The 144179-nt window shown below is 42.4% G+C and overlaps 1 protein-coding gene and 1 long non-coding RNA gene across 2 annotated transcripts in view; one reads left to right on the top strand and one right to left on the bottom strand.

Annotated features, from left to right (window-relative positions):
- Positions 1 to 35155: 35155 nt before the first annotated feature.
- macc1 (MET transcriptional regulator MACC1) lies at positions 35156 to 81548 on the bottom strand. The gene is made up of 6 exons (XM_033046048.1): positions 81318 to 81548; positions 81221 to 81281; positions 52188 to 52301; positions 49602 to 51667; positions 36595 to 36783; positions 35156 to 36494 (listed from the first exon to the last, which is right to left on the bottom strand). The coding sequence occupies exons 3-6, from the start codon at positions 52288 to 52290 to the stop codon at positions 36282 to 36284; spliced, it is 2571 nt and encodes an 856-aa protein (XP_032901939.1). The 5' UTR covers positions 52291 to 52301; positions 81221 to 81281; positions 81318 to 81548; the 3' UTR covers positions 35156 to 36281.
- A 61554-nt stretch (positions 81549 to 143102) lies between these two features.
- LOC116984239 overlaps positions 143103 to 144179 on the top strand; it is an 11640-nt gene continuing 10563 nt past the window's right edge. Inside the window, exon 1 of the long non-coding RNA XR_004414944.1 lies at positions 143103 to 143113. This is a non-coding gene — a long non-coding RNA (uncharacterized LOC116984239). The remainder of the gene's footprint in view (positions 143114 to 144179) is intronic.

Consider the following 144179-nt stretch of genomic DNA (forward strand, 5'->3'; position numbering starts at 1 on the left):
GAGCCATTTAAATTGCATACTGCAGCCCATGTTTTGCCTGTAGAATGTTATGCCATTTAATATTTTAAGCCAGCACTTCTTATTAAACCCAAACTAGTTTTTATCATGATTGAAAAACTGACTAGACACTTTTGGTTCATATTCTCTTTGCAGGATTCCACATTCACGCTCATTTTGTCTGCCAGCTATCTCATGTTATCTTTTGATGTTATACTGTTGAAAAATTTGGTAGAGTGTTGTACACTCACCACTCCTCTCTATTGAATGGCTGAACTGCAATCAACAAGTATATTCAGAGGCATGTTTGATTTGACTAAATATGCAAAGTTTAAAAAAACTCATAATTGATATTATTTTAAAACAAGCGAGAAAGAGGGGGATAGGGGGAGAGGGGGAGAGGGAGAGGGAGAGGGAGAGGGAGAGGGAGAGGGAGAGGGAGAGGGAGAGGGAGAGGGAGAGGGAGAGGGAGAGGGAGAGGGAGAGGGAGAGGGAGAGGGAGAGGGAGAGGGAGAGGGAGAGGGAGAGGGAGAGGGAGAGGGAGAGGGAGAGGGAGAGGGAGAGGGAGAGAGAGAGAGAGAGAGAGAGAGAGAGGGAGAGGGAGAGAGAGATAGATATATTAGGGTATAATGTTAGATTTGGTGAATGTTTGGGTCTCAAGGTTGTAATAAATAATTATGAGGTAGGCAGAATGGTATTGATTATTGCTAAGTGAATTGGAATCAAAAGTGGGAATGCTGTGATTAAGTTGTATAGGATATTGACTAGCCCACATCTGGAATATCGTGTACATATTTTGTATCAATTAAGCAACAATATGAATGCATTAGAAGCAGTTCATTAATTGCTAGACTAATGGAAGTAATGGGTGGTTTGTCTTACGAAGACAAGTTAAACAGGCAAGGTTTGCATCATCTGGACTCTTGATGAATGAGAAGAGACTTGATTGAAATGAATTAGATCCGAAAGAATTGGCAGGATGGATGAGGAGAGGATACTTCCTTTTATGAGAGAATCTAGAAATGAGGGTCACTGTTTGAAAGTAAAGAGTCAACCATCTGATGCAGAGATCACCATCAAAGGCTCATGACTATTTATAACTCTCCTCCTCAAAGAGTGATGGATGCGAAGACTTTAAATATTTTTAAGGCATGTGGACAGGATGTGGAGTTAAGGTTACAGTCAGAATAGCCATGGTCTTAGTAGATGGTAGAGCACACTTGAGGCCCAAGTTGGTCTACTTCTCTTCAGTACATATGTCCATAATTTGCTGTAATGAGAAACATTGGTTAAAATCTACTGTTGTTTAGATATTCTGTCACCCCTGCAAATCACAACACACAAAAACGAAAGGACAAACGCTAAAGGTGTTAGCTGGCTACAGTGGTTTAACACACAGTAAAGTGCTATGATTGTCTTTTATCTCTAAATTTTTCAACAAAGTTTCTGGGAATTTTTACTGTTCACAGGATCAATTGCTCATTATATAAATCTCAAAAACAGTTCTTTCATATGTATGAAATAATATTTAACAGCCAACATGCATTTTCCCAGAAGCTAGTGTAGACATATTAGCAGATTTACTTATTGTGGTTTACTTATTAATGTTTAGTCTAAGGCATTGCTCACTCAAAACTCTTCCTCAGCACGTTACATAATGGTGGAGCAAACAATAAGTCCAGTGCCAGAGCCAAGTCCAGTTCTGGGGATTTGCAATGGTGCAAGTTTTGTGAATGGATATCTGAGATTGGCAGGAAGGATTTGGGCTTGGTTTGAGATGAAGGTCAGATGCGAGGCCATGATGGAGAATATGCTGTGAAGTTTATTAAGAACAAAAAATTACAGATAGACACTAAATGCTGGAGTAACTCAGCGGGGCAGGTAACATCTCTGGAGAGATGGAATTGATGATGTTTTGGGTCGAGACCCTCCTTCAGACTGAGTCAGGGGAGAGGGCGACATAGAGATATGGAAGGGTTAGGTGTGAAAACGAGAGATCAAAGGCATGCTGATCAAGTAATTTAAAATGGATCACTGTTAGCTGAGGGGAAGTTGACAACGAGGCATATAATCAGTAACATTTAATCAGGAAGACAGTGAAACTAGTCAGAGAACTAGGATGGTGGAGGGATGCAGAGAGAGGGAAAGCAAGGGCTACAGAACAAATGAATGAAAGATACGTAAAAAATAACAATGATCAAGTGAAGGTGAAGTTAATAGACAAGGTTATGGGATATCTGCCCATCTAGAAGTGGGATATTTTTGTATTCAAGCAGGTCAGCCCTCGCAACACTGATTTTGGCTGTTTGGAGTCTCTATCCACAGAATCTTTTAGTCCATCCATATTAAATATTTTGAAACGCAAAGATGTTGGAACACGCAGAACTATCTTGTCATCTACTTTATAAATGTGTAATTCATTGGAACCTTTTGTCAATACATTGAAGTAATCATCATAATCGTGGCTATTGAAATTGTATTGAATCACCTGTTGGAATCTTTAATCTTAAGAGTATAGAAACTAGATGTGCTTTGTGTTTGGAAGATTCTAACGTGAGAGCCTCAAGAAAATGTCTGCTTCTCTTGTTGAATAAAATATTTTATATCAACCAGCTACAGTCTCTGAGTGACTTAGTTCACAATGTCACAGTAGCCTTATTGTACCTAAATAATCAATGGGTAAACTGGGCCTCAGCTACTGCACGCTCATGACTGCTGTCATCCAAATGCCATCGAAGTTTAAAAAAGAGCTCTATTTTATTCCACAGCTCCCCCCCAAAAAAACACTGAAACCTTTATTTGTTTTCATTAACAGCCTTTTTTGCTCCTGGAGAAAGTATGAAATTTCATAAATGTTCTACATTTTGACAATATCTTTTAACAGACATTAAAATATATCTAGTGTTGAAACAGTCTATGCAGCATAAATGACGAGTTCAGAACTTATAGATTGCACTTTGAAAATGTGTCACTTTGCTTCCATGTTGAATAAGCTTGGTTTCATTGGAGTCTTACTCAAGGACAGACAAGTTCTACCACATTTGAAAAAAAATCCATCTATCAAATCTGCATCAGGTATTTTTCTAAGTAGTGCAGAAGAACAGAGAATTGATTTCTATTCACAAGCTAATTGTATTCTGTATTATATAATTTTAATTTTATTACCAAAACCTGAAAGGTTCTGTTTTTCGCTCTTGGATGTCTGATGAAACTGCAACCATATAATGTCAGATAAATGTATAAATCATTTTAACCAACTGAATACAGTGAACCCTCCTTATAATGGACCATGGTGGTGGGGGGAAAGGCGGGGATGGTGTCCGTTATTGCCAATTGTCCTCCTTCACTGAGTAAGGTATATATCATTGTATAAATAGTAGAAACAAACAACTACTGTTGCTGTGTAATACACAAAAGGACACAAAATGGTGGAGTAACTCAGCAGGTCAGGCAGCATCTCTGGAGACAACATGGAGAGGTAACATCTTGGGTCCAGATCTTTCTTCAGTATCTCAGTCTGGAACTCGACCTGGAATTCAGGGAGAGGCGAGTATCAGCAGAGTCATTGATGGTGTGTGACGGTGGTGGTGACAGTGGTGGTGGTGACGGTGGTGATGGGCAGTCGGGTGCAGGTAACGGTGAGTGATGATGGCAGTGGCGATGGTGGTGGTGGTGGTGGTGGTGGCTGCTGCAATGGTGGCCTGGTAGCAGTCAGGGTGGTGGCAGTGGAATTGGTGTGTGACAGCAGTGGTGACGGTGGTGGTGATGGTGGTGGTGGTGATGGTGATGGTGATGGTGGTGGTGGTGGTGATGGTGGTGGTGGTGATGGTGATGGTGGTGGTGGTGGTGGTGGTGGTGGTGGTGGTGGTGGTGGTGGTGGTGGTGGTGGTGGTTGTGATGGTGGTGGTGGTGATGGTGGTGGTGGTGGTGGTGTTGGTGGTGGTGGTGGTGGTGGTGGTGGTGGTGATGGTGGTGGTGGTGATGGTGGTGGTGGTGATGGTGGTGGTGGTGGTGGTGGTGGTGACGATGGTGATGGTGGTGGTGATGGTGATGGTGGTGGTGGTAATGGTGGTGGTGGTGGTGGTGGTGGTGGTGGTGGTGGTGGTGGTGGTGGTGGTGGTGGTGGTGATGGTGGTGGTGGTGGTGGTGGTGATGGTGGTGACGATGGTGATGGTGGTGGTGGTGGTGGTAATGGTGGTGGTGGTAATGGTGGTGGTGGTGGTGGTGGTGGTGGTGGTGGTGGTTGTGGTGATGGTGGTGGTGGCTGGTGGTGGTGGTGGTTGTGGTGTTGGTAGTGGTGGCTGGTGGTGGCTGGTGGTGGTGGTGGTGGTGGTGGTGGTGGTGGTGGTGGTGATGGTGGTGGTGGTGGTGATGGTGGTGGTGGTGGTGGTGGTGGTGATGGTGGTGATGGTGGTGGTGGTGGTGGTGGTGGTGGTGGTGGTGGTGGTGGTGGTGATGGTGGTGGTGATGGTGGTGGTGGTGGTGGTGGTGGTGGTGGTGATGGTGGTGGTGGTGGTGGGGGTGGTGGTGGTGGTGATGGTGGTGGTGGTGGTGATGGTGGTGGCGGTGGTGGTGGTGGTGGTGGTGGTGGTGGTGGTGGTGGTGGTGATGGTGGTGGTGGTAGTGATGGTGGCCTGGTAGTAGTCAGGGTGGTGACAGTGGCAATGGTGTGTGATGGCGGTGGTGGTGGTAGTGTGAAGTGATGTTGGCAGTGGGTGGTGGTGGTGGCGGTGGTAGTGGTGGTGGTGGTGGTGGCGGTGGTGTGTAATGGTGGTGATGGTGGCGGTGGTAGTGGCGGTGGTGGTGGTGGCGGTGGTAGTGGCGGTGGTGGTGGTGGCGGTGGTGGTGGTGTGTAATGGTGGTGATGGTGGCGGTGGTAGTGGCGGTTGTGGTGACGGTGGTATGTGATGGTGATGTGGCAGTGGCAGCCTGGTAGCAGTCGGGCAGGCAGCAGTAACATCGGGTTCGGCGGCGGTGGTGGTGACTGTGGTGACGGGAATGGCTGGGATGGCAGTGACAGTGGTGATGGTGGAAGTGATGGCAGCAGATGCAGTCTGTGAGCAGTCGAGGCGGTGGCAATAGTAGCAGCAGCGGCAGTGCTGATGGCACCAGTGGTGAGACCAGCTGGGGAGGTGGCCGGAGAGGCAGCACGGTCTGGGGGTGACATCAGCAGCCCAGCCTGATAGTGAAGGTCAGTAGGTCAGTACACTATAACCAAAATCCATTATAAAGAGGTCCATAAAACCAAGGGTTTAATGTATTACTGTCAAAGTATTAATTTCTAAATTAGATGCAAATGGAGCAAATGCAAAATAGTTATTGCACACAAATTTTATTTCAAATCCCATCTGTACAATTCATACGTCTCTATTTACTTTTATCAAATTTGTCATCATGCATTTAAAGCTAATTTAATCATTGAGAGAACATAGACAAGTGGAAGTTAAAAGCAAGATAACCAACACAAATTCAATTTGCATTTCATTTTGCTCATGTATTTTCCGCTTATTGTTCTCATAGCAACAGTTGATTATTTTAGATTGGGAGTTGTCTCCATTAAAATGATGTTAAGCAATGGTTATAGCTTGGGGATACAGGGAAATGCAGATGCTGGTTTACAGAAAAAGTGTTGGAATAACTCAGCGGGTCAGGCACCATCTCTGGAGAACATGGATATGGACCCGACTTCAAATGTCACCCAATGTTTATAATTCACTTGGTAGCTATGGAAAAGCACAACGAAAGTGGAAATTTTTTTTTTCCAGAAGATATTTCAAAAAGATTAATTATTAACTTGTTTATATTCAGTGATGGTAGGAATTACTCTGCTTTCTTATGTGCTTCAGTTGTCAAGGAGCATTGGATAAGTTTGTACGTTGCTTGAGTTATTGATGATTCAATGGTAATTTTTTAACTGAACCAGCTCACATTCAAATTTAAAAATGAATAGCTATTACTTACTTTGCATGGAAGAATTACACAAAATGCTGGAGTAACTCAACGGGTCAGGCAGCATCTCTGGAGAAAAGGAACAGGTGTCGTTTCAGGTCGAGACCTGTCCTTCTTTTGTTCTTGTACCTCCTCATACCTCCAGTTTCCCTCTCCCCTGACTCTCAGTCTCGACCCAAAATGTCACATTCCTTTTCTCCTTTACTGCTGCCTGAACCGTTGAGTTACTCCAGCATTTTGTGTCTATCTTTGGAGTAAACCAGCATTCCATCCTACACTTATTTTGCATGTTTGAGTCTATTTAGCCTTTTTCTTTAGGCATTTTCATTTAATTAACACTGACTTATTTGCGCCGAAAATAGCAAATGCCATGTGCTGGAGGCAGTTCAACAATTCCAAAAATTATAAAATGCATATTTTGACATTTTTTAGTAGAGTCCTAAATGTAGAAACATATTTGCCTTCAGGATGTTTTTTCCCTTGACTTTCAAACCCTCTCAGTATAGCAGATTTATGATGACATGCACACAGATTTACCATCTACACAGCAAAAACAGAGAAAAGCATTGCCAGTAGACTCACTTTATTGAACGCACTATGACTAAAATGAATGCTGGATGCTCCGTGAAGTTGTCTATAACATTATTATGCAAACATTATGTTAAGCAGTAAATTTGTCATGTTATGACTACAGGTAAATTGCCCCAATATCCTCAGAGATTACAATCATAATCATAAGATCATGTGATAGGAGCAGAAATATGCTATTTGGCCTAACGTCTACTCTGCCATTCAATCATTGTATTGAAATTGATTTATTAGCCAAGTATGTAAAAACAGACAAGGAATTTGATTTACATACAGTCATACCAAAAAAGCAACAAGATACCCAACTACAGCCAAGTTAACATAAACATCCATCTCAGTGGTTCCTCCACATTCCTCAGTGTAATGGAAGGAATAAAGTCTTATCTTCTTTCCTCTTTATTCTCCTCCGGACGGGACAGTCGTACCATCCGCAGTCGGGATGATCGAAGCTCCCGCTGCCGGCGATCAAAGCTCACGCGATCGGGGCAGTCGAAGCTCCTGCTGGCTTGGAGCTCCCGAAGTCGATCCCTAATCAAGGGCTGCGAGCTCCACAATGTTAACCTGATCATGGCTGATCTATCACTCCCTCCTAAGCCCATTCTCCATATAACCTCTGACACCCATACTAATCACAAATCTATCTATCCTGCCTTAAAAATATCCACTGTCGGCATCCATAGCCTTCTGTGGCAAAGAATTATATAGGTTCACCACCCTCTGACTAAAGAAATTCCTCCTAATTTATTTTCTCGAAGAACGTCCTTTAATTCTGAGGCTATGACCTCTAGTCCTTAACTCTTCCACTAGTGGAAATATCTTCTCCACATCCACTCGCTACAAGCCTTTCACTATTCTGTATGTTTCGATGAGGTCCCCCCTCATTCTTCTAAACTATCGTGAGTACAGGCCCAGTGCCATCAAATGCTCATCATATGTTAATCTACTCATTCCTGGGATCATTCTTACAAACCTCCTCTGGACCCTTTCCAAAGCCAGTGCATCATTCCTCAGGTATGGTGCCCAAAATTGCTCACAATATTCCAAATGTGGCCTGAACAGCGCCTTATACAGCCTCAGCATTACATCTCTATTTTTGTATACAAGCCCTCTCGAAATAAATACTAGCATTGCGTATTTTCTTTACTACTGATTCGACTTGCAGATGAACTTTTTGAGTATCCAGCACCAGCACTACCAAGTCCCTTTGCACCTCCAATTTCTGTATATCTCCCCAATTAGAAAATAGTCTATGCCTTTATTCCTACTACCAAAGTGCTTGACTCCACACTTTGCTACACTATAATTCCATCTGCCACTTCTCTGCCAACTCTCAAAACCTGTCCTTCTGCATTCTCTACTCTACCTGTTCCTCCACCTATTTTCGTATCATCCACAAACTTGGCCACAAAGCCTTCAATCACCTCATCCAAATTATTAATACACAATGTGAAGAGTAACGCTGTAACGTTAATCAACCATTCTTATTTTGTACTGCAACAGAAATAATTAGGCCTATTGGATCATAGCCTTTTAGGTTTTACTATTAATTGCATATCTAAAAGCAAAGGTAGACAAGCAAGTTTTTTTTGTTAGTTCTTGATTGTTAATGTGGAATTTTTGAAGATAAGAATAAATAATATTCCAACAGATTGGCATTATTTTCTCAGATGCAATAATTAGCAAGAATCTACTTCTTGGTCTTATACTTCTGTAAAAAATCATACCAACACTTGTGTTAAAAGGCATGACAATTACATGTAGATACTTGATAATTTGGAAACATTAAACCACAAATTCCTCTGGAACTCCTTTTGTGAAATCTAGTAAAACATGACTCTTTGCAAAACATCAGGGCCATAATATATACCATATTTCCCGGCAATGAAGACGCTATTTTTTAACCAAATATAAGGCGCGAAAATTTACCTGCATCTTGGAGACCGAAGGTTAGGTTGTTAGCCAAGAAAGATAGACTTGGCTATCCCTCAGTACAGCAAGATCAAGAACAATGTTGCTGTTCTGAGGGATAGCCAAGTCTATCCCTCATTGCTGGCAGCTGATGGGAAGTGGCTGTAAAAGGACAGTGCCGCCTGGGAGGGGGGAGAGTTCCTGTGGGGAGTCTAGCCCGGGTCAGCACGGGCAGGAACGTTGAGAAGGAAGGGGTCAGGGATCATGCCAGCAACTCACTCACTCACCGTAGCCAGGGAGGGAAGTAGCTCGGGTGGTTGCGAGCACCCGCTGGGACCGGACATGTCAGCGCCTTCTACCGGCCCGCTCACCTCTGGCAGTGCTCTCTGTCTGAACACCTCTCTCCTACTGCTAGCCGGCCTCGCTCATGTCAGCCGCTTCCCGCAAATCCTTAAATTCCAACTGCCGGCGGGGAGGGAAGTAGCTCTGGTGGCTGCGATCAGCCACCGGGACCGGACAGCGGAACCGGCCGCCACCTCAACTCCTTCTTCCGGCCTGGGGATGTTGTCCGGTCCTGGTCCCGTTTTGGCACTACTGATCCTTAAGGGCCTGTCCCACTATGGCAACCTTATTTGCGAGTTTAGGAGAGTGTCATGGTCCTGTTGTATTGCCAACAATTTGGCATCCTTCAACTAAGTAGAACACCTCCTACGACCTCCTTCGACTATGTAGAGAACCTACTACGAATATGTAGAAGACCTCCTTCGACTACGTTGAAGACTAGCTTTGACTAGCTTCGATCTAATCGCCAATGCTCTCGGGAAAATTGGACACCCAATAGTGGAGAGTGAAGATGATCACCTTCAACTTCAGACGACTACTCCGAGAACAAACTACAACAAACTACGAGTGGCTACAGCTCAAATGATCACCTAAAAAAATGACATCATGTTTACAATGTTATTTAACTATAAAATGGCTTGCAGGGTGTTGTTTAAAATCATCCGGAGCCATGTGTGAAAGGGAGGAACTCGTGAGGAAAATGCTCGCAGTAAAAATACAATCTCTGCTTCGTGCAGAAGTCATTTTGCTTGTACAGTGGAAAGGCAGAAGTACAAGAACAAGGGTGAAGAGGAAGCCCAAGAGGAGGTCTCAGTGGGTGAAGCCCCTCTTCCAAAGGAGATTCAGGTTGGGACAATATGAAAAGTTGATAAATGTGCAGCATGAATAAGATTTGGCTGCTTTCAAAAACTTTACCGGAATATCCCCTGAGCTGTTTCAGGAGCTGAAGACAAAGGTGGGCCCTCTACTGGAAAAGAAGGAGACCAATATGAGGAAGCCACTGGAGCCAGGCCTGCGCCTAGCCATCACCCTCCGCTACTTGGCATTAGGAGACTCGTACAAGAGCCTCTCCCACAACTTTCTTGTGGCCCACAACACCATCAGCAAGATTGTCCCAGAGACCTGTGAGGCCATTATTACGGTTTATGAACATAATGTAGTGGACTGCCCTAGTACACCAGATGACTAGAAGAGCGTGGCGCATTGCTTTGAGAAAAGATGGAACTTCAAGCACACATGTGGGGCAGTTGATGGCAAGCATGTCGCCACCCAAGGGAGGGTCAAAATACTTCAATTACAAGAAGTTCCATTCCATCATACTCTTAGCTGTGGTGGATTCAAACTACAACTTCCTGTATGTGGATGTTGGCACACCTGGCAGTGTCGCAGATGGTAGGATCTGGAGAGACACCTCACTTGGGCAGGCACTGGAAGAAGGAACAGTAGGCATGCCTGATCAAGAACCTCTGCCAGGAGAAGACAACCCTGACATACACTACACACTAGTTGGTGATAGTGCCTTTCCACTCAGGTCATGGATGATGAAGCCATACCCATACAGGCGGATGCCAAGGGAGCAGAGGATCTTTAATTACAGGCTGTCCAGGGCTAGGAGGGTTGTCGAAAACGCATTTGGCATCCTCACCAGCAGATTTAGATCCTTGCTGATGGAGCAGGAGCCCAAGAATGTGGAGACTATTGTGTACACAGCATGTGTCCTCCACAACCTGATCCGTATCAGAGGTGCAGCAGCAGCATCAGCAACAACCATGGAGGAGGGTGACCTAGTGGACTACCATACAGGAAACATAACACCAGGTGCATGGAGAACTGGGGTACCGGCTGCACCTATGGTGTCACTGCAGCGATTGCCAGGAAACACTGGGAGAAAGAGTGCCAAGGAGCAGAGAGACCACTTACTTAAAGAGCAGAGATGGTCTCTCTCTGGGCAGTGTGCCATGGCAGAACAAAATGATTTGAAGAACAGCAGCAAACATCACACACACCACAAACTGAGGTCCACTACTCTAGGAGAAGAGCCCACTGCTGACAAGAAAAATCACTTCTCAGGTACATTCAAATCCTATAAAAAATTGTTTAATTCTAAGTGAAGTGGGCTTATTGAGTTTCTCTTTCTCTTTAAGTTAAAATGACATTTTTGCAAATGTCTGTTCTAAATTCAGTGCTTATCTTGCCTCTGTTTGTTTGATTAATGTAAATATATTTAAAACAAATATCCTTTTAAAAGCATTGCATTGCTTGTTTTATTGTTATCATGTTTGCTATCGTTTTATTGTTTAGATTAATCGGAAAATGAAAAAATAGTGTTATTTTACAAACCGTTGCTTGTGTTTTCGTTGTATTTTTAGATTAATCAAAATGTATGAAAAATTCTATTTGAATTCAGTGTATTGCTTGCTTTTGTGTTACATTTATTGAGATGTATAAAAATGTTCTTTTAATTCAGTGTATTGCTTGTTTTAATGTCAGATTTATCGAGACGTATAATAAATAATTCTTTTAAATGCAGTGCATTTGAAGTGCTAGTGCCTATTTTCATTAAAAAAATTGGGAGAAGTAAAACTGGAAATACAGTGCATTCCTTCCTTGCTTTTGTGTGTGTTTAAATTATCTAAATATATGAGAAATGAAATATGAGATAAGTGATGACATGAGGGATACTATGAAAAAAAAGGTAATCATACATCAATTCGAGTTTAAAAAAACATGAATTTCCTTTATTGTGAATGAAAGGCACAAAATTATTATAAGCAAACAAATGTTGATAACAGCATTATTAACAAGAGATTTTAATAAACCTTTAAAAATTTTAGAACTTCAGAATAAATCTATACAACTGCAAACAATTAACTTTTACACTCAACCTGAACAGACCATCAACATCAAAGAAAAAATCAATTATGCCCCTGGTCCCTGCTGTAATGCCCTTGTGCTGCTGGTGTCAGTCTATGTCTATCTTGAATATTGTAGTCTGCGTAATCAGCTGCTATTGAACATAACACAGATCCTGCAGGCTGCAGATTTATGTGTGTCTGTTGTGGAGTCATTGCAGACAGTCTCTGAAAAAATCAAGATCAATTGAAAGGCAAAATCAATAAAGACTCTCAAAAGCTGAGATTGATATAGATTCTGAATTAAAACTAAACTGGCAAAATGTTTTAGGTCTTTGCGGTCCCATCATGGACTATTTTTGAAACATAAACATTACGAATAGAAGGAGGCTGTGATTGCAAATAATTAAAGGCCAAACTAATCTCACAATTTTCTTTTTTAAATTGTATACCTGGTCAGCCTGCAGATGTGGTTGTGCCCCCCATTCGCAGGTGTGGTGGTTGTCCCATCACTGGCTGCTTTTGAAACACAGAATCATATATAAGTGGAAGTCAAATAAAATTAAAATTTCTCACAGAGGAGCTCTGTGATAAAGAATTGCAACTATCAAAGCGTTTATTATATATTTTATACCTGTTCAACATTATGACATGGTTGCTCCATGGGAAACATCTGACGTGGTGCCACCTGCTGATGTTCCACTTGTGGCATCGGCGGCTCAGACTACAACACACATGCAATCATTGTGATTATTTCATCTAAGAAACACATTTTAAGGACAAATATTGCAGCCAAACATTGACAGAATGACAGACAAATGAAATTACATCTTGACCTGTCCGCAGAAATCCATTACATAGTTTGAAAGCCCTCTGGTGAATGTGAGCATGCACTTAGTTGGTGCACATGTTAACAGAGAGCCAATGAATCTGGTCAAGCTCTGGGCATATTGCTCATGCGGTGTCTTGGTCTTGGGGCCTTCATTTAATGCTTTGCTGGCGTCCTTTGCCTGTTCAATGAGCTGAAACATAAAGGACCATGACAAAGTACAATGATGGATGGATGGATGGGTGGATGCATTGATTAATGAGAAGATAAATATGCAGAATTTTTACACAAGGGACTTACCATCCTGATCAGAACATTCTCATCTCCCTCCTATGGGTCGCAGGTTGTCGGTAGCTTGCCGTAGATTGGCGTCGACTAGGTGGTAGGCTGTTATAGACATTGTCGTAGACATTGTCGTAAGGGGGTCCATTTGCATGTTTTTCGGCAACCTGCTAAAACTATGACAGTCGCCGAAAAAATTGCATAAGTGGGACAGGCCCATTAGATTGTGGCTCCTGGTTCTGGACTCCCCCAACATTAGGAACATTTTTCCTGTATCTAGCTTGTCCAGTCCTTTTATAATTGTATACGTTTCTATAAGATGCCCTCTCATCCTTTTAAATTCAAGTGAATACGAGCCCAGTCTTTCCAATCTTTCCTCATATGACAGTCCCGCCATCCCGGGGATTAACCTTGTGAATCTACGCTGCACTGCCTCAATAACAAGGATGTCCTTCCTCAAATTAGGAGACCAAAACTGCACACAATACTCCTGTTGTGCTCTCATTAGGGCCCTGTACAACTGCAGAAGGACCTCTTTATTCCTATACTCAAATCCTCTCGTTATGAAGGCCAACATGCCATTAGATTTCTTCACTGCCTGCTGTACCTGCATGTTTACTTTCAGTGACTGGTGTACAAGGACACCCAGGTCTGGTTGCACTTGCCTTTTTCCTAATCTGACACCATTGAGATAATAATCTGCCTCCTTGTTCTTGCCGCCAAAGTGGATAACCTCACATTTATCTACATTATACTGCACCTGCCATGCATCTACTCAACCTGTCCAAGTCACCCTGCAACCTCCTAGCATCCTCTTCGCAATTTGCACTGCCACCCAGCTTTGTGTCTTCTGAAAATTTGCTAGCGTTACTTTTAATTTCATCATCTAAATCATTAATATATATTGTAAATAGTTGCGGGCCCCGAACCGAGCCTTACGGCACTCCACTCGCCACTGCCTTCTATTCTGACAGGGACCCGTTTATTCCTACTCTTTTCTTTCTGTCTGCCAACCAATACTCTATCCATGTCAATACCCTACCCCCAATAAAAATATGAAAAATCTATGTGAAACAACAGTGAAGGAAAAAAGACCAAGAATGAATGTGACTCCTGTATTACTGACTCTTAAATTCATGCACCATATACCAACCAAACTACACGTCTAAGCCAATGGATATTAGCTAAGCAGTTTAATGCTTAGCTGCTGCTATTTTGCTTGTGCTACTGATTAATTTCTTGGCATATAACAGAATAATCATCATTCTTTAAAGAAATGCTGAATCAATGGATCTCCTTTAAGTTAGCAATAGATAAGTAGATATGATTCAATTGTTATTACTTTGCAAATAATCACAATATAATAATTGCTGTGAGGGTGTGAAGAATACATCTATCTATTTTACAAGAATCTTTTTCTGATCCAGAGAGGATAAATGTATTTATTAGATACTTTTTTCAGATTGTTTTTCAAAATGTCACTGTGAAAGTTTAAAATATTTAAAGTTCCACATCCCTATCCACAGTACTTTGTTTTTTTAGGGATAAATAAAAGCAAGACTGTTTTCCTTCCAACCAAAATAATCTTTGTAATAAATGTGTTTTGTGCATTTTTCAGATTAGTTCTTATTAAATTGTTATCAATTTGGCATGATATGTGGACTGAGTTGAGTAATAATTGATTTCCTGCATTTGCTCAAGTCTCCACTTAACCTTAGTTACAGGTAACAAGGTTTGCACATGTAGTAGAGGCCATGACATCTTCAGTAAGGAGTGGGATTACTCAAGCATTTTTGGACAATAGGAATTGTTACGGGCACATTGGGGGTCAATGTATCAGCTGCTTAAATCTGGGTCGATATTATTAATCATTTACGTAAGTCTTACTTACAGTATTTACGCTGGCAATGCCCATAGCAGAAAGCATTTATTTCATACATTGTGGAATTAGGTATCTCCTGCATATTGTGAAAAGCAAATGACAAAGACTTTATTTACATTTAATTCTGTACCCACCCTATACTCACTACCATGTAATGACATAGTGTGAACTTCATCTTCAAATTCATCAACGACCCCATTGTTGTTGAACAAATTACAGATTAAGATGAGTCAGAGTATAGAAGTGAGATCGATCGGCTGACCGAATGGTGCCAGCACTACCACTTGGCTCTCAATGTCAGTAAGACCAGGAAACTGATTGTGGACTTTGGAAGAGGAAGGATGAGGACCCACAAACTTATCTATATCGACAGGATAATGGTGGAGAGAGTCAAAAGCTTCAAATTCCTGGGCATACATTTTTCTGAAGATCTTTCCTGGATCCAGCACACTGATGCAATTATAAAGAAAGCTCATTAATGCCTCTACTTTCTGTGAAGATTGCAGAGATATGGTATGTCAGAGAGAATTCTCTTAAACAGGTGTACAGTAGAGACTGTATTGACTGGTTGCATCATGGCCTGGTTCAGCAACTTGAATGCCCAGGAGCAAAGAAGATCACAAAAGGTTGTGAACGTTGCCCAGTCCATCACAGGTTCTGACCTCCCCACCATCAAAGAGATTTACTAGAGTCGCTGCCCCAAATAGGCAGCCAGCATGATCAGAGACCCACACCACTCTGCCACGTTCATTTCACCCCTGCCTTCAGAAAGAAAGTACAGGAGGCTGAAAACTGTAATGTCCAGGTTCAGGAACAGCTTCTTCCTTACAGCCATCAAGCTATTAAACACTACAACCTCTAATAAGCTCTGAACTACATAGACTATTATTGTTATTATTACACTATTATTTTTTGTTTGTTTTTATGTGCACATGTGTATGTGTGAGTATATGTATACATACACGCACTGAAATTTTTTTTTCGTTTATTATATTGCTCACAGTTTACATATTCTTTTGTGCTGCTGCATAAGAATTTCAAGTCAAGTCAAGTCAAGTCAAGTCAAGTCTATTCGTCACATACACATACGAGATGTGCAATGAAATGAAAAGTGGCAATGCTCGCGGACTTTGTGCAAAAAGACAAACAAACAAACTACAAATAGAATGGAACAGAATCACATATTCTTTTACATATTAAATATTGTGGGCGGAAGGAAAAAGGGGAAAAAACAGCAATTTAAAAAAAAGCAGTAGGGTGGTACAGTAAAAGTTCGTCTCTGGTGAGATAGGAGTTTACAGTCCTAATGGCCTCTGGGAAGAAACTCCTTCTCAACCTCTCTGTTCTCACAGCATGGCAACAGAGGCGTTTGCCTGACCGTCGCAGCTGGAACAGTCCGTTGCAGAGGTGGAAGGGGTCTCCTATGATTTTATTGGCTCTGGAGTTGCACCTCCTGATGTATAGTTCCTGCAGGGGGGCGAGTGAAGTTCCCATAGTTCCCATAGGCTCTCTGCAGAGCCTTCTTGTCCTGGGCAGAGCAATTCCCAGACCAGATTGACATTGTGCTATCTGGGGCATATGGCAATAAAACACTCTTGTCTCTTGACTATTGACTCTTGGTTGTATTGCTTTGGAGTGGCTGCAATTCATTATGAGGTTTATCAATACAAATGATCAAAGCTTAACTAAGTAGCGATGCTATGACTGGAAGCTTGGCTGCATGCTGAGATCAAAATATTTCGCATTTATACTGCGGCAGAGGTTACAGAGTCCTACAGCATGGGAAAAGGCTATTTGGCCCACTGCATTCATGCTGATCAATGGGCACCCATTTGTATTAATTCCAACTGAGAGATGAATGAGAAAATGTCTAAAAAAAGCCATAAGATGTTCTTGGACATAATCAATCAGAAATTAAAAATGATTCTTCATTATTTAATGTATCACCTTAATCATGCTGCAAGGATTTGGTGCTTTCATCTCACTGCAGACAGGGGTTGCAAAAAATATGTTATTTTGGCATATACAATTGTTATGCTGTGTTAAATATTTGAAATGCTCTACCTCTGGAAGTAACAAATATCTCATCATGACAAGAGTGCGGTTGCATGATGCTAACAGCTTGATTGTTAAGGGTAGAGATGAAAGGGTCAGAGCTCCATTATTCTGATTTGCAATGGTATTTATTCAAACACCTTACTGTATATTATGTTTGAAGGTAAATCTTCGTTAAAAGGTGTTATTCAAATATCATGATCACAATCAACATAGCAACAATTCAAGGATATTTGAGTAGATTGATTTATTTGTTCATCATGAAAGTTAACCTATAGTTTATGGAAATACATTTTCAATTAGCACAAGAAAATTAAGACAAACTGTTTGGATATGAATTGAACAACATATTTTCAAATAACATATCGTTTGCTTTCCTGAGCAGCATTCTGAAGATGATGGGCAATAGTTGCTCCAACATTCATTTTGCTTCTTATCATTTTAACACTCAGTAATGGAGGAAAAATAAATCATGTTTTGTGTGACTTTGCAAACATCTATATACGATCTGCAAAGTTATACTAATCTGCCAAGCTTCAAAGACTAAATAAAAATGGTTATATAGATTTCTTAAAATATTATAAATTGTAGGAATTGTGCCGTTATGGCCAGTAATGGAGACAATGGAAGCCCAAACTACTGAATGGATTGGGAAGAGTTTTTCACAAGCTGCATTGGTGTCAAAATTACACCCTCCCCTTTCCAATGTATTACCATTCTAGTTACGTAATTATGATACTAAAGAAGAGAAATATATTTTAATATTAGACAAAATTACTATATTAAATTTTGCGGTAATACACCTTTGAACTTTACCGAAAAGTTTATCTTGAAATTTAATGTCAATATTTTAACCAAATTAGAGTCAAATGTATTATGACATTATGAACAATCTTCAATAATGCCAGTTACCAAGTATCCTATTTTATGCATTTGGTTTTATGGAATTTAAAAGTTCTCCATTGAATTAATTGTGTTAGAAAAATTGTTGTAATGTGATCATCCCTTATGTTCATGACATTGGCTTACATTACTATTCAATAAAATTAATATCTAAACTTTGGCAACATTTCTGGATTAAACAAACACTCTGAATAGTCATTCAATAAAGTAATGTGCTTATCTTTAACATATGAGGTATGGTAGCATTGTAATTAAATTATTAGACTAGCATCACAAATTCTAAACCAGTTATTCAGATACATGAGTTCAACCCCCATTGTAACAGTCGGGGAACTTAAATTCAAATAAGGTAGACACAAAATGCTGGAGTAACTCAGCAGGACAGGAAGCAAATCTGGAGAGAAGGAATGGGTGACGTTTCGGGTCGAGACCCTTCTTCAGACTCTAAGTCTGAAGAAGGGTCTCGACCAGAAACATCACCCATTCCTTCTCTCCAGAGTTTTTCAAGATTCTCTTTTCCTCTTTGCTTTCTCTATTAAGGTTTCCTTGCTCCCTCTATCCCAACTTCCTCTAGGGGCGCTGCACTGCAGCAGCCTCTACCTACAGCCTGTCTGTTATTTCAATCTTTGTTATTATTTTTAGTTAGTCTAAAGCCTTGTGTCGGGGGAAACTTTAACTTTTCTATGTGGGGGAGGGGGGCAGGGTAAGGGGGAAACCGTTTCTCAGTCTCTTCCTGGCGGGGACGCGACTATTTCTCCGAGTCGCGTCCTCACCCCCCACCTCGCGGCCTACCAGCTGGATCAGAGCAGCCTTTCCTGCCGGGGACCGGGAACCGGACCGGGGCTGCTACAGCGGCGGCGCAGCGCTGGAGTCACCGCGGAGCGGGCGATGCCTACCTGGGTCGCCGTTTGGAGCTCCGGAGCGTTGGGCCGTTGCTCCAACATCGTGGAGCTCTGGTGCGGAGAGCTTCCAACGCGGGCGGCGCTGAACAACATCGTGGAGTCCTGGGGCGCCTTGCAGAGGGTCTGCAGCAGCAGGTCTCCACCCGGCGCGGCCTGTAGACTTTGGAAGTCGGCGACTCCGGTAGGAGGGGGCCGACTCTGTGTCCACGCCGCTGAGGACGTCCCGAAGCCCTGACGTCGGAATTATAACACCCCGGCGAGCGGGATTGAACATCGGGCTGCCCGTAGCGGCAACTGCGGAGGGCTTGGGGAGGCCCTGACCACGGGGAACAGTGGAGGAAGAGACTGACTTTGGTGCCTTCCCACACAGTGGGAAACTGTGATTCTGCTGTGTGGGGATGTTATATGTTAAATTCTATCGTGTGTTGTGTTCTTTATTTTTATTGCATGGCTGTATGGGAATTTCATTTCACTGTGCCATCTGGCACATGTGATGAATACATGTATCTTGAATCTTGAATCTTGTATCATATAAGCAAGCATTACTTTTTTTATGTGGGTGCAACAAACAAGATGGTCCCACGCTTATTGTTCCTATTTGTGTGTGCGTAAATATTTGGGGTGTTTGGTGCATAACCTCTATTTTCTTTTTGCTAATTGTGAAGCTGAAGTTGTCACGGGCTCTGGCAAATTGTCCAAGCTTCCTGCATATCTGCTTCTGAGCTTGCATTTAACGCACAGCCATCAGCAAAGAGCAAGTGGTTTCTCACGCTTTGGTTTCAGCTGAGGGGCTCCTTTGGTTGAAAAAGATTAATGTCAGTCCCGCATCTAAGGTTAACTCCATCTTCGTTATCAGGGTTGGCATCAGACAGCATTGCAAAGAACATCATACTAAACGGAGTGGGGGCAAGGACACAGGCTTGTTTCACAATTGGTGACCAGGAATGGACATGAAGATTCTGTGCCATTAATTACTCTGGCCTCCATACAGTCATGGAGCTATCAGATAAATCTGATGGACTTGTTTGGGCAAACATCCTTTGCCATGATCTTCCATAGGCCGTCACGACAAACAGTGTTGAATGCTTTAGTGATAGGTGTAAGTGAAACTATCTATGGTAAAATGTATATGGAATATTTGCAATGCTAATCTCAGTGGTGGTATCTGTAAAATAACTGAATTGTTGAGAATAATCATTGGTTTCACTGTAGAAATTAGCCCGCCTTACCCAGGCTACAGCTTGATTCGAGACTCCACAGTGTGGCGATTCTTAAATGCCACTGAGGATTGTCATTCATCCAGATTCCAGTGATTAATATATAAGTAAACACATTTCAAGCTCTCAGATCAGAAACACCAAAGTATGCAAACCCTGCTGTGGGAATAGTGAGATGCTAAAACAAAAACAAATATGTTGGAAATTGAAATAAAATAGAAAATACAGGATTTACCATCTCGTGCAGTGTTTGGCTGCAAGAGATGGAAACTCTCTACTGATTATTTATTGTTGCCATTGTACAGAGTTTTGGTCAGAACAATGATTAAACCGAGCTGTTATTCAGTCACGGGTACATACACTGTTTACCCTCTCTACTTGGGCTCAACTTAATTGTGAGGTATCCATCTCAGATAGGTACAAAAACACCACTGAGTATGCAGGACTGCATTTCCGCATGAGTCAGTGTATTGTGAGGGTAAATGTGGAGATATGGGTAAAAAAAAAAGTGTTGCAGTAAAGGGGCAAGTCTACTGGTTCTATTCCCCCATGACCTCTAGAATTTTGCGATTAATTATGGAAGTCTCCACAAAGTCCATTGCAGCTGTCTGATATACTAGTGGCTGCATCTTCTGCATTGCTGCTGCTGGTTTCCCTGCTGGGAAATCTGCCCACACATTTGATATGATATGATACGATACAATAGAACTTTATTCATCCCAGGAGGGAAATTGGCCTGCCAACAGTCATAACACACAAGGTACATGAAACACAAAATCAAAGTGACGAGTGGAAAGTCCAGGATTGGGGGTGTGCAAAGGAAGAGGACTCAGTCTACCCCACGGCAAACGGGGCAGGAGTTGTACAGTTTGATAGCCGCAGGGAAAAAGGATCTCCTGTGGCGTTCTGTGCTGCATCTTGGTGAACCAGTCTGTTGCTGAAGGTGCTCCTCAGGCACCATTTTTCACCATTCACAGGCGCAAGAACAGCAGCCCCATTCCAATTAAAGGCAAGAAAGGACTGCTGAGAGATAAGACAATAAAATAGAGGCTTTTATTTAATTCAGTTACTTTTAATGTATCCAAGATATTTTTAGTATTTTTATTTGTACATGTTTTTATTTAATTTTACTTTTTAATTTTTGAGTATCCTTGAATATTTGAATGCAGCAAACATTACATTTAAATGACCACGTTGACAGCTGGTGTGCAGGGTTGCATTGCATGTCAAGGTCATTCTGTGAGTGCAGTCAGCCTCAAAGAGAGGCCCTGTGCTGCACAACACACTGCTGGATCATGCGAATGAACTGGGAGTCAGCTCCCTAGCAGAACTCAACCGCAACCAAACTGGGGTAAACCGTGGTCCAGGGACAGGCAGCCGGCAGTCTCAGGGTCTGCAGAAGATCTGTCACACTGGCCCAGGTTGCCCAAAACGACACACTGCTGACCTCTAATGAACAACGATTAAGCAACCCAGCCTTTTTGTGGAGAGAATTTCTGCTTTGCCCACATCAGTTATCATCAGCCGGCAGCTGGTCAGTGTTGAGTGATAACCACATGGCAGACAGGCCATCTCAGCAGCCAAATTCTCACAGCCTGCAAAGCAACCTATTAAAAATAAAAAAGACTTTCAACTGATGGTTTAAACATTTTACAGAGGGCGCATTAATGATGCAGCATATATATAGGAGATTAAAATAAAGTTGAACTTTATATACTATCAAAATTTAAAAGATAAACAAAACAAATGCACACTAATATTGGCCTTCATTCACAGAGGGGTGGTTAGTAGGAAATGCTTTCAAGGACCTTAGCCGAAATCATGTATGAAAGGAATCAGGAATGAGAGGGAATCAGATAACAACTGCAGTTGAAAAGATGCTTTTATTCATTGTCAGGTTGTCTACTTTAATAATAGTAATGTCGTTAGAGAACTCAAACTACTTCCATGACTATCCCAATACTTTTTCAGGACATCAATGTTCTTTAACATTTTGAGATTTTTTATTTGTGTTTTCCTTGTTTTTACATCTTGAAATTGAAAATAATAAGTTGATTAAAGACTTTATTTTCCTTTACTATATTATTAACTTATTTTCATTTTTACAGCACAGTAAAGGGCTGTAAAAATGCCAAATATGATTCCCACCTGCACTCATCTCACCTGCCTGCCCATGGAATACACCTTCTATTCTCTGCACTTCCATATGCCTATTCAAAAGCCTTTTAAATGCCACTATCGTATCTGCCTCCAGCACCACACTGGCAATGTTTTCCAGGTCCCTATGTGATGTAACAGCACTCCCAATACCTTGTTCCTCAGACAGTTAGTGACATCTGTAAATTGACAGTCCTTGGTGCAGACTCCCCCAAACAGAGGAAATTATTTTTCACATTCATACCTTTACCCCACCACATGACAGCAAAATAAAAGCTTGCTCTACTTCCAGTGCAAAATCATCAAGATGAACCTCTTGTACTTTTCAAAGATTCAGTGAAGGGAAAAAGGCTTCAAAAGATTTCAACATGTGTGAATTGTTAAATGCTGTACAAGCATGAAGCAAGGCCTGTCTGATCAAGAACTGCCAGCGGTTCCATTGGTTTAATGAATGAGCAAACAACATTAATGAATTGGGGTTACTGGTCCTTGGTGACGGCAGTAAATCCTGGATATTGACTGTCAGCAGCAATGCCCGGTAACAGGGAGAATGAGTCAGCCACAACACCTTTAAATGACACATTAAAACATATTATGTATTATTTTTCCCTCGGAATAAATGTTTTCAGATCAAATATTTACATATTTATTGTTTATAATCCAGACAATTAGATAGATAGATAGATAGATAGATAGATAGATAGATAGATAAATATTTATTTATATTTAGTACTCACAATCAAACATGTAATTTGGAGTGAAAATTATCAGTCTGAAGCAGGGTCTCAACCCAAACATCACCCATTCCTTCTCTCCAGAGATGCTGTCTTGCTGAGTTACTCCAGCATTTTGTGTCTACCTTTGGTTCAAACCAGCATCTGCAGTTTCTTCCTACACATGAAAATAACTAAACTGAATTCAGTATTCAAATGGATCAAACCTTTCAACTTGACTCCCTAATATAATTCTGATCGTCAATCAATTTTCTTTGAAGAAGGGTACCAACAAAAAATGTCATGTCCATTCACTCTGCAGATGCTGCCTGACCACTGAGATCCTCCAGTACTTTGTCTTTTGCTGAGGATTCCAGCATCTGCATTTTCAGGTGTCTCTAAAACCCCAGCCAAGCCAGTTTCTCCTTGTAACTGAAGTTTTTTCCCCATTCTTGGCAATGTTTTTGTCAATCTCTCTCTTTAGTGCTACCCTGCAGCATGCGATAGGTGAATCCAGATTGGAAGGTGAGCAAGGTGGGGGAGGGAAGGCTGGAGGTGATGTGGAGAAGACAAAAGAGTGAAATTGCAGATTCTGATAAGAAAAATGGGGAGTGAAATGTTGAACCAGAGGAAGGGATGGTGTCCAGAAGGGAATGGGGGAAGTACAGGGAGGAAAAATGTGGAGCTGGAGTAGGGGGGGGGGGGGGGGGGGGGGGGCGGGGGGGGGGGGGGGGGGGAGTGGACGATGAGGGGAACTGGTTGATGGGGCAGAATGAGTGAAAGGAAAGTTGTGCAGGGTAGGCAGGGGGAGCTTAGAAACATAGAAACATAGAAAATAGGTGCTGGAGTAGGTCATTCGGCCCTTCGAGCCTGCACCGCCATTCGATATGATCATGGCTGATCATCCAACTCAGTATCCCATCCCTGCCTTCTCTCCATACCCCCTGATCCCTTTAGCCACAAGGGCCACATCTAACTCCCTCTTAAATATAACCAATGAACTGGCCTCAACTAACTTCTGTGGCAGAGAATTCCACAGATTCACCACTCTCTGTGTAATAAATGATTTTCTCATCTCGGTCCTAAAAGACTTCCCTCTTATCCTTAAACTGTGACCCCTAGTTCTGGACTTCCCCAACATCGGGAACAATCTGCCTGCATCTAGCCTGTCCAACCCTTTAAGAATTTTGTACGTTTCTATAAGATCCCCCCTCAATCTTCTGAATTCCAGCGTGTACAAGCCGAGTCTATCCAGTCTTTCTTCATATGAAAGTCCTGCCATCCCAGGAATCAGTCTGGTGAACCTTCTCTGTACTCCCTCTATGGCAAGAATGTATTTCCTCAGATTAGGAGACCAAAACTGTACGCAATACTCCAGGTGTGGTCTCACCAAGACCCTGTACAACTGCAGTAGAACCTCCCTGCTCTTATACTCAAATCCTTTTGCATGAATGCTAACATACCATTTGCTTTCTTCACTGCCTGCTGCATCTGCATTCCTACTTTCAATGACTGATGTACCATGACACCCAGGTCTCGTTGCATCTCCCCTTTTCCTACTCGGCCACCATTCAGATAATAGTCTACTTTCCTGTTTTAGCCACCAAAGTGGATAACCTCACATTTATCCACATTATACTGCATCTGCCATGCATTTGCCCACACACCCAACCTATCCAAGTCACCTTGCAGCCCCCTAGCATCCTCCTCACAGCTAACACTGCCCCCCAGCTTCATGTCATCCGCAAACTTGGAGATGTTGCATTCAATTCCCTCATCCAGATCATTAATATATATTGTAAATAGCTGGGGTCCCAGCACTGAGCCTTGCGGTACCCCACTAGTCACTGCCTGCCATTCTGAAAAGGACCCGTTTACTCCCACTCTTTGCTTCCTGTCTGCCAGCCAGTTCTCTATCCACATCAATACTGAACCCCCAATGCCCTGTGCTTTAAGTTTGTATACTAATCTCTTATGTGGGACCTTGTCAAAAGCCTTCTGAAAGTCCAGATATAACACATCCACTGGTTCTCCCTTATCCACTCTACTAGTTACATCCTCGAAAAATTCTATAATAATCGTCAGACATGATTTACCTTTCATAAATCCATGCTGACTTTGTCCAATGAATTCACCACTTTCCAAATGTGCTGCTATCCCATCCTTATCCCACAGGGAGGAGTTGGGAAGTAGCTTCATGGTTTCATTTATACAATATTGTCTTTCTATTCCTAGATATTTTAAACAGAACTTGAAATGTTAAGGTTCTATAATGTGTTCGTCCAAGCCTCCAGATCATGACCTATAAAACAATTATGATGCCCTGTTCATCTTAACTGTTCCACGAGGGTGATATATCAATGGAGGGTGGGTCTGAGGTCTTCTGATATTGCTCAAAGGAAAGAGAGAAAGGCAATAGATTTATCTTGTTAAGCCTATGCTCAGTGATTTAATGTGTTGTTTTTTTTGCTTGAACAAGTCAAATGTTTTTACAGTTGACAAGCCACATTCTCTGATCACTGATATGACAGTATGTAAATGTCAGTGGGATTAGTTTAGTACATCACAGTCCAATAGATTGTGTCTAATGGCATATGCATTATGTTTTTTTACAACAGTAATATTTAGAATACATTTTATTTACCGAGCCATAAGAGATTTCTTCAGAGCTCATTACTGTCATATCAGGATAGCAGATTGTGATGGTTGACACTTAAAGATTAGATAGGTAGTTATTAGCAACCATAAAACCAGCAATATCAAATCTCCCGAAAGTGTTCCAAGCAACATTTTGAACACATTTCAAAAGCTAAACATTTGGTAGTAAAGTGAACAATTTAGCTCAATATTACATCTTTCTTATAGGCATTCTGCAATTTTATTATCTGAAGATTTTAGTGGCCTTTTTAAAAAACACTTGAAAATGCCCAGTGGGTTAACTGAGTACAATTGCAATCCACACAAAAAATTCAGGGCAGCCATTTGTTGTGCAAAACTGCTGGGCCCAATTTCATAAATGTTTAGCAATAATTCCACAGAATTACAATGTACTAGAGAAAAGGCTCTCATCATGTTAATTAGCCCTACACTGAGAAGGGGGAAAAACTCACTCACTTCTCCTTTGCACATTGCTGCTCTCCCCAGTGCATAGTCTGAGAGTGAGAAGCAGCAGAACTCTGGAAATACAAAGCCAGTTGCAAGAAGCAAACTTGCTCCTTTCCTCCACTAATTACATTGTCCTGAGCACTGTAACACAGTGGTTAAACTAATAGACCAGCAGTTGGGCGATGACCTGGAGAGGTGAATTCAATTCCCTAAATAACAACCAAGATATTTAAATTCAAGTAATTAAATCTGGAATTTAAAATAAAAGTTGCACGTGATGGTAAACATGAAACTGGAGGGCTAATATAAAAAAAACCTAAAATTTATCAGTCTGAAGAAGGGTTTCGGCCCGAAACGTTGCCTATTTCCTTCGTTCCATAGATGCTGCCTCACCCGCTGAGTTTCTCCAGCATTTTTGTCTACCTTCAAATTTAACAATGTCTTCCAAAGAAAAGCTGCCATCCTTATCTTGTGTAACCTAGCTCCATCAATGTGGCTGATGTTTTAACTTCCCCCTCAGTTCACAGGAAGGGCAATAAATGTGGGCTTTACCATTGATGTCCGTGTTCTGTGACCTGGTAAATACAAGGTCATTTTTTATCATAAACAAAATGCATGGTAGTGTAACTCATTCCGGAGCACAGTGGTAGCTTCTCCGAAAGATGACATAACCCAGGGAAGAGTGGGTTCCATGATTTACCAAAGCAAGCCTTAGTTGAAGATGTGGCAAATAGAGAAGTTATCTGGACATCAGAAAACGTGGCCGTGGTACTGAATACAAGCAAGTATTGCCTTATTGACCTGGATTCACTTCGTAAAACAAATAAAATCTCAGTCCGTTTAACCCAGTGAATACATCAAAAGTGGCATTTCCATTCAACTTTTTTCCCTTTTGTCCATTATGAAGATGCTAACATTCTCAAATTGCTTCATTCCCTCTGGTGAAGTTACAACCACAATCTTGTTGCATTGTGAGTTCCAGGATTTAAACACAATAATAAAAGAAAGAAGAGTGATGTTTCCAAATTTGGAATGCTTATGACTCGGAGGCAAACATGCAGGTGCTGTTGGTCCTGTGTCCCTCTGTTCTATTGATGTTGGTGCTAGAGTTCAGGGGTTTTGCGCTGAATTGTACCTTGAAGTTGTAATGGAACGGCATTCTGGAAATGCCTTTGGATGTCTCACCATAAAATACCTAACCTCTGACTTAATTTATAGCCACAATGTTTATACAGCTATCCAGTTGATTCTCTGGTCTAAGGTGAATACTAGGATATTAATGGTAGGGATCTTTGTAATGGTAATGCCAATCAACGCCAAACATCAATAGATAATCTCTTGCTGGGGATGATCGTTATTTTATTGTCTGGCATTTTTGTAGTGCAAAGATTATTTGCCACTTATCAGCCCATGCCTTAATGTCGCCTAGCTGAATGAATGAACGAATAAGTTTATTGGCCAAGTATTCACATACAAGTTATTTGCCTCGGTGCTCCGCCCACAAGTGACAACATGACATACAGTGACTGTTAAGAATGATACATAAAACACTAAACATTCTGCTGGCAGAATGCAGACATGGGCTGCCTCATTTGCTGACAAGCCAAAAAAGGATTAGATATTGTATAAGCTTTGGTGAACACCCTCACTTTTGATGTTATGATAGGAGGAAATTAATGAACAGAACTACTAAAGATGTTTAAACCTATGATAGTGATGTCCTGGCTTGTTATGATTGGCGTCTAATGGCCACAACTACCTTACCTTGTGGGACCTAAGACTCCAACCACTGGAGTGATTGATACTCGTTGATTACAGTTTTGTCAGGGTTCCTTTTAACCACAGTCAGTTAAATGCTGTTACTCTCACCAATCTCAGCTCTTTGGTTGAAAGAAGCATAGAAAGTAGAAATTAGGCAAAGGAATAGTCCATCCACTTGATCCTTTACGTCTGCTCTAACGGTCCACATGATCACAGCTGATTACCTGTCTCAATACTATTTTCTCACTTTCTCATTATACCCCTTGATGTCTTTTGTATCTAGAAATGTATCTAGTTCCTCTGTAACATATTCAGTGACTTGGTCTCTATAGTTCTCAGGGGTCGCAAGTCCCATATTCACCACCCCTGAGTGAAGACGTTTCTCCTTTTATCATGCCTAAATATCTTGTTCTGTATCCTAAGACAGTGATCCAAGTGGAAACAGTCTATCCAGTCTGCATGTTGGAAACAAAGCTCTGGAGCGGAATGGTCCTGATGAATCACAAAGGGCATTGGTGAATTGAATATGGGTAAGTTCCACATAACATTGTTACCAACAACACCTAAACATAGAAACATAGAAATTAGGTGCAGGAGTAGGCCATTCGGCCCTTCGAGCCTGCACCGCCATTCAATATGATCATGGCTGATCATCCAACTCAGTATCCTGTACCTGCCTTCTCTACATACCCCCTGATCCCTTTAGCCACAAGGGCCACATCTAACTCCCTCTTAAATATAGCCAATGAACTGGCCTCAACTACCTTCTGTGGCATAGAATTCCAGAGATTCACCACTCTCTGTGTGAAATATGTTTTTCTCATCTCGATCCTAAAAGATTTCCCCCTTATCCTTAAACTGTGACTCCTTGTTCTGGACTTCCCCAACATCAGGAACAATCTTCCTGCATCTAGCCTGTCCAACCCCTTAAGAATTTTGTAAGTTTCTATAAAATCCCCCCTCAATCTTCTAAATTCTAGCGAGTACAAGCCGAGTCTATCCAGTATTTCTTCATATGAAAGTCCTGACATCCCAGGAATCAGTCTGGTGAACCTTCTCTGTACTCCCTCCATGGCAAGAATGTCTTTTCTCAAATTAGGAGACCAAAACTGTACGCAATACTCCAGTTATGGTCTCACCAAGACCCTGTACAACTGCAGTAGAACCTCCCTGCTCCTATACTCAAATCCTATACTAAACATTAAAATATATATTATTCAGAGTAGGCAGATAAATATTGGGAGGCTCTATTCAGTATACATTGGTGGTGACATAGCCACAATGACAAATTGGACATGAAGAATTGTTTGAAATTTACAAATGAGTGAGACATTTTTCCAAAGGACCATCAATATTTCTGAAAGCCTTACCAAGATGACGGGGATGGTTTTAATGAAAAGCAGAATCAATATGGTTTGGATGCGAGGCCGAATTTTAAGGATAAAGGGGAAATCCTTTACGGCCGAGATGAGAAAAACATTTTTCACACAGAGAGTGGTGAGTCTCTGGAACTCTCTGCCACAGCAGGTAGCTGAGGCCAGTTCATTGGCTATATTTAAGAGGGAGTTAGATGTGGCCCTTGTGGCTAAAGGGATCAGGGGGTATGTAGAGAAGGCAGGTACAGGATACTGAGTTGATCAGCCATGATCATATTGAATGACAGTGCAGGCTCGAAGGGCCGAATGGCCTACTCCTGCACCTATTTTCTATGTTTCTATGAATGAGGCCACATGATCTTCTACTGTGCACTCTAGGATTCTACACACTGACGTTCGATCTGTCTTATTAGAATAGGATCCTGACACCATCTAGCAGGTATCCATCTTGCCTGCTGAAAAGAAAATACTGATGACAGAACTGAAGATACCTGGATTAAGAGAGGTAAGTTTCACAGGGCATTTCAACTGCTTCTATGATAGGCAGATGGTGGGTGACTGAAAGAGACCAAATACAGGAATTCCTTCCAGTGCCACATATCAAGTACTTGGGTTTGAATGACTTGAAAATGCAGCACTATCTAGTCCAATGTTATTAAAGTAAAGAAGGATTTTTAAAACCCATTGAATAAAATGATTTGCTTTGAAAGTAACAAAAACGTGAAGAATATAAATATCTGAAAACGTAAGTATATAGTTTGTGATTGCTACATTGCTGCTGAAGTTTCTGCTGGCTCCAGTCCTTGAGGGATTGGGGTAATTAAGGGCATTTATCAATGAGAACTTCTGTGCCACAGTTCAATTGTGTTCTGCTTGTGCTGGTCCAGTCTGCTGAGAACTTGGGAGCATGCCGCAACCAATATCCTATTCATCTGCATTTGTTCTTACTCCAGTCTTGAAATATATTGAGATGAGAATAAGTTCTATTTGCAGATTAGCATAGTATAGACTGAGTTTTCCAACTAAATCCCATAAGAGGTAAAACAAACATTTTGTTTGTCGACTTCCTTGCAAATATTTATTTACATTTACAATTAATTCCTAAATTTGATTGCTTGAATATTTGCGAAGTAGGAATTAATTATGTGGAATATATTTATGTGTATGGTGAAGTTGCCATACATTAGTAGTTCGCTTTGAAATTTAGCAGAATATTTACTGTCAAATCACCAATGCCATATATTCTGAAATGGTACATCTCAGTCATAAGGGATTAGACCATTTGGATTAGGCCATTTGGCCCATCAAGTCTACTCCTCCATTGTTACATCATGGTACATGGCTGATCTATCACTCCCTCCTAACCCCATTCTCCTGCCTTCTCCCCATAACCGACACTTGTACCAATCAAGAATCTATCCAACTCTGCCTTAAAAATATCCACTGACATGGCCTCCACAGCCTTCTGTTGCAAAGAATTCCACAGATTCACTTCCATCTGACAAATTATATTTCTCATCTCCTTCCCCAAAATAGCATCATTTAATTCTATTACGAGTCCTAGACTCTCCCACTAATGGAAACATCCACTCTATCCAAGCCTTTCACTACTGTTGTAAACAAACAAAAGTAAGCAAACCCTGCAGTTGTACAGGGTCTTGGTGAGACCACACCTGGAGTATTGCGTACAGTTTTGGTCTCCAAATCTGAGGAAGGACATTATTGCCATAGAGGGAGTGCAGAGAAGGTTCACCAGACTGATTCCTGGGATGTCAGGACTGTCTTATGAAGAAAGACTGGATAGACTTGGTTTATACTCTCTAGAATTTAGGAGATTGAGGGGGGATCTTATAGAAACTTACAAAATTCTTAAGGGGTTGGACAGGCTAGATGCAGGAAGATTGCTCCCGATGTTGGGGAAGTCCAGGACAAGGGGTCACAGTTTAAGGATAAGGGGGAAATCCTTTAAAACCGAGATGAGAAGAACTTTTTTCACACAGAGAGTGGTGAATCTCTGGAACTCCCTGCCACAGAGGGTAGTCGAGGCCAGTTCATTGGCTATATTTAAGAGGGAGTTAGATGTGGCCCTTGTGGCTAAGGGGATCAGAGGGTATGGAGAGAAGGCAGGTACGGGATACTGAGTTGGATGATCAGCCATGATCATATTGAATGACGGTGCAGGCTCGAAGGGCCGAATGGCCTACTCCTGCACCTAATTTCTATGTTTCTATGTTTCTATGTATACAATTACAAATATTAGTGGCCACATGAAGAGCAGGAAATTGAGATCTTGCCTTAGTTCCTATGCTGGCATGAAATGTCGTAAATATAAGAATGCTACACTCATAGACCAGAAGCTGTCTATGATTATGACAGAAGCAATGATTGGAGAGGGAGGAAAATTTGCTGAATTTGAATCTTCCCTGAATTTATGGGCCCGATGAAGGGATTGAAGCATTGTTATATCACAGTGCACCTCTTTCCACAAGATCAATGCCAATTGATCCTGGTGAGCATTGTGGCAGCAGGATCTCAGCGAGCTGTGCGACAGTAGAATCCCGGTGAGCCGCAGCCATAGCCGACAGCAGGGCTTGCTCGCCTGCCGCAGATCCCGGTGGGCTGCATGGCCGGACATGGAAAAACGCGGTTGGCTGCCCCTTGTAGGGGGGAAGCCGTCGAGCTCGGCCCCTGCTCGTCCCCCAAAAGACTGGAGAACCAAAGAGCAGGGAGCCGCCGCCAACAGTCACGAGGAGCAAGGCTGGTAGGAAAGTAATCTGGAGTCATACCTGCTGCGTCCTCAGGGTCTGCTGCCGGAGACATCCCCGGGGCACAAAGGTAACCAGGTGAGGAGAGGGACAATTGTTTGTTGGATGATCCAGACGAAGGCGATGGTTGGCAGCCCGGCAGAAGTCTAGGGATCCCCTGAATCAGGCGCCATTCCTTAAGACCTAGTAATCGGATGGGACTTAGAACTTTGGAAATGGCACTAAATCTGGTAACTTGATAAAGGATTTCACTAAGTTTTGTACATGTGACAATAAAGCACCATTGAATCATTGAGGGTCTGTAGAAACAGACTGAAGAAGGGTTTCGACCCAAAACATTGCCCATTTCCTTCGCTCCATTGATGCTGCCTCACCCGCTGAGTTTCTCCAGCATTTTTGTCTACCTTCGATTTTCCAACATCTGCAGCTCCTTCTTAAACATCGAACCATTGAGCTTGCCACCATTGCTGTCCTGCCCTCTTTACACCAGGGTCTTCTTTTTTTGGTTGTAGACAAGAACATTCAAAAGCTCCTTGCTCTGAGTGTTGTGTGATGTAAAACAATGGTCAGTGGAGATCCCACAACGGCCAGCCATGGAAGCTCTCTTACCCCTCTTTTCCTGTGTGCTTAGCTTGTAAGTTAAGCAACACAAAGAGCAATAAAGAATGTCATAAACACAAAATTAGCCTCCAGTTCACACCCAATACACATCAACAATCAAGCATTAATTTACACTCTAGACACAGACTGCTGGAGTAACTCAATGGGACAGGCAGCATCTCCGAAGAGAAAGAATGGGTGAGGTTTTGGGTCGAGACACTTCTTCAGATTTCCTTTACACTGATCCCATTTTATTCTCAACACATTCCCCCTAATACTCCCCATAATCCATCTATCACCCACACTAGGGATTACTTAGTGGCCAATTAAAATAGCAATCTCCAATTGTTTGGGATATGGGAGGAAAACTGGGAAGTTCATGTAATTGGAGAACATGCAAACTACATACTGACAGTTCCTTTTTAAGGTAAGCTGAATGGTGCAGTACGGTGTACTGGCACCTCTAAAAAGTTAAATGTTATTATTTTGTTCCTATCCTCATGTCACATATGTTTATTACAGGTGCATATTAACACCAATTCATCTACAAATAAAAGCAGCAAACCCAGTTAACTTGTGTTGTGAGGCAGCAGCTTAACCAGCTGCACCAAACAACTTTCCAATTTTTTGTAATTTTCAATCTTTGAATTAAAAACGACATAAAACAATCCATGTTACTGAATCATGCGATGTTGTGAATTAAAGCTCAACAGACAGGCAATGATAACTTGCTGTCCACATATTGGAATATAAAAAGAGTCCTCTAATACCTGGAAGGGTTTGAAGATAGCTTTCTCATGTAGCCTGATGTTATGAATTGTCCATTGGGAAAAAAAGTGCATAAACAAGATTTCCATGAATAAGGAAATCTGACCAATTTGTTTGTTCAAGAGATGTTCCAGAAAATTCCCAGAAAATAAATGTTGCGTCAGTCCACTGCTAAATTATTCGTACTTCAATATCAGCAATCTCTTGTTTATCAGTAGCATAAACTCTCCAACCTGTGAGGTCCAAACATAAAGCACATGTATAAATTAAAATTAAAATATCAGTCACTATAAATATGTTAATCCAGGTGCATTCTTCATATAACAGGAAATTCCGGAAAATTAACACCACCCCAGGGATCAAGTCTGTGTTTCAGTTGAGGCTGGATCAGCTCAGTTCATTGGACATACTTGCAGCTGTCACTACAATAATAGATTTAGTCTTTAGGTCAGAAGAAACATTGCACTCAATCAAGTTAACATATTGCAGTCACTGAAGGGCTGACTTGTTGGATAAACAGTAATTTGTGGCATTTGACATGGGTCTTAATTTGTTACATTAGTGATATGAACTTCTCTTAAGATTATTGTACAAAGATTTTTTTTTTTTTAATTGTATAAAGTGTATTTAATCAACATCACTATATTTCACAATGAAGAAAGTGTAAAATATAAAGAGACCTGTGAGTTGATATACATGAACTTAAAATGCAGGATCTGCTGTAGTCAATATTTGTTTTTGATTTAGGGAAGCCATCTTAATTAAGTGATGTTAGATTCCAGGATTTATATTGACAAAGGTAATGGAAAAACATGTTCAATTAATCCAATCAACATTTTGTGGTGAAATCACTTAATTAAAATAATAACAACAATTTCCCTTGGTACAGGTACTGATGTCAGGCACACAGGTCTGTAATTGACAGGCTTTACCTTGCTGCACTTCTTGAAAAAGTGGTCAACATTTGCCGTCCTCTTGTCACTGGGTACGTCACTTGCTGCCAGTGAAAATGTAAGCATTTCAGTCATAGTCACAGCAATCTCTTCTCATGCCTCCCACTTCCCGACATTAAACCCCATCTCCCATTTCTCTCTCCACTTTTCCAACTGGAGAGCGAAATGGCAGCTTTGAATCAATTGACAATCTTCCTCACCTATTCACAATTCTATCAATTATTATGTAATCTGTATATATATACTACTCAGCCCACCTAGAGTTTCATCTGAATTGTTTTTATACAGAGGACCCAGCACTAATCCCTACAGAATACCACTGGTCACAGACTTCTATGAGAATAACACTCTCCACCACTACTTTTTGTTTGAAAGCTTCACTGAAGTCCATGTAGATAATTTCCATTGTTCTACTCTCATCAATCATGTGTGTAACCTGCTCACAAAACTCAATCAAGCTTGTAACACATGACCTCCATCACAAAAAAGTCATGCGTTACAAGACCATCCCCAACAGATGTAAGTAGATCATATCTCTATAATAAAGATAGACACACAATACTGGAGTAACTCAGCGGGACAGGCAGCATCTCTGGAGAGAAGGAATGGGTGACGTTTCGGGTCGAGACCCTTCTTCAGACTATATCTTTATAGCATCTCAGTGGTGTAAGACTCGCTGGCCTATAATTTCCTGGTTTATCCCTACTTCCCTTCTTAAACAAAGGAACAACATTGGCTATTCTCGAATTCTCTGGAATCTTGCCTATGGCTAAAGAGGATATAAAGATCTCTGTCCAGGCCCCAGCAACCTCTTTCAATAACCTGCGAGAGATACCATCAAGCCCTGGGGATCTTTCCACCTTAATGTTGGATCAAGAGATGCAACACCTCCTCATTCTTGACATCAACATCTCATTGTCCTCTACACCATTCCCCTTGGCAAATACTGATTAAAAAGTACCCTTGCGCATTAATCAGTAAAAAATGATAGGCATTTACAGCAAACTATTAGAAAGGAAGGTATATTGACATTAACAGCAAGAAGATTTGAGTACAAGAGTAGAGAGACATCTCACTCAAGTGGTATGGGGCCATGGTGTGAATCTGTGGAATTTATTGCCACAGAACGATGTGGATATTTTTAAGGTGGAAAGTGATAGATTCTTGATTAGTACGGGTGTCAGAGGTTTTGGAGAGGAGGCAGGAGAATGTTCGCTGCCATCTTATCTGTGGAATTAAATTACAGATGAATATCATCTTGAACACTTTTATTGATAAGCAGTTAATGTTACAATTTTCCCTATAAAACTGTTATACAATACTGTACTTGCAAGAAAATTTGTTTATTTTGAAACCCAGTTAAGTACTGCTATACCCAACACTACAGAATGTTCTTGTAATTTATTTTTGCTTCCATAGTTATTTACATGTTGGAAACTGAGATATTCCTGGCATTTGTTTTTTTTTCATAATATTGTACTTAAACACAAAAAGTATAAGATTCAATCCCAACGTACATCCAGAAAATAGTGAAAATTAGTGTCCAGTTAACTAAAATAAAGGTGAACACAGAACATGAAAGTAATACATCATCTCACAATTATTTTGATAAGAATCAAGGCCATTCTCTTAAACGTCAGTTTCTTATGGCAGGCAGTTGCATTGCTTAATGGTAGACAGCCCTTTTAGATAGAAATGTTCAAACATACAAGTCAAGAAATTGAAAACAGCTTATAAACAAAGTCAATCTTCCCCAAATTTCCTCCAAAGCTACACTTGATATTAATTTAAGTTTTGTGGAGGCAACTTCAAGCCTATTACTCACTGGTTTGAGTTTGCATCAAGCATATTTGGTGTCTTGGTAGAAAGCATCCTGATACAGTGGAGAATATGCAAGAGCATTATCATAAAAATGTTTGAACTGAATAATTCACTACAGGTTCAGAACTTGGTGGGGTAAATTTTTTTTTTTTTAAAGACCAAACAACAAGAAATCTACGTACATAAATCAAAATACATGTACATAAGCTGACATGTCAGTAACATCAAGTAAAATTTCAAAAACAAATCTGATTGAGGTGAATTGTTGCAATCACCCTGTTTTAGAAACTAAATCCCATCCATATATAGAATGCTGGACTTTAATAAAAGTTGTTGTATGAATCGATCTGGAAATGGTTGAGAAAATTTAATCTACTTTGTTTTGAAATTGCTGATCAATTATCAGATCACCACATAAGAATTAAATCTCAACCCATTATATTTATCATACAAGTATTTGTATTATGTGGAAACTCTGCTTCCATCAACCCCTCCATCCACACCACACACAGGATATTAGCAGATTTTTAACTTTCAAGTGGTTTAAATAAATAAATCACTCCTCTTCATCTCTTGGAAATGCAGCGGCCCTTAATATGTCCATACAGTTCACCAAAATAAGCACCCCGGTTAGATGTCTCCAATGCCTTGTAATTGGACTTTTCATTTTATCCAGTGCATTTTGCAGTTCTTGTAGTACATCCCGGTATCCATCTCCAAATTTGATGCTCCACGTGTAAAGAAAGTCATGTGCAGGTTTCCACATAGTCTGCAGAAAGAACAATTACATTGTGAATTTAAAATTTTAACAAAAGAATCCCAAACAATTGACTAATCTACTCTGTAGATTTGTGAAACTAGCATCCTACCTCGTGACCAATTTCTCCACTTCTGGTTCTATGAGGCGCTTCGTATGCATCTATTTGCTGCTTTGATACTTTGGCGAGTTTTTCTGCCAGCTCCCTCCAACGAACACTTAGCTCCACGGCGGTTGAGAGCATAACAACATCCTGAACAATTCTAACCACTAATCCTTGGCAATCTAGCTTTAGCAGTCCCTATAAAACAAAGTATCAGCAAAATATGTTAGCAGAACTTAGCACATCTAACTACATCTCTAATAATTTAAGATAAAAAAAATATTGCTTATAAGGATGATTGCATTCTGCTGATAACATCTCAGCAACATCAAGAACTATCTTCACATCCTAGTCAAAAATATTCCAGTTTATTGAGCTCCAAACAGATGCTTAAAGGATTTAAAAGATCAAAGGTTTGCAATATTTATTTGCATGTGAATAATGTGTATTTTGTATTTTTGCAACATGCGCCTTCACTCAATGTTTTACTATTTCTTTAAAGCATTTGAAAAAGGCCAACAACATAGTTTTTAGGAGTAATTTTAACACAAAAGTGTATATTCTGGCCTGATAGTAACATTCTCAAACAATACTCAAATGTTTCCAGTTTAATGGTGGAGGGACTGGTCACATTTAAATATTCATCAGAATTTCTCTTCCTTCTGGCTATATGGTAAGGGGGGCAACATTTATCTTCCAGCTAGCTATAAATAGGTAAAAGAGGCAAAATAATCTATTGGGAAGAAAAATGACTTCAGACCACTAATTTTGGGAGAGAAAAATCAGGAGCATTTCTTAATAGTCTGCCAAATACAACTGCCTGCTCATACTCTTAATCTGATCCCCGCCATCCATCCAAATCATCCTAATCATCATTAAGACCCTGCAATTAATCTGGTCCTCAAAATAATTCCATCCCTCATGTTTCTTCCCAAACATCCAAATATTCCCCCTCTCCTGGGGCAGCAGCACCTCTGGACTGATATCTACCCGAGAAGAGGTCGTCCATTTCCCCTGACTCTCAGTTTGAAGAAGGGTCTCGACCCAAAACATCACCTAGTCCTTTTCTCCAGAGAAGCTGTCTGACCAGCTGAGTTCCTCCAGCTTTGTGTGTTTATCCAGTTTAAACCAGCATCTGCAGTTCCTTCCTACACAAGATGTTAAGTTTATTGGTTTTGTGGGCTTCAAGACAAGGAACCTACCTACTGCCCCATTAACCCCCTCCCCTCCACACCCACAAATGATGCCACTGAACTGAAACACCCAACCACAGTTATCTCCACTCCACAGAAATCACACTCCAATAGATTCTATGGTCATTAATTATAATTCTCTTTCCATAAATGATGACTGGCTGGAATATTTCCAAAATTATAAATAGTTTAGGGCATCTTTATACATTTTATATAATATTTTCATTGGGCTGTATTAGATAATGCATTGAAGTGAATCATTAATTGCTTGACAAGATTGCTGTGGAATTCTAACATCATAAATGAGAGTGATTCCAAATCAGTGAGCACAGAAACACGCTTATAATGACCATAGTACACAAGTATATTTATGTATAATTCGATCTATATTTAGTCCACAGCTTTATCTCCACCTCGGGCAATGCTCCAAATTCTAACCACTACAAAAATCCCTTTCTGATTCAAAATCTCTACCTCTCACTTTTTACTTATGCCATTTGTTTCATACGAAGGAAAATATTTTTTGCCATTTGTCCTACATATCACCCTCATAATTTTGCAAACCTCTCTGCTCCAGGGAAACAATCCCATCCAATCCAATCTCTCCCCATAATTGAACTACTCCAGTCCAGGCCACAACCTTATGAGTCCCTTCCATACCTTCTCAAGGGCCATCACTCCCTTCCTACAATCTGGCAACCAAAATAATACACAATAGTCCAGCAAATAAATGTTTTACAAAGTTGGAGCATGATGTCCCTACTATTAAATTCTATGCCACGCCGATGAAGGCAGGCATTATATATGTTCCTTTAAAATGCTACTTGCCCATGTGGCCACGTTCAGTTATCACAAGATTTGTACCCCACAGTGCTTCTGTTCATCAACCATCCTTGGCGACTTACAATTTACTGGTATGTCCTACCCTTATTTGACTATCCAAAATGTATCACTTACAATTTGTCTGGAGTAAATTCCATCTGTCAATGTTCTACCTAACTTTCCGACTAATCAATATCACGCTGTAGCCCAAAACAGTTTTCTTCCCTGCTGACACTATAAATTTTCATGTTATTTGCAATTTTACTATTCGTGCTTCATACTTCCCAGCCAATAATATTTATCACAGACATTAGGACTCCCAGGACTGGTCCATCAGTCACAAACTTCCTCATAAATGCAACCTTCCACCATCATCCTAAACCTCATATTAAAGCAATTTTGGATCAATTTGTCAGCTAGCATTGGGCTCCAAGTATTAGGCTCAGCTTTCCATACAAAACTATGCTGACCATTCCAAAACAAACCTTGCCTTTTCATGTATAAAATAAATCCTGTTTCTGAATGTTTTCCCCAATAATCCAGTATCTTCTATTTTCTCAAAGTATCTGCTTTAACCAACCAAGCCACAGTACCATGTGCCATGCAACATGCATTTATGTTAATACATTAAAGCATCCCAAGGCTCTTCATGGAAGGATGATGAAAATATTTGGTGCAACCACGCTCTAATTAAAGGGTTCATTCAAGGAGTACTTAGAACAAACAAAATGTAAAATATTATTTTAAGAATTCTGTATTAATGAAAGTTTTCATATCAAGCTATTCTTAAGTTCCACTAATATCGATTGCAGATTATTTAGCAGCAGCAATTTTTTGGAGCCAAATGTTTGTGGATTGAAATCCGCTCTCACTCAATCTTTGGTCAGATAAAAATTCTACACACACTTCATTGCAAGAGTTCTGTGTGCTGTCTTCGATGAGATCTTATAGAGCTGTGTAATATCATGAGAGGAATAGATTGGGTAGATGCACAGAGTCTCTTGCCCAGAGTAGGTGAATCGAAAATCAGAAGACATAGGTTTACAGTGAAGGGGAAAATATTTAATAAGAATTGGAGGGGTGATTTTTTCACACAAAAGGTGGCGGGTGTATGGAATAAGCTGCCAGAGGAGGTAGTTGAGGCAGGGACGTTGCCAACTTTTAAGAAACAGGTAGTCAGGTACATGGATAGGACATGGGCCAAACCCAGGCTGGTGAGACTAGTGTAGCTGGGACATATTGGCCGTTGTGAGCAAGTTGGGCCGAAGGGCCGTTTCCACACTGTATCATTCTAGGCTCTGTGACTTTAGATCTTAAGATGCACATATGCTCGTTTATAAACATTTTCTTGGTGGTTCAAAAGTTGATGTTACTTTCTTCAGATTAATATTTGCATGTTGATTTATTTTGAATGTCGTTGTTTAGGTGTATTCATGGTCTGCACAACAATATCAGTATTGGCACCACCACCAGCATCAAGATCAATCAGACTATTCCCATGAGCAAAGTCATGGTTTAGCAGAAAATTATAATAAGCATCGACGTGCACATTGTGCCACACCAATGTTCATCATACAAGGCAAATATTGTTTGTCACAAGAGTAATTGATGAATTATAGAAGATGCAGCAAGGGGACAATGAAATACTAGTGAATTGGTGGGTGGAGAGAAAACACTCCAAATATTAACCTTTTTTGTGTTTGTTCATCACAGAAATTTCACAGCACAATTTTGTTGCAAAGATAGTTAGCAGCAAACAAGAGGGAAAGTTACAGAAACAAGGGTCCAGGACTTCAGAAACAAGGGTCCAGAACTTAAAGAAAGGTGACTTTGAGGGCATGAGAATTGAACTGGCCAAGATAGACTGGCAAATGATTCTTAAAGGGTTGACGGTGGATATGCAATGGAAGGCATTTAAAAACTGCATGGATGAACTACAACAAGTGTTCATCCCAGTTTGGCAAAAGAATAAATCAGGGAAGGTAGTGCATCCGTGGATAACAAGGGAAATCAGGGATAGTATCAAAACAAAAGATGAAGCATACAAATTACCCAGAACAAGCAGCCTACCCGAAGACTGGGAGAAATTCAGAGTCCAGCAGAGGAGGACAAAAGGCTTAATTAGGAAAGGGAAAATAGATTATGAAAGAAAACTGGCAGGGAACATAAAAACTGACTGCAAAAGTTTTTATAGATATGTGAAGAGGAAAAGATTAGATAAAACAAATGTAGGTCCCTTGCAGTCAGAAACAGGCGAATTGATCATGGGGAACAAGGACATGGCAGACCAATTGAATAACTACTTTGGTTCTGTCTTTACTAAGGAAGACATAAACAATCTGCCGGAAATAGCAAGAGACCGGGGGTTAAATGAGATGGAGGAACTGAGTGAAATCCAGGTTAGCCGGGAAGTGGTGTTAGGTAAATTGAATGGATTAAATGCCGATAAATCCCCAGGGCCAGATAAGTTGCATCCCAGAGTACTTAAGGAAGTAGCCGCAGAAATAGTGGATGCATTAGTGATAATTTTTCAAGACTCTTTAGATTCTGGAGTTGTTCCTGAGGACTGAAGGGTAGCTAATGTAACCCCACTTTTTAAAAAGGGAGGGAGAGAGAAAACGGGGAATTACAGTTAGTCCAACATCGGTGGTGGGGAAAATTCTGGAGTCAGTTATTAAAGATGGGACAGCAGCACATTTGGAAAGTGGTGAATTCATTGGACAAAGTCAGCATGGATTTATGAAAGGTAAATCATGTCTGACGAATCTTATAGAATTTTTCGAGGATGTAACTAGTAGAGTGGATAAGGGAGAACCAGTGGATGTGTTATATCTGGACATTCAGAAGGCTTTCGACAAGGTCCCACATAAGAGATTAGTATGCAAACTTAAAGCACATGGTATTGGGGGTTCAGTATTGATGCGGATAGAGAACTGGCTGGCAGACAGGAAGCAAAGAGTGGGAGTAAACGGGTCCTTTTCAGAATGGCAGGCAGTGACTAGTGGGGTACCGCAAGGCTCAGTTCTGGGACCCCAGCTATTTACAATATATTATAATGATTTGGACGAGGGAATTGAATGCAACATCTCCAAGTTTGCGGATGACACGAAGCTGGGGGGCAGTGTTAGCTGTGAGGAGGATGCTAGGAGGCTGCAAGGTGACTTGGATGGGTTGGGTGTGTGGGCAAATGCATGGCAGATGCAATATAATGTGGATAAATGTGAGGTTATCCACTTTGGTGGCAAACACAGGAAAGTAGACTATTATCTGAATGGTGGCCGATTAGGAAAAGGGGAGATGCAACGAGACCTGGGTGTCATGGTACACCAGTCATTGAAAGTAGGAATGCAGGTGCAGCAGGCATTGAAGAAAGCAAATGGTATGTTAGCATTCATAGCAAAAGGATTTGAGTATAAGAGCAGGGAGGTTCTACTGCAGTTGTACAGGGTCTTGGTGAGGCCACACCCGGAGATTTGGTCTCCTAATCTGAGGAAAGACATTCTTGCCATAGAGGGAGTACAGAGAAGGTTCACCAGACTGATTCCTGGGATGGCAGGACTTTCATATGAAGAAAGACTGGATAGACTCGGCTTGTACACGCTGGAATTCAGAAGATTGAGGGGGGCTCTTATAGAAACTTACAAAATTCTTAAGGGGTTGGACAGGCTAGATGCAGGAAGATTATTCCCGATGTTGGGGAAGTCCAGAACTAGGGGTCACAGTTTAAGGATAAGAAGGAAGTCTTTTAGGACCGAGATGAGAAAATCATTTTTTACACAGAGTGGTGAATCTGTGGAATTCTCTGCCACAGAAGGTAGTTGAGGTCAGTTCATTGGCTATATTTAAGAGGGAGTTAGATGTGGCCCTTGTGGCTAAAGGGATCAGGGGGTATGGAGAGAAGGCAGGGATGGGATACTGAGTTGGATGATCAGCCATGATCATATCGAATGGCGGTGCAGGCTCGAAGGGCCGAATGGCCTACTCCTGCACCTATTTTCTATGTTTCTATGTTACACTGAAAAATACTACTGAAGCAAAGCTCAATGTTTCAATGAAAATAAAAAAAACATGAATAGGTCAATATAATGAAAGTTCATGGAGAAATTATATAAAATTATTTTCCAGAGAAATCAAATTTGCCTAATTCCATAATTTGTTTTGGTTTATACATATAGAGGCACCTAAACAAATACAACGGATTGGTCGCCAACTTGTAACTTTGGAAGTTGAGGATGGAAATGCAGAGTACTAACCAGAATTAGCTCAAGTATCTATGACTAATCCATAAATGTTCTTCAACACTTCACCTCAACTTAAAAAAAAAAAAAATCTACCATGGCCCTTATGACACAAAGCTTAAGGAGGTAAGTGTTTTATGTTTCATGTTTGAAAGGCTGCAAATAAAAATACTATTCTTGGAATGTTATTCTTAACAGTCATAGAATGGTACAGTGTGGAAAGGTGCCCTTCAACCCACCACATCCATGCCAAACTTTTTGACCACACTAAGTCTGCTCCTAAATGTAGTGATAGTATATGAACCCATCGCGTCCTCTGGAAACAAGCCCCAGATATCGACCACTCTGTAAAAGCTGCCCTCCGCAAAATCTCCCTAAATCTCTCTCACCTCACCTTAAAACTATGACCACTTGTTTTTGATATCTCATTCATGCCTCATAATTTATACCACTAGATCAGGTCTCCCATCATCCAGGAACAACAAACACAGCCTATTCAATCTCTCCTCAAAGTTATCAAAACTAGGCAACATGCCAGTAAATCTCCTCAGTACTCTCCCCAGCACAACCATATCCTTCCTATACATAGACACAAAATGCTGGAGTAACTTAGCAGGTCAGGCAGCATATCTGGAGAAAAGGAATAGGTGACGTTTTGGGTCGAAACCCAACTTCAGTCTGAAGCAAGACCTCGAGCCAAAACGTCACATATTCCTTTTCTCCAGATGCTGTCTGACCCGCTGAGCTACTCCAGAATTTTGTGTCTATCTTCGGTGTAAACCAGCATCTGCAGTTCATTCCTGCACATATCCTTTCTATAATGTGGTGACCAGAACTGTTTACAATATTGAAAGTGCGATATAACCAGCCTTTATAAAGTTGCATTTATTTTGGGGTTTTTGGAATACTTTGAATATTGAAGGGCACATTCAAGAATTTCCAAATTGTTTTTGATAAGTACAGGTCAACTCGTCTTTGGAAACTGCAGCATGGGTTTCATTGGGATGCATCCACTCACCCATTATCTTATTGCTGCTTGTCAAATACCTTCAAGAAATTTGCTCTTTATACAAACATGTTGAAACCTGAACGAACACGTATTGGTACGACAGGTAAAATTATTATGCTCAGATGCTGTTTGAATTCCAAACACTTGGAAATTCACTGTGACAAATATTCCATTAAAAGGTATGCAATTTGGAACTTAGCTTCCATTCTCAAGTTTCCAAAGTGATACGAAAATTTCTACTGCTTGATGAACACCTATAAAAGACAGACTATTGAAGACATGTGAATCATAATGCTTTGTGCAAAACATCAATAGGGGCATAGCAAATATTCAATTCAATTCAATTCAATTCAATTTATTGTCATTTGGACCCCTTGAGGTCCAAACGAAATGCCGAAATCACATCATCCAGAACCAAGACAAATTCTTCACTCAATTTTAAGCCCACAGCATAATATTGTCCCTTATTTATCGTCAGATGGTATTTTCTGCAAGAATTTCATTGTCCTATCAGGGACACATGACAATAAACTCACTTGAACTTTTCACAACAGCTAAAAAGATGATTGTTTAAAATGCTAGAAATATTTAATCGGTTTATGCAAAGGTCATGTACTAAACCAAATAGAGTTATGCCCTTTTCTGCTTCCAACACTGGGCAAAATTAGAAAGCACTACTTGTATACTCTTTGATAAAGTTCGCCGCATAGAAAGCTGCTGTGAAAGGTTAGATCGCATGGGATCCAGAGCTAGCTAACTGCATACAGAGTTGGCTTTGTGGTAGGAAGCAGACAATGGTGGTTGAAGGTTGTTTGATGGTCTGGAGCAGGGGTCGGCAACCTTCTTCTGCATTGGGTTCAGAACCCATGTATGTGAGCAGATGACGGGCCACATCTATCGCCATAGTTAATAAATGGAGGTAATAATACATACTAACTAAATTAGTAATTAGTAATAATACATACTAGTAATACATAAATTAGTAATAACACATACTAATAATACATACTAACTAGTGTGACACGTGGTGTTCTTTTTCAGATTAGTTTTCACGTGTTTTTCAAATAGTTTTCTGCAGTTCCCAGATCCCTCGCATGCCCCGGGACTGGCTGCAGTTCCCAGGTTGGCTAGAGTGCCTCAGGACTGGCTGCAGTTCCCAGATCGGCTTGCCTGCCCCGGGACTGGCTGCAGTTCCCAAATCCCTCGCGTCCCCGGGACTGACTGCAGTTCCCAGATCGGCTAGCATGCCCAGGGATTGGCTGCAGTTCCCAGGTCGGCTTGCGTCCCCGTGACTGGCTGCAGTTCCCAGATCAGCTCACGTCCCCAGGACTGGCTGCAGTTCCCAGGTCGCCTGCGTGCCCCGGGACTGGCTGCAGTTCCCAGGTCGGTTTGCCTGCCCCGGGACTAGCTGCAGTTCTCAGATCCCTTGCGTCCCTGGGACTGGCTGCAGTTCCCAGGTCGCCTGCGTGCCCCAGGACTGGCTGCAGTTCACAGGTTGCGGAAACTAATTGAAAAAAGGTGACACCGGTGGCCCAGATGATTTTGGGTTATTGGCCGGATACGGCCCGTGGGCCATAGGTTGCCAACTCCTGGTCTGTGATTTGTGGTGTACCTCAAGTGTTAGTGCTGGGGACAATGTTGCTAATCATCTATATCAACAATTCAAATGAAAATGCACAAGGCATAATTAGCAAGCCTGCAGATGGCACCAAAATAAATGGTATTGTAGACAGTGAAAATGTAAAATTATAGTTGTGCCTTCATCAGCTGAGCAAGTGGGCCAATAAATGGCAAATAAAATTGAATTCGGTTAAGTGAAAGATGTTGGAATTTTGGAAATCAAACTGGGGCAGGAACTTCACGGTGAAGGGCTTGGGGTGTGTTGTAAAGCAGAGGGACCAAGGAGCATATGCACATAGTTCCCTGAAAGTAGCGTCACGGGTAGTGAATATATGGAAGGAGCTGCCAGAGGAAGTAGTTGAAGCAGGTACAACAACAACAACAATATTTGAAATGAATTTGAACAGTGATATGGATAGGAAAGGTTCAGGCTAATGTGCACCAAACACAGGCAAATGGGACTGGCTTAGATGGGGCATCATGGTAGATATGACCATGTTGGACTGAAAGCATGTTTCTATGGGTCTAGGAATGAACAATTTTCATTCTTAGCACTTTATGACTGTCATAAGCAAACCTTATGCATATGTGTGTTTTTACAATACTGGGTACAAAAAGTGTGACATCATACATAAAACTGAAGTTCACAAATAAATTATTTCAACTTGATTCAGGTTAATCAAAAACCCTCACAGCAGCAGTGCATGACAGGGAGATGACATGACAATTCATGAAGTTGAGAAAATGTCATTAATGAACAAAATTCCTTGTTTAACATGCGTTCCTATGCAGTTTTTTTACACTTTATGTTTGGTTTCCACCAGAACATCAGTTACACTAAATTTATAAAGTAATTTTTTTTCTGAAGCATAATAGCTTCACTTTCACCGTTTTTCAACATATAAATATACTTTCTTGCTATAAACATGGAGTATGTGACCGAATGAGAAATATTCCTGTTATCTACTGAAACGTGTGTTACGCACGTTACACAGTGTCCAAGGGTGGACACCAAAATGAAAGTAGTTCCTGTTCCTTCCAATACTTCTTCTTTTGTAATTTATTTCTCATGTTTTGAATAAACTTTATGGAAGTAATTGACCATGCATAATAAGAGACTGCAGGTACATAATTTGATGGAAATATAGCTACTGCAAAATGCTGGTGTTATGCGTGTGATGGTGGACACCAAAAATATTCACTAATTTTGGCATGCAGCAGCTTTGACAGAATCTTGATATTAAGGTTACTTTCTTCTCATAATTTCATTATCTATTGAGTCCTTCAAACCGGAACATTTTCAATCTCCCTGGGAAGTTCTTTGGTCTTAATTTACCATTGCGGTGTAACAGAGGTTACTCTAAGATAGGGTGAACACCAAGAGTAATCACCGTTACACTGTTTGAAATATGGCCATTCAGAACACTTAATGCCAAATTCATCAAAAGTTTTGCTTATTATTGTGAAACATGCCTCTGTAAAGCAACACACTTGAAAATGTTTTGAATTATAGTGAAATTAATGCAGACATTGCCTCTATTTCATTGTGTCACATTTATGGTGTCCTAAAAATTGATATTTAGATAAACTGGTTGAATTAGGGAATTAATTTAATTCCTAACTTGATTTTATCTCTACTATCTCTTGCACATTTTAGTAACAATCCCTGGAAAAATTAACCCCATACTACTTGAAACAGATGAGTTATGACATGTTTAATGTTCTGTGCTGAAATCTCTCCAGTGTTGTAAAAATACACCAATGTTTTGCAAACAGTTATTAATAGTGCAGGGCTGTAGAGCTAGAAGAATCTTGTTGATAAAACAGAGTCCAGTGAAAACCTGGTGATATGATAAATAGCTGAACAAGGTTATTCATTTGCATCTGGAATCTCGTGTCCCAAGGTTATTCATTTCAAAGATTGCTGTCACTAAGTAATTTTATGACATTATGAACAAACTGGAAGTTCAAAATAGCATAAAGGGCAGGTATGCAATGAACACAAAGAGCAAAAATGCAAATAACAATAAAGATTAGAGTTCTCGCTGATCTAGTAACTATTCACAGAACCCCCAAAACCTTGCAGCATTGGAGGAGTTCATTTGATCGAATGTCCGTAAGACCAAATAGTTTAACTTGCTCATCCTCTCCCAATGCACTCATAGAGCATGGAACCCATCATGGGTTCTGACCTCCCCACCATTGAAAGATTTACGGGAGTCGTTGCCACAAAAAGTCAGCCATCATCATCCGAGACCCACACCACCCTGGCCACATATTCATTTCATCCCTGCCATCGGGATGAAGGTACAGGAGCCTGAAATCTAACTTCCGGGTTCAGGAACAGCTTCCCAACAGCCATCATGCTATTAAATACTATTACCTCAAAGCACTGAACTACATAGACTTGGGGAATTGGTTGTGTCTTTTTGCACTATTATAGTTTGTTTTTTATGTGTGTGTTATATCATGTATATGTATATTTTATATACACGTTGATCTAATTTTGTCGTTTATTATATTGTTTCCAATGCACTATGTTTACATATGTTGTGTGCCATTGCAAGTAAAGCAATTATTTTTCTATTTGAGACATGACAATAAAACACTCTCAACATGATGCAATGGTATATCTAAAAATGTGTAAAGATGGCGGCGCCTCCCGGCAGCGGCCTCTGCATCTGTCTTTTTTTTGTCCTGTTGAGTGTATAGTTTGGTTGTAGTTTATATATTGTTCTTAGCTGTGTATATGTGGGGTACGGGGGGGGGGGGGGGGGGGGGGGAGATCTTTTAAATCTCTTCCTTGTACGGGGGACCCGACCTTTTCCCTGTCGGGTCTCCGTTGTCGGGGCCTAGCACCGTGGAGCGGCCTCCAACCTGAAGGCTCCAGACGCGGAGCCTGCGGACTCACATCGCGGAGCTGGCCGGCTTCGGAACGTGGAGAGCTGTGGTGGTGCGCGGCTGCGACCCGACTTCGGAGCTTCGGAGTCTCAAGCCGCAAGCCCTGTGGACGGTGACATCGGGAGCTCGCGGGTCCCTGGTGGGAGACCGCTTTTTGGAGCTCCCACAATGGCAACTTCTCCTGCCTGAATTGCGAGGTTGAAAACGACCCGGAGTGGGGCCTTAAATCACCCGGCGCGGCTTTAAACTTGGCCCCTCTCACCTTAAACCTATGACCTCTAATATTTGATTTTTCCATCCTGGGAAAAAGGTTCTGACTGCACATTCTATCCATGCCTCTCATAATTTGATATACTCTATCAGGTCTCCCTGCAATATCTAGCATTCAGATAAATCAATTTGTCTGTACAACTCTCTGGTTGTAGCTAAGACTGCCTAATCCAACAACATTTTGGTATACCTCCTCTGTACCCTTTCAAAAGCCTCCACATTCTACTTTTAATGACGTGTCCAGAATGGCACACAATATTCCAAATGTGGCCAAACAGAAGTCCTATAAAGCTGCATCATGATATCCTGATCCTTATATTCATTGCCCCAACCTATGAAGGCAAGCTTACCAGATGCCTTCTGGAGTACTCTACTTGTATTGCCAATTTCAGGGAGCTGTGGATTTGGAGCTAAATCGACTGTACATCAATGCTGTTGAGGGTCATGCCATCAATTGTAGATTTCCCCCTTAGATTTGACCTCCCATTTTATTTCCACCCTACTTGGTTTTCAGCTAATAATAGCTGTGAGAGGAAATATCAATAACGCAATGCACATCTTTGACATGAGAATTTGGAATGGTAGACTGTACTATACTACCTTTCATGCTGCGCTGCCATTGACGATTATGGTTGATTTACTTGTTGGTCTCAACTTCACTGACCTGACTGATTCCATAACTCCCGATATTTTTCCAATCCAAAAATCTAAACCATAATCACTCCTAACGATTCAACATATCTCTGGAATACAGGTTCAAATATGCACATGTACGACCTTTCTTTGTAGCTTTAAATATTCATATTTATATTATAACCATTTTCATTCGTTTGATTACACTTTCTCAAACCTCAGTGCATTACCATCACCTAAACCACTGAACAGACAAAAGGTTTCTTCTTAAAATCGCATCAAACATACCATGCGCTGCAATGGCATGACAACCTTATTAAAACTACTTACCACAATAATTTCATGGAGAAATTTTCTCTTTATCTTGTTACTGGTAGCATGGCAATCTTCTTTTAGTGTCTCTAGTATACATGCAACTCTTTCCGATTCACTCTCAGCTGGAGATCTGGTTATTTTATCCAGTGGGAGATCACTGTATCCAAGCACTTCAGCAAGTGGCTTCCAATTGGAAATATTATCTGTCACGATTGCACGGACAGATGAGTACATGTACGTCAATTTCTTAATAGGAATGGTAACTTGATCAAGCAGCATCTTGGTTGTAACTTTCACATCTGAAAAGTCCATGACTTGCTCCTTAGAAATCACCTTCACATTTTTGCAATGCACCAAACCAACCTTTCCACGTAAAAAACCAACATACCATTCTTTAGTCCTTGTTTGACCTATTACTTTGACTTTGTCCAACCCAAGAAGTGCAATAGTGTCTCCTTTAAAATATTCTAATAAGTATTCAATCTTTGGTTGTCTGAGCACAGGTTTCAGTGCCACTCCATACTTGATAATATTGATCTCTCTCTCCTTAAATATGCGATACTTGACAGATGATGTTTGATATGAAGAAATAGGTGTTAGCGATTCCTTGCGTTTTTGATATCGTCTTTTCACATTTGACTTGGCTGTTGGCATGGGTGTCTGGACACTGAATTGTGTTATTACATCCTGGTTGGCACCTTTAACATGAATCCCAAGTTGAAATGAATTAATTTCCCCAGATTTAGACATAGTCAATGAAAAATGTTGTCGAATTGTCCTACCCATTGTTAACAAGGTTTTGTTAATTTGCTTGTTCTGATCACTTTCCTCTACTTCATACTTTGTGTCGGTGGGAACAATAAAAAATTGGAGATCCTGTGGCCTCTCTAAAAGAAATTGATGCTTTCCCCAAAGTTGAAGAACAACCGGTGGCAAATTTTTATTGTTTTTCTTCATATCTGTAAATCTCTGCGGGATTTCATTGTGACAAAAAATTGTACAAACAGCGGTAAAAACTGGGTGAATGTGTTTGGGGCCATAAATTCCAATTGTAATCAACTTGTTCAGATAATCCCATACGGTCATTGCTGGTGGCTGAATAGCTTTTGCTTCAATTGCTGGAACAATATACATAAAATGACTCAGATTTTCCAGTTTTACTTGCATAACATCTTTGTATATATAGATATTACGCACCTTCTCAAAAGGGCCATCTTTAGCATCACTACAGAAGCATAGAGTTTCAGTCATAACTTGACTCATAGGATCAGTTTTCACCTCAGCTGTCACTTTCATATCCAAAGAGATAAAATCTTTGGAGTTGAAATTGCTCAGTTTTAGCTCCAGAAACGGGCCAATAGTAGTACAGAAATCATTATTAAGCACCTGAGGTGGTTCAATCAATGACTTAATAGCAACCTCCTGGATTTCACCAGGTGAAACATGACCTTCAGGTATATGGACACTTACGTCCGATTCAGGCAGATGAAGCGATCCCCCTTTATGGTCCATCTTACAGACGATATGTGTTTCAATAGCTTGAGTCTGCCCCCATCCAGGATTTTGACTCACTATATCTAAATCAAGGCACGATCTAGTTAATTGTCTGTGGCTCAACCATGCCATTTTGTAAGCTTCTCTGTCATTATGAAAAGATTCCAAGTTTGGAGCCATAAATTGGCTCACCGGACGATTATTTTGAGGAACAACTTCTTTGTTTGAAAAATCCAAAATATCCGATGCACTTTTCCACCTTCCATGCTGCTTTGCAAATGGTCTTCCAATATAGATTAGGTCGTCATTGTCCAATCCATCAGCTGAGGAGCCAATGGACTCTGCAGTCCTTGGATTTTCAAACAGTAATAGTGGATTCTCATTTAATGTAGGCGATGGGTTTACTATTTTACACTCACTTTCTTTGGTAATGTCATCCAAAAATGGGTTAGATCCTGACAGGCCATTCCAAAATGGGTTTGTGCTCTGAGAAACAGCATGGTTAGGAGGGTCAAATATTAGTTTATCCCATTCTTGCAGTAGATCAGGTTCTTGTCCATAAGAGATTCCTTGCAAACTGTTGTTATCTATAGATGATAAAGACAGAAATAAAATGCAGAAGAATGAAAAATATGAATGGGTACTTAAATGTCAAATGAAAAAGTGGAACACAAAGAAGACAATCAAGAGCAATAATATTCTAATTATGACTGTTTATTATGATTTATATCCAGGATGTTGAAGCTTTCATAGTCCTGGCCTATCAGGATGAATAGATCACAAATTGGTTTGTGCCAATCGAAATAGAGCCCTAGTCTTCACATAGATTAACACAGAGTTGCAGATGTCTACTGCAGGTTTGCTGAGAACACCATTCAACTGACAGGGAAGACAATATAAGCATTTTGACAAATTCTTGGGTGTAGTGAAAAAGAGGCATAAAAAACATCTAGTTCACCCACGCCCTGATTGGTACATATTGCCCCTCGGAAAAAAAAGCAGGAATTTAAATTTCTGCAGCTAAACATTCTAGCAACAGTAAATTAATCTACCCAATAAACCAGAACAGGCTTTAGAATTTATTTTACAGTGTATCATTTTCAGTACCTTTTAAAAAACCGTGAGTATTTGATGGGTTTTCATCCAGGTCAATCAGTGTTCCTTCTGACTTGCTGCGTGTATGTCTGGGAGAATGTGTTCTGATATCCATTATGATTGATTCTGCAAATAAAGTTAAACTGGTAAACATGATATTTCATTGTAATGGGCAAAATGGATACGGTGCCAAATATTTCATATCCCTCACAAGCATGTCCTATTTATTAGAAGGAGCAATCTGATATACAAACATACAACATACAAAGATAAATTCTGTTGCCACTTTCCAAGAAAACTGTTGGAAATGTAATGGTTCTTTATTGCCACGTATGCACAGTAGTGAAATTCCTTTGCGCAACCACAGATGATTGATGATAAACAAAATCAATATTTTTTGCAAAGGGGATGAGAAGCACCCCACATTACAGAAAGGTGGTAATTGAGAAATTAAATGAAATACAGATTACTTATTTTAGATCAGAAAAGTAAGATTTATTTCTAAGCACCAAAGCCCACTTTGTGCTTCTCACTGAGACGTGCCAGCACCTTTTCCTTTTAAATGTTACACTGATGACTTTTTAACATCCTTTGCTTCACCATCTCTGAAGCCTCCATTCAGTATTTCCCATTCTGCCTCTGTATCTTCCTACCATCCTATTCGGATTTCCAACATTTCAAATTCAATCTCTAGCAATCCATAATTTTATATAAATCTGTGATTATTTTCACTGAATATCTAAATCTCCAGTGTAGAATACAGAGAAGTAGTCAACGACTTTGTTGAGTGGTGTGGGCTGAATCACCTGCGGCTCAACACCAAGTTAATGGTGAACTATAGGAGGAGAGTAACACCCTTGTCCCCTGTCTACATCAATGGTGTGGATGTACAATTTACCAGGGAGTCCAAATACCTTGGAGTGTACCTGGACAGTAAACTGGTCCAGGAACACTGAGGCCCTTTTGTACTTTTTGAAAAGGCTCTGCTCCCTTAATACCTGCAGCAAGATGCTGCAGATGTTCCACCAATCGGGGGTAGCCAGTGCCATCTCCTTCGTTGCCATGTGCTGGGGCAGCAGGTCAAAGGCCGCGGACACCAATAGAATTAACAAACTCATCAGGAAAGCTGGCTCCGTCCTGGGGACGGAGTTGGATTCATGGGAGGTGATCTTGCAGGAGAGGATGATCCTCAAACTGCAGAGCATCCTGAACAACACAGCTCACTCCCTAGATGACACACTGGTCAACCTGAGGAGTACGTTCAGCAACAGACCGGTTCCACCAAGATGCAGGACAGAACACCACAAGAGATCCTTCCTTGTGGCTATCAAACTGTACAACTCCTCCCCTTTCTGCCCTGAGATAGACTGAGATTGACTCTCTCCCCCTCCCCCCCACCCCAATCTTTGCACATTCCCAATACTGTCCACTCGTTACTTTAATGTTCCATGTATTTTGTGCTTTTTTGTTTTTATGACTGTTGGCAGAGAACAATTTCCCTCCTGGGATAAATAAAGTTTTATTGTATCGTATCGTATAAGTGCCAATATACCGAGAAATACATATATTGCAATAATTTCAAGAGACTAAATTACTAACATTTTCACTTTGTAATGAATTTCAAAAGCTACAATAAAATTAGTGTAACGCATCGCTTACTAAAATATCATAATTTTTTATAAATTCATCCTTTGGGATGATAAATGGGAGATTTTTCGCATACACAAATCCCATCACTTTCAGGCTTTGAATGAACTCTTCTCATTATCATAACCTCCTATTTGACATCAGGGGTTTTGCACAATGGAGAGATTGCTTACACGATGGAATATTAAATTGTACTTTAAAGTACAAGGTGGGTATATAATTGATAGAGAGCCGAGGTAAACAAATTATATTTTGACAGGGGAAAAGTGTGCAGTAAGATTGCCACTGCCGCTAAATGAAGATGGTTAACTCTTTCTTAATTATCACGTATGAGAACCCGAGATGAACATAAGAATTAATTCAGTTTGCAGACTATACAGGATTTTGCTGCATTATAAGCCACAGCTTTCTGTATTGACAAGCCACAGACTAATAATTACTACTACTAATAATAATAATAATAATAATAATAATCTAATAACAGAATAATTACTAATATGGCTGATTTACTGACAGATGCCTTCCATATCCCCAGTGACAAAGTCCTGAGTGGTGGGAGGGCCTCGAATTTTCCATTGCCATCAAACACTCGTGTCATATATGTCTTCCCACAAAATCTCTGAAGTTTTCGACAGAATATCCGAACCATATCCCCATTCCCTGACATTCAAAAATATGAAACCATAAATTTGAATATTAAGATTATATACATTTCCAATACTGCTACTGCCAGATACAAATCAGCACATGTTCAGCAGCCATAAATATCAAGCTCTTGCAACAAGTGTGTATGCTGTGATTACACTTCATAATGAATCCAATGGAAGTCAGCAAACCTCAGCAAAAAGTCAACCGCATTTTTAGGATTTGCACATTTGCGTGAAAATAATTTCTTTGGGTGCAGCCGTGCAGAGAAATAATGAGAGTTTGACACAATGCCTGTATTTCACAGTACATTTCGACCATGCAGAATTGTTGAATATTTCAGAGTTTCAGAGTTAAATTAGTGTTTAAACCAATCACTTTTTGATATATAATATAACATGGGACACACAATGTACTATAGATTAAAGTGCAAAAAATGCAGTTTGGGAGGAATAACATCGAAAGTAAAATATAATTTATATGGCATGGGAAATAAAGTTAAATTAACTGCAAATGCTGGAAAGATTAAATAAATCCAATAAATAAAGATGGACTAAAGATGGAAATTAGCTACTGGCTATAATCTTGCATATTTACATGTAAATGTTTATTAATATGCACTGTCCATGTTTAAAAAACCAAAAAACAATAAACAAATAAACAAAATATGGAGACACTGAGCAGGTGAGGCAATATCTGTGGAGAGTTAACTTTTCTGGTCGAAGTCACTTTGTGAGATAGTAATTCTGACAAAGGTTCTTCAACTTGAACTTTCAACTTGAAGCTAAACATTTCTCTTTCTGCAGATGCTGCCTGACCTGAATTTTCAAAATTTTCCTGGCACTAATTTGAGCAAGATGAAGAACAGCAGTGCATTTTCAAATATCCTTGGAGTTGTTGGGGCAAGATGATAAAGCACTTAATTGTGTATTTTTCACTTGGATATGAGGAACTATATTAAATAAAGGGAAATGTTTAAATGCCTTGCTAAATGTTTAAATCAATAACGTTTTGCCCTCAGTGGGAGCATGCAGTACCATTCCTGACATCACATTTTGGGAAGGAGACGAAAGTGAACTTGGAAATAGTATTGTCTCGGTAAATTTCCTATTTACATTGGATTTGTGGGGTCTTCCATTCAGGTGAAAGATTAAAGAATTGAGGTTGCTCTTATTAAAATTCAAGGAGAGACAAAACAGCAGTATCTATATTACTAAAATTCTCATCTTGGCCACTTCCTGTTGCTCTGTATATTGATTTTACAAAAAATGGTACCACTTACGGCTAAAGTGGTCATCTTACTCAGAGTCCCCTCCGCTGCGCAGGACAAGAGGATTTTTCCCCTCGATGAAAAATAAGAGTTATTAGTGTTTAAAAATTGTTGAGATTCTCTCTCCTGAAGGCCACGCCCCTTCCGGAGGGACTATAAAACCCAGAAGTGTGGAGGTGCCTCAGTTCTCTGCAAGATGGGGGGAGTGAGAGGTTGCAATTCTCAGTCTGAGCTGTGAATAACACTGAACACGTCTACTAAACTGTGAGTGGTTTTACTGACCTGTCAGTGCCCTTAATCTGGTTTGAAAATGTAGTTTGAGAGTGCTAAAGCTGTGTTGCCCTTGGTTTGAAAGTGCTAAAGCTGTGTTGCCTTGTTGCCTTTGGTTTGAAAGTGCTAAAGCTGTGTTGCCTTTGGTTTGAAAGTGCTAAAGCTGTGTTGCCTTTGGTTTGAAAGTACTAAAGCTGCGTTGCCTAATTAAAGCTGCCTTGCCTAATTAAAACTGCCCTGCCTAATTAACGCTGCCCTGCCTAATTAACGCTGCCCTGCCTAATTAACGCTGCCCTGCCTAATTAACGCTGCCCTGCCTAATTAACGCTGCCCTGCCTAATTAACGCTGCCCTGCCTAATTAACGCTGCCCTGCCTAATTAACGCTGCCCTGCCTAATTAACGCTGCCCTGCCTAATTAACGCTGCCCTGCCTAATTAACGCTGCCCTGCCTAATTAACGCTGCCCTGCCTAATTAACGCTGCCCTGCCTAATTAACGCTGCCCTGCCTAATTAACGCTGCCCTGCCTAATTAACGCTGCCCTGCCTAATTAACGCTGCCCTGCCTAATTAACGCTGCCTTGCCTAATTAACACTGCCTTGCCTAATTAACGCTGCATTGCCTTCTATATAAGATTAAAAATTTAAACCTTGATCACTTCCTGTTTGCGCTTTATATTGATTTTAGATAAACGCTACCACGTACAGTTGTGAGTTTTGGCCATCTCACTCAGAGTCCCCCTCCGCTCATCAGGACACAACGATTTTTCCCATCGATGAAAATTAAAATAGTTATTAGTGTTTAAATAATATTGAGATTCTCTCTCCTGTCAATCATGCCATGAAGACTACGCCCCTTCTGGGGGGAGGGACTATAAAACCCGGAAGTGTCAGCGTGGCTCAGTCTCTGCAAGATGGGGGAAGGAGAGATAACAACTCGCTGCCTTTATTGGCCTTGCATCCTGCTTGAAGTGGTATGAAACTGCACTTGAATTTGGTGGCCTTGCATCCTGCTTGAAGTGGTATGAAACTGCACGTGAATTTGGTGGCCTTGCACCCTGCTTGAAATGGAATTTCAAGGAATAGCCGTGAGTCAACTGCCAGCCCACCAGCCGTGAGTGAGTGAGTGAGCTGCCAGCACAACAGGCTTGAGTGACTGAGCCACCAGCCCAAGAATCCATTTGGCCCACAATCTCCATACTAGCCCTCTTGAAACCAGTCCCTTCAGCGCAGAACACCCATACTAGCGCTCCAGAAAGCCCCCCCACTGTCTACCAATATTGGAATTGGTGGAGAGGTGGAATATTGTGTTGGGGGACCAGCCCTCCCGTGTGATGCTGGGAACCAACAGGTCCCACTTAGTCTAGTTTATTAATATTATACTGGCCAAGCATAGAGATAACTGCACTATGCTGATGTTATTTGGCACTTATTCTCAAGAAAAACCGTAACCTGGTTCTAAAGTCTTGCAATGAATATGGAGATGGCTGATAGATGCCTTTGTTCAAACAGTGGATCTGTTATAATGTTCAATGTTTTAACAATATTTGTTTCCAATACAACAAGAGCTTGTTTGTGTTAAGTTGTTGCTCTCCACACCAACATTTAATTGAAATATAAATTCTACCAAGGAACGAATGACACCGCAATTCAGCTTAAAATTATAGCTTATTCTATTTTTTGAGTGTGCAACCTAACTTGTGCACCATGATGGCCTTGGGCACAATGGTCCCATCAGTATCCGTTATTTGCCATGCCTACCTTTGATGGTTAACACATGGAACGACTTTCAGTTTCCGGCATAGTTTTACATCTTCGCCATTGTTTGTGTAAGCAAATTGGTCTCCTCTTTGGCAGAGAAGTATTTCTGAATACATATTTGGTTGATCCTATGCATTCCATTCACATAACACAACAACTCAGGATTGAAATTAGTGGCTGTCTTTTGCAAATATAAGATAGCACCATTCAATATATGGATGTACAAATGTGAATTTGCAGGACATAATGAAAGGTTAATAGCTTGTTAGCAAGGACAAATCAAATGGTCGACTGGATTACATGTAAAGTATATTCTGCATGAAGTATACTGTGTCTTGTTACAGGAATAGATGTGCCATGAGTAATGTCGTTCTCAGTTCCTTTGTTCTGATGGAATTTATCACAATGACACATTAACTACGTCTGCTGCACACAATTACAGGAATTTGAAAAATGTTGCTTTCTGAATAAACGACAGCTAAATCAATAAAGACATGTTTTAAGCTGGTTGCTTAGCTTTCTCCTTTATTTCCCAGACTGGACAATGTGAAGAATGCAAAATATTCTATATTATTTAAACCACTTAACTTAAAGGAGTCAACAGAGGCCAATTTCAATAAAATGTAGTAGGCACCCGAAAAGATTAATATATTGTTTTCCAATGTTTGAAGTAACATATCTACTGAGAATCTCAACAATTTGCAGATCACACAAAACATGGAATCATGGTGAGAAGTATAGTAATTACCATTAAGGGGCTATAGGTGAAGTGGCAGGCACATGACATATGATGTTTAATATAGGGCAATGCTACATTACAGGTTAGCAAGAATGAATTTTAGTTTAGTTTATTGTCATGTGTACCGAGGTACAGTGAAAAGCTTTTGTTGCGGTTAACCAGTCAGCAAAAAGACAATACGTGATTACAATCAATCAATTTACAGTGTATAGATGCATGATAAGGGAATGTATAGTGCAAGGTAAAACCTGCAACGTCCAATCAAGAATAGTCTGAGGGTCACCTAAGAGGTAGATAGTTGTTCAGCACTGCAAGTGGTAGGATGATTCAGTTGCCTGATGACAGCTGGGAAGAAACTGTCCTTGAATCTGGTGGTGTCACTTTTCACACTTCTATACCTTTTGCTTGATGGGAGAGGGGAGAAGAGGGAGTGGCTAGGGTGCAACTCGTCCTTGATTATGCTGCTGGCTTTGTCGAGGCAGCACGAGGTATAAATGGAGTCAACAGAAGGGAGGTTGGTTTGTGTTATGGTCTGAGCTGCGTCCAATTCTTGTGGTCATTGATGGATCTGTTCCCAAATCAAGCTGTGATGCATCCTGATAAAATGTTTTCTATGGTGCATCTGTAGAAGTTGGTGAGAGTTGTTTGGGACATGCCAAACTTCCTAAGCCTTCTAAGGTAGTAGAGGTGTTGCTGTGCTTTCTTGGTCATTGCTTCTATATGGGTAGTCTGGGAAAGGTTGTTGGTGAAGTTAGACACAAAAAGCTGGAGTAACTCAGCGGGACAGGCAGCATCTCCGGAGAGAAGGAATGAGTGACATTTCCGGTAGAGACCCTTCTTCAGACTTTTTGTTGCTCTTTCAGTTGTTGGGGACATTGATTCCTAGGAATTTGAAGTTTTCAACCATCTCAACTTCAATACTGTCAATGCATACAGGGGTATGTGTACCACTTCACATCCTGAAGTCGATCACTATCTCCTTTGATTTGCTGACATCGAGAGAAAGGTTGTTGTCTCGACACCCAGGACATGAGGAGAAACAATAGTGGGCAGAGCTTTATAAGAGTGTAAGAATATTGTTTTGGACCAATAGATAATTTATTATAATTTAATTATACTATATAATTCAAAGTGGCAGGGGAAATTGAGAAAGTATCTCGGATCCTGTTTTGTTTTTTTTAAATAAGAGAACCACAATAGAGGAGATGAAGTAACTCACTTATGAGATTTGTGGACTGGCTGTCTAGTAATCATGGTAGTTTAATTTTGTTTATTTATTATCACGTGTAAAGAGATAGTGAAATAATACAGTGCATGCTCTCTTGTCAAATCATATTATGCAAAAGTACAATAGATCCTCTTCTGAAAAAGCAAGCAGAGTCACCACTTTGAGCCACGTGAAAAGTCAGATCTTAGTCCAAGATATGCAATCTCTTATTATCTCACATTAAAGGCCAATGTCCTGGTGGCACTGAATCAATGAAGAGATCGGCATGGCCCATCTCGATGGTCCTTCCACCGACTGCTCCTACTCGCTCACCCAACTGCCATAGGGACTCCAGGCTGTGTGCTGCCCATCACCTCCAGCTGAGAGTGGACAAGAGCTAGCAAGAGTGGATGTTGGACCGCTGAAAAATGATACTGGAGAAGTGATAAAGGGGAGTAAAGAAATGGCTGTGGAATTGAATCCACGTTTTTTTTTTTTTTTTGCATCAATCTTCACAGTGGAAAACACCAGCAACATGCCGGAAAATCAAGAGTCAAGGGGTGGAAGTTAGTGGAGTGGCTACCACTCAACAGAAGGTGCTTGGGAAACTTAAAGGTCTGAAGTTGGATAAGTCACCTGGACCAGATGGACTGCCCCCAGGGTTCTGAAAGAGGTGGCTTTAGAGATTGTGGAGGCATTAGTTGTGATCTTTCAAGAATCACTGGAGTCAGGGGTGGTTCCAGATGAATGGAAAACTGCAAATATTACTCTGCCGTTGAAGAAAGGAGCAAGGCACAGGAGTGGAAACTATAGGCCGGTTAGCCAGACTTCAGTGGTTGGGAAGTTTTAATTATAAAAGACAAAGTTTGAGTACTTAGAAGGACACGATAAAATATGGCGAAGTCAACATGGTTTTGTGAAAGGGAGATCTTGCCTGACTTGTTGGAATTCTTTGAGGAAGTAAATAGCAGCATAGACAAAGTGGTTAACCTGGATTTTCAGAAGGCCACTGATAAGGTACCACACGTGAGGCTGTTGAAGAAGAGCCCATGATATCAGAGGGAGAATACTAACATGGATAACAGGTTGGTTGGATAGGAGAAGGCAGAGAGTGGCAATAAAGGGTCTATTTCTGGTAGGCTATCAGTGACTAGCGGTGTTCCGCAGAGATCAGTGCGGGGGCCGCTATTCTTCACTGTATATATAAATAATCTGGACGAGGGAATTGAAGGCTCTATGGCCAAGTTTGCAGATGAAACGAGCATAGGTGGAAGAGTAGGTAGTGTAGAGAAAGCATGGACTCTGAAAAAAGATGGATAGGTTGGAGAGTGGGCTGAAAAGTGGGAGGTGGAATACAGGGCCGCAAAGTGTGGAGTCATGCATTTTGTTAGTTGAATTAAAGGAGTAGACTATTTTCTAAAGGGGGAGAGAATTCAGAAACCGGAGGTACAAAGGGACTTGGGATTGCTGATGCAGGATTCCCAAAAAGTTAATTCAGTAGTAAGGGTTGCATTTATTTCAAGAAGGCTACAATACAAAAGCAGGGATGTAATGCTGAGGCTTTATAACGCCACATATGTCAGACCAGAGCCTCAGAATAAAAGGATGCACCTTTAGAAAAGATACAAGAAGGAATTTCTTTGGTCAGATTTCTTTGGAATTAATTGCCACAGACGGCTGTGGAGGCCAAGTCAATGGATATTTTTATGGCGGACATTGACAGATTCTTGATTAGTAAGGGTGTCAGTGGTTATGGGGTGAAAGCACGAGAATGGGGTTGTGAGGGAAAGATAGATCAACCGTGATTGAATGAGGGAGTAGACTTGATGGACCGAATGGCCTTATTCTGCTGTTGGAACTGCTGTTGGAACTTCACTATGGGTACCAGGGTCACCATGTCCCACTTCTCAAGCCAATTATGGAATGTTGGGATGCTTCCGAGTGAGTAGAGAGTTCATAAGCTATTCACATACATCAACTTTACCGTTCATCTTCCACCACCACCACCATCTTGAACGATGTTCTGTGGCTCATCCTTCATGGCAGATTCTAGCATGTTTTCACTGCTCTGAGACTCATGTGACTTTGCACCATCCATTCAAGATTTAACCTTGTGACTTTTACTTCTTCTTATGTAGCACAATGTGCTGGCTTTTTCACCAACTTGCCTGGGAGGAGAACTGCCTCATGCTGTTGACAAACTGTTCTGAGGCAGGGCCCTTTTGTTATGCCACCTCCCCACTCTTCATTCAAATGTACAGAGAACAGGTATATTTAAAAAAGGAACAGGGTAAATTAGATCGGGAGCTCATAATACGTTTTGGGGAAATTCTGAAGAACAAATTCTAGAGACAACCAGAGCAGACTTTCCCACATCTGGTGTTGTGCAATGAGATAGGATTGATGAATGACCTCATTGTGAATTCTACCCTAGGTACAATTTTGGTCGCCTAATTATAGGAAGGATATCCACAAAATAGAGAGAGTTCAGAGGAGATTTACTAGAATGGTGCCTGGGTTTCAGCAACTAAGTTACTGAGAAAGGTTGAACAAGTTAGGTCTTTATTCTTTGGAGCGCGGAAGGTTAAGGGGGACTTGATTGAGGTTTTTAAAATGATGAGAGGGAAAGACAGAGTTGACGTGGATAAGCTTTTCCCATTGAGAATAGGGAAGATTCAAACAAGAGGACATGACTTGAGAATTAAGGGACAGAAGTTTAGGGGTAACATGAGGGGGAACTTCTTTACTCAGAGAGTGGTAGCTGTGTGGAATGAGCTTCCAGTGGATGTGGTGGAGGCAGGTTCGATTTTATCATTTAAAAATAAATTGGATAGGTATATGGACGGGAAAGGAATGGAGGGTTATGGTCTGAGTGCAGGTAGATGGGACTAGGGGAAAGTAAGTGTTCGGCACTGACTTGAAGGGCCAAGATGGCCTGTTTTCCGTGCTGTAATTGTTATATGGTTATATGGTTATATAATGATCTGACTGAATTTTACATTAATGAAAGGAATGAGTCTAAGACTACTATTTTAAAAAAAAGGCAGCTATGATGACATAGAAGCAGAGATTGCTAACGTGATCTATCAGATTAGGTTAATCGAAACATGGAGGGAAAAAAATTAAATGAGATCTTCAGAATACACAAAAAAGATAAATTCCAACAAGAAAGAATATTCCAATCAATGAATTGGAGTTGACTCCAAGTCATTGATAAATATTTTCTGAACATTCTGAAGAACTGCAGATCACACACAACACGATGTGCAGTACAATTCATAACTGCAACAAGATAAGTGGCAAGTCAGAATATTAAAAAACACAGCACCAATAATTGAAATATTAATAAGGAAGAAAAAGATAAAATGTGATGAAACTCAGCACAAAAAAAAATGGGAGATCATTGATCTTTTTTTTTTTAATGTGTTCATCGTATAAAAAGTGAATCCAGGGGATTAATAATGGAAAAGATGGATATAGCGGATTAAGAGCTCAATAAATAAATAGGTATTTAAAAGGCATCTGGAAATAAATTGCTAGTAAGATAGTTAATGTATTGGGTTCAATATTCAATAAATCCCTACATTTGGAGAAATTATCTTTGGTATAGGTTGTTATTGTCACATGTACCAAGATACAGTGAAAACACTTTGTTTTGAGTGCTATCCAGGCAAATCACATCACATTACTACATTAGGTAGTTAAAGGGAATATAAACATAGTGCAAAATATAAGGTTACAGCTACAACAAATAATAATCTAAAATGTGTAGGGAGACAGAAAGCAGAAAGGTACAGGCCAGTTAGCTTAATATATACCATAAGGAAAATGTTAGAAGCAATTATTGAAAACATTAACTCAATGGAAACATAAGATCATGAGGAGTTTTTAAACAGTGTGGATGTAGAGAGGATTATTTCTCGTGGGAGAATCTAGAAAGAAGGGTCATGCTTGCGACAGGCCTTCTTTCTCAGTCATGGGTCCCTGGAACCTTCTTCAAAGGCTGGGGAAGTAGAATCGCTATATATTTCTAAGGCAGATGTTCAGATATTCTTGATAAGCAAGTGGGTGAAAGGATATCATGGGTAGATAAGAAGGCAGAATTGGAATTCCAATCAAGTCATAATCCTATTGCATGGTGGGGCTAGATCAGTCAAGTAATCTATACCTGCCCATATTTTCCTGTTTGCTTGGAATTTTGTACACAATCAGCACCAGGTGTGCCAATCATTGGCTAATCTGCTCAAGCATTGATCCCAATTTTGTGTATGCCTAACTGGGAAAGCGAACATAATATAATTATTTATTGTTTTGGGAATTGAATACAGAAGGCAAGAACTTCTACAACTGGAGCACTATGCCCAAATGGTCTCCTTATTTAAGGAAAGTAATACATTGGAAAAAGTTCAGTTAAGATTTATTACACTAATAATTGATTAGTCTTCTGAAGAGAAAAGATTGGACAGGAGAGCTTGTACCTGCTGAAGTAAAGGAGATGCTGTAAAATTCAGCAAGTAAGGCGCGATCTGCAGAAAGAGAAATAGTCAACATATGGGTCTGCAACCCTTCATCTGAATGGGAAGAGAGAGATGCAAGTGAGTTTTCAGTAGGAGAGAAGGCAGAGGATGGATATGCAGAATGAAAGGAATGCGAGTGGAAGAAACAGTGAGTGGAAATGGCTTCATGGCAATTGTTACCAGTAAAGTAAGCTTCTTGGTCTGTATAATGAGTTGTTAATACTAAGCATGTGGGACCTGCATGGCAGGCCTGGTTTGCACACGCACAGGGTTTGAGAAACAGAGACACCATGAGTTCAAAACAGAAAATGGGAAGTGTAAGAAAAATTCAGCAATTTAGGTAGCATCTTGGAATCTGTTGGATTTTTTGAAATTTAAAAAATATATACATTTTCATTGAAATATAAAATCTTACAAAGGAACCAGACAAGCTGACCATGGGGAGGATATTTACTCTTGTGGGAGAATCTAAAACTGGGGGCCACCAAGGGACCATCCACTTATGACACGCTAAATGAAGGAAGCAGAGTATTTGAATATTTTTAAGACCAACGTAGATGGATTACTTGTTGGCAATGGGGAGCATGGCTACTGTGGATAAACAGATATATTGAGATGATGTTACAATCAGATTAGACTTATTTGTGTGTGCATGGCTATAAAATACTGGTGCTGCCACAACAGAAGTAGTGTATCCAATTCTGGCCTCCGCACTTTTGAGAGGAAATGAAGGCCTTAGAAAAGGTACAGATTAAATCTATTAAATTATTCCATGGACTTTTTCTATGTATAGACTAGAGACACAGGCATTGTTTTTCTTGGAACAAGGGAGGATAAAACGGAAATTGCTGGGTGTAGTTATAACAATGAAAGACCCAGGAAGAGTAGATGATGAGCATTTGTTTCTGCTGGCAGAAGGGACAGGAAGCAGCAAACACAGAACGATGACGACGGCCAAAAGACAAAAAAAAAATCAAAACCAACAGTGGGTACTTAGAATCTGAAATACACCATCCGGGTAAGTAATATTGGCAGATTCATGTATGTTGTTTAGAGGGAACTGGGTAAATGTTTGAAAGGTAAATATTTTAGGACAATGGAGGAGAGAACTTGATTGTTTAAGAAGGAACTGCAGGTGCTGGAAAATCGAAGGTACACAAAAATGCTGGAGAAACTCAGCGGGTGCAGCAGCATCTATGGAGCAAAGGAAATAGGCAACGTTTCGGGCCGAACCCCTTCATCAGACTGTTGATTGTTCTTCTCCAGAACCAGCAGGGCCTCTATGTGTTAAATAGCCTCCTGTCATGTTTTAACAAAGGATTCTGTGATATTTATTTTTTAATTATTTGCTTCAGTCTGAGGAAGTGTATTGACTGAAATGTCTTCTGATCATGTTCTCCAGAGATGTTGCCTGGCCCACTGACTTTCTCCAGCATTGTGTGTGTTGTTTTGTGAACCAACATCTGCAGATCAGTGGAAGTGTGAAAAGGACAGATTAAATCAGAGAATGAGCAAGGAAGTGTATAATGGTTCATTGTTGGCTGGAAACGCAGGTGGCTGTGGTATCGAGTCAGGGTTAACGTGGTCGTAGAGTTGGAGTGCGAGAGGAATCACAGAGGGGGAGCAGCCATGGATTTGACAGAAAGCAATATAAAATGAACTAATGATCCCAATTTGCATTCGGCAGCTGTGTACTTGTGAAGCTTGCCCCAGACCCCATCCAAAACATCTTTGAACAGCTATATCTGCTATCATACACCTTTTGAAGAACCGGTCATTCTCTGCATAAATACAGTAACCAGACCATTTGTGTCAAGTGCTGTTCCCTGTTGTTCCCAGTTCTGATCGAAAGTGGGGCCCTTGTTTACACAGCTGGACCTTACAATCAAAAAAACTGATGACTTTGAACTAAGTTTTAATGCAAGTAGTTTGCTAGCTACTATCATTTTCTTTCAACTACATCAATGATTTGGATGAAGGAATTCAAAGTAACATTAGCTAATTTGCAGATGACACAAAGCTGGGTGCAAGTGTGAACTGGACAGGTTGGGGGAGTGGGCAGATGCATGGCAGATGAAGTTTAATGCGGATAAATGTGAGGTTATCCACTTTGGTAGCAAAAACAGGAAGGCAGATTACTATCTAAATGGCGTCAAGTTGGGAAAAGGGGAAGTACAACAGGATCTGGGGGTCCTTGTACATCAGTCTATGAAAGTAAGCATACAGGTGCAGCAGGCAGTGAAGAAAGTGAATGGCATGTGGCCTTTATAACAAGAGGAATTGAATATAGGAGCAAAGAGGTCCTTCTGCAGTTGTACAGAGCCCTAGTGAGACCACACCTGGAGTATTGTGTGCAGTTTTGGTCCCCTAATTTGAGGAAGGACATTCTTGCTACTGAGGGAGTGCAGCGTAGGTTTACAAGGTTAATTCCCAGAATGGCGGGACTGCCATATGCTGAGAGAATGGAGCAGCTGGGCTTGTACATTCTGGAGTTTAGAAGGATGAGAGGGCATTTCATTGAAACATATGATTGTTAAGGGTTTGGACACGCTAGAGGAAAGAAACATGTTCCCAATGTTGGGGGAGTCCAGAACCAGGGCCACAGTTTAAGAATAAGGAGTAAGCCATTTAGAACGGAGACAAGGAAACACTTTTTCTCACAGGCAGTGGTGAGTCTGTGGAATTCTCTGCCTCAGAGGGTGGTGGAGGCAGGTTCTCTGGATGCTTTAAAGAGAGAGCTAGATAGGGCTCTTAAAATAGTGGAGTCAGGGGATATGGGGAGAAGGCAGGAACGGGGTACTGATTGGGGATGATCAGCCATGATCAGATTGAATGGCGGTGCTGGCTCAAAGGGCCGGATGGCCTAATCCTGCACCTATTGTCTATTGTTTTTGCGGCATTTCTTGGAAATCTTGGATGAAGAGAATGATTTACTCTCTGCTAAAGTCTAGACCTGAGGCTTTCAAGAAGAATGACCCATAATGTAGAAGAAGGCCAAGCATGAACTATCAAGGATAGGATATCAAGAATGCCAAGAGAGTTCAAAAGCAAGCTATAGGTTCAGTTCAATAAAGCGGATGCCTGGTGACTGTGGCATGACCTAAATACTAACAACTTCATGGGCTACAAATCAGGGGTAATCACTGGAAATGAGGCAGCGGTCCAGCCTGAAGGGTTCTCCATCTACCGTATGGACCTTTCACAGGCATCTGGGAAAGGGAGAGGAGGGGGCGTCTGCCTCATGGTCAACTCTGCATGGTGCTCAGACGTAACAGTCCTATCCAACTCAAGCTCTCCACACCTCGAACATCTGGCGGTGAAGTGTCGCCCCTTCTACCTTCCGAGAGAATTCACCTCCATCATCCTGACCGCGGTCCACATCCCTCCCCAAGCAGACGTCCGTCTGGCACTGGAGCTGCATGCCGTGGTCAACAAACACCAGACGTCTTACCGCAAGGCGTTTACCACCATAGCTGGAGACTTCAACAAAGCAAACCTCAAGAAATCGCTCCCTAACTTCCACCAACATGTCACGTGCTGCATCAAGAAGACCTAACACCCTCGACCACTGCTACACCACGATCAAGGATGTCTATCGCTCTATCTCTCGCCCTTACTTCGGTAAATCCGACCATACCGTGGTGCTGCTTCTTCCTGCCTACAGGCAGCAAGTAAAGTGCACCCCCCCAGAGGTGAGGACTGTACAGAGCTGGTCGGGGGGGGGGGGGGGGGGGGGTCAAACAACTCCAGGACTGTTTGGAGTCTGTAGAATGTGCAATGTTCAGGGACTCGGCAACGGACCTGAATGAAAACGCCACAGTAGTTACAGACTTCATAAAGAAATGTGTAGAGGACTGCATCCCACAAACACCTTCCAAGTGTTTCCCCATCAGAAGCCTTGGATGAACTATGAGATCCGCACTCTTCTGAAAACCAGACACCGGGCATTTATGTCTGAAGATACCGAGGACAACAAGAAGTTCAGATACGACCTTAGTAAGGCCATCAAAAAGGCCAAAAGGGACTTCTGTTCCAAGCTGGAGGATGAGACAGATGTTCGGCAGCTGTGGCGGGACCTAAATGCAATCACCTCCTACAAGGCGAAATCAGGTGGCAGCACACATGTCGGTGAAACATCACTCCCTGACGAGCTCAATGCATTTTACGCACGCTTTGATAGGGAGAACACTGATGTGCCTTCTCGAGCCCCCATTCGCTGTGATGGTGTTTCGGTCATGGTCACGGTCACAGAGGTCGACGTAAAAAAATCCTTCAGAGGGGTGAACCCTCGGAAAGCGCCTGGACCTGATGGTATACCCGGTCGTGTTCTAAAAACCAGTGCGGACCACCTGGCTGGAGTTTTTACGGACATTTTCAACCTCTCACTTCTGAGGTCTGAGGTTCCCACCTGCTTCAAAAGGGCATCAATTATTGCCAAAGAAGAGCAAGGTGACGTGCCTCACTGACTACCGACCAGTGGCACTAACGTTGGTGGTGATTAAATGCTTTGAGAGGTTGATCATGGCGCAAATCAGCTCCTACCTCGACAAAAACCTGGACCCACTACAGTTCTCTTACCGCCACAACAGATCTACGGTGGATGCGATCTCGCTGGCTCTCCACTCCGCTCTGGACCACTTGGCCAACAAAAACTCATATCAGGCTGTTATTCATTGACTACAGCTCGGCATTTAATACAATAATTGCCTCCAAGCTGGTTACCAAACTCTCAGAACTGGGTCTCTGCGCATCCCTCTGCAATTGGATCCTCGACTTCCTCATTCACAGACCACAGTCTGTTCATATTGGTGGAAATGTGTCAGCCTCGATAACAATCAGCATGGGAGCACCTCAAGGCTGCGTGCTCAGCCACTGCTGTACTCAATCTTTACTCATGACTGCGTAGCCGGTCATAGTGTGAACTTCATCCATCCTCAAGTTCGCTAACGACACCACTGTTGTGGAACGTATCACCGACGGAGAAGAGTCAGAGTATAGAAATGGGATCGACCGTTTGACCAAATGGTGCCAGCATAGTAACCTGGCTCTCAACACCAGCAAAACCAAAGAACTAATTGTGGACTTTGGAAGGGGTAGGATGGGGACCCATAGTCCCGCTTATATCAACAGGTCGATGGTGGAGAGGGTCAAGAGCTTCAAATTCCTGGGCGTGCATATCTCCGAAGATCTCTCCTGGTCCGAGAACACTGATGCAATGATAAAGAAAGCACATCAGTGCCTGTACTTCCTGAGAAGATTACGGAGAGTCGGTATGACAAGGAGGACTCTCTTGAACTTCTACAGGTGCACAGTAGAGAGCATGCTGACCGGTTGCATCGTGGCTTGGTTCGGCAACTTGAGCGCCCAGGAGTAGAAAAGGCTGCAAAAAGTTGTAAACACTGCCCAGTCCATCATCAGCTCTGTCCTCCCTACCATCGAGGGAATCTATCGCAGTCACTGCCAGCAAAATGGCTGCCATCATCAAGTAACCACACCATCCTGGCCACTCACTCATCTCCCCGCTGCCTTCAGGTAGAAGGTACAGGAGCCTGAAATCTGCAACATTCAGGTTCAGGAATAGCACCTTCCCCACAGCCATCAGGCTATTAAACTCAACTCAAACAAAACTCTGAACATTAATAGCCCATTGCACTTTATCTGACTATTTATGTGTAGAGACCCAGTTCTGAGAGTTTGGTAACGAGCTTGGAGGGGATATATATATATATGTGTCCCAGATAACACAATGAAATTCTTGCTTTGCTTCAGCACAACAGAATATAGTAGGCATAAATAAATAGAGCAGATCAGTATGACTAATATATATATTAGTTATGCCTACTATATTCTGTTGTGCTGAAGCAAAGCAAGAATTTCATTGTCTTATCTGGGACACATAACAATAAACTCTTTAATCTTTTACGTTCATTTACAAATGACAAACAAAGTACCACCTAGCCACATCCTCCCACCTCCCACTAACTCTGACCCATACATCTCGGTGGCAGAAGTCAAATCTACTTTCATGAGGGTAAACTCTCAGGAAGCAGCCGATGTAGATGGAATCACTTTACTGGATATGAAATCTTGTATTAATCAACCAGCCACAGTCTCCACTGATTTCTGCAACTTTCACTTCAGCTGTCTACTGTTCCCATCTACTTCAAGGAAACCTCCATTATTCCAGCCCCCAAGTAAAGTGTCCTGTCTCAATGATTACCACCCCATGATCTTAATGCTTTCAAAGATTGGTAATGTTCCTCATTTACATCAGTTTTCCCAGACTATCTCTACTCCTTGCAATATGGTCATATTTTTATCTATTAAAAGTGTGTGTGTGTGATTTTACCTTTGAAACATATCTCCTCGAAAACCAGACGCAAAACGTGTAGAATTTTACAATTTCAGTAGGGATTTAACGTATGATCTCATAAATCGACTCTTCTCTAAATTCAGTCGATTATTTCACCAGATTTTGAATAACATTGTTCGCAAAACATCAAAAAAATTTAAAATCAAACTGCTGCATGAGCCACCTCACAGATGTCCAATCACAATGGATCTCATTTACATATATGACATCACAATGGGACAGGGGTGGGAAATTCGAACCTTCACATGGTCCCACTAAAATCAAACTGCTGCACGAGTCACAGTGCCATCTCATGCCACCGCTGCCCAGCTGCTGACATTACAATAACAGTTACATTTTTACAACTTCTGGTAGAAAAATTCCTTATGATTTCAAAAATCATAAGGTTGCCCAGCTGCTGACCTCACAATGCCTTTGCACCTGGCCTAACTGTCTCTTGGCCCCGCCCGGCCCCAACCCCCCAACCTGTCTGCAGGCCGCGCCTGGCCTGCCAGGTTGTTAATTCCTTTTTTTTTCATTTGATTTGAATTGAATTATTTCTCACTTAACATCACTAATTCTTAACATTAACTTTGAATTCCAAAGACAGTTTAAAAAAAAAAAATTTGCTGTCTTCATTGACAGTTTAGATCGGACCCACTGTTTGTGTGTGTGTGGAGGCGGGGGGTTATCCCCTGAATTCCATAGAGCTGCCGACAGCTTTCGTGCATGAGACGCGGACGCTTCATTTCCAGAACATTCTGAACGCGTGATGCACAGTTGCATTTCGCTCTCCGTCTCTCCCCCTCGTGTGTGTGTGTGTGTGTGTGTGTGTGTGTGTGTGTGTGTGTGTGTGTGTGTGTGTGTGTGTGTGTCACCACCCACAAGGGGACTGGATCCCACGTTCTAGTATCCAACTAAAATCCCCCTATTACTGACATGAAGATCAAACTCTTAAATTACATTGCAAAGCAAGAATTTCATTGTCCTATACAGGGACACATGACAATAAACTCACTTGAACTTGAGCTTGAACATTGCTTCTTTGTATCGATGAATTGATACACTGCAGAAGCACCACCATTTTGATGAGAAATTCAACTTTTGACATAATATTTCTTTGGTCACTATTTTAAAGAACTGAAGTTATCCACAGTACATAATCTATATTTTTGCCACAATCAAATCACAAACAGGGATTACCTTTTCATGCTAACACTGATATTTTTGGTCACCCCCTACACACAGCAAGTGGCAGAACATCTATCTCACAGCAAAGATATATTTAACTATTCCTCCTATACTCTGGATTGACAAGAATGCAGTTGTGTAATGGATATAAACTGAATGTGCTGGAGCTAGTCATGCAGCATTTGTGGCAATATATGTTTCTCCCATTACTAACATTGACCAACATGCCAATTCTTCATATTTCAGATTTCATTTTTTTGCTTGCACTATTTGTTGAAATATACAATTCATTTATAAATTTAATGCAAGTAATGAATGCAAACACCTACACTATGCTCCAAATTATTTCACTGCAACCATATTTTCAATGTAGTTAAACTGGTTATTGTGACAACCAATCCTTGCTGGGAGATCAAATTCAGTGGAAGAATACTCAAATGCCCCGAACACATTGATCATTTGTCACAGGTCCAATCTTATTAACGGAAAGGTTGTTATTGTGCTTCCTTGTCCTTGTTGATTGTGCTAGAATTGTGGTCATATTCTGATCAATCTAACTTAATTGATGAGGAGGACGTAATATTTTGTTGTGGATTTCAGGATGTGATGTCAATGTGATCATGGTGACAGTGGGTCAAATATTACTGACCCAGACCTGCTGCCCCATCTGTACACTGAAGCTGCAATTCCAAATCACTTCTAAAGGTTTTGGGTTCAAAATCTATCCTTTGACATTTGGGGAAATTAAAATAATTACTCAATTTTTAAGATTCACAGTTAGTTAAATGAATAAATAAATACATGACAACAAGACACCCTTCCTTTTTCTTTGCTAAAGAGAGCTCTGTTGTTGATCTTTGTAGCGATAGAAGAAGTTGACAGAATCAGTGGCATTCGACATTCGTTAAATTTAGGATTTGTGGTTTCTGTCACTCCTGCTAACTGCCAGCAGTTCAGTTTGAAACCATCGACATTGGGAAGCAAGATGCAGTTCAACGTCTCAAACTACTCCTGATGGAAAATATCTCCCAATAGAAAAGTTATTACCACAAGCATATTCAGACAACCCTTTATGCAGCAACTTTAATTATTAAAAAGTTCCCAAAGAAATTCAAAAACAAGGCAATAAAGCTTTTATTTCTTAAAAATAGCATTTTGTAAAGTATCTTTAATGCCTCATCACTATCGGAAAAGTATTTATATATATAATATCTTTTAATATATAATATATAAAGTATTTATATATATATTAAACCAAGTGGGACCCGTTGGGCCCCATCCCCAACACAATAATCCACCATTCACACGTTCCCCCAATCAAACCCATTTCCACAACTCACCCGTTCCCCCAACGCAATAATCCACCGCTCACCCACAGGAGGCCTGATCCCCCAACGCACCATGTAAGATTCCATCACTCACCCATTGGGTCCTTGTCACATGGGATACCTGGTCCCATATGCAACCCATTTCCCAACATAAGATTCCACCACACACCCGTTCCCCCAATGAAACCCGTTCCCCCAAAGCAGGGCTCGAAATTAACGGTTGCCCGGGTGCCATTGACCACTCAAAGCGCCGCCGGGCAACCTAAACACCGAGTCATTTTGCCCGGCTTGGCAACCAGATACTGGTTTGTACCGAAGATAGACGCAAAAAACTGGAGTAACTCCGTGGGTCAGGCAGCATCTCTGGAGAAAAGGAACGCGATGTTTTGTGTCGGCTGTGACGGCTGTATTGCGTGGGCAAGATACTAGGTGCGTGGTGACGAAGGGTCGCAGCGAATGACGGCCCCGAACAGCGACTCCATCTCCTCCTCCTCCCGCCCGCCCTGATAAGGGCCGCTGCTTTCAAACCCGCTAACCAAAGATCTTATAGCAGGGCTCCGCTATAGGATCTTTGCCGCTAACGGCACTTTAAAAAACAAACCCTCCCGCACGCCGAGGCCGGGAGGAGGGAGGGAGGAGGAGGCCTCGGCATGCGGGAGGGTTTGTTTTGAAAGCGGTTTTCGCCGTTAGCGGGATTGCTGTCACGGCCGCTGCTGCTGCTGTGCGGAACCCGTCATTCGCTGCGACACTTCTGAAGCAGCTGCACCATAGTTCCTATAGCTATAGGATCTTTGAGCTGCACCGCTCGGCCCTGCACCTTGCTGTTGGCTGGCGGAGGAGGGAGGCGGTGGCGAGAAGTTCCCAACGGCCAAGGCAGCGGGGCGATGTTGTCCGAGGAGCGCTGACCTTCCTTCCTCCCCACCTCGCTCCCCTTCTCTCTCTCTCTCTCTCTCTCTCTCTCTCGTACGCCCCCTCCACCCCCCCCCCCCCCTTTATCCTGGGACCCCTCCTCTACATCCGGCACTGATCCCCATCCATCCTGTACTAATTCACGCATTCATCCCATACTGACCCACCCTCCATTTACCCTGCACCTTCCCCCATTCATCCTGTAGTGATCACCCATTCATCCTGCACAGACCCTCCGATCCACCCTGTACTGACCCCCCCCCCCCCAATTCATCCTGCGCTGATCTCCCCCCTCCCATCCATCCTGTACTGATCCTCCCATTCAAGAAGAATGGGGGGGGGAACAGTCTGAAGAAGGGTCTCGACCCGAAACGTTGCCTATTTCCTTCGCTCCATAGATGCTGCCTCACCAGCCATCGCTCCATAGATGATCCCCCCCCCCCCCCCCCCACCGGCCATCTATCCACCCCGCACTGATTCACACACACCCCCTTCCCTGACCCTATTGTCCTGGAAATGTCTTCAGAGCGAATATTGACTATGTTTGATAACGGAATGCAATCAAATGTGTTTTAATTCCCGATGTTATTATTTGTTTTAATCCATAAAGATGGATTAATTAAATTGTGAACACATGAAACATTAAAACCGCAGTGTTCGATTGTCACTGCTACCGTTGACACGTTATTACAGAATTTATTTTATCGGCAAATCAATGCTCTTACTATGGAGTATAGGTACTGTAGTTATTTAATGAGCAACATTCACAACTATACGTACGCATATATGTTACCATGGTTCAGGATTTATTGACACAGGTTGATCATACGCTGAATAATCCAAACACATTTTTGTTTGGAAGTGGAAAGAACTAATAGAAATTGCATTAACTGCAATGTGTAAAAAGAGTTGAGATACTGTCTTATAATTTTGCTGCATGTCCTTGTGGGATATATCATGTCTTGATTGGTGAATGTTTAGTTTGTGACTTTATTTGAAGCAGAAATAATATGTGAATGCTTCATTGAGTATAATTCTGACTGGTAACTACGCGCTTTATCCGAGCACATTATCGCGCACGTCATGCAAGCCATCTTAAATGACAACCTAAACTGTCATTTGGCAACCTAAAAAGCTGCCAAGGTTGCCCGGCTGGCAACAGGGAAAAAAAGTTAAGAGAGAGCCCTGCAAAGCAATATTCCATCAGTCACCCATAGCCCTGAACTGTGCAGTTCATTTTAAACTTTAAATAAAATGCAACTGCACTAAGATTTAATGTGATGTAGGTGCCACCTACAAGGCCATCTTTTCTTATCCAGATCTAATCATAGAACTATGCTGTGCTGGGTTAGGCTGGTAGATTCTTTCCCCGAAGGACATTTGCTGAAGGACTCAGTGTTCTGGGGTAGAATCATTGTAGCCAGTCGGGCATTGTGACATCATAACTGCCTAACTGACAGCGCATATTTGAAGAAATCAAACTTTTAAATGTCACTTTAAAACGTTTAAATCTCCCGCACTACATCCCTCTCCTTACAACAATGTAAAAACACTCTCATAGCTTGTGTATTGGCAGCAGAGATCACATTGTGATGTCATTTTCGGTTTTTGGAATGTTCACTGCAGCATGTGCCTGAGATCCCATTGTGATTAGACTGTGAGATGCCATTGTGACATCATCACTGGAAGCGTCTCCCTCTCAAAGGCAGTTATTATTTTCAAAGTTGTTTTTTTTAAACCTTTAAATATCGATAACGTGAAATATAACATCAAATCTGAAGGAAACTTGTAAGAATGACGATGGGAAAAAGCAGAGTAAGCTTCTGCAAAAATGTTCGCGCTCTTGTTTACTGTTTTGGCATAGTTCCTCGAGATCGCTCGCACGCAGACGGACATATAGATGTCCAAACAAGATAAGACTTTTAGCATAATATTAGACTAAGTGGGACCCGTTGGGTCCCAGCTTCACACGGGAGGGCTGGTCCCTCAACGCAATATTCCACCACTCCAACAATTCCAATATTGGTGACCAGTGGGGGAGGGGGGGGGGGGCTTTCTATGGGTGTTGTGGGCTGAAGGGTCTGTTTACCAGAGGGCTAATATGGACATTGTGGGCCGAATGGATTGGTTTCCAAGAGCTAGTATGGACATTGTGGGCCGAATGGATTCTTGGGCTGGTGGCTGAGTCACTCAAGCCTCATTTGCTGGCAGCTCAGTCACTCACGGCTGGTGGGCTGGCAGTTGACTCACAGTTATACCTTGAAATTCCATTTCAGGCAGGGTGCAAGGCCACCAAATTCAAGTGCAGTTTCCTACCATTTTGAGCAGGGCGCAAGGCCATCAAATTTAAGTGCAGTTTCCTACCATTTCAAGCAGGGTGCAAGGCCACCAAGTTCAAGTGCAGTTTCATACCATTTCAAGCTGGGTGCAAGCCCACCAAATTCAAGTGCAGTTTCATACCATTTCAAGCAGGGTGCAAGGCCACCAAAGTCAGAGAGTCATGACCTCTCCCTTCCCCATCTTGCAGAGACTGAGCCACGCCCACACTTCCGGATTTCATAGTCCCTCCCCCCCCCACCCCTCCCACTGGAAGGGGTGTGATTGTCAGGAGAGCGAATCTCAACATTTTTTAAACACTAATAACTCTTTTAATTTTCATCAATGGGAAAAATCCTCAGCACATGATGAGCGCAGGGGGAGTCCGAGTAAGGTGGCCAAAAATCAAAGCCATACGTGGTAGCGTTTTTAAAAAAATCAATATACATCACAAACAGGAAGTGGTCAAGATTAGACTTTTAATTATATAGAAGGCAACACCACTTTTCAATAAGGCAAAGGCAACGCCGCCTTTGCGCCTTCAGGGAAACGCCGCCTTTGCGCCTTCAGGGAAACGCCGCTTTTGCACTTTCAAACCAGCGCCGCTTTTGCATTTTCAAACCACATTTTCAAAATACATTAAGGGCACTCACAGGTCAGTAAAACCACTCACATTTTAGTAGACATGTCTTCAGTGTTATTCACTGCTGAGACTGAGAGTTGTGACCTCTCGCTCCCCCATCTTGCAGAGACTGAGGCAGTCCACACTTCCGGGTTTCATATTCCATCCCCCCTCCCACCGGTAGGGGCGTGGCCTTCATGGTGTGATTGACAGGAGAGAGAATCTCAACATTTTTTAAACGTTAATAAGTATTTTATTTTTCATCGATGGGAAAAATCCTCGTTATGCGCAGCGGAGGGGGACTCAGTAAGATGGCCAAAAATCACAGCTGTAAGTGGTAGCGTTTTTTTTTAAATCAATATGCAGTGCAAACAGGTAGTTGTCAAGATTTGAGTTTTAATTATATAGATAAATATCAATTAATTTTGATCTTTGCTTTAGAATCCATATTTTTGACAACATATCAAAGCCAATCTTTAAAAATCACAAAATTGTGGAGTAACTCAGCGGGATAGGCAGCATCTCTGGAGAGAAGGAATGGGTGATTTTCCGGGTCGAGACCCTTCTACAGATCACAACTTTTATTTATACAAATCGTTAATCATGCAGTATGTTCGAAAACATTTCATTTGAGAGGAAACTAAAAGATAGGACTTGAGGTGGCATAGAATAAGACGGCATAGAGTAGGCCCCTGAGGGCCTGATCTTTGGCAAGAAGGCAAAGAACTAATAGCAAAGAGACCAACGAAAACTCAGCAACTAATAATAAAACAAATGCAGAAAAAGTCAAGAGGACAAAAACATGTTGCAGTATTGGGGACCAAGCAGCAATATAAAGCAAACACATGGATGGAGATGAAGACAAATTCATGATTCAGAGACCATAAGTTTGTTGAGCGGAGTTAGTTCAGTTCAGGATACAGGCAAAAAACCTCAGACAAAAATAGAGTAGAAAATTTAAAAAATAGGGTACCAAACGAATTAAGAAAATTGGATTGAAAGAACTTTGTAGTAGAAGAACATGGAACTGCATGGCAAAATGTATCTCAAGGACTGTAAGTTCAAGATAAGGCAATAAGTAGATAATTGGTGGGCTTTTTAAATATATATGCCAGTAAATATATTATACAATACCTGAAATAGAACCCTACGATTTGTGATGCAGGCTGCAATCAAGGTTAAAAAGTGTAAAACAGAAAGAATTGGTTCTAAGATAGAATCAAGCAATAAATTACTGCTTGATATCTGATATTGTCAACAAAGCAGTGCATTGATTCAAGGTTACAGATGGCATTTGCACTGGAGCCTCTCACTTTGAAGCATAAACAGTCTGTATGTCACAACATCTCCTTGCGACTGCACTTCAGCTCATTAAGTTTATGCCAACACAGAATAATTCCACTCCCCACTAAATTTCCCTATTCCCATCAACCATTCAATTCCCCACTAATTTTACCACTTTCTTAAATAGCAGGCAAATTTCCAGTGGTCAATTATGGAAATAAAGCAATATTTAAGAATAATCCATTTCCATCCATCAGGTTCTTTGCTTCAAACTGTTTTAATATTATTTCACTTTTTCTCCACGTTACGCAATCTCAAATAATTTTCAATCAAACTCCAAAACATACTTCAGTATTTGCCTCAACTATGCCCCATCACAAACATCATCAGTTTAATCATGAGCCTACAGGACTGTTGAGTAAATAGTTGCTGGTAATGAACAATTTAATGGTTTATATTTCAAGCAGAGGCCGCAATCAGATTTATGGGATTCACAGGATTGACCCAGACACTTGAAAATATTTATTTGCTCCAAACATCTGGCTGGCTTGAGATTTGGAATGGAACTGAACAAATACCACAGTACTTCCAACTATAAATGCAAATAAAATAAGAAAATTACGTATGTTAACATTCTGAAATAAAAAAAAGAAAACACTGGAACCACTCAACTTGTCAGGCAGCATCTGTGAAAAAAATTACAATTAACATTTCATGTACAGGACCCTTCTTTGGAACTGAGAATAGAACCTGTTTTAATGGTTAGCCCAGGGTGGGTGGAACAAAGAGAATTTCCCCGATGGTGCAAGTCTCATTGTTTCTCTCTTTCCCAACTCCAATTAAGGGTTTAGGATCTTAAATGTGAACTTTCTATTTTCACAAATGCTATATGACCTTCAGTTTAGTTTAATGATACAGTGCAGAAACAGGCCCTTCAGCCCACTGAGTCTGTGCCGACCAGTCGTCCCCATACACTAGCACTATCCTATGCACTAGAGACACTTTACCATTTTACCGAAGCCAATTGAGCAACAAACCTGTACATCTTTGGAGAGTGGGAGGAAACTAGAAAACCAAGAGAAAACCCACACAGGTCACGAGGAGAATATACAAACTCCGTCCAGACATCACCCATAGTCAGGATCGAACCCAGGTCTCTACCTCTGCGCCACTGTGCCATCACGTTGACTGTTTCCAGCTATTTCAGTTTTTATCATAGTCGGACAACCATTATTTTATATATCCATGTAAAGATTTCAGTGATCATTTTTCATTTAATCCTTTTTTTAAAGGATGTGGCCATTAATGGCAAGGCTAGCATTTATTGCCCAATCCAACTGCTCTCGAAAATATAGCAGTAAAGATACTCCACAATTCTGCAGCCAAGAAATGACAGGATTTAAACTCATATTTATTTTCAAATAAGGATTGTTTGACTTGGAGTGCAAATTGAAGGCATACTCTATGCCTTCTGCCCTTATCCTTCCTGAGAGCTTGCAGCTTTCAAAATTGCCCGACCAGCTTGGGGAAATAACTTGGTGGTGGTACTTGCAGAAGTACAATGTATTGGTGGTAACGCTAATTAATGTTTTGTATGGTAGATGGCGTGCCAATCAAGTGGGCTGCTTTGTTCTGGATGGTATTGAGCTTCTGGAAAATCGTTGATGCTGTACTCACAGTTATGGATAGTAATTCATTACACACCTTGTGCTTGTAAATGGTGGAAAGGCTTTGCAACCTAAAATGTTGAGTAATGCACCAAGGATTCCAGCCTCTACTCTACACATGTAGTTTCAGTACATATATGTTGACGATTCTGTTGAATCTGAAGCTATTGACTGTCTCCACTGCTGTCCCATCGAAGACAGGTTTGTGGATCCTCGGTTTTCCCTTCCCAGTCAATCTGTTCCTTAGTCTTGCTGATATTGAGTTCCCTGGCATTTCAATAGGACTATCATTTGTCCACCTGTCTTCTGATTTATCATTGCCAATTTTCTACAAATTTACAGATGGCATTGGACCTGTGTCTGGCTATACAGTCAGGGGTATAAAGAAAGTAGAGCAGGGGTCTGAGCACACAGCTTGGAAGTTCTCCAATGTTCATGTTTACGGAAGAGAAAGTGTTGCCACTGATTCATACTTCTTGAGGTCTGTCCATGAGGGTTAAACACAGGCTTCCCTAACTTGTTGGCCAATTACTCTACTCTTGCAGCACATCCAATATGCAGATTGGGAGACACATTCTATTCTATTGAAACTAAAAATATGCACAACATACTCCACAGGTCAAGCAGCATACATGCAACAAGAAACAACAGTAATAATTTCAGGTTGACGATCTCTCTCAAACTCTATAAACCTTCCTCCAATGCAAACCTTTCAAATGCCTAGTCACCTAATCGTCAACTCTTGCTTAGATTGTATGATTTAAATGATTTTTAGTGTTGCCTTGCCCTCATATTTACTAACCCCTACAATTGGAACAAAAGAGTGGCCGACTATATTTTACTGCTATCAGAACGGCCCACGAATACAACGAGGAGATATTTTAATCGAACATAATAGGGTAGAATTTTTTAAACTTCAAAAGAAAAACAAACAACTCATTTAAAACAACCTTGGCAGAAAACATGAGAGAAATTTGGGAAAGCAGAGTCCAAAACCCCCCCACCAGGGACCGACGTTTCAATAATCTGATTCAAACCATATTCACAACTGAAAGCCTCTTCGTTATTAAAACAAAAAATAATTCTAACATGAATATGTATAAGATATTCGACTTCCAACCACAAAGCACAAGTAAAACAAATAGAACTGCTCTTAAGTTGGCGAGTAACATGTATCAAAACTTTGCAGCATTTATAAACCAGAAAAGCATTCATTTTGTTATAAAGTGTACTCTATGGATTGACAAGAACCTCAATGCTCCAATGCACGAAATGCTATTGTGCAGCCAACAGGGTGCGGAAGTTGGTTCGCCCCCACTCACCTCACATTAGAAATCCCAGCGCCGACCTCCACTCTATTCACGATGTTATTGCACTTCGCAGCAAAGATCTTATAGCTATAAGATATTTGCTTCGTAGAGGTACAGTCCCTGGAGGTGTCCACCAGTGGTGATTTTCTCGTCGGTTGCAGAGTTTTGCTTCGTCCGGCCGCTGACAGCTTCCAGCTCCAGGTGAACGCTCCAGCCACACCTCACTCGCTTCGCCAACCCACCTGCAACACGCCCCAATGCACAGTGGAACTTGTAGTTCAGCTCGCTCAGCTCCGGCCAGCGGGACCGCGTCGCTATTTGCCAAATGCGAACTACAATCCCCAGAGTGTACTGGACGCGCAGCAGCAGCACACCTGGAAATACTATCGTCACCGGAGAAGTTTCGTTACGTGAGCCTGAAGGGCACGAGTATCTCTTGTCATGTCATGTTCAGCTGCAACAAAAATACGACGCATTGGGAGGAAGAATAATAATAGTAGGTTTGGAAAAACAAAGCAAAAAGTATTTGTGTATTCCAGTAATGCAAAAATGCTGGAGAAACTCAGCGGATGAGGCAGCATCTATGGAGCGAAATTAGGAATAGGTGACGTTTCGGGTCGAGACCTTTCTTCAGACTGATGTGGGGTGGGGCGGGATTCCAGTAGTGACATCATTCTCTTATCTCTGTTTTACTTTATGTACTTTACTGTGTATGTGATTTAATCCATGTTTAGCTAAATGTAATCTACATTTTGTCCAGATTTGTTATCCACACATCTATTACTTCATGAATGCAATTCTCCTACACCCCACCCTTCACAAACCTATCCATAATTCAGCACATGATTCCAGCCTCTGCAGTTTATGTTCGCCCTCACCTATGTCCTGCTTTATCCTCCAGTTGAATATAGGCTTCTCTAACTTGAAGTATGAATATTGACTTGGACACAAAATGCTGGAGTAACTCAATGGGACAGGCAGAATCTCCGGAGAGCAGGAATGGGTGATGTTTCGGGCCGAGACCCTTCTTCAGACTGTAGATGGATCTCGACCGGAAACATCACCCATTCCTTATTTCCAGAGATGCTGCCTGTCCCGCTGAGTTACACCAGCATTTTGTCTCTCTCCTCGGTTCAAACTAGCACCTGTAGTTCCTTCCTACACATGAATATTGACTTCTCTAACTTCAATTAACCCTAATCTCCCTGTCCCACTTAGGAAACCTGAACGGAAACCTCTGGAGACTTTGCGCCCCACCCAAGGTTTCCGTGCAGTTCCCGGAGGTTACAGGTGGTTGCCGGAGGTTGCAGGTAGTGGAAGCAGGTAGGGAGACTGACAAATACCTCCGGGAACCATACGGAAACTTTGGGTGGGGCGCAAAGTCTCCAGAGGTATCCGTTCAAGTTTCCTAATGCCCCTGTCCCACAGGAAACGTGAACAGAAACCTCTGGAGACTTTGCGCCCCACCCAAGGTGTCTGTGTGGTTCCCGGAAGTTGCAGGTAGTGGAAGTAGGTAGGGAGACTGACAAAAACCTCCGGGAACCGCACGGAAACCTTGGGTGGGGCGCAAAGTCTCCAGAGGTTTCCGTACAGGTTTCCTAAGTGGGGCAGGGGCATTACTTTCCCTCTCTCTCCATCCCTCCCCTTTCCCAGTTCTCCCACCAGTCTGTCTGTCCCCAATTACATTTTATCACTGTTTGCTTTGTTGTCATCTCCTACCTAACAATTATCTATTCTACATTTTCCTTGGGCTTCATCTCTTTTGATGTCTCGTTTCCACACACTTTACCCTTCCTTATCTCTGCCTCCCTCTATCCTGACTCTCAGTTTGAAGAAGGGGCTCCATCCGAAAAGTCACCCATTCCTTCTCTCCAGAGACGCTGCCTGTCCCACTGAATTACTCCAGCATTTTGTGTCTATCTTTGGATTAAACTAGCATATGCAGTTCCTTCCTACACTGTTCTAACACGTGTTTGTTATTTTTGTTCTTTCTGCTCTGCCTGACTGTGGAAGAATCCAACACAATCCTTATTGTTGGTGAAGAACCTGTAGATGGCCTAGCCATGCCCAGCTCTGTAACCTCCACTTGCTGTTAATTTCCCCTCAAGCTTTCATCCTGTAGTTGATGGCAGAGCTTGTTAAAACTTTAACAAAAATCTTCCTTACTATTTTCCTTCCCCTATTTAAATGCATTTCAAAACATGTTATTTGGATTATGCTTCTAAATTCTAGTTGGATTTGAACTGAATTTTATGCACCCAGCCTATGTGTAGATTTGGGATGGTGGAGGCATGGAAAGGGGTCGTGTAAGTATAAAAATATGTTAATGTGTGGATGTGATTGCAATATTCAATAATGCTAAGGACCTGAATGTGTTCCCCTCCAAATGTCAACAAATTTAGATCCTGTGCAAACCCACTGAAGGGCAATAGATATGTACAAATTGTTGTAATAGTAAATCCATAGTAATCGGCTTCAGAAGTATTACCGCAAAATTCTTCATTATGCACAAATTTGTTAACGTGCCTTACGAGCAAATAATTTCTAAATACAGTTGATGATATCATGATAGGATAGTGAAAAAAGAAAACATAGAAAATAAGTGCAGTAGTAGGCCATTTGGCCTTTTGAGCCAGCACCGCCATTCGATGTGAACATGGTTGATCATCCACAATCAGTACCCCGTTCCTGCCTTTTTCCTATATACCTTGATTCCGCTAGCCCGAAGATTTCTATCTAACTCTCTTTTGAAAGCATCCAGTAAGTCGGCCTCCACTGCTTTCTGAGGAAGAGAATTCTACAAATTCACAATTCTTTGGGTGAAAAAGTTTTTCCTCATCTCAGTTCTAAATGGCCTACCCCTTATTCTTGAACTGTGGCCCCTGGTTCTGGACTCCACCAATATTGGGAACATGTTTCCTGCATCTAGCGTGTCCAATCCCTTAATAATTTTATATGTTGCAAGAAGATTCCCTCTCATCCTTTTAAATTCCAGTGCATACAAGCCCAATCGTTCCATTCTTTCATCATATGACAGTCCCGCCATCCCGGGAATTAATTTTGTGAACCTATGCTGCACTCCCTCAATAGCACGAATGTCCTTCGTTAAATTAGGAGACACAAACTACACACAATACTTCAGGTGTGGTCTCACCAGGGCCCTGTACAACTGCAGAAGGACCATGTTCTTGCTATTGAGGGAGTGCAGCGTAGGTTTACAAGGTTAATTCCCGGGATGGCGGAACTGTCATATGCTGAGAGAATGAAGCGGCTGAACTTGTATACTCTGGAATTTAGAAGGATGAGAAGGATTTTTTTAAAATTTTATTTATTTTTTTTTAATTAGAAGTACGGTAAGTTACAATAATACACAACACATATGTCTTAATACATTTTTTTGTACCGCTTCATTTTTTGAGCTTTAAGAAAAAGATAGAAGTAAAGGAAGTAAGGAAAGTGCGCAAGAGTCGTGAAGGTGCAAGAGAGTGTTGAGAAAAGAAAGCCCCTTAGAAAAGAAGTTGGAGAAGGAAGTAAAGAAAGAAAGTAGACCCTAGAAAAGAAGTAAAAAGAAAGGAGAAACAATCGCTCTATTATAACATTAAACTCCGCAGAAAGGGGACTACCAACCAAGTCTGTTTTTGTTGTTTTACCCCCCGTTGCCAGATCCTGGTACCATTTATTTATTTATTTATTTTTAAAGATTACTATTGCACCTCATGCTTGTAAAGTTCCAAAAACGTAGACCACGTCTTTTGGAATTGGTCTGCTTTACCTGCTAAGAGGAGTCTCATCTCTTCCAGATGTAATGTTTCAAACATATTTGATATCCACATTTTTATTGTTGGTGTGGGCGCATTTTTCCAGAATTTAAGTATGAGCTTTTGTCCCATTATTAGCCCGTAATTGAGTAAATTCTTCTGAAACGCGTTTAGTTCAGGGTTACCTTCCGATATTCCAAAAATGATCCATTCTGGTTTTGGTACCAGTTTTATTTTGATTAATTTTGTAAAGATATCAAATATTTCATACCAGAATTTTTGGATTTTTGTACAGAAAACAAAAGAATGCGCTATGGTAGCTTCTTGACACAGACATTTATCACAGATGGGTGAGACATTAGGGAAGAGTTTATTTATTTTAGTTTTTGAATAATATAGTCTATGTAATGTTTTGAATTGGATGAGAGTATGTCGTACGTTGATCGAACATTTATGCACCTGTAATAAGTGATTATCCCAGCTCTCTTTTGAAATTTTTATAGCTAATTCTTGTTCCCAGTCTCTTCTAATTCCATCAGTTGTGGGTATTTCTATGTTTAAGATGATGTTATATAGGTACGATATTAGATTAGCTGATTCCGCCTTTGTCTTCATTGCTTCATCCAGTAAGTCGGTAGGCATATTATGATAGTCTTTTGTATATTTTTTCAGATAATCGCGGATTTGAAGATATTTAAAATATTGATTATTTTTCAAATTATATTTCAGTTGTAATTGTTGAAATGATAGTAATTTTCCCAATTCATACAGATCTTCGAGCGTTTTGATTCCCATTCTTTCCCATTATATAAATGATTTGTCTATAATTGATGGTTTAAACGATGGATTATTAACAATTGGTATTAAAAGAGATAGGTTTCTTAATTTTAGATTCTGTTTTATTTGTTTCCATGTTCTAATTGTGCTATGTATAATTGGATTTTTATTATAATTTTTGTTATTCAGATGTATTGGTGAGAGGAGAGTCGCTCCTATATTACACGGAGAGCAGTCCTCTCTTTCCATTACAATCCAGTCCACCTGCTGGGCAGAATTGTCCAGCAGGTGAATCATATTTTTAATATTTACTGCCCAATTATAATACATAAAATTAGGGAGCGCTAGACCCCCCAACTGTTTTCGTTTATTAAGGTGTGCTCTTTGTATTCTATGGGATTTATAGTCCCATATAAAATTTGTAATGTCTGAGTCCAATTTTTTGAAAAACTTTTTTGGGATAGGTATTGATTGAAATAGGTATAGGATTTGTGGTAAAAAGATCATTTTTATAGCATTTATTCTGCCTATTAGGGACATCGGAAGTGTTTTCCAGAATTTAATCAAATTATTTAGTTTCTTAAGTAAGGGATTATAATTGGCTTTAAACATATCATGGTAGTTTCTAGTAATTTCAATTCCCAAATATTTGAATTTTTCTGTGGCTATTTTAAAGGGGAATTTCCGGAGGGGTGTTGAGTCTTTTGGTTTTATCGACATAATTTCACTTTTGTTCCAATTTATTCTATATCCTGAGAAGGATCCAAAGTCCTCAATTAAATTTAATATGTTTGGTATACTAATTTGTGGTTTTGTGATGTACAATAGTACATCATCGGCGTATAAGGATATTTTGTTGTTTGAATATTTTGTATTATAACCATAAATATCCGGGTGTGTTCTTATTTTTTCAGCAAGCGGTTCAATTACCAGAGCAAATAACAGCGGTGATAGTGAACATCATTGTCTATTGCCCCTTGATAGTTCAAATTTCGAGGAAAGTATATTATTAGTTAGTATTCTAGCCGTAGGTTTGTTATATAATAGTTTTATCCATGCGATGAAGTTCTCTCCCAATTGGAATTTTTGCAATACTTTAATCATATAATCCCATTCTTCTTGATCAAATGCTTTTTCTGCGTCCAGTGAGATGATAGATAACTCTTGGTCATGAGATTTATGTGAGTGCATTATGTTAAGCAAGCGTCTCAAATTATTGAATGAGTGTCTCTTAGGTATAAATCCTGTTTGATCCTCATTTATTAGTCTACTAACATACCTGCTTAGTCTTCTGGCTAGTGTTTTCGCTATTATTTTTTGATCCGTATTTAACAAAGCAATAGCTCTATATGATCCTGGTTCTTCTATATTTTTATCTTTTTTAAGTATTAATGTGATCGTTGATTCTGCTAATGTTTCAGGTAAGCTTTGTCTTTAAAAGCATATGTATACATTTTCTGTAATCTATGTCGTAAAAGGCTTTATAAAATTCATTACTGAATCCGACTGGTCCTGGTGTTTTTCCATTCTTTAGTGTGTTTATTGTGTCTTCTATCTCCTTAGAAGTAATTTGTGCTCCCAGTTCCTCTTGTTACAATTTTCCAGATATTCTGAAACTTTATTATTGTCTATTGACGTTTTAGATGTGTATAGATTCTGGTAAAATTGAGCAAATCTTTTATTGATATCCTTGGGTAGTGTTAATAATTCCCCTCTATCTGATTTAATCTTTAGTATTGCATTCTCTTTTTCCCGATTTTTCAATTGGCGTGCTAGAAGTTTGTGGGGTTTGTCCCCGAATTCGAAGTGTTCTTGTTTTGTAATTTGAAATAGTGTTATAACTTTCTCTGACAATAATTTATTTAGCTTGAATTTCAATAGTAGAATTTTATTATGTTTATCCATAGTTGGATCTTTAGCATTATCTGTATCTAATTGTTTTATTTATTCTTCTAAATGTCTTTGTTCATTCTTATTCTTTTTATTTTGAAAAGCTTGAAATGAAATAATGACTCCTCTAATAAATGCTTTGAAGGATTCCCATAATAGCGTGGGGGATATATCTGGTGTATCATTTATCTCAAAAAAGAAGAATTTATTTTTGAAACATATAAGAGTATTAAGGGTTTGGACACGCTAGAGGCAGGAAACGTGTTCCCGATGTTGGGGGAGTCCAGAACCAGGGGCCACAGTTTAAGAATAAGGGGTAAGCCATTTAGAACGGAGATGAGGAAATACTTGTTCACACAGAGAGTTGTGAGTCTGAGGAATTCTCTGCGGAGGTGGAGGCCGGTTCTCTGGATACTTTCAACAGAGAGCTAGATAGGGCTCTTAAAGAATCCAAAACTCTTTAGATTCTGGAGTAGTTCCTGAGGATTGGAGGGTAGCTAATGTAACCCCACTTTTTTAAAAGGGAGGGAGAGAGAAAACGGGGAATTACAGACCAGTTAGTCTAACATCGGTAGTGGGGAAAATGCTAGAGTCAGTTATTAAAGATGGGATAGCAGCACATTTGGAAAGTGGTGAATTCATTGGACAAAGTCAGCATGGATTTATGAAAGGTAAACCATGCCTGATGAATCTTATAGAATTTTTCGAGGATGTAACTAGTAAAATGGATAAGGGAAAACCAGTGGATGTGTTATATCTGGACTTTCAGAAGGCTTTCAACAAGGTCCCACATAAGAGATTAGTATGCAAACTTAAAGCACACAGTATTGGGGGTTCATTATTGATGTGGATAGAGAACTGGCTGGCAGACCCAGGAAGCAAAGAGTAGGAGTAAACGGGTCCTTTTCAGAATGGCAGGCAGTGACTAGTGGGGTACCACAAGGCTCAGTGCTGGGACCCCAGCTATTTACAATATATATTAATGATCTGGACGAGGGAATTGAATGCAACATCTCCAAGTTTGTGGATGACACGAAGCTGGGGGGCAGTGTTAGCTGTGAGGAGAATGCTAGGAGGCTGCAAGGTGACTTGGATAGGTTGGGTGAGTGGGTAAATGCATGGCAGATGCAGTATAATGTGGAAAAATGTGAGTTATCCAATTTGGTGGCAAAAACAGGAAATAGACTATTATCTGAAGGGTGGCAAATTAGGAAAAGGGGAGATGCAACGAGACCTGGGTGTCATGGTACACCAGTCATTGAAAGTGGGCATGCAGGTGCAACAGGCAGTGAAGAAAGCGAATGGTATGTTGGCATTCATAGCAAGAGGATTTGAGTATAGGAGCAGGGATGTTCTACTGCAGTTGTACAGGGTCTTGGTGAGACCACACCTGGAGTATTGCATACAGTTTTGGTCTCCTAATCTGAGGAAATCCATTCTTGCCATAGAGGGAGTGCAGAGAAGGTTCACCAGACTGATTCCTGGGATGTCAGGACTTTCATATGAAGAAAGACTGGATAGACTCGGCTTGTACTCGCTAGAATTTAGAAGATTGAGGGGGGATCTTATAGAAACGTACAAAATTCTTAAGGGGTTGGACAGGCTAGGTGCAGGAAGATTGTTCCCGATGTTGGGGAAGTCCAGAACAAGGGGTCACAGTTTAAGGATAAGGGGGAAGTCTTTTAGGACCGCCATGAGAAAAACCTTTTTTCACACAGAGAGTGGTGAATCTCTGGAATTCTCTGACACAGAAGGTAGTTGAGGCCAGTTCATTGGCTATATTTAAGAGGGAGTTAGATGTGGCCCTGGTGGCTAAAGGGATCAGGGGGTATGGAGAGAAGGCAGGTACAGGATACTGAGTTGGATGATCAGCCATGATCATATTGAATGGCGGTGCAGACTCGAAGGGCCGAATGGCCTACTCCTGCACCTATTTTCTATGTTTCTATGTTTCTATAGCGGAGTCAGGGGATATGGGGAGCAGGCAAGAACGGGGTACTGATTGTGGATGATCAGCCATGATCACATAGAATGTCGGTGCTGGCTCGAAGGGCTGACTGGCCTTCTCCTGCACCTACTGTCTATTGTCTTTGCTCCTATACTCAAATCCTCTCATTATGAAGGCCAATATGCCATTAGCTTTCTTCACTGCCTGCTGTACCTGCATGCTTACTTTCAGTGACTGATGTACAAGGACACCCAGGTCTTGTTGCACTTCCCCTTTCCTCATCTGACACCATTCAGATAATAATCTGCCTTCTTGTTCTTGCCATCAAAGTGGATAACCTCACATTTATCCAAATTATACTGCATCTGCCATGCATCTGCCCACTCACCCAACCTATCCAAGTCACCCTGCATCCTCATAGTTTCCTCTTCACAGATCACAGTAGCTAATGGCCTACTTTATTGAACCAGTGTTGCTACGACACTGAGCCTTAAAGAGCGAAAATAAGAAATTGCATTTCTCCTGAGGCCAAGATAGGATGTTTCAGAGAGGTTTGATTTGGAAGTTGCAAGATGGCACCAGTGCATGGCGACTCTTTGTTTGCTTTCCCAGATAAGGATCTACTTACAATCATTGCATTGTTTTAGTTGTGTATGATTGTACTCATGTTTGGTATGATTTGACTGGATAACATGCAGAACTAGCTTTTCACTGTATCTTGGTACTTGACGAACACTAACTGAACTAAAGTAAATCTTCTGGGAGTAATTGCTGCCTGTCTAGCTCACCTCTGTGTTTGACAAATAACATATCTTCAGCTTCTTACATTGTTTTTTTATAACACCAAAATAAGAAAAAACAAAAAAAGTCAAAATTAATAACTGCAAATTCTAATACATACAATATAATCTTAATCCATGGATGTAATTAGCACAGTTCCCTGTTTCAGACTCTTTTCCAACAAGCCGGTTTTTATTTTAACGTCCTCTGTTTCTGTGCCTTGCTTCCAAAGAGTCTTGGTGACTATTCATGAATTACCCTCTCACTCTCGTCTACCAGTGCCATCTGATCAGCATAGAGGTATGTTATTGATGGAAGCTTGGTTCCAATAAATCTCCTTAAAGTCTCATCCAAGTGATCTCGTAGCATACAGAGTTTACCTTTATAAAATGTTCATTGGGTTGTATTGCCAATTCTTTGTCTCCGGTGATGATCTGTCTCGTGAAACTATGTGACATTATGACCGGGAAACATACAATTCCAGTCATTCGTATCATACCATTTAGCAACAGTTGCGACATGATATTTTTCCTGCGATGGAGCAACAGTCATGGTAGAGGTATTAGTCTACATCAATTGCAAGCTTACAGTTAATTTTAGTTTAGAGATGCAACATTGAAACTATGGCCATTGATCACCATATCCACACTGATCATTGATCACCCATTCACATTTGTTCCATGTTATCCTAGTTTCACATCCACTCTCTACACATTAAAGGGCCTGTCCCACTTACGCGACTTTTCAGCAAACTATCTGCGACCTTCAAGCTCAGGGGCACTGGAACGACCGTCAGCGCGGAACACACACACACACACACATCGCAAAAGCGGGGGCCAGGGAAAGCGGGGAAGCGCTGTCTGAAATTCACACGGTGAACTGGAAGGTTAAAGACGGCTAGCACAGTATATAGAAAGTCCTTCAAAATAGTGGATAAGGGGAGAGGGGGGGGGGGGGGGGAAGAAGGAGTGGAGACATTTATAAGAAGCCAGACAACTTTTAATAAGCCAGAGATACACAGCTGTGAAATTAAGCGGGCATTTAACATTACCGGTCGGTTTTCCTTGGTTCTGAAAACTCGTGCTTACATTATGTTTTCCCCAATGAGCCAATTAAAATGCCCGGTCAGCAAAGGAGATTTCCTACGGCTGCCTCAACTACATACAACGACATGGCGACCCCACTACCACTGCACTACGACTTCAAAAGTATCGATTTTCTCCATTTTGGTCGCGGAAAAATTTTCAACTTGTTGAAAACTTTTGCGCGACCATACTGAGGCCTCGAACAGTTACCACCATGCGGGAACTCCTCTCGACCATGAAGGAGACACACCAGAGACCACCTACGAACATGTGGCGACCATGTGGCGAGCTTGTGGCGAGCGCAGAGTCTCCTGAACTCGCAAATAAGGTCACCTAAGTGGGACAGGCACTTGAGGGCAATTTACAGAGGCCAAACCCACATGTCTTTTGGATGTGGGAGGAAACCAGAGCACCCGGAGAAAACTCACGCAGTCACAGGGAGAATGTGCAAATTCCATGCAGACAGCATCTAAGGTCAGTATTAAACTCGGGTCTCCAACGCTGTGCGGCAGCAGCTCTACCAGCTGTGCTATTGTGCCAAGACCCAAAAAGAAGGTCAGTGCTACCAGGCTATGCTCGATGATCCATGCCCTCACTGCCCCACTGACGTGGGCTCCTCACATAGCAGTCTCCCACATTATAATAATCAAGATCCGATTCTCAATTGGGGATTGTAACCAGGAGTTATTGATTTATATGGGACTAGCCTGACAGTAGTTCTCCCATCCTTCCTTTATGATCCTGCTTTTCTGCTCTTATCATATCTTGATTATCCTATGAATAGTCTGACATTCTAACTCCTCCTAACTTAATTTGCCTTTACTGAGTTAACCTAATTTTTCCTTTATTCTTTTCCAGTAAGACACTTGAGTTGACTGTATTACAAACTTGACCAATTTTCTTATTTCTAGATATTCTTAGATCAGGAGAATACGGAGATTAGAGACTATGGATACAAGAAAGATCTACACCTATATAAAGCTGCAGCAAAGAACTATGAATAATTATATAAATAAATTTATACTGAAAGTATTTGTGTTATTTGCATTTTGGTTGTTTTGAACCAGTTTTTAATTAATTTCGAACAATAAATTAAATTCAGTCCATATGTGCTTATATCTTCTATCTTCTATCTATCTATATTACTAAAAGTCTGTTCTTGATCGGTTTTGCTGATCTGTGCTGCGATTTCCGAGAGAACACCGCCACCTACGGCCGTCATTTTTGGCCACCTCGCTCAGAGCCCCGCTCCGCCGCAGGTGTGCTGAGGATTTTTCCAGTCGATGAAAAATGACAGAGATATTAACGATTTTACAAAATTCCCCATTCTCTCTGCTGAACCCCGCTGGCGGCAGGGGGGGTGGACTATAAAACCAGGAAGTGGTGTGCCTCAAAGAAGTCTGCAAGCTGGAGGAAGGCAGAGGGTCATGTTTCTCTGAGCTGTGAATAACACTGAACACATCTTCACACAACTGTGAGTAAGTACCCCAATATCCTGGCAGGGAAATTCGCAAAGGCTACTGGGGAGACTTTAAACTAGAACGGGTGGGGCGAGGGACTCAAATAGAGAAAGCTAGTAGACAGAATGGGAGGCAGGAAGCAGAAAAGGGAAGCACTCGGGCACAAGAGGAGAAAGAAAAAAAAGGAAATAAACAAAGAATAAGAGGCGGGGGGTTTCTTAAATGTGCATATTTTAATGCTAGGAGCATTGTAAGAAAGGTGGATGAGCTTAGAGTCTGGATAGACACCTGGAAGTATGATGTTGTGGCGATCAGTGAAACATGGTTGCAGAAGGGCTGTGATTGGAAACTAAATATTCCAGGATTTCGTTGCTTCAGGTGTGATAGAATTGGAGGGGCAAGAGGTGGAGGTGTTGCATTACTAGTTAGGGAAGATATTACAGCAGTGCTTTGGCAGGATAGATTGGATGGCTCATCTAGGGAGGCTATTTGGGTGGAACTGAGAAGTGGGAAAGGGGTAGCAACACTTATAGGGGTGTATTATAGACCACCAAATGGGGATCGAGAATTGGAAGAGAAAATATGTAAGGAGATAGCAGATATTAGTAGTAAGCACAAGGTAATGATTGTGGGAGATTTCAACTTTCCACACATAGACTGGGAAACACATTCGGTAAATGGGCTGGATGGATTGGAGTTTGTAAAATGTGTGCAGGATAGTTTTTTGCAGCAATACATAGAGGTACCTACTAGAGGAGGGGCAGTGTTGGACCACCTGTTGGGAAATGAGACGGAACAGGTGGCGGAGGTATGCGTTGGGGAGCACTTCGGGTCCAGTGATCACAATACCATTAGTTTCAATATAATTATGGAGAGGGTCAGAACTGGACCTAGGGTTGAGATTTTTGATTGGAGAAAGGCTAACTTTGATGAGATGCGAATTGATTTAAAAGGAGTGAACTGGGACATTTTGTTTTATGGGAAGGATGTAGAAGAGAAATGGAGGACATTTAAAGGGGAAATTTTAAGAGTACAGAATCTTTATGTTCCTGTTCGGTTGAAAGGAAACAGTAAAAAGTGGAAAGAGCCCTGGTTTTCAAGGGAAATTGGACATCTTGTTCGGAAAAAGAGGGAGATCTACAATAATTATAGGCAGCATGAAGTAAATGACGTGCTTGAGGAGTATAAGGAATGTAAAAAGAATCTTCAGAAAGAAATTAGAAAAGCTAAAAGAAGACATGAGGTTGCTTTGGCAAGTAAGGTGAAAGTAAATCCAAAGGGTTTCTGCAGCTATATTAATAGCAAAAGGATAACGAGGGATAAAATTGGTCCATTGGAGAGACGGAGTGGACAGCTATCTGCAGAGCCAAAAGAGATGGGGGAGATATTGAACAATTTATTTTCTTCGGTATTCACCAAGGAGAAGGATATTGAATTATGTGAGGTAAGGGAAACTAGTAGAGTAGCTATGGATACTATGAGATTCAAAGTAAAAGAAGTACTGACACTTTTGAAAAATATAAAAGTGGATAAGTCTCCAGGTCCTGACAGGATATTCCCTAGGACATTGAGGGAAGTTAGTGTAGAAATAGCCGGGGCTATGACAGAAATATTTCAAATGTCATTAGAAACGGGAATAGTCCCCGAGGATTGGCGTACTGCGCATGTTGTTCCATTGTTTAAAAAGGGTTCTGAGAGTAAACCTAGCAATTATAGGCCTGTTAGTTTGACTTCAGTGGTGGGCAAATTAATGGAAAAGATACTTAGAGATAATATATATATAAGCATCTGGATAAACAGGGTCTGATTAGGAACAGTCAGCATGGATTTGTGCCTGGAAGGTCATGTTTGACTAATCTTCTTGAATTTTTTGAAGAGGTTACTAGGGAAATTGACAAGGGTAAAGCAGTGGATGTTGTCTATATGGACTTTAGTAAGGCCTTTGACAAGATTCCTCATGGAAGGTTGGTTAAGAAGGTTAAACTGTTGGGTATAAATGCAGGAGTAGCAAGATGGATTCAACAGTGGCTGAATGGGAGAAGCCAGAGGGTAATGGTGGATGGTTGTTTGTCGGGTTGGAGGCAGGTGACTAGTGGGGTGCCTCAGGGATCGGTGTTGGGTCCTTTGTTGTTTGTCATGTACATCAATGATCTGGATGAAGGTGTGGTAAATTGGATTAGTAAGTATGCAGATGATACCAAGATAAGGGGTGTTGTGGATAATGAAGAGAATTTCCAAAGTTCTACAGAGTGATTTAGGCCATTTGGAAGAATGCGCTGAAAGATGGCAGATGGATTTTAATGCTGATAAATGTGAGGTGCTACACCTTGGCAGGACAAATCAAAATAGGACGTACATGGAAAATGGTAGGGAATTGAAGAATACAGTTGAACAGAGGGATCTGGGAATAACCGTGCATAGTTCCTTGAAGGTGGAATCTCATATAGATAGGGTGGTAAAGAAAGCTTTTGGTATGCTAGCCTTTATAAATCAGAGCATTGAGTATAGAAGCTGGGATGTAATGTTAAAATTGTACAAGGCATTGGTGAGACCAAATCTGGAGTATGGTGTACAATTTTGGTCGCCCAATTATAGGAAGGATGTCAACAAAATAGAGAGAGTACAGAGGAGATTTACTAGAATGTTGCCTGGGTTTCAACAACTAAGTTACAGAGAAAGGTTGAATAAGTTAGGTCTTTATTCTCTGGAGCGCAGAAGGTTAAGGGGGGACTTGATAGAGGTCTTTAAAATGATGAGAGGGATAGACAGAGTTGATGTGGATCAGCTTTTCCCTTTGAGAAAAGGGAAGATTCAAACAAGAGGACATGACTTCAGAATTAAGGGACAGAAGTTTAGGGGTAACATGAGGGGAAACATCTTTACTCAGAGAGTGGTAGCGGTGTGGAATGAGCTTCCAGTGGAAGTGGTGGAGGCAGGTTCGTTGGTATCATTTAAAAATAAATTGGATAGGCATATGGATGAGAAGGGAATGGAGGGTTATGGTATGAGTGCAGGCAGGTGGGACTAAGGGAAAAAAGTTGTTCGGCACGGACTTGTAGGGCCGAGATGGCCTGTTTCCGTGCTGTAATTGTTATATGGTTATATGGTTAAAATGAAAATATGGTTAAAGTAAAAAAGCACTGCCTGCTAATGGCTGTTTGGGGGGTTTGGGTTGAAATAAAAAGGCACTCTCTCCCCCCGCCCCCACCCCCCCCCCCCCTCCTCTCCTCTCCCCTCCTCTCCTCTCCCTCCAGCTCACCTCCTCTCCCCTCCGCTCCCCTCCCCTCCCCTCCCCCCCCCTCCCCCCCCCTCCCCCCCCCTCTCCCCCCCTCTCCTCCCCTCACCTCCCCTCTCCTCCCCTCCCCTCACCTTCCCTCCTCTCTCCTCCCCTCCTCTCCTCTCCACTCCACCCCTCTCCTCTCCCCCCTCTCCTCTCCCCCCTCTCCTCTCCCCCCTCTCCTCTCCCCCCTCTCCTCTCCCCCCTCTCCCCTCCCCCCCTCTCCTCTCTCCTCCCTCTCCTCTCCCCCTCCTATCCTATCCTCTCCTCTCCCCCTCCTATCTCTCCTCTCCCCCTCCTCTCCTCTCTCCCCCTCTCCTCACCCCTCTCCTCTCCCCCCTCTCCTCTCCCCCCTCTCCCTCTTCCCCCCTCTCCTCTCACCCGCTCTCCTCTCCCCCCTCTCTTCTCCCCCTCCCCTCTCCCCTTCCTCTCCCCCCCCCTCCCCTCCCTCTCCACCCCCCTTCTCCTCTCCCCCCCTCCTCCCCCCCCTCTCCCCCCCCCCTCTCCTCTCCCCCCCTCCTCCCCCCCCTCTCCTCTCCCCCCTCCTCCCCCCCCTCTCCTCCCCCCCTCTCTCTCTCCCCCCCTCTCTCTCTCTCCCTCTCTCTCTCTCTCCCTCTCTGTCTCTCTCTCCCTCTCTCTCTCTCCTACTCTCCTCTCCCCCTCTCTCCTCTCCCCCTCTCCCTCTCTCTCCCTCTCTCTCCCTCTCCCGCCTCTCTCTCTCTCCCCTCTCTCACTCTCCCCTCTCCCGCCTCTCTCCCCCCCTCTCCCTCTTCCCCTCTCTCCCCCCCTCTCCCTTCCCCCCTCTCCTCTCTCTCCTCCCCCCCCCGTCTCCTCCCCCCTCTCCTCTCTCCCCTCTCCTCTCCCCCTCTCCTCTCCCCCTCTCCTCTCCCCCCCTCCTCCTCTCCCCCCCCTCCCTCCTCCTCTCCCCCCTCTCCTCTCCCCCCCCTCCTCCTCTCCCCCCCTCTCCTCTCCCCCCCTCTCCTCTCCCCCCTCCTCCTCTCCCCCCCTCTCCTCTCCCCCCCTCTCCTCCCCCCCCTCTCCTCCCCCCCTCTTCCTCTCCCCCTCCTCTCCCCCCTCTCCTCTCTCCCCCTCTCCTCTCCCCCTCTCCTCCCCCCTCTCCTCTCCCCCTCTCCTCCCCCCCTCCTCCCCCCCCCTCTCCTCTCCCCCTCCTCTTCCCCTCCTCTACTCTCCCCCTCTCCTCTACCCCCCTTTCCTCCCCCTCTCCTCCCCCCCTCTCCTCCCCCCCTCCCTCTCCTCCCCCCCTCTCTTTCCTCCCATCTTTTTCTCCCCCTTCTCCCCCCATCCCCTCCCCACCGTCCCCCCCCTAAACCCCCCCTCCCCTCCACCACCCCTACTCCCCTTCCCTCCACCCTCCCCTCCCTGCTCCCCGCCTCTCCCCCTCCCCTCACCTCACCCCCATCTCAGCACACCCCCTCCCTCCCCCTCGCCTCTCTTCCCCCCTCTCCTCTCCCCCCCTGTCCTCAACCCCCTGTCCCTCAACCCCCTCTCCTCCGCCCCCTCTCTCTCCTCTCGCTCCCCTCCCTCACCCCCCCTCTCCCTCACCCCCCTCTCCTCAAACCCCCTCTCCTTCGCCCCCCTCCTCTGCCCTTCCCTCCCTCTCGTCTCCCCCCCTCTCTCTCTCCCCTCTTTCTCTCCCAGTCCCTCCCCTCCATCCCTCCCCACCATCCCTCCCCTAAACCCCCCTCCCCTCCAACAGCCCCTACCCCCTACCTCCACCCTCCCTGCCCCCCCCCTCTCCTCTCCCCCCTCTCCTCTCCTCTCCCCCCCCTCTCCTCTCCCCCCCTCTCCTCTCCCCCCTCTCTCCTCTCCCCCTCTCTCCTTTCCCCCCCTCTCTCCTTTCCCCCCCTCTCTCCTTTCCCCCCCTCTCCTTTCCCCCCTCTCCTTTCCCCCCTCTCCTTTCCCCCCTCTCCTTTCCCCCCCTCTCCTTGCCCCCCTCATCCTTTCCCCTCTCCTTCCCCTCTCCTCTTCCCCCCCTCCTCCTCTTCCCCCCTGTCCTCACCCCCTGTCCCTCAACCCCCTCTCCTCTCCCCTCCCCTTCTCCTCTCCCCCCCCTCTACTCTCCCCCCCTCGCACTCTCCCCCCCTCTCCTCTCCCCCCCCTCGCCTCTTCCCCTCTCCTCTCCCCCCTCTCCTCTCCCCCCCTCTCCTCCCCCCTCCCCCCTCTCCTCTCCCCCCCTCTCCTCCCCCCTCTCCTCTCTCCCCCTCTCCTCTCCCCCCTCCTCCTCTCCCCCCCTCTCCTCTCCCCCCTCTCCTCCCCCCCCCCTCCCTCTCCCCCCCACCTCTCCTCTCCCCCCCCTCTCCCCTCCCCCCTCCTCCTCTCCCCCCTCTCCCCCCTCTCCTCTCCCCCTCTCCTCTCCCCCCTCTCCTCTCCCCCCTCCTCCTCTCCCCCCCTCTCCTCTCCCCCCCCACTCCTCTCCCCCCCCTGTCCGTCAAACCCCCTGTCCTCAACCCCCTCTCCTCAACCCCCTCTCCTCAACCCCCTCTCCTCACCCCCTCTCCTCAACCCCCCCTCCATCCCCCCCCCGCCACTCCTCCCCCCCCCTCTCCTCTCCCCCCCCTCTCCTCTCTATTTCTCCCCCCTCTCTATTTCTCCCCCCTCTCTCTTTCTCCCCCCTCTCTCTTTCTCCCCTCTTTTCTCCCAGTCCTCCCTTCCATCCCCTCCCCCCCATCCCTCCCCTAAACCCCCCTCCCCTCCACACACCCCTACCCCCTACGCTCCACCCTCCCTGCTCCTCACCTCACCCCCTCCCCTCACCTCTCCCCCTCCCCTCCACCCCCACCTTTCCCCTCTCACCCACCCTCCCACTTCTCCTCCTCGCCACCCCCTCTCCCTCTTGCCCCTCTCTCTGTGTCTCTGGGGGGGATAGTTAGTGTGTGTGATGCTGAATGCCCCCTCCCCCCCACAACCGCACGTTGGGGGAACAGACCCAACGGGTCTGCCCTTGGTCTAGTATATATTAAATTCCAAGGAAAATAAACCAATAACTTTCCATATAATTATATTTCCACACACTTGGAATGACTTTCCAACTGACATACCATTTTAAAGGCTTTCGTCTCATTGGGGGGGAAAAAGTACATCAGTCAATAAATCTCTTACAAGTTGTAAACAATTTCTGTTTCATTTTCCAATCCTCTTTAATTCCCAGCCAAATTATTACTGAAGAGTTATTGTTAGAAGAAACAGCCATCACAAATGTTACAAGGATTGAAAGTTCATACTGTATATATTCAGTGGAACAAAGTCCAGATGAAGGGTTCTGACCCGAAACATTGACTGTCCATTCAAATGTTCAAGTTTACATTTATTGTGAGATTTGAGTTACCAAATGAATAAAAATAACACAAGACACGATAGAATTTAACATAAACATCCCCTCACAGCAGAATCAATGTTTCCCACTGTGAGGGAAGGGAAAAAAGTTCAGTCATCTTCCTCTTTGTTCACCCGCGATCAGGACCTATCGAGGCCTCCACAGTCGCCGCAACGGCCGCCTGATGTTCAGGCCCTCTCGCCGGATGATGGAACTCCGGCATCGGAAGAACACTCTCAGCGGCTTGGAGTTCCGAATCGGCCACTTCCTACCATAGACCGTGGCTCCCAAAGTCCACAGGTCGAGCTGGGCGGAGCTCCAATATGGCAATCCTCGGCCAAAGATCCCAGGACCCCGTGTTGTTAAAGTCAGCGCCGCCCACGGCTGGAAGCACCACAGACCACAGCTCCACAGTGTTAAAGTTGGCTGTCCCAGCACTCCAGAGCTCCAACATGGCGAGCCCGGTAAGGCATCGTCCGCTCCGTGATGGTACCTCAGTGCTGCGCCGCTGCTGAAGCTGAAGCTCTGGCCGGTCTCCGGCAGAAAAAGGCTGCGCCAATCCAAACGGTAGGCCGCGAGGAGGGGGCGAAGATGCGACTCGGAGGACAGACGTATCCTCAACCAGGTAGTGACTGAGCAAAAACAGTTTTCCCCTTCCCCCCCTCACTCCCCACATAAAAAGACTAAAAGACCTCCAAAACAAAACTGTTGGCAGACTAAAAATTTAAAAAAAAAAGAATGAAAGGACGAACAGCTGCAGGCGACACTGCCATACTCAACGGCGCCCCCTCCACAGATGTTGCCTAACCTGCTCAGATGTTCTAGCAAACGTTTTGCTGCTTTATGTATATTCAAGGTGCCACTGTCGACCACGGGAGGGCAGGAACCAGGTGTGAGAGAAGTGGTTGCTTTTATTGATGAGGTGCCAAACTGTTGCACACTGCACAGGATGCCACATTCTCATGAATGTACTCAGTCATGCCAGGCCAGAAAAACATGTTTTTTCCTCGTTTCTTCCAGCTCCGGCACCAGCCATGGGCAGCTCTGGGAGGGGGGCGAGTTAGGGTTAGAGTTAGGCATTTTCCTGTCAGTGGAAAATGCCTTGGCCTTCCCCCAGCCTGGCATTGCCCCAGTCCCACTATGGCCGTGACCCCCACTCTGCACACTGGCAGTCAGCGGGTTTCAGTAAACAGGGAACTGCCCTCACCCATTAATTAGGCTGGTTTAGGAGCCAGATCTCTGCGGCAGTCTCATTCAAAATACACACAATTATATTCATTATATTATTTTTATATAGTATAAGTATATGTAATTATATATAATTACATACATATATATATATATATATATGGTATAATAATATATGGTTTAAACAGATCGCAACAGATCTGTTAAGCAGATGGAATTAGGCTCCCATGGAGTAATATGAACATTGAACACTAGATGGCGCTTACTTTTTCCATCTCATTTTCTAATTAGCTTAATTAATTAATGTGCAACTTCTGGCACGGACGAGTTATGAATTCCTTCTCAATTATATTTCATCTAAATCTGTGCAAATTTTCAAGTAGTTCCCAGACATGGGTCACGAAAATTAAATTCTGGACCCATTTTTGATGCTCGGCCCACAGCCTATAAAGAGATTTCATTAATGCTGCCTGCCTTCTGAAAGTATCATAGAAGCATAACATCACCAATTCTGTTGTATTGGATCCATGGTGTGTGCACGCGGCTTCGATAATGATGCATTTGATGGCTTAGGAATATTCTGTGGATGATGATGGAATGATTCCCAATGTACCAATTATGTACTCTGCAGGGCTCTCCTTGGGGAAAGACCTCTACTTAAAGGACACCCATGAGAGTTACCACAAGGTGCTGGATATCAATGAGGACAAATGGAAAGCAGCTGCTCAGGATCAGTGTCAGTGGAATGACAAGTGTAAAGGCCTGCAAAAGCAAAGAGAGGCAAACACTATATGCAGGGAAGAAAAGAGCCAAAGGAAGAAAAACAGCACAGGTGTAGATAGACAGTTACTTCACTTCAAGTAACAATTGGGCCTCTATAGCCATAGTCAATAAATTTAGGCAATATCCAGAATCCGTAGTGTCTCGAGCCTGAAGTGTTAACCTATCTATTGATGTCATGATGTTTTTCTGGTATTCCACCATTGCGAGTGGATTTGTCCTCTGGCATGTATCTCATTCAGCAACACTTGAATTTTTCTTCAGGAAATCATTAACATACTCTTTTCTACTTTCCTCTCCGCCGTGACATTCTCTGGTTGCTTCATATGTGTGTCTTTAAAAACTGGATATTTCTCAAACTATAAAGTGCTTATATTGCACACTCGTTTGCATGCAATTTTGGTATCTTTTGGGGGACATGATTTGGCATTATGTTTTAATGAATCAAAAAGATGAACGTTTTGGGATACATGTGAATTAAAAATAGTGATTTATCTTAATTTTTAGTGGACACAATTGCTTCAGTAACAAAACAATAATGGTTCCTAGTATCAAATAACAGCATACATCCAAATTTGTCACTAAATGTTTTTGTAAAGGAAATTTCAGTTTGTTTATTTAACAAATTGTGGCTTGCTATTAGATTATTTTCAAAATAGTACATAAATCCTCTTTTATAGAAAATAAACCTCTCAGTAATCAGGAAATGAATGTTTTCTGAGATGCTCATATCATGTTGTATTACTGGAAGACATTTTAAAATAACAACCCAAACTTGGATACTATTAAAAGATAACACATTTTGTGGAACAGAAATGTAGACAGATTATGGAAAGATGTAAAAATCAACAGTGTTGTTTGAGTGGGTGACTTTAACTTCCCTAATATTGACCAAGACTTCGTTAGTGCAGAAGATTTAGGTGGGGAAGAATTTGTTAGGTGTAAGCAAAATGGTTACTTGAGACGATACGAGGATAGTCCAAATTGCGGAGGGACCAGACTGGACTTCATATTGGGAAACAAGCCTGGACAGATGGCTGGTGTTTCAGTGGAAGACCATTTTGGGAACAGTGATTGCAATTTTTAAGATAGTTATGAATAAGGATGTCTAGACGTTGGAGCTAAATTGGAGTGAGGTGGATTACTGCATCATTGCGTAGGAACTCTGGGGAGTAAATTGGGAGCAGCTGCAATGGAGTAAGTCCACATGAGGCATGTGGAAGTCGTTTAACGACCGGCTGATCAGCGTTCAGGTCAGGCATGTTCTAATAAAAAGGAGGGATTAAGGGTGGCAAGGGAAGAGAACCTTGGATGTTGTTGTGAATGTGGTCAGAAACAATAAGGAAATTGTATAAACACGTAGAAACAATGAACTGCAGGTGCTGGTTTAGAAATAAAGACGAGTGCAAGAGGAACAGTCTGAAGAAAGGTTCCGAGCCGAAATGTCACTAATCCATGTTCTCCAGGAATGCTGTCTGACCCATTGCCAAGCATTGGGCCTTTTAAAAGGAATTGTATGTCAGGTTTAGGAATGTTCAAATCAGGTTTGATCTTTGAGTAATATGAAGCAAGCAGATAATAATTCAAAGCAGGCATTGGACCAAAAGGGGCCATGAAATGTCATTGGCAAATCGGATTAAAGATCATCCCAAAGCTTTTAATACGGTGGCGTCAGGGATGATTCGGTGTTCGACAGTACCCACACCAACACTCGTGGTAAGATGAACTCACATGATATGTTTTATTGAAGTGGCGGCACTGCCAGTCTCTTGGTTTTACCGGTGGCTCAATCTTTGCCTCTGTGTGTGGGCGCAGTTCCTCATTGCTCAAGGGCAGGAAGAGGCACTGGCATCTCAGGCTTATGGGCCTGTCCCATTTAGGCAACTTTTTAGGTGAGTGCAGGAGACTCTGCGCTCTCCACATGTCTGCTGGTCTCTGGTGAGCCTCCTTCATGGTGGCGAGGAGTTCCCGCATTCTGGGAACTAGTCGTCGCCGCAAATTTTTCAACAAATTTTCTGCGACCATAAATTGGTCGCCATGGAGATGTTCGTTAATCCTGTAGTCGTAGATGCAGTTGTAGTGGGGTCGCCATGTAGTTGTAGGTAGTCGAGGTAGTCATAGGTAGTTTTAGTTAATCGCCTTTGCTGACTCATTTTCATTGGCTGATTGGTGAAAAAAAAGTAAGCAGGAGTTTTCAGAACGAAGGATAACCGACTGGTAATGTTAAATGTCCGCCAAACTTCACAGCCGTGTATCTCTGGCTTATTAAAAGTTGTCTGGGTTCTTTAAAGTTGTCTCCACTTCATCTCCCCCCTTACCGTACACTGTGCTAGCTGTCAATTACAGTGCCAACCTTCCTGTTCATCGCGGTTTGTGTCTGTATCACCTTGGCTTTGCACCGTGTGAATTTCAGACAGCGCTCCCCCCGTTTGCCCTGGCCCCCGCCTTTGCTGTGTGTGTGTGTGTGTGTGTGTGTGTGTGTGTGTGTGTGTGTGTGCGTGCGTGCGTGCGTGCGTGCGTGCGTGTGTGTGTGTGTGTTCCACTGACAGTCGCCGTTGCAGTTCCCGGTTTGTCAGTCGACTGCCGGCAACTTGACAGTCGCCGGCAGTCTGCTGAAAAATCGCTTAAGTGAGACAGGCCCATTAGCCTCAGAAGAGGGGTTTCGGCCCGAAACGTCACCTATTTCCTTCGCTCTGTAGTTGCTGCTGCACCCGCTGAGTTTCTCCAGCATTTTTGTGTAGCCTCAGAAGAGACGCTGGTTGACTCGGGCTTCTTCCCGGCAGACCAGCCTTGACCACACGGTGGCGCTGGTGGTCTTGGGTTTGTCCTAGTGCCTCAGTCTTCCTCGAACCTGTGATAGGGGAGCACAGCTAGCAGGATGCATCCCACTTTCTCTTCTCTCTTCTGGCTGGAATGCCTGGGTTATAAGGAGTAGGCTGATGAGGATCAGGTGGCCAGTCTGATATCAGCTCTCCCCTTTCTTGATCACTTGGTCTCCCAAACAGGGGACAGACTGACACTGCTACAGACCAGCTGACTCCCACAGTTACCTGGACATCTCCTCCCACCCTGCCCTACCCCCCCCCCCCGTTACTAACTTTTCTATCTCCACTACATCTGCTCCCAATAAGAGGCTTTCCGTTTGAGGCCATCCGAGATGTCCTATTTCTCTAGTAAGTCTGCTATCATAGATGGAGCTCACAAGCACATCACCTCTGTGACCCATAGTTCTGCTCTCACTCCCCCTCCCCTCAAGAAGGAACAAGGATAGTGTTCCCCTGGTCCTCTTCTTTCATTCCACCTGTCTCCACACCCAAACTAAAATTCTCCAACTTTTCCGCCACCTTCAATGTGATCCCACCACAAGTAACATCTTCCCATCCCCACGCTTTTCCACCTACTCCCGCCACAACTCTTTGGTTCACTCATCCCTTCCCACCCAACCATTTCCTCCCCAGATGGATTCCACTGCAACCACAGGAAATGGAACACCTGTCCCTATACATCCTCCCTCATGTCTATTCAGGGAGCCTATCAGTCACTCCACGTGAGACAGAGGTTTACGTGTACTCTAACATCATCTACTGCAAATGGTGTTCCCGATTTGGCCTCATTTATATCGGCGAGACCAAGCGCAGATTTGCTCACCATTTTTCAGAACATTTACCCTCGGTCCACCAAGGCCTTCTGGATCTCCTGGTTGCTAACCATTTTAATTCTTCCCATTCCCATACTGCCCTCACTGTCCTGGGCCTCCTCCATTGCCAGAGTGAGGTCACATGCAAACTTGAGAAACGGGACACAATGTTCAGTTTAGATAGCCTACAACCCCAAGGTATTAACATTGAATTCTCCAATTTGAAGTAACTTACCAAAAGACCACTCCCACTTCCCTCCAGCCCCCATCTGGCCTCACACCCATTTCCCCATTGCATCTCCTTTCACCTACATTCATTACTCTGTGTTAACTTTTTGCAACTCTTCTATCCTTATATCACATGTTTTGTATATTCATCCTTGGCTTTGGTCCAACCATCTGTCTATCCAAACACCCCCACCCTCACCTGTATCTGTCTATCATTTACCGGACTTGTCCTGCCCCTTCTCTCTTCATTTTCTTCCTGAACTCACCCCCCGCCCCACAAAGCAGTCTGAAGAAGGGTCCTGACCCAAAAAGTCGCTGACGTGTTTTCCAGAGATGCTGCCTGAATCGCTGTGTTAATCAGCACTTTGTGTCTTTCATTGATCAGTCCTTGGTCTTAACAACATTGAAAACAAGATGTTCTGGCCCCCATTCAGTCTGATTATCAACCTCCCTACTGTACTTGGACTCATCGCACCTGTTATTTGTCCAACAACAGTGGTATCGCCAACAAGTGTGGTCTTGAAGCTGTGTCTGGCTACACACTCATGAGTACAGGGAGAGCAGACCAAGAGAGTGAGCACACAGCGTTGAGGTACAATCAATGTCATGCATTGTTTCATTACTTAAATATTTCATATGAGCTGCTCAAATCCAAATAAGGTTATTGTAAAAGAAGAATATGAGCCATAAACAGGATATCTATTTATATATACCATATGAACTGAATTGTAAAATTTATGTTGTCAAAATGTTTTATGTCGAATCTTAATCTAATTTAACAAATATTTTGGATTCAAGGATCAGATAATATCAAATTATTTTCCTTGTGCAGCTCCGGTGACCTTTCTCCCTCAGTGCAGCTGGTGGGATTGCATTTCCTAGATCCATAATTATTTACAAAGCTACTGACAGAGAATAATCAGCACTCTTCTCTTCCCACACCCACACCTCTGGTGTTTCCCAAGAACTGATCCTTGCCTCATTTCCTCTTCGCTTCTGTTTGCTATCCTTTGGCAACATGGTCTAGGTTTTATAAATTGACGTGGTAATCATGCAACCTAAAATTACTTGATTATTGTTTTGCACTTACATGATTAGGGAAGAGCAGTATTCAGTTCAGTTGTAAGATGAAACATGTTGGACATATCACAAGGCTACTGAGAATGAAGCTGTATGTATGTAATCTGAGAACATATTGCAGAGTAACAGAGTATCTGTGCAAGAACTAAAGGGCAGGTTTACCCTTCACCCTAAGGTTGGTGCAGGTTGGTTTGAGGACACTAATTATACTTGACACATTTTCCATTCCTGAGAGAAGAAAGTGTATGCATTTATATACTTACTGATAAAATTATAAATTTACAATTCAGAATTGTCAGCGCAGCATGAGCTGACAATCTACTGAAATACTGTTGAATATATTCATCCTGGTGCAGGATTTTCAATGTTCAAAATGTCATGCAATTTTATTGTAGTTCAATGTGACTTGGAATTTATATAATCAACAAACTAATTGGGCAGTGGAAAAAGCTTGAATGGTTAAATCATAGTTATGTTTCAGTTAGAGCTTGTTTTGGCCATAATGTACACAATTTGAATAAAGTTGTACCATCGTGTTTATATAATAATAGAAAGCAATTGAATCGGACAGTTGTGCAATTGCATTATAGAATCATTTTTACATTTACAAAACTATTTAACAGTAACTATCGGATTTTTATATAGATTTCTGAAGATCATAAAAACATGGGTCAGAATATTTTTACTGAAGCTTTTGGGCTTTTTCAGCTGTTGAACTGGTCATTGAGATAATAATCACCCTTTTGACTATGTATAAGCCAAAATTAAAAATTAGGCCCAGAGTTTTGTATGTTTAAAAAGTGGATGTTTTGGCATACAGCAGAATGGCTCTCAGAAGTCTAGTTGTTATGTTATGGATATCATCTTGAGATCATTGCCACCTTCATAGCTACAGGGAAGAAAATTGCAATTAATGTTCTTCATGATTCCTATTGCATATTTCCTGCATTCAAAGTTCAGAGACAGCTTAATAATTATTTGATTTTTTTCAAATCTTTGCGCAGGGGTTTGTCTTGCACATGTAGTTGCAGAAAAACCTGGTTGCCCTGTCTTCGATATTGATCAAAGGAATTCCAAAGGAGGATTGATAATTGTCCATTAGGCAAGAGTTGCTGCCTTTGTCATAATGAGATCTAACAATTGATGCTTCTTTGCCTCAGGCATTTTATTGTTGGCCTCAGCACAGATTTAAAGTAAAACTGATCTTCACCTCTTGCTGCACTCTTTGCCCTTGTAGATTGACTGCCTCCTTATCTAGCGGTCCCATGGGCAATATTTCCTCTTTGGTAGCTGTGGGGTCATGCAGTCAGAGCTGCCCTGCAATGGTTGCGGAGGAAGGAAAGAGAAATTATGCACAACCGGGCTGCAGGCATTTCTTAAGGGTGTGATGAGTAGAATAGATAAGGAGAAACTCGTGCTTGTGGTGTATTTGGATTTCCAGTGGGCTTCCGATAAGATCTCATGCAGGAGGTTGGACAACAAGGTTGGAACACTAGGAAAAGGTTAGATTCATTGAGTCATACAGCACAGAAACAGGCCCTTTCGCCCAATTCTTCTATGTTGACCAAGGTTCATAACTCGTCCAATTCCATTTGCCTGAGTTTGACCCATATCCCTTGAAAAGCTTTCGCCATATCCCTTGAAAAGTTTTGGCCATACCCCTCTAAACCTCTGTCCAAAAGTTTTTCAAATACTGTGAATATACTTGCCTCTGGCAACACAATCCATACAGGCACTACTCTGTTAGGAAAAATATTCCCCTCGGATCCTATTTAAATCTTTCCACACTCACCTACTCTCAGAAAAAGACTGAGACTATCTATCCTATCTATGCCCCTATGTCCACAGAGGAGAAGGGTAGGGGGTGGAGAAGGAGGGATGGGGACGGGAGTGGGGAAGAGGGGGGTGGAGGGGAGAGGGGAGTTTAGTCTACACTCACTAAATCCATCCCTGTGAAAAGTTAGAGATGCTGATTGGATCTGGAAGCAGACCAATACATCTGTAAATAAAACTGAACAATTCAGACATCTTTTCATTTGCACAATTGATTTTATTGTATTAATTTTAATATATTAATGTTTAAAATCCATGCATTGAAGGAAGAATATTTTACAGCCCATCTGTGGTCCACAACCCTAACCCTCGCCCTAAACCTAACCCTAACCCTAACCCTAACCCTGACCCTAAGCCTAGCCCGGCGTCACCTGCAGGACAGCATACGTCAGCGTGTATGTCGTACAACTTGACGGTTTTACAGGCGTCAGTCACTGACGCTCGCAGTCGCTGAAAAAATCGCAAAGCGGGACAGGCCCTTAAGGCATTGCTTTCATTAACTCTAAACCGGCTCCTGCTATTCACTGTGTATAGCCAGGCCTGATTTAACTTCCTAAAATACATCACTGTGCAATTTTAATTCCCTCCGCCATTCCCTTGCCCATTTCTAGATTTGGGGGTAATATACTTATGTTGATTATATTTGTGTAGTGGACAGAAAGAAAAGAGTGGGGAAAAAATGGAATATCCTCCAGTTGGAAAGGTGTGAAAAGTGGGGCAACGCAGGGTTCATTACTTGCGCCCCTGTTAGCTTGTGTTTATTTTCTGATCTAGGGCGCCACCTTACAATCAATAATATAACTATAGTTTAATGATTTCATCTATCTCTTTTCGTTGGCACTGCTTTCTTTTTCTGAGTATGATTGACTTTTTATCATAACCTAATTAATATTCCTATAATAAATTGCTTTATTTAAAAGTTTTGACATGTCAATGTTTAACAGCCAATGTCTGGGGTTAAACTGCAGAAAGGACATTTCTGTTTAGCTACAGTCTGTCTGTGTGTATGACTATCTCATGTATGTAAATCCTGTTTGCATAACATCCAAGCAAAAAGTCCAGAGGCACAGTTGACCATTACATTCAAACTAAAGTTGAATTTTCTAAATCTAATATTGGAATTCCAAGACAGTGCCAAAACATTGACACCTTTGCATATGGTTTCTACTATTTGGTTTGGGCAATGACAAAATCATTATGAATCTGAAAGAAATAATTTGTTGGCATAAAATCAGCTTAATTATTAACTTTAGTCCAAAGTATTAATGAACAAGGAATTGGGGGAAGGCATGACCAGCAAAGTACAATGTAGATGGAGAAGAATAACAATGTTGAAAGAGGCCTGATGAGCATAATAACAGCACAGGTGTAGTGTGGACTGAGTGCATCTAGAATGACCTGAAGTATATAATTACAAGACGGGTCCATTGAGAGCAGAGATGAGCAAATAAATTGCATTGAAAAGAATGAAAAATAAAATGAAGCAACATCCTAATTGCTACAGAGAATGAAGACTAGAATGTTCAGTTTACAATGTGATGAAGGGGAAATCCTTTATGTTTGATATGGGAGGAATGTCATGGCAACTGATATTGAAATGTATCACGTGTTACACTGAATCAGAAAGGTCAGGAGGACACATGTTGTTAGGAAATAACTGATGGAGGAATAAAATGGCACGTTTGTATTCAGTGTTGTTGAATGCGTATTTATCACAATCAGATCAAGGCGAGGACCTGACTGTAAGTAGGCTCATCTTGAAGTCCTGGTAAGTAATATGTAAAAAATCTGAGTCTGAAGATTCAAGCCATGATCATATGCTTTATTGCAAATTAATAATTCACATGTGTTCGTCACATTTATGATGATGTTATTATGTCACAATGGGTCCCACTTGGTCTGGTATATATGTTACTAAAACTCTCATCTTGTTTGTTTGTATGTGAGTGTGCGTCCATGATGAGTGTGATCCTGAAATTACACCAAAACGGTACACGATAGTGCTACAATTTTGGCCCACCTTACTCACCATTGTCCTGTGGTGTGCTGTTTCAAGTTTCATTCAGATTATTGAAATCTTATTCATTTGCTGAGGTGCTGCAAATAAAATTGAACATTGGGCAATTATCAGCAAAAATCCTCATTAATGATCATTGAAGTAGTAGCCTAAGACGGGCTGAGGACTCTGTCCTGAGGAACTCCTGTAGTGATGTCCTGGGGATGATATGATTGACCTCCAATAACCACAACCATCCTTTGTGTGCCTTCTGGCTGAATATGTCTCCAACCACTAGATTGTTTTCCCTTTGATGCACATTGACTTCAGATTTATCTGAGCCACTCTCGGGCAAATGCTCTGTTCAGGAAAAAGGCAGTTATTTCCTCCTCTCTCTAATGTCAGCCAATGTTTGGACTGAGGCTGTCAATGGACTTGTTTTTCTTTCTAATTATGTTTTGCACTAATGTCTTATTTTTTGCACAATCTCCTTTATTTTGGATATTTATGTATAATATTTTTGTGTGTGTTTGATTGTACATGCGATGCTGTTGCATGCAAGAATTTCTTCACGTATCTGTTTTTCACCAGGCTCATCACATAAGCCTCTCTGAATTTTCCACATTACAAAATACCCTGAGAGCTGGAGGCCTTGCATTCTAATAATTGAACAAAGCAACAAAATAGGCCCTAATTAGGCTATAATTATAATATATGCAGCATTGTGGTGCAGCGGTAGAGTTGCTGCCTTACACCCCAGAAACCCGGATACGATCCTGACTACGGGTGTTGTCTGTATGGAATTTGTATGTTCTCTTTGTGACCTGCGCGTGTTTTTTCCGGAAGCTCCAAATTCCTCCCACACTCCAAAGGCATACAGGTCTGTAGTTTAACTGGCTTGGTAAAATTGTAAGTTGTGCCTAGTGTGCCTAGGATAGTGTGAATGTGCGGGGATCGCTGTTCAGCAATGGGACTCGATGGGCCGAAGGGCCTGTTTCCGCGCTGTATCTCTAAACTAAACTAAACTAAATATACATAAAGGCACATTTACTTTGGTCCAGAATCTTTGTTTACCACCAGGGGGTAGATTTTCTCTGTGCACTTGACAGAGGAACCTTACAACCTTTGCTTCATAGACAGACAGCTGTGTGATTTCATTACAGCTAATACAAACAAACTTTTCTCCCAGGAATTGGGTTTCATAATCATAATCATAATTGTAATTTATTAGCCAAGTATGTCAACATACGAGGAATTTGGTTTGCCATACACTTTCAGAACTATCTTAGAATCAACTGGAAATTAATATGAAATAAAAATGAAAAATGCTGGTGATATTCAGCAAGCCAGGCAGCATCTACAGAGAAGTAGAACTTTGTTGCACAGTTTCACCGTTTTCTGCTTTTATTGCAGATTGCCAGCATTTGTACTTTTATGAATATACACCTGTACCTATATGAACATGAAATATGTTCTTGTCACAGTTACACACATTTCGATAACCAAACAAAATGTATTAATGATTGGAGTTAGCCTGAAAAATTGCTATTTATACCTTTCTCACCCTCTTCGCATGCCTCAATGACCTTGTCCATGTTGGGATTTTCCTCCTCATAACCCACTGAGAATGATGTGTTCCTCACTGTTGGCCCTGAGGAAACATTTATTTCCCCTTTCCACATCACTTACCCTTGCTATGTTGTCCTTAAACCATATTTCAGCCTTCCCAAATCTACATTTCATTTCCCTCCTTTTATGAAAGTTATTATGATTCTCCTCTGGATAAACATGTGGTCAGCTGCCCTTATCTAAGCTGCTATATTTATTATATAATAATGTGTTCAAATTCTGATGTGGACTTTGTAAGTTCTGCAAAGGAACACTTGGAAAAATCTCAGCCTTTCACAGCTACAATATATTCACCATGTCTATACTATTTTCTGTTGTTATGTCTGTTGTAACCTTTACATTCAGCATGCCATTATTTGCTGAAGCTTTTAATTGGCACAATATACATGTATGTTAGGCATGAGATGCATTGTTATTGCTAGGACGAGTCCCTGGACATACTCTGAGGTTTAAAGGCCTGCTGAAAATTGCACTTGCAATGATTTAACTTGGATTTTATATTTTACTAAGTACTTTTGGGCCTTTAGCTTCATAATTCTGAGCTGATAATAAACTTTTAGACTTTTACAGATTCCACATTTAATATCTTTAATCAAGAAATAAATCTGGATAGAAATATAGATTGATTACAATTGGAAAAATGCACTTATTTAAAAAAAGTTGTAATCTCTTTTAATTTTTTACAGAATGCATAACAAATAAGTGAATTATCCTCAGGGGGAAAAAAACGTACTTTTTCTCATGATTTGTTCATCGTTGATAAAGATGGCATGGCCTCTTGAATTGACTTTCATTATTGCTTGCTAGTCCTGGTTTTCACACACAGCTGTTTTCCATGATTAATGATGGGAGTGGGCGTTTGTGTGCGTGGGAGGGAGGGAGAGAGAGCAAGAGAGGGGTTCAAGAAATTTAATCATGGCATGAAAGGTACAGAAAACAAAGCAAAGAACCCAAAGACAAGGTCAAGCAGCTGGTTTCTCTGCAGGTGTTTACTTCCCTGTGATTCATATGGAAATGTATTTATTTTTGTGACTGTAGTGCATGAAGAGAACCGATTTGTTTATTGCCTACTTGCTGTAGGTAAAAAACAATATTGATTTTTTTTCTTTCAAATGTTAAACTCTCCTGGACTTGTGTAAGCAAACCAAGTCAATGAATCTCCTTACAAATACACAGGTTATATCCCAGTGGTTAGAGACTTTATCTGTCTTTATAAACTGAGGCCAAATTGAGGAAGTTTATCAACAGCAGATCCCCTACTATGATCAGAAGCCAAAGCCAGAGCTTGCTATTTTACATTTAGTTTAATTTCCCGTGGGCCTATGAAAGGAACCATATGCCTGTATTATCTACACTTTCTGAAATGTTGGGCCTTTCCTGTTCTGGACTTTCCTTCTAATTCCCCTGCCAAGATTTCACTCAAGCATCAACAGTGCTTGAATTGTCTTGCCCACATTTGCTTGTACGTCAAGCCCAATCATGTTATTATCACTTCTTCGTTCATAGGGGAAATTTTCCAGAATCTGTTCTCAGATTTGCTGACTATTATGAGGACAGTGAATATTTGAAGTTTTGGAAACAGTTGGCTCATATCTGTAAAGGGAACCCACCTAGCCCTCAATGATTTTTAATCTGTGCTGTTATATGAAAGCAATGTTCTACAAATCAATTATGTTAAGGTCTGATTTTGCAATTGAATTTAGTGGGAATGGGTCTGTATATATATATTTTTTTAAACCTTAACCTTAGCACTTCATCTGGTACTGTACTAAGTCTGCTCAGAATTTTCAGCGACATATCAGAAATGTTTTAAACTTTCGTTTCTGGAATGACTTGTTTTTAAATACAAACAAGTAGGCAACACTATTTGACATTTAGTTTCTTAGAAACAAATAGGTTTTCCAGTACTTTATTTTGAAATTAAGTCTGAAAAAAGCTATATGACTGAGGAAGTGAAGTATCCATCAGCTACTAAACCATTTACCCAATGCAGCCATAGACATGTAGAATTCACAGTTTATACATTAGTCAATGAACATCACTATAGAAGAAGGAAGACAGCCAGGTGCTCTCCACTATGTAAAGGAAATTTAAAGCTAATTTCATAATGACTATATTGCAGTTAACATATGTATGTTGAAACTAAGTAGTTTCTGTATGAATGCGTGACCTTATTGATGTCACTCTATTGATGTCACTCTAACATTCATGACATTACAAATCTCTTTCAAGCGAACTTTGTCAAAACCTATTCCCACCGAACCCCCACACTACTCAACATCCCTTCTTTTCCCACACATCTTCATCAGCCCCTTTTCTGCCCATACCTCAGTCCCCGTACCACCATCAACTACTTAGGAAAAGCAAGATATTTTTGGTCATGTATTTTGCTTGGAACATATCAACAGTTAAGTCAATTACACTTTAAAAAATAATCTGTAGGTTCAGTTCTGAATTTTAGAGTGAATATTTTTGTCCAGGTAAATAATGCTCAAAGGGAAAAATAACAAAAAAAGATGTCAGTGTAATTATGTTTGAGTTTGTGTGAGATATATTTGCTTTAACTCTTGTCAGTGTAATACAGCCTGAGAGCGTGAAGTAAGCTGCCACGTGGACTATTTGTTTCTCATTAAGAGGGTGTTCTTTGCTCTATCTTTCAGTTAACAACCTTATGTAAAAAAAAAGTTACCACTGGAATCTTGTCAGGGGAAATGTGGGAGGAAATTATTCTCATGTCTGCATCTGTAAAGGGTGAACACTGTGCCAAAGTTACAGGTTTATCCACATAAATATATGACTTACTTTGAGAAGAGAACAATCTACGAACTTCAGAAAAGCAGTGCTAATTGACTTATTTTACTGCACCATTTTGAACACGTTAATAAAAGTGTTTTTGATAAGCTGCGAGCACTTATAAAAGTGTTTTTTTTAAAGGCTATTCAAATGCTGTAAGTAGCAAAACATAGATTGCCATATCTGCCAGTAGATAAATAAATGCAGACAATGACAGTATGATGCAGGATTGCAGCAGATTAACCCTTTGTGATTACAAAGGTACATGTGTTGCTGGGTCAAGTTGCTTTATTTAGCACTGCAATCTTTCTCTCTAATTGATATGCCAAAAATGTCAATCCAGTACTTGTTGTTCCCAGTAGATAATGTTGAAACTCTTCAGGGATTTTCTCAATAGAGTAATGGATCCCTTTTCTCTGTTCACCATGTGATCCTTTGCTCTCAGTCAGCTCTCCATATAGTAGCTGCTTTGGTACTCCAGTTTAGTTTAGTTTAGTGAACGTCCAAACTCTACACAGACAGCACGTAATAAAATCATGCGAGGAATAGATTGGGTAGCTGCACAGTCTCTTGCCTAGAATAGAGGAATTGAGGACCAGAAGACATTGGTTTAAGGTGAAGGGGAAAAGATTTATTAGAAATCTGAGGGGTAACTTTTTCACACAAAGGGTGGTGGGTGTATGGAACAAGCTGCCAGAGGACGTAGTTGAGGCTGGGACTATCCCAATGTTAAGAAACAGTTAGACATGGATAGGACAGGTTTGGAAGGATATAGACCAATGTGGGCAGGCAGGACTAGTGTAGCTGGGACATGTTGGCCAGTGTGGACAAGTTGGGCCAAAGGGTCGGTTTCCACACTGTATTAAAATATGACTCTATGACTGTAGTCAGAATCGAACTTGGGCAAGCATACTGATGTATTTTGCACCATTGGTGACTGAAAATGGATCTGAAAAGTATCCATTATCCATTATTCTGGCAACCATAACATCACGGAGTCATCAGATAATTGTAATGCCCTCTATGGTGCAGCTGTACTATTCCATGACCTTCTATGGACCCTCGCGGCCACCAGTATCAATGGTGAGATCCACAATGTTGATGCACAATGGTGAGATCCACAATGGTGAGATCCACAATGGTGAGATCCACAATGGTGAGATCCACAATGGTGATCCACAATGGTGAGATCCACAATGGTGAGATCCACAATGGTGAGATCCACAATGGTGATCCACAATGGTGAGATCTACAATGGTGTGATCCACAATGGTGATCCACAATGGTGAGATCCACAATGGTGATCCACAATGGTGAGATCAACAATGGTGAGATCCACAATGGTGAGATCCACAATGGTGAGATCCACAATGGTGAGATCAACAATGGTGAGATCCACAATGGTGAGATCCACAATGGTGATCCACAACTGCAGTATTGTTTCTAGCACTTCTCTTTGAGTTGTCTTGCTGTGTTGATCATATCTACGTCCGCATCCTTCACAAAAACCACATCGGCTTGTAGGGACTAGGCCTCGCTCATCATGAGTGACCAATCAGTCTGTTTAACAGGCGTTTAGCAAAGATTTTGTCAGCATTTTAGAGTAAAGAGATTCCTCTGTTATTGGAGACTTGGCAGCTCATAAGTTGTAAGAGCAGAAGTGGGCCATGTGGCCTGGCAAGTCTAAATTATCTTTCCCTTTTAACCCCATTCTCCTGCCTTCTCCCCATAATCTGTGACACCCATACGAATCAAGAAGCTATTAATCTCCACCTTAAAATTATCTATTGACATGGCCTCCAGTCTTTTGCTTTAGGTGGGTAACTGAGGCATCACTGAAGTGATGGGGTGCTTTTTCCTTTTTTCTAAAATACCCGACATTGCTCTGTCAGGTCCTCAATTAGCAGTGGGGCCACTTCTTTAAAGACATCTGGTGGAATAATATCTAAGCCTGGAGCCTTTCAACGATAATTGTGACTATTATGGGATGGGGGGATTCACCAAGTGTGAGGTTTGGTGGAAGTTGAAACATGTGATTGATTACTTCATCATTAATTGTAGATGGTCTTTTTAGGACAGAGAAGAAGTGATAAAGTAGCGTCTATTGATGACAGGTTGGCAATGCCGCATTTGGGGTATTGTGTTCAGTTCTGGCCGCCATCTGAAAGGAAGACTGTGATTAAGCTACAGAGGCTGCAGAAATTATTCACAAGGATGTAGCCTGGATTGAAGAGTCTGAGTTATAAAGAAAACATTGTTAGGCTGGGACTGTTTGTGCTGGAGTGAAGAAAGCTGAGAGGTGACATGATAGAAGTGTACAATATTATAAAACCATAAATAGGATGGATAAACAAGATTCAGTTTCCTACAGGTGTTGATTACTTCAACATCAATTACTTCAGTGACAACTAGGGAGCATTGGTTTAAAATGAGAGGGAGGAGGTTTAAAGGAGATCTTGAGAGATACATTTTCCACACAAATAATTATTAGTATCTGCAATGAGCTGCCAGAGAGTGAGATGGAGGCAGGAACAGTAGCAATGTTTAAGAGGCAGCTAGTTTGGTCCTAGAAGGAGCAAAGAGTAGAAGAAGAAATATTTGCTGGCGTGGAATTAGTTGGAAAGGCATAATGGTCAACATAAATGCATTGGGGTAAAGGGCTTCTGTCCATGCTGTGCAATTCCTGGACTCTATGGCTCCTATGTATTTTGGAAAATATGTGATATCTAATCAAATAATGTAATTTTCCTAATTCAAACAGAGATCCATGCATCTGTGGACAGCATGTTGATTAAGAATGCAGATTATCTCTGTAATTACGTGAAAAAAAATAACTAGTTCTATGTGCTGTGTTATGTGTTGGCCTGTAAGGATGTCAACTGGCAGGAAGTGCTCATTTATGATTTTAATTTTTGCGTAATATTCAAAATCTTTTGGGAAAATTTTGGAAGTAAAATTATGTATGCATTCTATAAATATGGATTACTTTTCTGTAGTAAAAGAAAAGGCTGGGAGTGCATCAAATATAACATTGCATAATAGCACATCATGGAATAGCTAAGTTTTATTTATTTCATAAATGTGACAGGTGAAATTACTCAAATAAGTTCCAGAAAAAGTTACCACATTAGACATCCACAGAAACAACAAATGCTGATCAATTAGACATGCTCTTCTGAAAAAAGTCATGTGGAGAAGGAATATTTTAAACTTTAATGATTCACATGAAGGAAATATAAACTACAACATTTTATGGACCAAACTCTAACCAGAGATGCATGTCTCTCTCTATCAGTATGTCTCTCTTCCCACCAGGAGCCTGAACATCCTTGAACATTGCTACACATCAATACAAAGTGCCCACCGCTCCGTGTTTCATGGATTCTGATCACCTAGCAGTGCTTCTGCTTCCTACAAACATGCCTACAAATAAAAACTGAAGCAGGAGGATCTGGTACAGATAGTTGTTCAATGCTGGTCAGCGGACACCGATGACATCCTGATTGAATGCTTTGAGTCGGTGAACTAATCCATTTTCAGGTATTCTGCAGCCAACCTGAATGAGTATGCCACAGCCATGACTGACTTCACCAGCAAGCACATAGAGGATTGCATGCCGAAGAAGACAATCCGAGGGTTCTCCAATGGAAACCATGGATGAACCTTGAGCTAAATTCACAGGTGAAGGCCAGGTCTGCTCCATACAAGTCAAACCATCCCATTGATGCAAGAAAGCTCGCCATGACCTTTGCAAAGCCATCAAGAATGCCAAGAGACAATACTGGGATAAACGCGAGTCTCAGTATAATTATTTGGACAGAACGTGGCAAGGCCTGAATACTATAAGTGGCGTCAAAGTAAAGTCAGGCAACATCGTTGGTGATAGAGAGGCCCTACCTGAAGAACTTAATGCATTCTATGCTCACTTTGAGCAGAAGGCCAACCATCCCATCAGATGACATCCATCCCATCAGACCTAAGTGGGTCTCTTCCCAGGGTCACAGTTGCAAAAGTTAGATCGGCCATCCTGAAGGTGAATCCATGGAAAGCAACTAGCCCGGATGGAGTCCCTTGTCATGTCTTAAGGAACTGCACAGACCAACTAGTAGGAGTACCTTTAATCTTTACGTACACCGTTCTGAGGTACTCAACTGTTTCAAGAAGACCACTAGCATCCCAAAGCCAAAGAAAAGCAAGGTCTCATGCCTCAATGACTACTGTCCAATGGCCTTGACATCCAGCATCATAAAGTGCTTTGAGAGGCTGATGATGGGAGGCTGATTATGGAATGCATGAAATCCAGTCTACCAAGCAACCTTGACCCACTGCAGTTCACTTACCGCCACATCAGGTTCATGATTGATGCCATCCGCTTGGCCCTACACTCTTCCGTGGAACACCTGGATAAGAGAGACACCTATATCAGACTTCTATTTGTGGACTCTTCTTCTTAGGCCCCCTTCGGTCATGGCTGACCATGGGTGTCTCCAGGGTGCTATTCCCTATATGGAGGACGCCTGTGCTTGATTTTGTTTAACGTGGGGAGACTGGTGCACAGACAGACACTCCACGGTCCTTGACAGATCTGGGTTAGGATCCAGTGGCATGTTGTCCAAGATGACCTTTTCTGATGCAGCCTTCATCCGCCTTCCCAACCGTTGTGTCGCTCCACTAAAGTCAGCCATTGTCCTCCGCCTGTTCCACCGATGAGGTCTTGGTTGGATCTCTCTTTGTCAGAAACCTCCTCCTCGCCCGTACCACCATGGGTGGCACTACCAGGAGCATAGCTCCAGACGGCAACACTCTCAGGGTCTCAGGTCCAGCACGACAAGATGCCAATCCACGGAGAAGGATTGTCATAGACTATAGCTCTACTTTCAACATCATTATTCCATCCAAGCTCATCTCCAAACTTGTGGAACTTAGAGTCAGCACTCATCTGTGCAACTGGATCCTCAAATTACTGACCAACAGCCCACAATCAGCAAGGATAGGTGCCAAAACATCCTCTAAGATAATCCTCAACACTGGTGCTCTACAATGATGTATTCCCAGCCCCCTTCTTTACTACTCGTACACCCATGACTGTGCAACCAAGTACAAATTCACCAATGACACCACCATAGTGGGATGGATATCAAGTAATGACGAGACAGAGTACAGGGAAGAGACTGAGAACCTTGTAACCTGGTGCCAAGATAACAACCTCTCCCTCAATGTCAGCAAGACAAAGAAGATAGCGATTGACTTCAGGAAGTGAAGCAGTACACAAACCCCGATATAAATTGATGGCACCGAAGTAGAGATGGTTGAAACCTTCAAGTTCCTAGGAGTAAATATCACCAGAAACTTGTCCCGGACGAGCCATATCAAAGCAACGACCAAGAGTACACGCCAATACCTACACATCCTTAGAAGGTTTAGGGAGTTCGGCATGTCCTCGACAACTCTAATCAACTTCTACTCATGTGCCTTAGAAAACATTTCACCAGATGCATCACAACATGGTTCGGGAACAGCTCCATCCAAGACCACAAGAAATTGCAGAGAATTGTGTACGCAGCCCAGACCAACATGCAAACTAACCTCCTTTTTATTGACTGCATCTACAGATCACGCTGCCTCGGCAAGGCCCCCAGCATAATCAAGGATACGATCACTCCAGTCACTTCCTCTTTTCCCATCAGGGAAGAGGTACAGAGGTGTGAAAATGCATACCTCCAGATTCAGGGACAGTTTCTTCCCAGCTGTTATCAGGCAACTGAACCATCCTAACAATTAGAGTAGTGCTGAGCTATACTTCATTGGAGACCCTCAGACTATCTTTAATTGGACTTTTCTGGACTTTATCTTGCACTAAATGTTATTTCCTTGATCCTGTATCTGTACACTGTGGACGGCTTGATTGCAACCATGTATAGTCTTTCCATTGGCTAGAAAGCATGCAATGAAAAAGCTTTCCACTGTACCTCAGTACATGTGACAATAAACTAAACTAACCTGAACTAAAAACTAAGCAGGGATGCTGCAAGTAGAGCAAATGGCTCACAGTTCCAGTAATCGGGGTTTGATTCTGCTTATCAGTGTTGTTTGTGTGGAGTTTGTCTAATCTCTCTGTGATTACGTAGTATTCTTCTCACAGTTTCCTTTTACATTAGAAGACATGCTTAGCTAGTACTTACTGGCATGCCACAGAAACTGCAGGATTCTTATACCCTTAGTAAAGTGAAGCTTAGTCAGGTTTGTAACCGCCCATTTCACTAGATGATGCAAATCCTTCAACTGGAATTACTCTCCACCAGCAATTTGCTCTCATTATACCAATGTAGCTTTCTTTCAATGTTGAACAGGTTATTGGTTATGTAATTTGTCCCTAATGTGGGAGAGTAGAAGGAGAATCAGGACTGGGGTGGGGGAGCAAGGGTTGGGTGTCAATGGACATGTGTGAGAGAATTGGTTGCAGGGAAAAGAGTGGGACAATGGGGTTAGGGCATTATTCTGATTTACATCATAAGGATAAAATGAAAAGTTAGTCACTTCTTATTTTCCTGGAGTGATGAATCACTGTCTGATACCGGGTGATCAATATGCCAGTTTCACCACATCCGTTTGCTCTAGGGTTAACTGATGAATGCATCACTCCATTATCTACTGGAGAACCATGAACAAAACAAATACTGATGGTTGACGAGGTAAAACACAATGAAATAAGTGAAGTCATGGCAGAGTGCCAAGGTAATTACAAGCATTGGAAGGCGGTGGGCAGATGGTTCCTAGAAAACATACTCTATCAAGCTGTTTCTGCCAGCGAACCTGTGTCATCTCACCATACCTTAAGAAATGAGAGTTCATAAAAATAAACCTGCACTGATTTATTTAATTTTTCCACACATTTTTGGGTAGTGATCTGTAAGGCTGAATCCCGGTAACTTGAACATGAGTCACCTGTACCTTTACTCTATGTCCCTTCAAGATGGCATGAGTATTAGTTTAGTTTAGAGATATAGTACGGCAACAGGCCCTTCGACCCACCGGGAATGTGCCGACCAGCCATCCCCGCACACTAACACAATCCTATACACAGTAGGGGCAATTTACAATTATACCAAGCCAATTAGCCTACAAACCTGTACGTCTTTGGAGTGTGGGAGGAAATCGGAGTTCCCGGAGAAGACCCATGCAGGTCACGGGGAGGATGTACAAACTCCGTACAGACAAGCACCCATAGTCAGGATCGAACCAGGGTCTCTGGTGCTGTAAGGCAGCAACTATACCTCTGCGCCAACATGCCACCCCTTTCCTAACATTCCTTCCTGACATTAATTTCAGTGAATATTAAATAATAAATCTGATAATACTAATTAAGTGGCACAATGTCGCAAAGAACAACAAAAGAGTTGCTGCCTTAAAGCAACCTAGTTTGATCCTGAGCTCTGTCTGTACAGATGTTGTACAATCTTGTCATGACTACGTAGGTTTTCCCGGGTGCTCCAGTTTCCTCCCACATTCCAAAGACGTACATGGTTGTAGGTTAATTTGCTTTGGTAAAGATTGTAAATTGTCCCTTGTATGTAGGATAGTGCTGGTGTACAAGATAATTGCTGGTCGGTGTGGACACGGTAGGCCGAAGGTCCCGCATTGTACCTCTAAACTGAATAAAATGTAATTGGAGAGAATTATGACTGATCTGGTTGTGTCCTCTGTAATGGTTGTATAAAGGGGGAAACTATTGTCTCAGGCTGGTTTATTATTCATCTATTACTGGAATTCCTGGCAACAGTTTGGTCTGAAGAAGGGTCCCAACCCGATATTGTCACCTATTCATGTTCTCCAGCGATGCTGCCTGACCGACTGAGTTACTCCAGCATTTTGTGTCTTTCTCTATTTCAACATTTAAGTGTAACTGCACATAGAAAACCTCAGGTTTTGTTAGTTTAGCTTCCTTTTCACACAATAATGCTATCAGAAAGATAGATACATTTAAAATAACCTATTCCAGACTCTAATTGCTGGAATCTAGAGAGGTACATTTTCATTACACTGCCCAAATATTTGGTAGGTCAACATTAAAACTTCACAAAGCGTACAGAGTGGAGATAGCCATCCATGCTCACTTCAAATGGAAAAAAGCATGTGTAGTAGCAGCTGTATATTGTACTCCACATATGCTATTCTATGAAAACGTATGAACCAGAGGCAGGAGTAGGTTATATGATGCCCCAAGGCAGCTCAAGGCTGCTACTCTTCAATTTTATAATGTTGCTGTAGCTCTTGCAGTCTTTTAAAATATTTCTTGTAAATGGACTCAAACTCTACCCTCTCTCTTTCTATTACTTTATGGATTTTGCAATTGTTTCTCCTGAAAACTCTCCCAATTCTCAGGCCCCTAGTTGACAAAATGATAAGTCTAAGCTCTTTGTTTCACATGGATGGGTCGCTGTTGGTGTGAAGCATTTATTTTTCCTTGCTGTATATGTACATTGATTGAGATTTTTCATATATGTATTTAATTTTTTTTATTTTTTTAATCATGGGATGGGCTGAAGAAGTTGAGTGGTAGTGGAGGATGTTGGGGGTGGGAATGTATGGTTTACATCTTGGAGCTACACCACGATCTTTATCACCCATAATAGATAACTCAATTCCACCCCCTCCACTTCCATTGCCATCTTTGCAACATGGGATTAGAAATTGCTTTTCATTCATTGAAGGTAAATGATGCAATGCCAACATTCACTACCCCCCCCCGATCTCTGAGGTCAGGACTACCTAAGCTACCACTGACATGCACCACCAACCCAGCCGCTTCCAGTCTGGACCAACCAACATTCACCGCCAGGCCAGGCTGCCGACAGCACCCCTTGGCCACTCTGCGTCCCTGGCTGCTTCCATGCCGGACCAACCAACCTTCACCGCCAGACTGGGCTGCCGACACTGGCCAGCACCAGCTCCCCGGCCACTTCCTTGCCGGTCCTACTGTTGCCACTGTCGGCCCACATAGCTTCCTCAGCTGCTTCCAGGCCGTGCCTGCCGCCACCATCGACCCTTGCCTGCACTCCGGCCTCCTGCGGGCTATGACTCTGACGATCCCCACCTTGCCTTCAACCCACCCAGATTACAGGCCCAGTTCTACACTCAAGACCCAAAATGTGGGTGCCTGACCCACGGTGTTACTCCAACACATGTGACCAGCATCTGTGGTTCTTTGTCTATTATTTATACATAATACTCTATTAGTCGATGCTTTGATTACTCGACTGCCCTTACTTGATTATAGCAGATAATCGGCAATAACGGACACCACCCCCCCCCCCCCCGCCCCCCCATGGTCTGTAATAACAGGGGTTTACTGTAATATAATACTAAAAAAAACAAGACTTTCTCTTCAAACAGAGAATAATAGTATATAGCAGTGCAAACAAAGAGTTATTGTCAAATAGCTTAGAGATGTATTTATTTGTACTCCTTAGCTTTTAACAATTTCATGTTAACCTGTGGTTGTCAGTGGAAAAAACAATAATGGTGAACTAGATTTTATTTTGCATGAGGAGCAATGGGCTCATTCACTGTATGCATTAGTTGATTCCTGTTGTAATAGAAGTAAACTTCACATCTGCATTAAATGTACACCTGCCATTTTGTAGCCCATCAGACATGTTGCTCATGTGTTTTAATATAAATCTGCCCTACATTTCGTCTTGTGGGAGAATATATGATGCAAGGCCTTCGGGGGCACAAGTAGACGCTGTTCAACTTGAGCAATATCACTATCAGGATAAGTCATCCGATAGCTTTAAATGGAAGAACTCTGCTGTAATACGTCCGATACATTGATTACGCATGAGTGTCAGTGAACCACAGCACCCACATGTCAAATGCAGCTGAGCCACAAAGTATGTGTCGTGTTTGCAGCGAAATGTTTAGCAGTCCACGTGGCTGAATCAGAGATGGAAAAGTATGAATGTATTCAATTGGGGTGGAGTGGAAAATAATGATGTAGTCTGTGGGAGTACAATTTTGATTAAAGGTTGGTTGCATTTTAAAAATGTAATATTTGCATGTTTTTTAAATTATATATTAAACTTGGATAGGCTGGAGTGAAATGCAAAGCTGTTGTTTTTGTTATGGGATTTTGCTGCAATTATGTAGTGATAGAGTACAGTTGAAACAGTTTGACTATTGGCAGAACTTTAATTCAATTACCTCCCTTACACCTTGGGCTGTAAACGATATATGAAACTCTGACAACAAAGTACCCATCCCCATGTCTATCACAGACTCAAAGCATGACTGATATAGGGTGATTTTCTGAAATAAGGGATATCTTGTTGCAGATCTATACATCCTTGGAAAACCTGTTTTCAAATTGGAGTTTGAAAAGTTCAGTGGTTAAAATCTAAAAGAAACTACAGGAAAAAAAAAGGTCTCTAACAGAAATTTACAAACATAAGCCACGTTATCACTGGTTCATGTTACACATTGCCAGGTTTGTGATTTTGGTTTTGCGTGATCCAATTCAATATTTGTGTTAAATATAACCATGAGAGCCAATTTCAATGCAAAAGTGGTTTTCTTATGCATTAAATAGAAATATTGCTTTCCATTATTGTGCATTTCCATAATTATTGTTCCATTAAATCCGCAATTAAATCCGCAATTAACGTACCCGTTTAATCAAGCATTTTATTTTTAATCATTGTCTTGATATTACCATCTTTTTGGGGAGTTCCTCTGTATTGAGGACGCCTTGCTTCTATTCCAGATCTTTGGGTACTGATGAGGGTGAGATGGGATCATCAAACTCCAGCACAAGTGGAAGTGTTTGATGGGACAGTTTGGGAAATAGTGCACTTCTTACAAAGTTCAACCTGGGTTTTTGTATGCTCCTAACAAATGACCTTGACAGCATTGTGAATACTCCTCCATTTTGAGCAATCATGGGCCAGTGATTCTTTGGAATCAATAGAGATGTCGCAGTTCTTCCAGAAATCTTTGAGAGCATCGTCCAATCTTTTTCGTGTTTCCTGGTAATCTATTCCCATGACAGTACAAATTTGTGTAGGAGGGAACTACGGATGCTGGATTACTGCTGGAGTAACTCAGCAGGACAGACAGCATCTCTGGATAGTAGGAATGGCAAGTCTGGTGTCGGAGATATGAACAATGTGACCTATGCAACAGAACTGTCTGAGTGTACTTAGGGCCTCGATGCAGAGGATGTTGCCCTGGGCGAATTTATTGACATCAGTTCACATCTCCTGCCAGTGAAAATATTTTACAACTAAGATTGATGTTATCTCTCATGATTTGAGGACCCTGGTATTGGTGATCCATGTGTCAGAGTGCATGGAAGGCCAGAGCTTTGTGCCAAATTATAAAGTTAAATGTCAAAAAACATACGTTACATTATGTTGTTGCATAATCATCAATGAACTGGATGAATGAAGAAGCCTATTTCTGGCAGATTTCACTTAATAAAACTGATAATATATATATATATATTTTTTAAATTACTTGACTCTACAGAACAGCTGACACCAGTAACGCAACAGTTCAGATAATGGAAAATCGGCATGACAGAGTTCAGTGATCCCTCTCATAAAATCCAACACATGGAATAAACACCCATTCTTAAAAACTTTATGTGACAAAAGTAAATATTTTTTTATTTTTCAATTGTCCACAGTTGCAGGTGAAGGGCTTTGCATTGCAGAAAATTGTGGTGCAGACAATACAGACAATTTCCAGGAATGCAACCCTCACTATCCCAACTCTTCCACCCTCCCACCTTCACCCCCCACCCAGTGTACAGAATTAGATTCTAAAAGTTTGAATTTAACCTACACACCAAATGAACCCTCAAACCTGTACGTTTTTGGAGTGTGGGAGGAAACCGGAACTTCCCAGAGAAAACCCATGGAGAACGTACAAACTCCGTACAGACAAACATCCATAGTATATCCATCAACTATATTGGCCTTACAAGATACGGCAAATGCTGGAATCTTGAGCAAAATGCAAATTGCTGGAGGAGCTCAGGCAGTTCCAGTGGAGGAAAATGATCGGGACCTGAAATGTTGTCTGTCCTTTTCCCTCTGCAGATGCTGCCTGACACATGAGTTCCATCAACGCGTTGTTTCTGTGCACTATATTGACCTAATAGTGAACATTCACCAGTTCTTGCTTTAAATTACTGAAGTCTCTCAAAAAAAAATCTGTCCGGGGAAAGACTTGCAATATTTCAAGAATATTGCAATTAAGATGACCTTCTTAAAGTAATTTTCAGGGTTATCCCAGAGCCAAAGAACACATTGTCCCAAATGTGTTCACATCTCCGCAAACCCCCAACCGCATCTGTACTTGTCTTATGCTAACTGGCGCCTCTCCAGTGTAATTTCCCACTGATCCCTCCACATTGTAGCAAAAGAACAAGTCTTTAAATCAGCTGCATTTACAGTGGAGGTGGATTGACTGGTCATTCATTGTGCAACATTCATTGTCCAGAGCTGAAAGTGCAGATAGAGAGCAGTGTGTAGTTTCCATTCACGTATTTGGTAGGTCTTCTATAAGTGATAGAGCAGCAGTGTTTCACTACTTCAAAACCCTTTTTTTTTTTTTGTGGTCATGACTTCAGGAAGCTATATAAAAAGAAGCCTGCCTGCCTGCCAAAGCTGAGAGACCACACATCCTCCATAAAATTATGTAGAAATAAAATTTGACTAATGCAATTCATGAAAAAATCATGAATATGATTAGTCAGCAATATTCCTCCACTCTCCCTCCCCTTCCTTCCTTCCATTCTATCTTCGTCATTCTGCCTCTTTGATTAGCACACTGTGACCCTTCACCCCTCTACCCATCCCCCTTCACTGCCTCTGTGAGTTTAAACTAGTGCTGCTGAATTGAAGAGCTGTGCACTAAGGGAGCTGCACCTCCCAGGGTTGGTTGTCATTCTTGCTGCTTTCATGACTGCCTGGTAAACTCTGCCCCAATCCTGAAGACCTGTCCACCCCAGTTTTGCATCTCTGCTACTTCCTAGTGGCCTGTAAATCACTCACCCTTGGCGTGACGTGCCTTCTTGTACCAACTCTGGATGTTGACTGTGCACTTCCTGCCGTACCGGTTTCATGACCCACCGAGTTCATCCTGCTACTCTCTTTTTCTGTGTATTGTCTGTGTTGATTTTACATTTTCTCCGGGTGACCATGTGGGTTTCCTCTGGCTGCTCTGCTTTCCTCCCACATCTCAAAGATGTATAGGATGAGGATAAGTGACAACTGTAAATCGCCTCTATAGTTTACGTGAGTGGTGGAATTTGGAGGAAGGGGGTGAGAATATGGAGAAAATACCCAATGGGATTTTTGATGGATGAGTGTAAATGGGTGGTTGATAGATTTGGTAGGTCTAAAGGGTCTATTTCCAAGCTACATCTCTCTTTGACCACGACTCAATGACTCTAAATGCTTATTGTACTCATTTCAAAAATCTAGTCATAACAAAGATGGCAACAAAGATAAAGATGGTTTATTATTGCAGCTTTGGCGAAACTGCACTTGCCCGCTGGTGATTTAAAGTCACTATACAAATAGTGGCAAGAAGCAAAGCTTTTTTCAAGTGATGAGCTTAGTGACAATATCCTGTGTGATACACATTAGGTTGGGACTAAATTACTTTTCTAGAAAAAAGAGAGATCGCCACTCTATGACCCATTTGATGCACCCTTTATCACATTACAAGTTATTGCAATGATTGTAGAAGCATTCCTCATCTTTACACTTTTCAAATTCTATCAATGTTTTTTTATTGCTCCTTTCCAACTGTGGTGCAGCTGGTAGAGATGCTGTCTCACAGGCCAGAGATCGAGATTTGATACTGACCTCAGGTGCTGTCTGTGTGAATTTTCACATTCTCCCTGTGCTGTGTGGTTTTCCTCTGGGTGCTCTGGTTTCCACCCACATCGAAAGGCATTCCCTGTTTCCAGGTTAATTGTCCTCTATATTTTGCCCCTAGTATGCAGGGAGTGTGAAAGTGACATAACATAGACCAAATGAGAATGGGTGGTCAATGGTTGGCATGGACTTGGTGGGCCGAATGGCCTGTTTCCATGCTGGATCCCTAAACTAAACAGGTCTGCAGTTTTGGACACAGCTACTGAAGTGATTCTAAATGTCAGAAAAGCTAGATGCGGGAAATCTGAAATTAAAACCTGACATGCTCGAAACACTGCAGGTCAGGAAGCGTCTGCGCAAAGGAACTGAATTAACATTTCAGGTTTCAGGTCAAAATTGATGAAGATTCATTGACCTGAAATTTTAACTATGTTTCCACAAATGCTGCTGAGCTGTCAACTATTACCAGGATGCTATGATTTTTATTAATGGTAGAGCTTTTATTGACTGCATTTCCGTCATTAATTACATTATTATTTCCAAAGTCTGAATTCTTGTGCTATGGCAATTGTGTTCTGTTTGGATCTTTGGTTCTGCCATTGTAGTTGTAGTGATTTTAGACCGAAGAACTTAATGATGGCAACAACCTTATACTAGGGTAAAGGATATGCCAAGTATAAACTGGAATTTCTTGATTACTTGTCAATCTCTGTACATTCACACCATAGCTCAAGCATCACATGCCTACTTTACCTCACATAGAGTATCATAAATGAATATTGAAAGCTTCACTTGCCAGACTTTCCTAACAGCAATAACATGAAAGTAATTGACAAACAAAAATAACATTTACAGATGGTAAAAGTCTGAAATAAAATAAACATGCTGGAAACACTCATTCTTCCCATCGGAAATGTCCTAATTCTTCAGGGAATGGGGGTTCCCCTCCCCTACTCTAGATGAGGCACTCATCAGGGTTTCTTCAGTACCCCGTAACAATGCTCTCTCCCCCCATCGTAACAAGGGCAGAGTCCCCCTAGTCCTCACCTTCCACCCTACTAGCCATCACATGCAACAAATAGTCCTCCATCATTTTCGCCACCTCCAATGTGACCCCACCACTCGCCAAATCTTCCTATCTCCCCCCCTGTCTGCTTTCCGCAAAGACCGCTCCCTCCATAACTCCCTGGTCAATTCTTCCCTTCCCACCCATACCACCCCCTCCCTGGGCACTTTCCCTTGCAGCCGCAAGAAATGCTACACTTGTCGCTTTACCTCCCCCATTGACTCCATTCAAGGATCAAGCAGTAATTCCAGGTGCGACAGAGGTTCACCTGCACCTCTTCTAACCTCATCTATTGCATCCTTTGCTCTAGATGTCAGCTGATCTACATCGGTGAGACCAAGCGTAGGCTTGGCGATCGTTTCGCCGAATACCTTCGCTCGGTCCGCAATACCTGATCTCCCGGTGGCTCAGCACTTCAACTCCCCCTCCCATTCCGAATCCGAACTTTCTGTCCTGGGCCTCCTCCACGGACAAAGTGAGCAGCACTGGAAATTGGGGGAGCAGCACCTCATATTTCGCTTGGGCAGTTTATACCCCAGCGGCATGAACATTGACGTCTCCAATTTCCGGTAGCCCTTATTGTCTCCACTTCTCAGCTCTCCCTCAGCGCTCTGGCTCTTCCTCTTCCTGTTTTCTTCCCGCGCCCCCCATCCTACATCTGTCTAACGAAGGGTTTCGGCCTGAAACGTTGCCTATTTCCTTCGCTTCATAGATGATATCGCACCCGCTGAGTTTCTCCAGCACTTTTGTCCAACTGCTGGAAACACTCAGCAGGTGAGGTTCTTTTAGTAGAAAGAGAAATAGTTAATATTTCATTTTCCAGGATCTTTTTCAGAACTAGAAAGGAGAGAAAAAATAGTTGAGGTTCAGAAAGAGAGAAGGCCAACACCTCTGCAATAACCAACCTGATCTCCCAGTGGATCTGCACTTCAACTCCCCCTCTAATTCCAAATCTGACCTTTCTGTCCTGGGCCTCCTCCATGGCCAGAGTGAGTCCCACTGCAAATTGAAGGAGCAGCACCTCATATTTTGCTTGGGTAGCTTGCTCCCCAGCGGTATGAACATTGACTTCTCCAATTTCAGGTAGTCCTTGCTTTCTCCCTCTTTCCCCTCCCCTTCCCAGCTCTCCCACAACCTACTATCTCTGCCTCTTCCTTTCTTTTTGCCCCCCCCCCACATCAGTCTGAAGAAGGGTTTTGACCCGAAACATCACCTATTCCTTCCCTCCATAGATGCTGCCTCACTCGCTGAGTTTCTCCAGCATTTTTGTCTACCTTCGATTTTTCCAGCATCTGTAGTTCCTTCTTAAACAACCAGTATATTAAGTTGTTTTACTTTTAAAATGCATTGCAAATCATAAGAATGCGTTGTGCTCAGCAGGCTAGAGGGTTGGAGTAGAATAATACATAATACATAATCAACGATAAATAGCTGAGAAGAATGCTCCCGACATGAAACGTTGTCTGTCACCTTCCACAGATGCAGCATGACCCGCTGAGTTCCTCAGGCATGCTTTGTTGCTCAAGAATCCAGCATCTGTGATGTCGTGCATCTTCATTGTACTCATAGTATGTTGTGTTATACCATACACTGCTTTTCCCTGATGTTTATAAAGCATCATGTGAATCGATTTACTTTTTAAAAATGTTATGGCACTTTCCATGAATCATTTTTAACTGAACTTATCTCCTGACTCAAATTGTGGCAGTATCAATTCATATTTCAAGGAAGTAGTTAATCAGCTCCTTATTCTAAAAGTCTACCTATTGCTGTTATCACTTGATAATGTTCAATCCAAGTTTCTGGTTGTCAGAATGATGTGCTATGATGTCATTTTTTTCCATGTAATTGTTTATGTTAGCAATGGATCTGCAGTCTGTTGGAAATAAGTCATTGTGTTACAGAGTATGGAAACAGACCTTTCGGCCCAATTCATCCATACCCACCAAGATGCCAAAAAAGTTACCTATTTGTTTGGCAACTAAGTAATAAAGCTGAAGGAAATGATGACTAACACACTAGTCATGACTCATAAACGGGTCTCATCAGTGCACTTTAGATTCAGTTTTGTAGGCTTTACAATCTCTCCATGACTCTGGAAATGTAGTTATACCAGTCGTGTGTGGCAGACAAAATTCTCCAGCACTCTTGGAAGCCACACACATTAACAACAATTTTAAATATAAGTTTGATTCCAAATATTTGCTGCTGAACGATCTGGATTGAATTTGCGCAATCACAAATTCACCAAGAAGAACTCTGAGGTAAGGGATAATCTGGAAATGCATCAAAATCGCAATGTAAGATATGTTTCTCAATAAGACAATTTAACCACTTAATGCCTCAACCCCTTTCTGCTCCATGTCCCACACTCAGATTTCAGTTACAGGTGCACAACCTTTTATCCGAAATTCCAAATAACGAAAAGCTCCGAATAGCGGACATTTTTTCGGTCCTTGAAGAAAGGTCCTTGAAGACGTTCACCGAGGGCGGCCCGCAGAGGTGACAGCGGAACCTCCGGTCGGTCCTCGAAGAAAGGGGAACTAAATCCCCATTCATAAAAGAGAAGGTGAGGGTATATTGCGCGGGAGGGTTAATAATTGACAATCTGCTGCTGCCTGCCCGCTGATTTACAAAGTTCCCACGTTAGACTCACGATATACAGTGTATCGCGAGTCTTGCGTGGGAACTTTTTAACTCAGCGGGCAGGCAGCAGCAGATTGTCGCTCCCTTCAGTTTCACCCCACCTACACCCCTCTGCTTCCCGGCCATGTGTGTGACCCCTTCCCTCCCCTCTCCAGCTCCCCGCCCATTCCACCGGCGCGGGGGCTTTGCACTGTCTTCACGTCGGCGATGCCAGCAGGTCAGTGCCAGTCACCGGAGAGGTCAGGACTAACGGGACACCGACCCCCAGGCCCACTGCAAGCACAGAGATCCCAGAGACCCAGCAGCAGCCCAGCCCCGTTCCAACTCCAGAGGAACACGCTCCCCATAGGGACAGAAGCTGATGGTGTTCAAGGTACGTCTTGTTCTTGGGGTTGCGGATGAGGGGGCGCAGCTCGGGCTGTGACGTCTCCGGCCACCCCCCTGTACAGGAGCTGAGACTGGGAACTGTACCGCCCTTGCAGGTGAGCAGGAGAGTGGGGTTGTTTGCAGTTGCAGAGGGAGGGGGCAGCCCCGTTCCAACTCCAGAGGTACCCGGGTTGCGGATGAGGGGGCGCAGCTCGGGCTGTGGGCGAACTGCCACTTGTCGCTATAGCGGCCCATCGGGGAGCAGGTTCCTGTAGGTTCTGACGTCTCCGGCCACCCCCCTGGACAGGAGCTGAGACTGGGAACTGTACCGCCCTTGCCCCCTCCCTGTGCAACTGCAAACAACCCCACTCTCCTGCTCACCTGCAAGTGCGGTACAGTTCCCAGTCTCAGCTCCTGTACAGGGGGGTGGCCGGAGACGTCAGGACCACCAGAAGCCGCTACCCGATGGGCCGCTACGGCGACAAGTGGCAGTTCGCCCACAGCCCGAGCTGCGCCCCCTCATCGGGACACCGACCTCCAGGCCCACTGCAAGCACGGAGATCCCAGATCAGCAACTCCAGCCCAGCCCGCTCCAACTCCAGAGGAACACGCTCCCCGTAGGGGCAGAAGCTGATGGTGTGCAAGGTACGTCTTGTTCTTGGGGTGGCGCAGCTCGGGCTGTGGGCGAACTGCCACTTGTCGCCGTAGCGGCCCATCGGGGAGCAGATTTCTCTGAAGTTGGAGGGGGAGGGGGGTATTGTGCTGTTTGATCGCCCACTGCTATCCCAGGGACAGGGAGGCACAGCGGCTTTCGAGAATGGTGGGAAATCACTTCCAAAGTTCTGCCCACACAGTCAGTACACCTCTCCTACACTTGTCTCCCGCACTAAGATCATCTCGCAGAGAATGATCCCAGCCTAACCCTCCCTATTCTCTCCTATTCTGCAAGAAAAAACTACATTGAAGACTCAAATTCGCGATCGAGTAACTGCCGGGATCGAGGCGCAAACTCGCGACCTTGCGGATATGAGCCGAGCACTCTACCACTGAGCCAGCCGTTAAAATCTACGCTAAAAATCTTCCAGCCGAAAAATTCAGAATTACGAAAAGTGTCTAGTCCCAAGGATTTCGGATAAAAGGTTGTGCACCTGTATTTGTAATGCATTTGGATTAAACTATCTTTGCAATTTATTTGTAACTTCTTTAAACATAACATCTTTCAATTTGCATGACATGAGAAGATTTGTCAGTGTGCCGTTCAATACACCATTCAAACTGCTTCAGGATTAATTACTTTATAATGCTCACATATCACTTGTTTAGACATCTTATGATGTCAAGAGCATGTCCATTCTATCAAAATGAGTCATAAAGTTCTTGATTTTATTTATACGACTAATCTCCCATTATAGCAGCTTTGTAGTCACCTTTGTATTCAACAAGGTCACGGCTAATCTGGTGCATTGCTGTCACCACCAGCATGGATTACTGTGGTATCCACTATGATCTGTATGTCATTTATCAAGAACACTGAAAAAATCAGTTTTGTTGCCTAGTTTTGGGTTATTAGGCAGGGGACATTCTTTAGGAGCTATAGGATATAGGAGCAGCAGCCAATTGATATAAAAGAGAACCTGTCTTTAAAGGAAGCTGATAACCATGTTATGTTCATCGATAACTTAGATGACTTGAAACCAAACATTGGACAGGGGTCATTCTGATTCTGTACCATGTGCAGAAGAAGACACCAATTCAATGTTTATATTAATGGTCCCTCATTGAAATTCCAAGGATAAAATCAGGGGAGGCATTGGGTGGCCATATCCTGCATCAAAGCATAGTTGCAAACATTTTTCATGATTCATAGTTCAAGACAGAGACGTAAGAGAGTTGCTTGAATCTTGAGCTGGTGAGACGGCACCTGCAAAGGGAAATGGACAGATGACATTTTGGGTTGGGATCCTTTAACAAATGTTGGTTATCCACTTCCCTTCATATATGCTGTCTGACCCATTAAGTCCATCCAACAGTTTGCTCTTTGCACAAAGTTCAAGACACTTGTTTTGTACATTATCATTCAAGATGTCTGTGTACATGGAGAGCCATTCCTCAACATTGTAATAAAATAACTATATTTTGGGTGTCTTGGATTTTGTCTTCAGAAGCCTTCAGACCACCCACTGGTGTTTGAATATTTTAAGATATCCTATCGGTTGAGATGTGCTCCCATTGTGAATCTGTAAATCTACAAAATTACCAGTCTACACACAAAATGTTGATACTAAACAGATAATTCAAATAATTGCAGCTGTACTTAATAGCCCATTGTTATATTTGTGGTGAAAAAGTATAAAACCTCATTGTACTGCAGATATTGGATTGAGTTTCTCCAGAGTGTCTTAAATGGAGAGAAACTGCATGCATTCTCCAGAATGCAAGCATGTCATACGAAAAAAATACTTTTACATTGACAGCTCTAAATCCCATGTTGCTCATTTACAGTCACATCAGAACATCCCAAATGGCAGCAGAGACATAAATAATCTATTTAAGAACTCAGAAGGAAAATAAAAATGTTCAGGTGTAGTCCACATCAAGAATGCAATATACATTCCCTGCAGCTATGTGAATCTATGTGAAAGAAGTTGCTTGTATTGATGTGTGCTAGACATCTTGTTCAGACATTGGATTTTCACCCATGGAAGTGAGTGCAATGGGGATGTTCTTACAAATGTTTAACAATAATGATAAAGATTAATTTTTAATAATCTGTGCATTTCCTTTAGCCACAATTGGCACAGTGGTTCAGTGGTAGAGTTGCTACTTTACAGCGCCAAAGACCCAAATTTGATCCTATGGGTGCTGTCTGTACAGAGTTTGTACATTCTCCCTGACTGTGTGGGTTTTCTCCTGGTACTCTGGTTTCCTCCCACATTCCAAAGCATGCAGGTATGTAGGTTAATTGGCTTTTGTAAATTGTCCTTAGTGTGTAGGATAGATCTACTGTATGGGCGATCGATGGTCAGTGCAAACTCGGTGGGCGGAAGGGCTTGTTTCCACGCTGTATCTTTAAAACTAAATGTTAAGGAAACATGAAAAACAGGAGCAAGCCCTTTAAGCTCTAAACAAGGATGATGTTTAAAGGATATTTGGACAGTTACATGGCTAGAAAACGTTTAAAGAGATATGGGCCAAACCTGGCATTGGGATTAGCACAGATAGACATCTTGGTTGGCTTAAATGAGTTGGGTCATTGGGCCTGTTTCTGCTCTGTTTAACTCTATGAATGTGACTCAAGGTTTCTCTGAATATATCAAAATTTGGCTCATTTTTGAAGTGTGCATCTCTCAGATGAACAAAATATTTATTTAAGATCCGATCCAGTAAATGATGTATTGACCTTGGCTTGAGATCAACCAGCTTTGCGGTTGGCTCTTTGCATTGATTGCAGTAAAAAGGAATTATTATCTTGCATAACCTCAGAAAAAAAATTTCTGAAATTCTTAAGTTGACTGATTTATGTTAGAACAATAAATTGATTTCACTTTTAACTTTTACACATTCTTTACTTTTGCTTTCTTCGAAAACTAGACGATTCTTTTTTCATTAATGGATTTTCCGATCAGTTTACTCCCAGAGATAACACAATTCCCCTTAAGAGCTCTTGGGTCTTGTATTAATGTTTGATTTGTCTTCCAATTTGCAAGAAAAAAAATCAGACATTAGTTAATGTGATATTGCTTCAATTCAGATTTGGAACTACAAATAATTACGCTCATCAGCATTTGTAGATAAGGCAAGGGGTAGAGCATTATAGTTCTCTGCCTGAAATTATATCCGTTTATCTGCTGGTAATGTGAATGGACACATATTTATGTCTATATCTGTTTATGGGCAAAACGTACATTGCGTGTTACCCTGTGAAATTCATGGTATGCCAATACAATTCTCTCTGCGTACACATGTCTTGTGTGACTGTGCATACATATGTGTGAAGCTAGAACAGAAAGGTTGATCTTTGAATGAAATATTGTTAACCTGAAACCACAGATCAACACTTGTAGGTTAATTGGCTTTTGCAAATTGTCCCTTGTGTGTAGGATAGAACTAGTGTAAGGGTGATCATTGGTCAGTGTGGACTCGCTCAACAATTCCTGAGAAGTTAATGAATGAAATTAGAAAACTGCCTGTTCAAAAGAATATTTTAAACCCTTTGCATTAAAAAATAATAATTTGGTTAATCTCCAACGTCAGAGGGAAAGCTATTCTTGAACAGCTAAAACTATAGAAAATACTAGACCAAGTGCAGACCCGTTGGGTCTGTTCCCCCAACGTGCGGTTGTGGGGGTGAGGCAGCATGCAGCGTCACACACTAACTACCCCCCCCCCCCGCACTCATGCTAATTACCCCCCTTGATATTATATTAATATTATTAATTTGCTCCTTTTACCCCATAACCACACTATCTACTGACGCATAGCCCCCAACTTACAGTCACATCTAGAGGGGGGGGGGGAGAGGGGGGGGGGAGAGAGGGAGAGAGGGGGGGGGGGAAGAGGGAGAGAGGGGAGAGGAGAAGAGAGAGAGAGGGGAGAGGAGAAGGGGGGGGAAGAGGGAGAGAGGGGAGAGGAGAAGAGGGGGGAGAGGAGAAGAGGGGGGGGAGAGGAGAAGAGGGGGGGAGAGTAGAGAGGGGAGGTAGAAGAGGAGCAGAGGGGGGAGGGGAGAGGAGAGAAGAGGGGGTGGGCGGGAGAGGAGGAGAGAGGGGGGGAGAGGAGAAGACGGTGGGAAGAGGCGAGGACGAGGGGGAGGGAGAGAGCGCGAGAGCGTGAGAAGCGGGGGAGGGGGAGAGAGAGAGAGAGAGAGAGAGGGAGAGAGGGGGAGGGTGGAGAGAGAGAGAGAGCGAGAAGAGAGCGAGAAGAGGGGGAGGGGGAGAGCGAGGAGAAAAGGGTTGGGAGGGATGAGAGAGAGAGAGACGAGGAGGAGAAGATGGGGGAGGAGAGAGGAGGGAGGAGAGGGCGGGAGGAGGGGGAGAGGAGGAGGGTGGGGGGGAAAGCCGAGGGAGAGGGGAGAGGAATGATGGGAGAGGAGCTGGAAGAGGGAGAGGGAGAGGGAGAGGTTGAGGGAGAGGGGAGATGAGGGACGAGGGAGAGGGAGAGGGAAGAGGGAGAGAGAGGGAGAGGGAGAGGGAGAGAGACTTTTTAATTCAACCCAAACAACCATTTGCAGGCAGTGCTTTTTTACTTCAAACTAACTATATTTTCATTTTCAAACCAAATTAAGGGTACTCACAGTGCTGTAGACATTTATTCAGTGTCATTCAGAGCTCAGAGTGACAGAGACTAATTGACAGAGCTCCAGCTTGCAGAGACTAATTGAGGCACACCACTTCCTGGTTTTATAGTCCCTTCCCCTGCCTCCAGCGGGGGCTGCAGAGAGAATTGGGAATTTTGTAAAAACATTAATATCTCTGTCATTTTTCATCGACAGGAAAAATCCTCGGCACACATACGGCGGAGGGGGGGCTCTTAGCAAGGTGGCCAAAAATGACGGCCGTAGGTGGTGGCGTTCTCTCGGAAATCTCAGCACAGATGGCCAAAACCGATCAAGAACAGACTTTTAGTAAAATACTAGACCAAGTGCAGACCCGTTGGGTCTGTTCCCCCAACGTGTGGTTGTGGGGGGGGAAGAGGGGGGGGCGATAGAGGGGGCGGGGAAGAGGCGCGGGCGGTGGGAGCGGGGGGGGCGGAGAGGGGAGGGGGGAAGAGGGGGGGGGACGGGGGGGGTGGAAGAGATGGGGGGGGGAAGATCGAGGGGGGGAGAAGAAGAGAGGCGGGGGCGACGATGAGGGGGGGGGAGGGAGGTGGAGAGAGGGGGGGGGGGAGAGGGGGGGGGAGGGGGGGGGGAGGGGGGGGGAGGAGGGGGGGGGGGGGAGAGGGGGGGGGGGAGGAGGGGGGGGGGGGGGGGGGGGGGGGGAGAGAGGGGGGGGGGAGAGAGGGGGGGGGGAGAGGGGGGAGGAAGGGAGAGAGGGGGGGGAGAGAGAGAGGGGGGGGGGAGAGGGGGGGGGGGGAGAGAGAGGGGGGGGGGGGGAGAGAGAGGGGGGGGGGGGGGGAGAGAGAGAGGGGAGAGAGGGGGGGGGGGGGAGAGAGAGAGGGGGGGGAGGAGGGGGGGGAGAGGGGGGGGAGAGAGGGGGGGGGAGAGAGGGGGGGGGGAGAGGGGGGGGAGAGAGGGGGGGGAGAGAGGGGGGGGAGAGAGGGGGGGGAGAGAGAGGGGGGGGGAGAGAGGGGGGGGGGGAGAGGGGGGGGAGGAGAGAGGGGGGGGGGAGAGAGGGGGGGGAGAGAGAGGGGGGGGGGAGAGGGGGGGGGGAGAGAGGGGGGGGAGAGGGGGGGGAGAGGGGGGGGGGGGAGAGGGGGGGGGGGAGAGGGGGGGGGGGAGAGAGGGGGGGGGGAGAGGGGGGGGGGGGAGAGAGAGTGCCTTTTTACTTCAACCCAAACCCAAACAACTATTTGCAGGCAGTGCTTTTTTACCTCTAACCATATTTTCATTTTCAAACCAAATTAAAGGTACTCACAGTGCTGTAGACATTTGTCAGTGTCATTCAAAGCTCTGATTGAGGCACACCACTTGCAGAGACTGATTGAGGCACACCACTTCCTGGTTTTATAGTCCCTTCCCCTGCCTCCAGCGGGGGCAGAAGAGAGAATGGGGAATGTTGTAAAAACATTAATATCTCTGTCATATTTCAACGACGGGAAAAATCCTCGGCACACATACGGCGGAGGGGGGCTCTGAGCGAGGTGGCCAAAAATGATGGCCGTAGGTGGCGCCGTTCTCTCGGAAATCGCAGCACAGATCGCCAAAACCGGTCAAGAACAGAGTTTTAGTAATATAGACTAGACCAAGTGCAGACCCATTGGGTCTGTTCCCCCAACGTGTAATGTACCTTGGTAAATTGGATTAAGGAGAATCCCAAAGCAGTGACTTTCATCTCAATTGTACTCGCTGTGTATGGTGTTATCCCATACACTCCTATTTCCTAATGTTTATAAGATCTCATGAGAATTGATTTAAAAAAAATCTTAAATTTAAACTTTCCATTAATGGTTTGATACTGAAGTTATCTCTTGCCTCATTATCAATGTGGCAGTATCAATTCATAGAAACATAGAAACATAGAAAATAGGTGCAGGAGGAGGCCATTCGGCCCTTCGAGCTAGCACCGGCATTCATTGTGATCATGGTTAATCGTCCCCAATCAATAACCCGTGCCTGACTTCTCCCCATATCCCTTGATTCCACCAGCCACTAGAGCTCTGTCTAACCCTCTCTTAAATTCCTGCAGTGATTTGGCCTCCACTGCCCTCTGTGGCAGGGAATTCCACAAATTCTAAGGCTTTATTCTAAGACTGTGGCCCCTGGTTCTGGACTCGCCCAACATTGGGAACATTCTTCCTGCATCTAGCCTATCCAGTCCTTTTACAACTTTATATGTTTCTGTAAGATCTCCCTCATCCTTCTAAACTCCAGTGAATTCAAGCCTAGTCTTTTCAATCTTTCCTCATATGACAGTCCCGCCATCCCAGGGATCAATCTCGTGAACCTACGCTGCACTGCCTCAATCACAAGGATGTCCTTCCTCAAATTAGGAGACCAAAACTGTACACAATACTCCAGATGTGTTCTTACCAGAGCTCTATACAACTGCAGAAGAACCTCTCTACTCCTATACTGAAATCCTCTTGTTATGAAGGTCAACATTCCATTAGCTTTCTTCACTGCCTGCTGTACCTGTACGCCAACTTTCAGTAACCGGTGTACAAGGACACTCAGGTCTCGCTGTACCTCCCTCTTACCTAACCTAACTTCTTCCATGCATTTTAGATTCAGTTTTTTGAGCTTGAACTTGACAATTTCTGCCTGACTCTGGGATTGTAGTTATACCAGTCGTGTGTGGCAAACAAAATGTTCCAGCATTCTGAAATCCCAAACAGTCTGGATTGAAGTTGCTCAATGACAAATTCGCCCAAAAGAACTCTGATGTAAGGGATGTTTAAGAAAAAATGGCAGATGCTGGAAAAATCGAATGTAGACAAAAATGCTGGAGAAACTTAGCGGGTGAGGCAGCATCTATATTGCTGCCTCACCCTCTGAGTTTCACCAGCATTTTGGCCTACCTCTGATGCAAGGGATGATCTGGAAATGCATCAAAATCGTAGCAAGATATGTTTCTCAATAGGACAGTTTCATCACTAAATGCCTCAACCTATTTCTGCTCCATGCCCTATACTCAGATTTCAGCTTTTTGTCTTCTTCTTTCCTGTCCATCTTCCATGTTTCAGATGTTGATATCGCTGTCATCCTGAAAAGAATGCAAGCTTCCAGCGACAATCAGTGGGCGCCATCACTTGTTGCAGTAGATTATGGTGGAAGCAGAATTAGCTCGGGATACTTCCAGTTTCCAGCTCCGGGACGTGGATGCTTCTGCTATGGGGCCCAGCCTTTTGAAATGGCTTTTGATTACTGTAATCTTGCAGTTTCTTCATAACATCTTTTAATATAACATCAATTTGCTTTAGCTGCAGTTTGTCAGTGGGAAAGCTATTCTTGAACAACTACAAATATAGAAAACATACTGATAATGCCAATGAATTCACAGGCCTAAATAAAGTTATGGAAGCAGACTAAATGTTTCTATGCTCCTGGGATGGATAGCATCTCTACCATTTACAGATTTAATGATGATATACTGTAATTTAAAAATAATAGCAATACTGTGGTACATTAAAAAAGATTCTTTCAGTTGGTTGAGTGATGAACAGAAATAACCTTTAGTCTTATTGTAATACTATCCATGGGAGCAGGCTGTTTCACATGCTTTTAAAAGGTGCTATTATTGCAGAAAGAAAGACTCCCAACTTGAAACCTAGTATGAAACATAATATTGACTCCTGGCAATTGATGGCTGTTAGCATTATTAAAGACATAATTTGAAACTTGATTCCTTACAATGGAAGGGATGCACAGTTAAAAATATGTTTTTATCAAAACATGTACTACATCTAAAAGTCAAAATATAACTTCTTAGCTTTACAAAGACTAATTAAAAAATAATCTTATTTTGGTACTAGTCAACTGATACTAATTGTTTTATTTTACTTTTTTTTAAGTTTATACAATGAAAATGAAATGGGCATTGATCTATTCTTCAAGTAACTATTGCTTTTAATATTAAAATGATATAATCAGAATAAATCCTTGCGAAAAAAAGAAAACTAAACCATTTAACACTTTGCACCTATGAATCAATAATTTGTACGTTCTGTTTTCTCAAAGCCACATTCTCCAGTCTATGCACATTTGCATTGTTATCGAAAACACTGAATGCAAATGGATAGACTTCAGGGTGGCATAAAGGGCCGGAATCACCATTGCAAAAAAAATGCTTAGAGACCCATTTTTCTCTTTATCCAGTTTATGAGTTTCTTCATGTTGTACAAAATGGAGAGACCACTTTCATGCTGGCATATTGTTGCTACCATTTTTAGATGTCTTGAGAAGCACTAGCTTTGAAATGTACATCTGCCAACACACTTTTGAAGGTCATCCTAGATCATAAACATAAGATGGCGGATGTGCGGGAGTGGGCGCCGTCTGTGTATGGCTGCCTGCCCGCAGTCCGTCTCTACTCCTTTTTTATTTTATTTTATTTTAAGTCCTGTTAAAAAATGTTAGTGGAGGTCTTCTATGTGGGGGGTGGGGGTGGGGAAGGGGGAAACTTTATTTCTTAGTCCCCTACTTGGTTGGAGAGGCAGCATTCCTCCAAGCTGCTTCTTCACCCCGTCCTCGCGGCCTACCATCGAGAATGGAGCGGCGTTTCCTGTCGGGACCGGCCGGGACTACAGCTTCGGCGGCGGTGGTGCAGCGCTGGGATACCAACAGGGTGCGGGCGAAGCCTTACCGGGTCGCCGTGCGGTAAGCTCCGGAGCGCTGTGGCTGTCGATCCCAACATCGCGGAGCTGGGGCTGCGGGCGTCCGGCCGCGGGTGGCGCTGGATTTAGAGCGCCGCAGAGCCAGGGTTCGAGTTCGCCGGGGTCGGAGCTACAACCGGCGCGGCCTGAGGACTACGAGTGCCCCGGTCCCCAGGGAGGAGGCAGCCGCTCCAGACTTCTCCAAGCCGCTGAGGAATGTTTCACCCGACGCCGAAGTTCCATCTTCACGGCAAGAGGGCTCTGAAAATCATCGGACTGGCTGCAAGGCCACAAATGGGCCCCGACCTCGGGTGTTTCACAGAAGAAGAGGACTTAACTTTCTGGTGCCTTTACCCACAGTGGAAAGTTTTGATTCTGCTGTGGGGGGACATTTGTGTTAAAATGTGTTGTGTCCATTTTATTCATTTTTTTTTTAACCTTTTTCTATGGTTTGTAATGGAACTTATTATTTAATTTATGTAAAGCACTTTGCTGTTATGTTGTCTGTTTATGATGTCTTGTTTATTCTTCTGTACAGCACTTTGGTCAACATTGGTTGTTTTAAAGTGCTTAACAAATAAAGTTGGATTGGATTGGATTGGATAAATTCATATGTAGACACAAAATGCTGGAATAACTCAGCGGGACAGGCAGCATCTCGGGAGAGAAGGAATGGATGAGGTTTAGGGTCGAGACCCTTCTTCAGACTGATGTCAGGGGAGTGTGCAGGATAGAATGGAGTCGGTGACAGTAAAACTGGTGGGAAAACTGGGAAGTGGGAGGGGATGGAGAGAGAGGGAAAGCAAGGGCACCCATTCCTTCTCTCCAGAGATGCTGCCTGTCCCGCTGAGTTACTCCAGCATTTTGCAGCTACCTTCGATTTAAACCAGCATCTGCTGTTCTTTTCTACACATAAGATCATAAGTGATAGGAGTAGAATTAGGTCATTCGGCCCATCAAGTCTATGTCATTCAATCATGGCTGATCTATCTCTCCCTCCTAAACCCATTCTCCTGCCCTCTCCCCATAATCTCTGACACACGTACTAATCAAGAATCTATCTACAGTAACTGTGCCTTAAATATATCCACTGACTTTGCGTCCATGACTTTCTGTGGCAAAGAATTCCACAGATTCACCACCCTCTGACTAAAGAAATTCCTCCTCATCTTCCTAAATGAATGTCCTTTAATTCTGAGGCTATGACCTCTAGTCCTAGACTCTCCCACTAGTGGAAACATCCTCTCCACATCCACTCTATCCAAGCCTTTCACTATTCTGTACATTTCAATGAGGCCCCCCCCCCCCCCCATTCTTGTAAATCCCAGCGAACATAGGCCCAGTGCCGTCAAACGCTCACAATGAACCTATGAACCTTGTCAGGTACTAATGGTTTATGGTTCTTTATGTTATTAGTTTTTCTAGTTAAATATGGAAAGGTTCATTGGGAGTTGTTGAGCTGCTGCTTGGGTGTTTATCTGTAGACTTTCAAAACCTGTGAGGAACAGAAATTATATTCAATTTTGGTAAGTATGCTCAAAGACAGGAATTAAATGATAAAATTA

Source organism: Amblyraja radiata, chromosome 2, assembly GCF_010909765.2.
Source record: "Amblyraja radiata isolate CabotCenter1 chromosome 2, sAmbRad1.1.pri, whole genome shotgun sequence".
Lineage (NCBI taxonomy): Eukaryota > Metazoa > Chordata > Chondrichthyes > Rajiformes > Rajidae > Amblyraja > Amblyraja radiata.

Coding starts and splice junctions, on each gene's coding strand:
- macc1 (XM_033046048.1), bottom strand. CDS start 52,290: ATGGATATCAGAACACATTCTCCCAGACATACACGCAGCAAGTCAGAA. Junction 51,668..52,187: donor TACTCACGGTTTTTTAAAAG/GTACTGAAAATG, acceptor TATCATCTATAG/ATAACAACAGTTTGCAAGGA. Junction 36,784..49,601: donor TTCTCCATGAAATTATTGTG/GTAAGTAGTTTT, acceptor TTTGTTTTATAG/GGACTGCTAAAGCTAGATTG.